Source organism: Oryzias latipes, chromosome 5 (assembly GCF_053564925.1).
Source record: "Oryzias latipes strain Hd-rR chromosome 5, Olatipes_Hd-rR_3.1".
NCBI lineage: Eukaryota > Metazoa > Chordata > Actinopteri > Beloniformes > Adrianichthyidae > Oryzias > Oryzias latipes.
The window spans coordinates 2,279,165-2,423,343 of record NC_136241.1 but is presented as its reverse complement, the minus strand read 5'-3'; the positions used below and the strand labels follow the sequence as shown (position 1 = coordinate 2,423,343).

The window sequence follows — 144,179 nt, the reverse complement described above, 5'->3', positions numbered from 1 at the left end:
TATCTGGCTCCTCTCTCTCTGTGTGGGGTGGGTGGTGCTGGACCTGGGGTGTCGGCGCCTCTGGGGGTGGGGCCCCTGGGCTGGGTGGGCCTGGCCCCTTTGCTGGGGGGATGGGCTGGGGGACGGCTTTTTGACCACCGGGGGACAGTCTACCAGCTGTCCCCAACTTACCCCCTTCCTCATATAACCTCATATTAGGGTGAGGGGGTGGGGGGTTTAGCCTGCGCTGCGCCTTGGGGGGGGGGGTTACTTGGCAGTGGCCCCCCTCCTATGGATGCCGTATGGAGTGCCCCCCCCCCTCTTTCGGTTTTATTTGCACCTTAGACATTTAGGGGGGGTGCTTGGACATCACTACCAGCAAGCAGCAGATGTCCTCCTAGCACCCTACCCGCCAATTTTAACCGCACTTTAGACATTTAGGGCCCCTTGGTGGGGGGGGGTGAGGGGACATCACTGTGAGTAATCAGGAGATGTCCCCTTAGTGCCCTACCCGGCAATTTTAACTGCACCTCCCTTAGTACACACACCCCTCCCCCCTCAATATATACATTCCAACATAAACACACATACACGCACACACATTTTGTGAGGAAGGTGGGACCTAGGACCATCTGTCCCCTACCCTTTCCCTGGTGGGGGGTACGGGCCCCTTTGCAGCGGCGGCCGTGTCCCCGGGGTGCTGGCTTCCTGGGCCCGGCGGTGCTCTCTCCGCGCGGTGGGGGGGTTCACATTACATCTGAGCCGGGGGTGTCTGGTCCCTGGGGGGTGGGTTCTGGTCCTTGCTCCTGAGTGCTGGGCCCCGCCAAATTTCCAACTGTGGCCGAGCCTGGTCGGGCCATATTTACAACACCCCTTGTGGGCCCTCTTTTTTCCCCGGGGTTCCCCCCTCCTGGGCGGGGGCAGCGGGCCCCTGCCTCGCTCCTCCCTGGACCAACCGTGGGCCGGGCGGGTGGCTGCCTGGAGTGCGGAGCGGGTCTCCCTTGGGGGGTCCTGGCTCGTACCTGGGGTTGGGGCGGGGGGATGCCCGGAACTCCTGGGTGGTGGTGGGGTGCTCGTTTGGGGCTGTGGGCGTCCTTCTCCGGTGGGGCCCTGCGTTGGGTTCTCCCGGCGCGGCGGGGGGGCTGCTCTCCTGGTTGGGCTGGGGCGGCGCTCTCTTTCCCTCCTTGCGTCCCTGGCCTCTGGCTCTGGGGGCCTTGCGGCGGCCCTGCTGGCCCTGGCCTGGGTGGCGGGCTTGGTCGCCCGGGTGGCGGTTGTTCCCTGCCGGTTCCCGTGTGGCGTTGGGGGGATTCCGGCTGCTGCTGCTGCTGCTGCTGCGGTGGGGGTCTTGGGGTGGGGATGGCTGGGCACTCTCCCTCCTTCTTTTCACGTTCCACCATCCATTTTAGATGAACATAAGCACTCACCTGTGCACTGGTGTTAGCTCACCTTTGCACTAACAGTTTGCATGACTGAATGACTGAAATATTTCACACTAGTTGGTTTTAAGGCATAAGTATGCGTGTGAACACTATCTGTTTTGTGTACATGTCGACAGGTGGACATTTTTGCAGCTAGCAGGTGTGTTTATAACATTTGAGTGTGTGTGTGGACAGGCTCCGCCCCCTTTTTTCTTTTCTTTTTTTTTCTACATTTGAACCTTACCATAATGATTAACAACCAGTAAACTTGTTGCTTTATGCTGCTTCATGGTCTTATCCCCCTTCCCCTCCTATTATCACCCCCTACCCCCCCTCTCTCTAACGTCCCTCTCTCTTCTTCCCCTCTTTCCTTTTCCGTCCGGTCCAACACCAAAGATTTTCAGACATGATTGAAATTAATAAAGTTTGGCCTCAATTACAAAAGGGGTTTATTCAGACATACCTTTGGTTTGTCTGAAGATTAATAACCCCTCTTGTTAAAGTAAAATATGTCCAACACAAGAGGCCCTCAGCTCTCATCTGTCTGCCCAGCTGTTGGACAGGACAAGTTAAAGAAAAAAAAAAAAAAAAGAAAAAAAAGACAGTGACTTTGCCATCATCAGTGTTCAGGCGGATGTCATTGGTTACCTTGATAAGAGCAGTTTCTGTGCTATGATGGGGTCTAAAACCTGACTGGAAAACATCAAATGAATTGTTTAATAAGAGAAAATCAGTGAGCTGTTGGTAGACAACTTTTTCAAGGACTTTTCCTAAAAATGGCAGATTAGAGATAGGTCTGTAATTGTTCAGTACAGTGGGATCAAGACCGCTTTTCTTCAGGAGAGGTTTAATGACTGCAGTTTTTAAGGCCTCTGGGAATATTCCAGATTGAAGAGACATGTTAACTATTTGAGTAATTGATGGCAACACACTGTTCAGGACAGACTTTAGAAATCTAGTGGGTAACACATCAAGGCAGCATGTAGACGAGCTCAGACGAGTGATGGTCTCTTGGACAGTTTGGTCAGTGACAGGTACAAAGTGAGTCAGCTTAGAGTGAGTAGGTGGCCGTTCGATAGTTATATGTGTTGTGGAGTTGATGGCTTTTTTAATGCCATGAACCTTGTCATTAAAAAGTACAGCAAACTCATTACATTTGGGTGTCCAAACCAGTTCTATTGGTAGCTGGGTTGGAGGGTTAGTTAATCTGTTTACTGTTGTGAACAGGACACGAAAGTTGCTGCTGCAACTTCCAATGATTTCAGAGAAGTACCTTTCCCTTGTTCTGCATAAGATCTGGTTGTAAGCGTACAACTCCCCCTTATACATTTCATAATGAACCTGGAGTTTTGACTTGCGCCACTTTCGCTCAGCTCTGCGTCACTGTTGTTTCTGTGCCCTGACTAGATCATCGTTCCTCCAGGGAGCTTTCTGTCTATGTTTTCTCAATTTAACCTTCATAGGGGCAATGGCATCCAGAACATTCAAGATGCTAGAAGTAACAGAATTCAGCATTTCATCAACATTGGCACCAGAGGCGTTTTCAGGGTTTATCATTTCTACAAACTGTGCCCTAGTGCTCTCATTTATTTGTCTCCTTTGGACAACTGCAGGGCCAGGCGGTGGTTTTGGAGCAACAGACAGGTCAAAGAATACACAGAAATGATCAGAGAGGGCGACATCAACCACACTGACATTGTAAATATTAACCCCCTTTGTGATGAGCAGGTCCAGAGTGTGCCCTCTGCTGTGGGTGGGGCAACTTACATGCTGAATTAGATCAAAGGTTTCAAGGACAGCATTGAGCTCTTTTGCATTTCTGTCATTGACATTATCAACATGAACATTAAAATCACCTGTAATGACTAGACCATCAAAGTCTGTGCACACAACTGAGAGCATTTCAGTGAAATCATCAATGAAACTTTGGCTGTGCTGAGGAGGTTTCTACATGACTATGCAGAGTAAGGGAGGAGTTTGTTTTAACTCAATCTTAAAGGACACATACTCAAATGATGAAAACACACCAAATGATAGTCTGCGGGTTGCAATATTATCTCTAAACAGTGCATAAACGCCTCCACCCTTTTTATTTTCTCGTATTTCCGATACATGTTTGTAGTTGGGGGGAGTTGATTCAACTAGAACTATGTTTCCTGTGTTTTTGTCAAGCCATGTTTCAGTTAAAAACATAAAATCAAGATTAAAAGAAGAGATAAGATTATTGATTAAAAATGATTTGTTGCATAAAGATCTGACATTGAGTGCAGCAAGTTTGAGATTAGTTTCCTTGGGACTGGTCAAAACCTTCTTGCAAGGGATATCAACTAGATTTCTTTGATTGGACACTCCAACTGCCCTTTTTTGCATTCTACGTGGTGCAACTACAGGTATAGCACCAGAAGGAAGCTGTTCATCACAGGGCCCCAGTTTGACATAACCTTTCCTAGGACACTGGGGGCCCGATTCATCCTAGCTCTGGGGGATAGCACGTCTAGAGGCGCGCAGGGGAGGTCGAGTTGAGGGTAGTTTGGGTGATGGACCAGGAGGAGCGGGAGCTGGACGGGATTTGGGTGAACGACGGAGGGGGCGTGTTGGAGGGGCTTTGGATGAAGGACGTGTTGGAGGGACTTTGGGTGAAGGATAAGGAGGGGGCTCTGGGGGGGCCAAATCTGGTGGTTGTTGTTGTGGTTCTGCGGTTGGGTCCTCAGCTGGCGGTGGTTGTTGTGATGCTGGTGCAGCTGAGTCCTTAGATGGAGGTGGTTGTGGTGCTGGTGCTGCCGGATCCAAGTCTTTGACCGGTGGTGGTGGTGGAGGTAGTTGTTGTTGCAGTTTTGCTGTGGTTCCTGGGACACTGGCTCGGTCCTTCCTTACTGCCTTTTCAGGGCCTTGGCCTCTTTGCCCCAGAGCGTGGAGGAGGTTCTTCACTAACTCTCTTGCTCCACCTCTGTTCAGGTGTGGGACTCTTCCCATGAATAGGTCCTTTCGTTTCCAGAATGTATTGAAGTTCTCAATGTAATGGAATCCTCTGGAGGCCGACTCTCTGGAGAGCCAATTGTTCAGCTGAAACAGACGGCTGAACTTGAGTGACACCCCATCGATGTTAGGAAGAGGTCCACTGATGAATGCTTCAACCTCTACTTTGTCAATCTCTTCAAATAACTTGATGAAGTCTTTTTTCAAACGTTCAGATTGTTCTTTTTTTGATATCGACAGCACCTACATGGATGATTATTCGTTTGACTCCTTGGTACAAGACTTTAGATAAGAGTCCTGTAATCACTGGAACAGTAGAACTTGGGCAACATAAAGTTTGCATTCTTCTGTGGCTGACTCCACTGATAGCGCCATCTCCAAGCAGCAGCGTATCTCTGACCTTGACGTTTGGCACAGATTTTCTTTCTGCCTGTGCTTTGTCGCCAACATTATGACTCCTATTCTGTGGTCCAATTTCACTTTGTTCTTTAACATCACATTGTGTTAGGGGTAAAAATTTGTTTGTGAGCTTTATTTCGGATGTTCTGTCATCTTTACGCTTTGGCTTAACACAGAGTTCCTCCGCACAAAGTTTCGGAAAGGACACAACATCACTCAGGTCTATGTCACTGTTATTCTTCTCATTTGTAGTAAGAGCAGGCTTCTTACCACCCGATGTTACTGGAAGGGTCTTGTGAAGTTCTTGTTGGTAGATCCGACAGCGTTCACAGTGGGAGTTTGTTTTTCTTCCTCCTCCGGACATGTCGCTGGCTTGTCAGACGTAAAATTATTGATTTGTATAGGTGGAAGTCACAAAAAAGGATGACCAGTCTGATATTCCAGGAGTTGTGGATGAGGTAAAATAATTAAAAATGATTAATTAAATGATTTAAAAGCAAATAAAGCAGGAAGCGGCAGGAGCAGGGGAAAAAGCGTCTGCACTCTTTTGCAGGGGGAGGAGTATGCAGGGGGAGGAGTACTACATTTGAACCTTGCCGTGATGATAAACAACCAGTAAACTTGTTGCTTTATGCTGCTTCATGGTCTTATCCCCCCTCCCCTCCTATTATCACCCTCCTACCCCCCCCTCTCTAACATCCCTCTCTCTTCTTCCCTTCTTTCCTTTTCCGTCTGGTCCAACACCAAAGATTTTCAAACATGGTTGAAATTAATAAAGTTTGGCCTCAATTACAAAAGGGGTTTATTCAGACATACCTCTGGTTTGTATGAAGATTAATAACCCCTATTGTTAAAGTAAAATATGTTCAACACAAGAGGCCCTCAGCTCTCATCTGCCTGCCCAGCTGTTGGACAGGACAAGTTAAAAAAGAGAAGAAAAAAAAAAGATTTCATGTAATCCATGGACACCAGTGAAGATCACAAATCATTGAAGAAAAAAGGTTCAGAGTACTGTCTAGTGGGTTTAGATGACCCAATTCCCAATGTTAACGTGCCTAGTTTAGCACAAGGGTTAAATCAATGAAAACTCCTATTGTGTATTACTTTTTGTCAATTGCTGTTGAAATTTCTTCATCTATTTTCATTACAGCCAAACCTGTAGGCCTATTAGAACCACACCAATACTGATTCTCACTTAACTATTTTTTTTTCAGGAAATATTCCCAATTTAAGTGAAAGATTAAAGAGATGATGTAGTTGTTTGACAGTCCAATCTATTGTCATTTTGATTGTTTTCATGTCAATCTCATCAATGTCCTTTGAAGTCTTGTTTTTCAGTTTGTATAAGGTAGTCAAAATGTCTTTTTCAGTCACATCAGGTAAATACACGGATTGGGAAATCCTATTCTCTTTTTTACTAACATCTTTTGATTGTATATTTCATGTAATATTTTCTGCTAGGTTGGATCCTATATTTACAATAAAGAAATTTAATTCATTTGCCTTTTCCTCTTGCTTTTTAATAACCACATTGTCTTTAAGAAGGAGATGAGGTAGTTCTATTGATCCTGACTTATTTCCTATGACCTTATTCAGAATATTCCTTGTAGCCTTTATGTTATGTTTATTTTCATACAGAATCCTATGATAATATTTTTTCTCAGATTGTCTCAATATATTTGTTAACTTGTTTTTGTAAACCTTACGTTTTTCAGCTGCTGCTGTTCTTAAGTTTAAAAAGTCATTATAGAGTTTGTTTTTCTTTTTACATGTATTCTGTAAGCTCTTTGTTATCCAAGGTTTTCTGTTATTTTTAGATTTAGGTCTACTTAAAACTTCTGGACAGTGTCTACTGTAAAGATCTAAATAAGGTTTTAGAAAAGCCTCATATACACCATTTACATAATCTGTTTACAATTCATTCCAGTCCTGATTTATGTGATCGTTTCTGAAAGCGTTCACTGTTTCATCATTCCTTATTCTTTTATATGTCTGGCAGATTTCTGCTGACTTTTTTTTAGCAATCTAAAGTCAAATATGGCAAATATAGGCAAGTGATCGCTTATTTAATGAATAACTAACCCACAATCTCTTTGACTTTCCAAAATATTGTTCACTAAAGTTTCACCATTGTTGTTATTCTGCTAGGCTTTTTAATCAAAGGATACAGCCCTTTATTATATAATGAATCGAAAAAAATTGTTTGTAAATGTGAATCAAGCTTTATGAGATCTATATTGAAGTCTCCACAGATAATTAATTGTTTATGTTGGTTTAGATTACTTAACATATCTTCTAAATTATCTTTAAAATTTTAAATTTTTGATCCTGGTTTCCTAGATACACATCCAAGTATAATTTTTTTTTTTTAACTTGTCCTGTCCAAACAGCTGGGCAGACAGATGAGAGCTGAGGGCCTCTTGTGTTGGACATATTTTACTTTAACAATAAGGGTTATTAATCTTCATACAAACCAGAGGTATGTCTGAATAAACCCCTTTTGTAATTGAGGCCAAACTTTATTAATTTCAACCATGTTTGAAAATCTTTGGTGTTGGACCGGACGGAAAAGGAAAGAAGGGAAGAAGAGAGAGGGATGTTAGAGAGAGGAGGGGGATTAGGAGGGTAATAATAGGAAGGGGGGGATAAGACCATGAAGCAGCATAAAGCAACAAGTTTACTGGTTGTTTATCATTACGGTAAGGTTCAAATGTAGTACAAAAAGGGCGGGGCCTGTCCACGCACACACTCAAATGTTATCAACACACCTGCTAGCTGCAAAAATGTCCAATGTCAACATGTCCACAAAACAGATAGTGTTCACACACGCATACTTATGCCTTCAAACCAACTAGTGTGAAACATTTCATTCATTTTATCACGCAAACTATTAGTGCAAAGGTGAGCTAACACCTGTGCTCAGGTGAGTGTTTATGTTCTTCTAAAATGGATGGAGGAATGTGTAAAGAAGAAAGGAGAGTGCCGAGCCATCCCCACCCCAAGACCCCCGCCGCAGCAGCAGCGGCAGCCGGAACCCCCCAACGCCACACGGCAGCAGGCAGGGAACAACCGCACCCCGGGCGACCACATCCGCCAGCCAGGCCAGGGCCAGCAGGACCGCCGCGAGGCCCCCAGAGCCAGAGAGCAGGGAGGCATGGGGGGAAAGAGAGCGCCGCCCACCCGAGGAGGGTGCCCACAGCCCCAGACGAGCACCCCATCATCACCCAGGAGTTCTGGGCATCCCCCCGCCCCAACCCCAGGTACTAGCCAGGACCCCCCAAGGGAGACCCTCTCCGCACTCCAGGCAGCCACCCACCTGGCCCACGGTTGGTCCAGGGAGGAGCAAAGCAGGGGCCAGCAGCCCAGGAAGGGAGCACCCCAGGGAAAAGGGGGGGCCCACAAGGGGTGTTGTAAATATGGCCCGACCAGGCTCGACCACAGTTGGAAATTTGGCAGGGCCCAGCGCTCAGGGGCAAGGACCAGAACCCACCCCCCAGGGACACGGACACCCCCGGCTCAGGTGTAATGTGACCCCCCCCCCCCCCCCCCGCGCGCGGAGAGAGCACCGCCGGGCCCAGGAAACCGGCACCCAGGGGACACGGCCGCCGTCAATCTCTTCAAATAACTTGATGAAGTCTTTTTTCAAACGTTCAGATTGTTCTTTTTTTGATATCGACAGCACCTACATGGATGATTATTCGTTTGACTCCTTGGTACAAGACTTTAGATAAGAGTCCTGTAATCACTGGAACAGTAGAACTTGGGCAACATAAAGTTTGCATTCTTCTGTGGCTGACTCCACTGATAGCGCCATCTCCAAGCAGCAGCGTATCTCTGACCTTGACGTTTGGCACAGATTTTCTTTCTGCCTGTGCTTTGTCGCCAACATTATGACTCCTATTCTGTGGTCCAATTTCACTTTGTTCTTTAACATCACATTGTGTTAGGGGTAAAAATTTGTTTGTGAGCTTTATTTCGGATGTTCTGTCATCTTTACGCTTTGGCTTAACACAGAGTTCCTCCGCACAAAGTTTCGGAAAGGACACAACATCACTCAGGTCTATGTCACTGTTATTCTTCTCATTTGTAGTAAGAGCAGGCTTCTTACCACCCGATGTTACTGGAAGGGTCTTGTGAAGTTCTTGTTGGTAGATCCGACAGCGTTCACAGTGGGAGTTTGTTTTTCTTCCTCCTCCGGACATGTCGCTGGCTTGTCAGACGTAAAATTATTGATTTGTATAGGTGGAAGTCACAAAAAAGGATGACCAGTCTGATATTCCAGGAGTTGTGGATGAGGTAAAATAATTAAAAATGATTAATTAAATGATTTAAAAGCAAATAAAGCAGGAAGCGGCAGGAGCAGGGGAAAAAGCGTCTGCACTCTTTTGCAGGGGGAGGAGTATGCAGGGGGAGGAGTACTACATTTGAACCTTGCCGTGATGATAAACAACCAGTAAACTTGTTGCTTTATGCTGCTTCATGGTCTTATCCCCCCTCCCCTCCTATTATCACCCTCCTACCCCCCCCTCTCTAACATCCCTCTCTCTTCTTCCCTTCTTTCCTTTTCCGTCTGGTCCAACACCAAAGATTTTCAAACATGGTTGAAATTAATAAAGTTTGGCCTCAATTACAAAAGGGGTTTATTCAGACATACCTCTGGTTTGTATGAAGATTAATAACCCCTATTGTTAAAGTAAAATATGTTCAACACAAGAGGCCCTCAGCTCTCATCTGCCTGCCCAGCTGTTGGACAGGACAAGTTAAAAAAGAGAAGAAAAAAAAAAGATTTCATGTAATCCATGGACACCAGTGAAGATCACAAATCATTGAAGAAAAAAGGTTCAGAGTACTGTCTAGTGGGTTTAGATGACCCAATTCCCAATGTTAACGTGCCTAGTTTAGCACAAGGGTTAAATCAATGAAAACTCCTATTGTGTATTACTTTTTGTCAATTGCTGTTGAAATTTCTTCATCTATTTTCATTACAGCCAAACCTGTAGGCCTATTAGAACCACACCAATACTGATTCTCACTTAACTATTTTTTTTTCAGGAAATATTCCCAATTTAAGTGAAAGATTAAAGAGATGATGTAGTTGTTTGACAGTCCAATCTATTGTCATTTTGATTGTTTTCATGTCAATCTCATCAATGTCCTTTGAAGTCTTGTTTTTCAGTTTGTATAAGGTAGTCAAAATGTCTTTTTCAGTCACATCAGGTAAATACACGGATTGGGAAATCCTATTCTCTTTTTTACTAACATCTTTTGATTGTATATTTCATGTAATATTTTCTGCTAGGTTGGATCCTATATTTACAATAAAGAAATTTAATTCATTTGCCTTTTCCTCTTGCTTTTTAATAACCACATTGTCTTTAAGAAGGAGATGAGGTAGTTCTATTGATCCTGACTTATTTCCTATGACCTTATTCAGAATATTCCTTGTAGCCTTTATGTTATGTTTATTTTCATACAGAATCCTATGATAATATTTTTTCTCAGATTGTCTCAATATATTTGTTAACTTGTTTTTGTAAACCTTACGTTTTTCAGCTGCTGCTGTTCTTAAGTTTAAAAAGTCATTATAGAGTTTGTTTTTCTTTTTACATGTATTCTGTAAGCTCTTTGTTATCCAAGGTTTTCTGTTATTTTTAGATTTAGGTCTACTTAAAACTTCTGGACAGTGTCTACTGTAAAGATCTAAATAAGGTTTTAGAAAAGCCTCATATACACCATTTACATAATCTGTTTACAATTCATTCCAGTCCTGATTTATGTGATCGTTTCTGAAAGCGTTCACTGTTTCATCATTCCTTATTCTTTTATATGTCTGGCAGATTTCTGCTGACTTTTTTTTAGCAATCTAAAGTCAAATATGGCAAATATAGGCAAGTGATCGCTTATTTAATGAATAACTAACCCACAATCTCTTTGACTTTCCAAAATATTGTTCACTAAAGTTTCACCATTGTTGTTATTCTGCTAGGCTTTTTAATCAAAGGATACAGCCCTTTATTATATAATGAATCGAAAAAAATTGTTTGTAAATGTGAATCAAGCTTTATGAGATCTATATTGAAGTCTCCACAGATAATTAATTGTTTATGTTGGTTTAGATTACTTAACATATCTTCTAAATTATCTTTAAAATTTTAAATTTTTGATCCTGGTTTCCTAGATACACATCCAAGTATAATTTTTTTTTTTTAACTTGTCCTGTCCAAACAGCTGGGCAGACAGATGAGAGCTGAGGGCCTCTTGTGTTGGACATATTTTACTTTAACAATAAGGGTTATTAATCTTCATACAAACCAGAGGTATGTCTGAATAAACCCCTTTTGTAATTGAGGCCAAACTTTATTAATTTCAACCATGTTTGAAAATCTTTGGTGTTGGACCGGACGGAAAAGGAAAGAAGGGAAGAAGAGAGAGGGATGTTAGAGAGAGGAGGGGGATTAGGAGGGTAATAATAGGAAGGGGGGGATAAGACCATGAAGCAGCATAAAGCAACAAGTTTACTGGTTGTTTATCATTACGGTAAGGTTCAAATGTAGTACAAAAAGGGCGGGGCCTGTCCACGCACACACTCAAATGTTATCAACACACCTGCTAGCTGCAAAAATGTCCAATGTCAACATGTCCACAAAACAGATAGTGTTCACACACGCATACTTATGCCTTCAAACCAACTAGTGTGAAACATTTCATTCATTTTATCACGCAAACTATTAGTGCAAAGGTGAGCTAACACCTGTGCTCAGGTGAGTGTTTATGTTCTTCTAAAATGGATGGAGGAATGTGTAAAGAAGAAAGGAGAGTGCCGAGCCATCCCCACCCCAAGACCCCCGCCGCAGCAGCAGCGGCAGCCGGAACCCCCCAACGCCACACGGCAGCAGGCAGGGAACAACCGCACCCCGGGCGACCACATCCGCCAGCCAGGCCAGGGCCAGCAGGACCGCCGCGAGGCCCCCAGAGCCAGAGAGCAGGGAGGCATGGGGGGAAAGAGAGCGCCGCCCACCCGAGGAGGGTGCCCACAGCCCCAGACGAGCACCCCATCATCACCCAGGAGTTCTGGGCATCCCCCCGCCCCAACCCCAGGTACTAGCCAGGACCCCCCAAGGGAGACCCTCTCCGCACTCCAGGCAGCCACCCACCTGGCCCACGGTTGGTCCAGGGAGGAGCAAAGCAGGGGCCAGCAGCCCAGGAAGGGAGCACCCCAGGGAAAAGGGGGGGCCCACAAGGGGTGTTGTAAATATGGCCCGACCAGGCTCGACCACAGTTGGAAATTTGGCAGGGCCCAGCGCTCAGGGGCAAGGACCAGAACCCACCCCCCAGGGACACGGACACCCCCGGCTCAGGTGTAATGTGACCCCCCCCCCCCCCCCCCCGCGCGCGGAGAGAGCACCGCCGGGCCCAGGAAACCGGCACCCAGGGGACACGGCCGCCGTTGCCAAGGGCCCCTTCCCCCCCACCAGGGAAGGGGTAGGGGACAGATGGTCCTAGGTCCCACCTTCCTGGCAAAATGTGTGTGCATGTATGTGTGTTTGTGAGGGTGTGTGTGTGTTTATGTTGGAATGTATATTTTGAGGAGTAAAGGGTGTGTGTACAAAGGGGGTGCAGTTAAAATTGGCGGGTAGGGCACTGAGGGGACATCTCCTGATTACTCGCAGTGATGTGATTTTTGTTTTTTTCAAACTCTATTTCCACGGCAATACTTTTCATGAAATCATCCATAGCAGAAGTCATGCATTTTACTGGTTTCCATTTTAAACTGTCAACATTTCAGTCAGACAACTCATGCAGTAATAATAAATTTTATTCACATCTTTAGTTTGCTTCCACATACTTGTTGCTTTCACATTCTTTGACATTCACTTTCCTTAGTTAGCATTCACTTTCCTCTGAGTAAGCATTTCGCATTCCTCCAAGTAAGCATTTCGCATTCCTCCAAGTAAGCATTTCACTTTCCTTTAACTTTGCATTTCACTTCCTTTAACTTTGCATTTCACTTTCCTTTAACTTTGCATTTCACTTTCCTTTAACTTTGCATTTCACTTTCCTTTGGTTTGGCATAAAACTCCGTGCAATTCCAAGAGAGAGAAATTTCCATAAACTTTTGGGTAATAACTACCCCTAACGGAGCTCACAGGTGGAAGCCGGGGAGGAGGGTGGGGCAAAGAACGCAGTGCTGCAGTAAAGAAGGATGAACAACTTACACACCTGGACTTAAATAGGATGCTGCACAAGTGAGTTGATTAACTGACCCGCCCTAGGGGAGTGGCCTAAGTAAAGCCTGCCTGAGTTGTCTTACCGAAATGTTCCCAAGGTCGCTCACTTCAGTCAGACAACTCATGCAGTAGTAATAATATTTATTTTCACATCTTTAGTTTGCTTCCACATACTTGTTGCTTTCACATTCTTTGACATTCACTTTCCTTAGTTAGCATTCACTTTCCTCTGAGTAAGCATTTCGCATTCCTCCAAGTAAGCATTTCGCATTCCTCCAAGTAAGCATTTCATATTCCTCCAAGTAAGCATTTCACTTTCCTTTAACTTTGCATTTCACTTCCTTTAACTTTGCAGTTCACTTTCCTTTAACTTTGCATTTCACTTTCCTTTAACTTTGCATTTCACTTTCCTTTGGTTTGGCATAAAACTCCGTGCAATTCCAAGAGAGAGAAATTTCCATAAACTTTTGGGTAATAACTACCCCCAACACCAATTTAATCAAGGTTGGAAAGAAATTAAATGTATATCAGTATGTAATCAGATGAAGTGTGTTTCAGAGGCATTCCATATTCAGACTTACAAGTATGACTGCTATGTGTGACTTGGCACCTTTGACCGTTGGGCCGCTCCCATTCGAGTACAGCGCCAAGAGGGGAACACACTATCTAGTGGATCTGCTATGTGTGACCCGGCACCTTTGACCGTTGGGCCGCTCCCGTTCGAGTACAGCGCCACGAAGGGAACATACTATTTATTGAGTCTGCTATGTGTGACCCGGTACCATAGACCATTGGGCCACTCCCGTTCGAGCAGAATGCCAAGAAGGGAACATACTATTTATTGAGTCTGCTATGTGTGACCCGGCACCATTGACCATTGGGCCGCTCCCGTTCCAGCACGGCGCCAAGAAGGGAACACACTATCTGGTGGATCTGTTATGTGACCCGGCACCATAGACCGTCGGGCCACTCCATTCCGAGTAGCGGCAAGTAGAAGGCACAATTTAACATACAAGTTTGAAGCTTCCACTGAAATAATATAATAAAGCATAAGTGATATCCATAATTAAAAGCTTCCATTTGAGAACTATGAATGAGCTAACGCTATAATTTTTTAATGCTTCCATCCGGCTCATAAGATACGAGCCCAAGTAACCTCGAATTTCGGACTACACACATATTGTAACACAGCTTAAGAACATCCTAATTTTGAGGCTTCCACCTGGCAAATAATTTTCATAAAATCTAATCTGAAATTTTGTATGCCATTCTGATACTAACATATCAGTTGATTCAAGTAAGATAAGTCATTGAAATTCGGAAGAGGTTTACCACCCCACCACTTCAGGGCAGAGTGGAATGCAGTAGTCGTTGCATATCCAGATCAGGTGAAGGGGCAACAATTTGCAGGGGGAGCAGCAGGACGAGCAGAGTCTTTGGAACTTGGAAACCATCCGACTTTGTCAAGGGTTTGACATCATCCTCCAGAAACTGGATTGCTGACCGGGGAGAGTGGGCCGCAGGCTCAGGAAGCGATGCATAGATAGACAAAGCAGTATTAGTCTTGGCAATGAATACATAAATAATTTAGACCTGATTAGTTTAGAAAGCTTATGATGAAAGGGAATGAATTCCTTTTAAGAACAACTCTGAGAAGGAGATATCAAGTAGTGAGTTTAAAGAGAAGGTTCTGTATTCATAGTTCCATAGAAAACCATTAGCATATATCCCAACAAGAAAGACAGTCAATACAGAATCTGCACGTAATATATCACCAAAATATATTTTATATATGCACCAATAGTAAGAGAGAAGTAACATTTAGTCATTCCTGGAGGGACGCACCTTAGGAAGGCCACAGAGGAGCAGGCGAATAAAAGCATAACCAAGGTCCAAGGAGATTACGTAGATGAGGAAGGTCGCCATCCCACGTAGCATGGACAGCGGCTCGGCTAGATTTGAGGTTACAACTTGACATCATTGGTTCACAATAGATGGACAACAAAAGCACGTATAACTTAAAGTTAATTGCCAAAGGGGTGCCTGGAAACCATAATGAAGAAAATTTTGAGATTTGAAGAGAGATCGTAGGGTCTGATAAAATGGCTGAACCTCATGCATTGAGAGGCGGATGACAATAAGTCTCAAAAGGAGATACTCTTAGTCGAGCGTCGTATGCTTGAAGCAGGGCAGACTGAGGATTGGTTTGCGACCCAAAGTTTTACTCTTGATGCTGAAGCTAAAGAGCATCAGTGATAATTTCTACAGCCAGGAATTTAGCTCACAATACAAGTTATTTAAAACTAATCCATGTTAAATGATGGCACATTACTATTATCGCACTCTTGAAATAAGCGTTGTAATAATCTCCACGGATGAATTCTCTCAGAACCACATGAGCCGTTGATGGACCAGTAGAGCTGAATGTTTGGATTAACGACCAAACATTTTCTGGCGGCCGGACATTCATAAACAAGTCCTCATACATTTTCCTCTCCCCCAAAGGAGGGTGGAGCCACAAAACAAGTGGAGGGAGACTGATGACCTGAAACAACGTCGCAATAATAAAACCACGCTAAGCGCAGAGAATTAGAGACCAGAAAAGCAAAACAGAAAATCCAGAACAAGGGAACACGGGGGCCCGGGAAGGAACAACCCAGAACGAGAAACAAGATGAACAGACGGCAGTGGGGGAGGATGCACACAGCAAAACACAGGTGGCCCAACAGTGACCGATTCATATCGTACCTCCAAAGATGGGAAAGATTACGTGCCGCACAACGCAAGAGACTACGCCAGGCGACGAGGAAAACAGAACAGAGAAACATTAAAAAAGAGAAAACTGCAAAACAAAGGGGGCCCAATAGAATTACACTAAATCCAGCACAGGGTTTCTGACAATTGAAGTTAAACATGACAGAGACGACAGCCGAAGGAACACCGACACATAACACGTCAAACCCCATTTAAGCCAGAAGACGCCGCCGGGAGGAATGGAGAGGCAGAACAGCAGGAGCATCAGCAGAATCAGCCTCCCCCAGCCATGTACAGCGTCCGGTGGAAAAGATTACAGGGATGGCAAAGCCAGCTGAGCGCAAAACAAAAACCAGAAGGATCACAAGGGAAAAGCCGCTGATGCAAAAAACAAATAACAATACATGAATAAATAAAATGGAGGAACCGAGGAAGACAGACGACACGACCACGTCACACCTGAAAATGCCTGAGTGGCCACCTTAGGACCGAATCAAAACGGAAAAATAGGGCTCAGGGAAGAGCCCATCACAAACCCCCCCACAAATCAACCCAAATCCCTAAAACCAGAGAAACAACAAAACATCAGTGAGTCAGTGAAAAACAGGGCCACGTACAACAGACACATACACAACGGGAAGGAATTTATTTCCCTGAAGGCCAGGGGGACGCTCCTCACATTTCCTACGCTTACACAGAAGAGAGGAGACCAAACACTGACCAATCCAAATGCAGGTGAAACCAGCAAATGCACACAGCTTCAACAGAAAAGAAGTAAAACAAAGCTACCACGACAAAGTCAGCACTGAAAGACGGCCCACAAAGCAGAAACCGGACCAGGTTCCGAAGAAACGCACTGTGCCTTTAACAAGAACTACAAGTCCCAGGGTCCTTAGGGGGGTGACGTCACCCATGACCGCCGAGCAGGAAGAGAATCCGGAAGAAAATACTGTACAGAAGCGTGAGAGATAGTAGCAACGCCGCTCACCAACCATCCCGCGATCACGACACTCGATAAGACCGATACATCTCCCGATCGATCGCCACTGACAACCGAAATGTTCCAGGACACTTCTCCTCAGACACGCGCTGGAATACGCGAGGACCGCGGCTCCGAAGATGCGCCGGGAGAGCTGTTAGCCGAAAAGAGGGGCAGACGCGGGGAGACGGACGGCCCCCGTGAGAAGGGGGACCCACACACGAAAGAACGTGGGGAGAACATCATGACGCGGAAGGAGAAGAAGAAAAGCGAGCACGGCGAACCGGCAAAGAACGCAGTGCTGCAGTAAAGAAGGATGAACAACTTACACACTTGGACTTAAATAGGATGCTGCACAAGTGAGTTGATTAACTGACCCGCCCTAGGGGAGTGGCCTAAGTAAAGCCTGCCTGAGTTGTCTTACCGAAATGCTCCCAAGGTCGCTCACAAAGGGCAACTCCCCCTCCAATCCTATTTGTTCTGCTATTGAAACACAAATAATAACCTTCAACTTTCAAATTATTTTCCTTTCATTTAATTATCCATGTCTATGACAGTGCAATTACTTTACATTTCCCTTTAAATGTGTCCAAAAAAGATTTAATTTTATTTGGCAGACTTCTACAATTGAAATGAATAACAGAAAATTTTCCTCATTTTTAACTTCACTGAGTTGTTCCTCGCTGTAATATCTGCAGGTATCCTTGAACTTATTAAACACACGTGTCTCTGGATCCACATCATTATAAAAATCATAAAGTCCATGTTCTGTATAATCAAAGTTAGAAGTGTTTTCACTCACCACTGAGTCAGTCATTTCTGCTGAAAATAATGTCCTGCTCTCTACAGAATAGTCCATAGTCTGATTCTGTCAACAGAACCTAAACAAAAATAGAACTTCTTCTGCTCCAAGTCATCCACCTTTTGCACCAGCAGTTCAATCCTTAGATATTTTTGTTTGATGATAGCCTTGAGCTCCTGAATCTCTTTTTCCATGAGACCTGTCAGTGTTTACTGATTTTTTGCCACTTCAATGATGTCGCTTGACATGAAGTTCAGAGATTCCTTCATATCTAATTTCAGCAGCTAACTTGGTATTACTGGACATCTTGCTTCGAGTCCCAGCAAAGGATGACATGCGCTGCACGATAGTTCTCTTCTTTCTGGACACAATACCTGCTAATTGTCAAAATTATTCAGTAGAATAAAGCGGATAAATGTAGGACAAATACCAACATTTTGATTTTTGATGGATGTCACCATATTTTAGTGATTTGTTTTGATGGATTGTAATAGACCTTTTTCGCAAAAACCGGAAACACGTCAGCAACGTGTAAACTTAGTTCCGGTTTGTGCTTCGCTGGCGGAGAATGACAGAGCCTAGAGTGTTTTCGAAGAGCCTGAGTTGTGTTCCGAAGGTCATCAGCGCCGATGTGATGAATAGTGTGAAGATGCATTCGTCCACTAAAGGAAACAAATTGGACAAGGGATATAAATTCGTCCACCAAGAGTTTATCCACCATTACCAAGGTAAGCTTCAGCTAGCTTTGCCATAGCCGCATCACCGGTAACTCTGTGTGTTTGTTTACGTCAACTGTAAATCCTGGTGTTATTTGTAATATAAGGTATAACACATCGCAGTGAATATGTTGTGTGTATGTTTAAGTGAAAAGGCATGAGATTAACATAACACCCAAAAATTTGGTGAAGCTGTAAATAAGAAATGTTAAGTTGCCCGTTTGCGTCTTCATTCTTCTTGCTGCAGACAGTTGCGGCACTTTCTTCACTTACTATTAGTATTATTTCTCTGAAAGTAGGGTGACCACACGTCCTCTTTGCCTGGACATGTCCTCTTTTTATACATATATAATAAAACTATACTATAACTATACTATAACTATAGTTATAGTATATAGTATACTATAATAAACTATAACTGTCAGTAGGTCACCCTACTGACAGTTATAGTTTCAGGTTACATTGCTGTAGCAACATAAGTATGTCTTAACTGTAACCTATTTAATTTATTGTGTCTAGATATCACTGGATGCAGAAAGTGCCAACCTGAAAGCTTTCTCCTGCAGTTGTGCGGCTGATAAAGGATTCTGTAATGACATAGTTGCCATCCTGTTCCAGACCGCACGTTATTCACAGCTGGGTCTGGAGGCTGTTTCACCCCCCCCCGGCCTGCACGAGTGGCTTGCAAAGATGGCACAGACCAAGAGCCCAGGTGGGTTTGTGATCAAATTGTCATTATGATTCAAGAACTGATGTGTATCCATAACAACTCTAAATTATTATAAAAACACCCCCAGTAGTGACTACAGACTAATTGCTTTTTTTGCCTTTTACTTATAAGGGAATCCCTCCTGAACCGGTTAGTGAGCTGGTGGTGCAAAAGCCCAAAACAGTTGGCAGGGACGGTCTGAGGTCCACACTGTACAAGGCATATACAGGTGAAAAATCTAACTTTTTGTTACTTTGTGAGAGCAAGTTAAGTTTTTTTTTGATGTTATGACTAACCAAATTATGGTTACAGCAGATATAATGAATTAAATTTAAATGTAGTTATGCACTTATGTCTAACTTTTGTGTGTTGTTTCTCTTGTGTAGGACCACAGCCAGATCCATATATGATGGCATCTGGAAGCAGATTATGCCAGGTGCAGCCCCAACCTCTCATGGCTGTGTTGGATGGGGTTTCTCAAAAGGAATGAAAGAGAACTTGGATATATATTATAGCAAATGCATGAATGCATACCTTAAATTACACTTATCTTGTCTTTAACAATCAGTTCAGCCTTCTGTCTTACTGTTGATGATCTGTAATGTTCTTTTTTATTGTAAATCTTTGATGTTATTTGTGTTGTTATTAATCAGTTGTTGTTGTTACCAAAAAATTAAATGAGGCACAATTTTGACAAAAATTGTTTTATTTGTTCATCTAATTTTTTTGTGAAGTCAAAGTCACATTTCAACAGGAAAATATTACGAATATAACAATTATATTTAATTAGATTTTAAGAATATGTGGAAACACTAAATTCTTCCATACTATTTGCACATTATACATTATTTACATACCAAACATTAATTCACTCTTCAAAACAAAAAGTCCTTGACAATTTGCCAAAACACAGCAGTTAAGCCAGATCTGATTCACACTGCCCATCAGTGTGAGCGGCAAGGGAGAGTCCCTGATGTGAAAGGACTTTATCCTACCGATCACTCTCTTTCCACTATAATTCTGAGGCGGGCAATGGCTGCGGTTTGTTCTGTTTCCTCCTTGCTGATGGAGCTGAAAGCTTAAAATGTGGAATCATGATCTTAGATCCATTGTCAGTAAGGAGGTCTTCAATGAGGAACTCTTTGTCTGCCATGACATCGTCTCCTGAGTCCAGCAAAGGAACTTGGCTTCTAAGTCATGGATGTAATCCAAAGCCTCATCCAGAGCACTTGTGAAGATAAAGAAATTAAAAATCAGTCTAAACATTTATTCTACCTTTTAACACAACACAGTAATCATTTTTTGAAAAGTATGTTAAGTATTTAATTACAAATACATTTCATTTATTTTTGTTAATGACAAAATACCCAAAAGTAATTAAATACATGTAATTAAAATAGGTGAGAGCGTGAACAGCTTTTCTTATAAACATTCATTTGTTCAGGTAGAAATGCATTTATCCAATAACGGTACACATAGTTAACTAACGTTAACCAAACACATTATGAACAACCTTACCTGCAGGTGGGTGTGTCACGTAGTCGTGATCCATCTTTACTGCCTTAGTTTAGCTTAGCCACCATGTCGCTATCTTCACAGCATAGCTGTTCTGTGCGGTTCTGTCATATACTGACTCCCTTATCAAAGGAGCAGTAAAGTTTTTCCAAGGGAAAATACTCGGGACGACACCACTCTTCAGGCGACGAACGACGCAGCCGCACCACAATCCGGAGCGAAGTGCCGGCAGCAGACGGTGCTACCTGTGTTTACATTAAAACTATGCCCTTCCTCTCTTCGGATCGCCCGTATCCATTTGGGTTTCAGGTTTGGATCTACAGGAAAATAATGATATGAGAGGCCAGGCTGTTTTTGGTTGGAAGACGAACAGCCTGGAACACAACAGAAACTGCAACTCTTCGACTCTGCCATTCTTCATATGTGCCGCTATGCTAACAGGAAGTTGTTTTACACGTCATTGACGTATTTCCGGTCGAAAAATGCGGAAGTGTGAAAAAGGTCTATAGGCCTTCAGGCTGAGAAAAGCAGTGGCAGCCATCTTGATGATCACTGCCTGGCACCCTGCTCGGGAGTGGGGGATGGGGGGATGTCTTGTCCTCTCGGTGTGGCTGGGGTCAAACTGTGACCTTGCTGCTCTGCCTTTAGGCCTTTAGGCTGAGAAACCCAGTGGCAGGCATCTTGAGGATCGCTGCCTGGGACCGTGCTCTGGGGTGGGGGGTTGTCTTGTCCTCCGGGTGTTGCTGGGGTCAGACTGTGAACTGGCTTCTCTGGGCTGTGCCTGGCCTGGGTGGGGAGCTTGCCTACGTCCATCGGCTCTAGTTTCGGGGGCGGGTTGAGGCCCACCTAATTGGCCTGTCTGCCGGCCCCTCCCACCAGCTCAGCAGGGGTAGATTGGGGTGGGGATGGAATACTCTACCGCCTGAAAAGGGGGCGTGGCATTGCTAGATGGTCAGTGGGGGTCGTCTGATGGGTCAGGGGCTCAAGCACCTTAAGACCAGAGCTCCAACTGGGGGCCCGTTTGCTTAGAGTTGGTGCTCTGCTCTGCTACTTGGGGTTATCTAGCCTCGCTCCCCCCCGGCTGTGTGGAGTCGTGAGGCTGTAGATGGGGGGGGGGGCTAGTGTATTCCGCGGTGTCTCTGCCACACCGCGCAGCTTGACCTGGTGTGTCGTGCTCGGGTGGAGGTTGGGAGACACGGTTCCAATGTTATCAGTCCATGCCGGGGCATAACCACTCTCACTCTTACACCTAACACCTCGCCAAGAAGCCTGGGAGTTGGTAGTAGGGGGGATAAATAAAGTACGTAATGACATAACTATTAATAGGGAAAAATAAAAAAATAAATACATTAACAAATTAAAGCTTAAAAGCAACCACCACTTTAATAAAATTCCTGCCACAGTCCACCACATTCCTTTATGCTGCATTCACAATGGACTCAGAAATGCGCATTCAAGCAACCACTTCTAATAGTCTTAATGAAAATCAGAATGAAAAGCCTACGTGAACGCATGGATACATACGTTTTGGGCTTCCACATTGAAAACTCTTGTGTTCACACATTGCAATGCAAGTTTCTTTTTAACAACTTTATTTTTATCAAACCACAAACAGTCTCAACACACAAGTCTTTAACCCTTGTGCTATCTTAGATGACCCCCCCCTTCCATTGACGTGTTCTCCCTACCATGACAAAGGTGGATAAAGGTGGAAAGATTTCATGTAATCCATGGACACCAGTGAAGATCACAAATCATTGAAGAAAAAAGGTTCAGAACACTGTCTAGGCCAGGGGTCGGCAACCCAAAATGTTGAAAGAGCCAAATTGGACGAAAAAAACAAAAAACAAACATGTCTGGAGCCGCAAAATATTAAAAGTCCTATTTAAGCCTTATAATGAAGGCAACACATGCAATATGTATCTATATTAGCTCTATTAGCCTACTATCAAAATAACTAAGTTGCTACAAATACATAATGAACATTATTAACGATTAAATGTTCATTTGCCCTGCAGTGCATTCTGCGGAGAACGATGCGTCACGTGACTGCTCTGTTGTGGAAGTTTGACTTCATCATAATATCAATCAATTATGTTTCATTGCTTTGATAAAATTAAGGAAATGTAATAAAGAAATCTGATTTTTTTTTTAACTTGTCCTGTCCAACAGCTGGGCAGACAGATGAGAGCTGAAGGCCTCTTGTGTTGGACAGATTTTACTTTAACAATAGGGGTTCTGAATTTTTTGACAAACCAGAGGTATGTCTGAATAAACCCCTTTTGGAATTGAGGCCAAACTTTATTCATTTCAATCATGTTTGAAAAACTTTGTGTTGGACCAGACGGAAAAGGAAAGAAGGGGAGAAGAGAGAGGGATGTTAGAGAGAGGGGGGGTAGGAGGGTGATCATAGGAGGGGGGGGGGGGGGGGGGGGTAAAACAATGAAGCGGCTTAGAGCAACAAGCTGCTGGGTGTTTATCATTACGGTCAGGTTCAGATGTAATACAAATCTCAAAGGAGCTGGGCCTGTCCACACACACACTCAAATGTTATAAACACACCTGTTAGCTGCAAAAATGTCCACAAGTCAATGTGAGCTAACACCTTGAAATCCGATTTTTGATGTCATTTTTATTTTGAGGATTTGAACACAAAACAATAAAATGGAACGTGCGTGATGACGTGCCCCATGACAGTCAGCTTGCGCTGAAATGACAGAACAGCTTCAAGCATTTGCGGCGACTGCAGACTTTCATTCAGCTCGTTTAGGTGTTTGTCACAGTCATATCCACCAAAAAGTGCAGCTTTTCAGCCACAGGATCTTCCAGTTGCGGGTAGTTCAGGTCTTTTCAGGAATATTTTCACGTGTTTGAAACAGACGACAAAGTGACGCAAAACGTCACCTCGGACAGCCATTGGACTTTGTTGTGTAGCAGGAGATCAGAATATTCGCTTTCAACTTCATCAAGCAATGCACGGATCTGACGGTGGTTTGATTTCCATCAGCCACCTGCCTAGCGGTCCGCTATAAGTAAAAAAAAAAAAAAGGCCCTGCTGGTAGAAACGTGTGTCGCAAGCTATGACGCAAATCTTTGTTGACAGAAATATTGAAATGTAATATTGTATCAGAAAGCTGTATGTTTACATGAAAGTTGTAAAAACCTGAATGTTTTTATGTAAAATTCATATCTGTATGCTCCCCTGGCATATCGGAAGTTTAATTTGTAAATTTGTGTTTTGTATTGTACTTTCGTTTTGTACAATAAAGTTAAAAAAAATTAATATTGTAGTGGCGGTCATGTGCATTTTAGGTCTGTTAGCAGCAGGGGATTGTGGGACGCGGTCTCTTGATCTAATTAGGGCTCAGCATGAGCGTTTCTGTTTGCCCACGTTTCTTTTCATATGGTAGTTTTGTTGTTCCACCTTAGTTTATTCTTCCTGTTATGTTTGTTCTTTTTGTTGCACCATAAGTGTGGGAGGGGGAGTGGTTGATGACTCCTGTGTAATGTTCAATGTGGTGCGTGTCTTAAGGAAAGGGGCCAGTAATGCCAGAGAGGAGACTATATTCTCTCAGCGAATCTTTCTGCCTGCCAGGTTCTGAGACTGTTCGGAGACGTGCCTTGTATGGGACAGGGATAGTTCTCCAGTGCAACCAATTGATTGACAGCTCAACTTCCTGACAGCTTGGCTCCCGTTTTGCCCTCTGCAAGTGGTGTCTATGCTTGCCGTTACAAAATTTTTTCTACGCATTCTTACAGCATTGGAAAACGTTTATAATGTTTGTGTCTTGTTTTTCCTCCTACAGAAACCATATTAAAACCAAAAATATATTTCTATCCCCCATCTTTTTCCATTTTCAAACATTTTTGAAAATGCTCCAGGGAGCCACTAGGACAGCGCTAAAGAGCCACATGCGGCTCCTGAGCCGCGGGTTCTAGATGGTCATCTAGACCATCTAGTGGGTCTAGATGACCCAACTCCCAATGTTAGAGTGCCTAGGATAGCACAAAGGGTTTCGCAAAACAATATTGTTTTTCATAAACACACAATGACCAAATGAACCAGACTTTGATTAATGGTGGTTGAAGTGATTTCCAAAATAACAAGATTCTTTTGGGAGCTATAAGTGAGTCACAGGCAATGACATCGTCTTGCATGCATGTGGATATTGTCTAGGGGTTTGGCAAATATAGCAATGTGTGGCGTTGGACTTAAATTAAGTCTTATGTTAAAACATGTGGGCAAGGTTGCATGGAGTTTGTGAGCATCTACTGCATTTATCCTCAAATTTTTCTGGAAATTGCTTCAACGATTTTTTCTATACCATTATGTAATCTATGGAAAACTTTAAACTGTATTAATGGAAGTCTGGCACAACTAGATGAAGATTTAATAGCCCCCATAGCTTTCTCTCAGAAAGTATCTGAAAGGCTCATCTGTAGTTCTGACACCTATTTTTTAATTTGACGTAAATGGGTTCTCTGTTTGGAGTTAATACACTATAAAAGTAGGAGATATGGCAGATTTGACAGGGTCTTAGCCCTTATTATAAGGACAACTCCATTTTGGGCCAGTATTTGTGGAAAGAAGCTGTGTGCATTATTGCCAAATGACGTGGTTGTGAGTAACGGGGGGAAAAAACGATTTTTAAAAGTTAAATTAGCAGATTAATTAATTGAAGCTAGCAAAAATATTATTAATATAAATGTCTTCAGAGAACAAAGTCCCTTATTTGCTAGGGCTGAAAATCGTGGGTCAGTCCTTGCTAGGGCAAATAAGTGGTCATTGCAGATCGGTGTTGCTTAAGGTGTGGATGAGTTTCTCTTCACTGCTCAGGGGCCTCATTTATAAAACTTTGCGTAGGATTTGCGTCAGAAGTGGCGTACAGATGAAACATAGGACGTGCGTACGCACAGAAATGTTCGGATTTATAAAACCGTGCGCACGCACATCCTACGCATCTTTCCCTTAATAAATCACAACCAATTCTAAATGCTGCGCAGCTTTTGCGGCTTCATGACACGCCTATAGCTGCCCATAAATAGTCCGTGAAACGCCCACAAATTAATATTCATTGATTGGGAAACAATGGCACACACAGAGAGGAAATCAAAAAAACATAACTTCACTCAATGTGAAGTAGAAGTTATCGTTAGCGAGGTGTAAAAGAGGAGAAAAGTGTTGTTTGGAGGGCACAGTGTGGGCATTACTAATGCCAAAAAGGCACGTGAGTGGCAAACGGTGGCAGACGCCGAAAATGCTGTAGCCTCACAACCTCGGACCGTGGCCGAAATAAAGAAGAAATGGTCGGACATCAAAGTCGAGGCGAAAAAACTTCTAGCGCTCTTCCGCCAGAGTGTGTCTGCCACAGGTGGGGGAAAGGCGACACCGGAGCCTACCCCTCTTGATGAGAGACTGGCAGCAATAATTGGGGAATCCCTGTTAAGTGGAGTGGTGACTGAGGCGAAGGGACACCGACCCACCAGATGCACCGGGTGACACACCCCCAAAGCCCGCAGAGGTCCAACAGGACGGCTGGAGGAAGTCGGAACCGGCTCATAAGCCAGTCGTCCTCGTTTGCCAGCAAGTCTTCTTGCTGTCTAAAGATGCGTTCACTCCGAATTCTTCCATTTGCCACATCTTCTAAGAGCACAAGATCAGCCATTGTGCGTCATTACGCATTGTGATGGGGCATTTTATTTCCCTCCATTTAATTACATCTGACAAGCTACAGATGTCGGTAATAATCGACGTGGAAATGGGAAATTGATCAGCGCAAATGTAATTTCTTGTTGCTTTCTGAATGGTTGAGATATACGCCATACATTGTTTTATCAAAGATAAAACAAACTAAAGGCATATGCATGAATACCATAATTCTGTAGCTTATGAAAAAATGTTTTACTATGAAAACAACTTTCCCCAGTGGACAATTAGTATGTCTGTCCGTCCGTCCGCACGCCCGCACCTATCTGCTCTGCCAGACGGACACATTGACGAGAATATCAGTTTTGTACATTATTTCGTTCTGTTAACTATATTATTTATGAGGATGAATTGCACAACATGCCAATATTGCAGAACATATTTCACTTTTCTTTTTGCAAATAAGTTTTCATTTGAATTTCTGTTGTAATTTACGTTTGATTTTTTTTGTTTGTTTCACTGCTGATCGATCAAACGGGTGTTCGTGTAGCTGTTAATTGTAAGACTTGCTTTGTGAAGTCGTCATGTTATTTCTGAGAGGCAGTATTGTCATTTTCACTTTCACGTGTTTCTTCCATCTGCCGACGGTGTCGCCGTTTCTCATTTCACCCGTTTTTGTGCGTACGCCTGGGTCAGAGCTTGTGTGAAGGACCGCACATTTTCCCGTCAAGTTTGCTTTTTATAAATCTCAACTATTGCGTAGAGAGCGGCGTACGGCTTCTTTTGTGCGTACGCAACGTTTATAAATGAGGCCCCAGGTGATCAGTTTATTTGGTCTGCGCCTCTTCCTGTTTTGATTTCATTTATTAATTGGTTTTTAACATTTGTTTGTATATATGTAGGGGCAACAGACGGACCATTGCTGTTGTTTGGCTTCCCTGGTTTTGTTGCACAGCAGTTGCAGCTCCACCTGTTGGTCCCATGGGATGCACTCCTCTCTACAGCAGGGCACAGTTCTTAACCCTTTATAGGGCAAGTGACTGTTTTTGGTAATTTCCACACCTGTTACTTATCACGCCCTTCCCCCGTCTCAGTGAGTTCAAGAGTCATGGGATCTTTACCCATGACTCAGCAAAGATCATCCTCCATTATAGGTTACTCAATTGTGCAACTTGACCAATCAGCAGAGAGCAGGGTCACATCAAATTTCCCTTTTTCTCCAAAATCAGAAAAAGTTGCTTTTGCAGCTCAGTTCACTGGACATTTTAAAAGGAATCGTCAAAACTAACCATGGTAAGTTGATGAAACTCATACATGTTATTGTTGAATAGTTGTGTTAAGTGTTGACATATAAGTTGTTTGCGGAGAATTTATTGAAATGAGTGAAAATACGGCATGAAAAATGCAGGCACCATATTTGATCATACGCCCTATTCACTAAAAACAAAATTTTACTTGGTATGTCTGTTTTTGGACATATGCCCTATGCATCTAACAAACCATATTAGTGCATTTTCTTTACAAATAAAGAAATACAACTTAGAATATTATGTTTTATTGTTGCCAAATGTTTTATATCACTATACAGTGATTCAGAGAGAATTTAAACACTGTTTTTAGTTTATGAATAGTGATAAAGAGTGATTTTTGTCAGTTTATGATGTTATGACAGTTGTTCTATTGCATGTGTTTAATTTTTAGCTTCCATCAATCTTTTATGGCAAGAGGAGGGAGACTGCTGTTGTGCCAGTCAACCCTGACATTAGTGATGATGATGAGGATCAATATGATGATGTCAGACCCTGACTTCATCCCACCCAACCACAACCAGGACATTCCCAGACCCTCACACACAGTTGTGTGAGGGTCTATTCAACACTTTTGTTATCTGCACTTTTATGTTCTAAAAGTTATGTTCAAATGTTAAAATACATAATATGTGTTTTCTTATATATATATATATATATATATATATATATATATATATATATATATATATATATATATATATATATATATATATATATATATATATATATATATATATATATATATATACATACATATACATATATATACATATAAATATATATATGTATACGTATTGGAATTTGTTTTACCACTCACGGGCAAGTGACCAAATATGGTAACTTCATTGGCATTGATTTTCTACATCAAAATAAAAAAAATTGAAAAATGTCACCAATGATATGAAGTCTTGTTATGTTCTCCAATAATACTCTAAGGTTGAATTTTAGAGTATTTCATTGAGTGCCCTATAAAGGGTTAAGGTTCCGGGTGTCGGATTATAACTGCAGCTCATAGCTGCCGACTCCAGGCCCGGTGCTCCTGCTCTTGCCAGTGGGCCTCAGCTACACTTGTCGAGCTGGGACACCCCTCCTCTTGGCCTCTGCTGTGGCAAGCAGAGAGCAGTGTTTACTTCTCTACTCCAGGTTCAGTGGACTTAGAACCTGCTGAGAGGTTTTAAGTCCCAAGGACCTGTAACAGCTGTCCTGGTTTTTCTCCTAAATTAGATTTTGGTTGTATGGTGTGTGAGTGAGTAAGGGTGGGGATAGATTGCTGGTTTCTTTTATGCTCCAAAACCATATTTCCCACCCCTGTTTTATACCCCCACCCTTTTATTTTTTATGTTTTATTTTTTTTAAACCTTGTGCTATCCTATGACCCCACCTTCCATTGACGTGTTCTCCCTACCATGACAAAGGTGGATAAAGGTGGAAAGATTTCATGTAATCCATGGACACCAGTGAAGATCACAAATCATTGAAGAAAAAGGGTTCAGTGCACTGTCTAGTGGGTCTAGATCAGAGGTCCCCAATCCCCGGGCCATGGCCCGGTACCGGTCCGTGGGTCATTTGGTACCGGGCCGCACTGAAAGAATAAATAACTTAATTCCGTATTATTTATTTTGGAATCTAAAAGAGGTTTCATGAGTGTGGGAAGGGGAGAGGATGATGACACCTGTGCGAAGTACAATGTCATGGATGTCAAAATAAAAGCTCAGGGTGTGTCTTGTCACGTCTCTGTTCCTCCATCATGGCAATGCTACGGTAATCATCTGCCTACATCTTAAAGATTGGTCCGTGAAAACTTTGTGTGACGTCATACCAGTCCGTGGCGCCAGAAAGGTGGGGGATCACTGGTCTAGATGACCCCCACTCCCAATATTAACTGCTGCCTAGGATAGCACAAGGGTTACAAGGGCAGAGTCCTGGGAAGAGCGCGTCTAGCAACAGTGGTGGAAGCTCAATTGGGGCGTGTGTGGATTTAGTTTTGTTTATATATATATATATATATATATATGTAGATCTTTACGACATTGTCGTCTCAAAAGTAGCTCACTTGCCAAAAAAAGTGTGTACACCCCTGGTTTAAACTATAACCGTACTAAAACTGTCCAGAGCTGACTTAGTTTGAGATGACTTTGTTTCGAATAACATTTTTTATTTTTACCTTACATAAAGACTCCGGATCGAGGTTTCACAAAGTGGCAGCTTTATTTTATGTCGAGACACAAACACATAAACACACAATGTGTTTCGGAACAGCTCCAGTGCAGGAGCTTTCATTGGTCGCAGCCCAGCACGTTTTCTTCATGCTCCGGCGGTTCTGCTCCTTCACCAGTGTCCTGCAGGAGAAGGGTCAATCAGAAACTTTGAAGGTTCTTAACATTCCTCAGGTCACTTTCAGCTGCCTCACAGACACGGCGACACCTACGACTCAAGTTTAAAGTGTTCCCCTGTAAACCAGTTTAAAAGTCCTTTTTTCTTTACCAGCTCCAGGAGTTACACCCTTGTCTACCTAGTTTCCAGCCACCTTAACCCATATCTGCTGGACTTACCCCGAACGGCTCGCTGAGGGTGCTGCCGCCGCTGTACAGAGGATTAGGGATGGACACCAGCGTGGGTTTGTTGGCAGCGTCCTCGTCCTCATTCTGTCAAAGGAAACCACAACAGCAGCTGTCAGTCAAGGATGCACCTCCAACATTTTGGGCGTGTCTTTGGTATGTAAACGTGCAAAACCGTTAATGCCACTGATGGGATGATCATACATTTAAATGAAAAATGTGCATTTCTTACTTTGAAGTAGTGGAAACGGAAGGCGTCTATTTTGTGCCTGAAGATGTAGTGGCCAATTGCAGCCAGCACACACAACAGAAACAATGACAACAGGATGGCCGACGCTGTGCTGCTAGAATGTGCTTGGCCTCTTGAAGTACCGGGGTTCTCCTTTAAAAAAGAAAACAGTCTGATTTCAGCAGCTGCCACTGAGTGATCCTACATCACCTTTTTTGCACCAATGTGCAAGTTTGTCCATTTGCCCAAAATTGCTCTTGCATTCTCTGGCATTTGGGGGTGGGGACTTGGCTAGCATTGATGTAGGGGCCCCTGGGTCTGCACCTTCTGGGCATGGGGCGGACGTTGGCTGTCAGCCGGGAACAGCGGCCAGGGGCCGTGTTGGGTGGTTGGCTGCTGTGTCGTGGGTTGGGGGGGGCTTGGGGGTCCTGGGGGCTGGCTGCCCTTGGCCGGTGTTTTGCCTGCGACCAGTTGCTTGGCACTTGGCCTGGTGCCCCGGGGGTCAATGATGCATTCACAGGGGAAAAGGGTTTAATTTATTTCATCTAATTTTATTGGATAATGATAAATCATGTAATAAAATGGTTACGGTAGAACAGGGGTGGGATTATATAAGTTTGCCTTCTTCCACTCCCTTTCAAGCAATAATTAATTTTCTGTCTAATTATCCTAGGTTTGACACATCATTGTATGAATGTAAAACTGATGATTGTGAAGTTTTTGTGTATTATTCTTATTTTATTGTTCGAAATAAACCATTTCAAATAAAAAACTCAAATCAAATCATTTAATTATATTTAATTATTGGTTTCTAGGGGTGAAGGGTTTGTTAACTTATATATTTAATTTTCCTTAATTTTATTTATTCTATTTTTTGGGTGGTGGTGGGGGGGGGGGGGGTATATATCAATATAGCAATATGGCAATATCAGGGCCATGAGTGGTGCTGGACCTCCTGCCCCTCGGGTGCAGCGCTGGGTCCCACCCTTGCTCACTGGCTCGGTCTCTGTCAGCGGCTGGCTGGCCCCCTCCTGGCTGCCCGAAGATGTGAACAGGTAGAGAAGGGGGGGCCGGGCATAAACTCACCCATTATGACTCCAGACCCGCAACAAACTGACAGCTGCTTTCTGATAAAAAAATAGTTTTGTCATCCATAAAATGTATACAGTGGTGGACAAAATTGTTGTTACCCCCTCAGTTTAAGAAAGAAAGTCCACAATGCTCACTGACATGACTTGAAATGTTCATGTGAAGGAATTTGTTTTATTATTATCATTGTGTAAATGTATTTGTGTAAATGTATGTTTAAATGTTAACTCAGATTGACCTTTTTACCTCTTCTGAAAACAGTTCTGTGTGTTTGTTCATCTGCTTCTCATCCCCAGCAAGGAAGAGAGGCGGTTTTACAACACACTGTCCTTAGCTGATAAGGAATACTGTTTGAACTTAGAATCCAACCAAAAGGGTCATTTGACGACACCCCCTAATGAACTTTTCTCTTTGTCTTGAAAATGTTACCTCCTTCTTGTGTTCTTAATAAAAGCAGCACGAGGAGAGGCAGACCTTGGAGAAGAGAAGCGTGGTAGACGTTTTCTGTCACTCTTGCTCCTCTCCCTCGTGCATGAGAAACTTGATTCTTGTTGTGGTTTGTTGTTTATAATTGTGTTTTTCTTTAATGTCTAGATGCATTTATCTGACATTCTTTGGTCCTTCGAGCCGGGTGACAACATATCTGCGTCCTTGGGGGAGGACCATGCCGATTGAAGTCTGTGCACAGCCCGTGAGACTAGGTCTCAGGACGAAAGTCCGACGTAGTGAATTCTACGCCGGCCAATCGACTGGTCTGATCCCTGGGTCCAGATTGACGTTATTCGTTAACCAGTCAGACCACAACGACAAGGCAAGTAAAGCGCTTTTTCAGGGGTTCGAGTCCCCGAAGTGGCCCAGAATTCTGAGGGACAGGTTCAAGTCCTGTTGCCTAAAACACGTGTGGGTTTGGAGTCCCGGAAAAGTCCAGAATTCTGTATAAAGGTGTAGGTTCGAGTCCTCCAGCCTAAAACGCGTAAGAGGGTTCAAGTCCCTAAAAGGCCTAGAAAAAAAACAACAAAAATAAAATAAAAAGTTTTTTTTGGTGTGAATGTGAGTGCATGTGTACATGGAGTGAACTTTTTCGAACCTGTGGGCAGCTGGAAACCTTGCAGTGTTAACACAAGGCTGCTTGTTGAAGTAGAACAAGATTTCATCTCATTAGGCTTTAGGTGAAAAGAACCCAGAGTCTAAAACGGGTTTTGCTCCTGGGAGGACCCTGAACGTGTGACCGGATCAGACAATAGGTCTGACCTAGAAGCTTGTTGCACGGGGAGTGAAATTCGGTCCTGAGAGTCATTCTGTGTTGGTTCTGATCACACTCTGACTAACGTAATAAATAAAATAAAAAAAAATAAAAAAATGGGGGATTTCAAATAGAAAAGTTGAATTAACATGAGATTAAAAATATATGGAAAGAGTTCATCCAGATTCAACTACATTCTTGATAAAATGGGATAAAACCTACAATTTTAAGGGCAATGTACTGAATTAGTTAAAAGGTTACAAATTAAAAACAAAGTACAAAATAAAAAATAAACAAAAAAATAGTGAAGAATTAATTTGTGCAAAACTGTGCTTAAATGAAGCAATGAAAAATAAAGAATGGCATTCAGAAAAGTAAAACTAGAGACGCATGTCTGATTGCTAAAAAAGAGGAGGATAAATCAGTTGTGAGACTCAGACCCCTGCAACAGCAGGCTGCAGCGGGCTGCAGACCGAGCAGGAGCAGGATGAAAAGGGGGGGGAGAGCAGAAACCAGCTGATTTCTCACCTCCTCCCTACCAGGGGACAAATGCTCCTCTGGTGACGAGTTTTTACCCACCACTGACTGATTTAAATACACCAGAAAAAGGAAAAATAATGTTAGGATGAAAAGGGAAAAAACTTCAATGGAAAAAAACTTTGGGGGTTGGTTTGGAAGAAGCTGGAGAGTCATCTCAAGTTGCAGAGACATTTCCAATGATTGAAGTGCCCAACCCTAGAGCTGGAGAAGATGGCCAGAGGCCTACACTTCTTTTGTTTAGCACCTGGACATTAGAGGATGTTAGGAAGGCAGTGAGGGGAGTTATCTCTCACGGGCAAATGATGAAAGTTCAGAGAGCTTATCATCTGAATGGGATTAAATGTCAGCAGGCATGTATGACTGCTATGAAAGCAGACTGGGCAAAAGTAAAGGAATCCTATGAATGATGACGATCCACCCAGACCTCTTCCACATAACAGTCAAGAGTTAATTCAAAGTCTTACACTTTTGGGACAAAGAATTAGAGAAGCCTTTCCAATGAGACCTGATTAGGGAAAGATTGGTCAAAATAAGCAAATAAATGGAGAGTTAGTGTTTGATTTTATAGTCAGATTTAAAGAAGTTTTAAAGCTAACAGTGGACTCAGAGATGATGATAATGATGAAAGTCCCTATAGACAGTAGCTGAAACAAGCTTTACTGTAAGCTATGAAACCAGAGATTGCAGACTGGATAAGGAAGCATTACATAGATCTGCCTACAGGAGCACTGCAACAGTTTATGAATTTTGCTGTTCATGCAGAAAAAAGTGATGGTGAATAGAAAGAAATTTAGGAATCAAAGTGTACATACATTTTGGCAGGATGAAAGTAGTAATGTGTTTTTTGGAAGGAATGTGAAGAGAGGAAGAAATCGTGGTCGTGGAAAAGAAAATTTTAAAGGAAGTTTTAGATGAAGGTTTAGAGGAAGTAGCAACAGAGGGTCAGAGCAGGTTGATGATGGATGTTGGATTTGTGGACAGAGAGATCATTGGGAGAGAGAGATTGTCCTGAAAGGAAGAAATCAGATTGATTAGATGGTAAAAGAAATGACAAGATAAAAGATTAATCAGAACTAGAAATTCAACCAATTAGTTATGAATTTTTAGATCTCACTGAAAGAGAAATAATTTTTGTTGATGGGTCAGCGAAAAAAGGATGAAACAGGCAGAAACAAAGTGGGCTATGCTGTTGTAACTCAAGATAAGGTTCTGAAGGTAGGACCCCTGTGTGGAAATTCCTAAGCACAATCAGCAGAGTTGACAGCCTTAACTGAAGCATGCAAACTGTTTAAAGATAAGATCTATACTGATAGCCAAAATGCGTTTGCTACTGTGCATTTATTTTGTCAACAGTGGAAGAACAGAGAGTTTTAAAACGTCAACAGGAAAACCAGTAACACATGTAGACTTACTGAAAGAATTATTAACTGCTGTAATGTTACCATCTAAAGTGGCAATATGTAAATGCGAGGGACACACACGAAGAACAGATCATAATTCTTAAGGAAATGCCTTTGCAGATGCAACAGCAAAGCAAGCTGCAACAAAAGATGTAGGAATGTGCACTAATGAGGATTTGACTGCAGATGCAACCGCTGATTTTTTTTTAAAAAGAAATGCCACCCAGTGCACCAAAACAATAAAAAGATTTATGGTTGAAAAAGGGAGCAAAGTTAAAACAAGGTCTTTATGTCAGCACAGAAGGACAACTTATTTTACCAAAATCCATGTACAAATGGGCAGCAATTTTGAGTCATGGGCTTTGCCATGTCTCAACAGGGGGGATGATGAACTTATTAGAGAAATATTATACAACTTATGGATTTATTCTCTATTCAACATTTTTTTGTAAACAATGTTTTACATGTATGCGTCATAATCCCCAAGGCAATGTTAGACCTAAGAGAGGAAAATTTCCTGAACCACCTTTTCCTTTCCATACAATCCATATGGATTTTATTGAATTGAATAAAAGCAAAGGATTGAAATATTGTTTAGTGATTATTGATGCATTTTCCAAATGGGTTGAAATTTTTCCATGTGCAACACAAGATGCTCTTACAGTAGCTAAAGGTATTTGTAAAAGAATAATCCCAACTTTTGGCATACCACAAGTGATAAGAAGTGATAATGGTACACATTTTGTAAATCAAGTGATAGACAAAATAGCTCAACACCTTTGCATTGATCTAAAGAGACATTGTAGTTATCACCCACAGAGTGCAGGATTAGTTAAGAGAACTAATAGCACTATCAAATCAAAGTTAAAGAAATGCATGGAAGAGACAAACAGACAGTGGCCTGACTGCATAGACTTAGTTCAACTAAGCATGCGTATCACACGCACAGCAGGTCAACCTTTAACGCCTTTTGAAATGTTGTATGACGTTCTTATAGGTTACCAGACATTGATCCTACACAGCAACATTCTCCAGATGATGATGCCAATTTAGTGGATTATTTGAGAAAAATGTTTACCACTAAAGATGTGCAAAGGACAAATCAAGTGCCAGATTCCTTTTTATCTCCACAGGACACTTCACCAGTGCAGGTTGGTGACTGGGTGTTTGTGAAGGCCATAAAAAGGAAGTGTTGGTCCAGCCCACGGGGGGAAGGCCCATTCCAAGTCCTGCTGACTACACCAACAGCTGTAAAGATTGCTGAAAGGACATTTTGGATCCACCTGTCACACTGCAAGAAAAAGCATCTGGGTGAGGCTAATTCCAACTGCTAGGTGGGGAAGTCTGACTACAAAGGGAGGCAGCTGTATAGAAGCTGCTTGTCTCAACGTCAGCGAAGCCGAGAGATCCACCTAGTTTTAGGGAAGAAAGCACACCAGATCTCTTTTGCACTACACGGATCCTACACTGTTAGAGGACTTGAGGAGGTGATGTGCTAGTAACCTCTCCCTCCCGAAGATAGGTACATATCCACCATGGCGTGTCCAACTGGGCTAAGAGACAGTTTATTTTGTTTACTGTTCCTGCTATTCCTGACAGGAGCCACCACAAGGTTTTGTTCTTTTGGAATCATTATCCACCTGCAAGAAGAACCACCAACGAGGAAAGAAACATTTCTCGACGATGGCTGAGTATTGATGAACATGATGTTTTGAATAGTCCAAAAATGAACATAACTCACCTGTATATGACAAATTCTTGGTAAAGGTATGTTATGTTACTGGCTAAGGAAAAGAATAGATCGGATTGCTATGTTTGTTCTGTAATTGAAGCTTCATCCCTACATCCTAATTTACAGGCAAAGCAATTTTCTGAGTGGAAGAGCAACTGTGTCATTGAATGTAGTACCAGAGGGTATATTAGTACTGGAGCCGTCACCACTTCAAATGGTACTCTTGTAAGACCGAGTTGCAAGAGTTTGTATCAGTTTAAAAAACTGAAATTGACAAAATCATTAGCTCCATATGCTAGTGTGGAACCAGGAACTGTGTTTCCACATTGCGTAACTAACAATGGCACAGAGTTTTTAGGAACTTTGCAGACGAAGATGTGTCATGGACTTCTTGTTCCCTTCACAGTCCAGATAATCAATGACAGAGTTTCCCATGGTTATGCAGTTCCCTGCCCTAGAGGACGTTGTGTTGAATCTAATCCAGATTTAATGCCAGGTAACAATGGTACTTATGTGGTTGATCAAATGTTTTGGTTATGTGGGCAGGCCCTCTACCTCAGTCTGCCTAGAGACTGGAGTGGGATTTGTGCTCCCGTAAAGGTCACTGGTCACAGGTCACACTTTCATAGTTTCTGCAGTCCATGAGCCTCACCTGCGCCACAGACGTAACCTTATTGATGTCAAGCCACATGATTCCATTTGGGGATCAGATGTTCCTGGAGACCATAAACACTGGAATACTGGGGAAAAGGTAACTATGGCATTGTTTCCCTAGGTGGAAAATGCTAAAAACGCTCTCAGAATTGAGACCATTGATCATCGATTAGGTTTATTTTTGAACGCTACAATTAAAGCATTTAAAGGCTATAATGAAGAAATGTCAAGCATGAGACTTATGGTTCTACAGAACAGATTGGTTTTGGACCTATTGGTCGCTTAGCAGGGATGTGTTTGTAAAATGTTAAATGATACCTGTTCTACATTTATTCCTGACAACACCAATGAAGGTCACAGCATCACAGAAGCATTACATCAACTTGAAAAGGTTCAGCAGGCAATACAGGATGACAGGAAACCCCAATGTTGGGATTTCTTCTCCTGGCTTGCTTTTGGTTCCTGGTGGCAACGTTTGTTAAAAATAGTGACACCTACTCTTATGGTACTGATCATATGTTGTGTGTTCACTATGTGCATTTTTCAATCTATGATTTCCAGAGCTGTGAATGGAGGAGTACAAAGTGTTCTTATGAGTAAAGAATACAACTTGTTTTTAAAGGGAGCACAAGATGACTGTGAGAATTTTGAAACTGAAATGACTTGAAATTTGAAAAAAAAAAAAAAAAGAACTTCTCATCTGAGTGTAAATTGAAAGTGTTATGAAAATGAAGATGTCACAGAAAACTGAAAAGAGATGTGATATTGGATGTGAGATTTTGACATTTATCAATGATAAAAAGGAGGGAGTATGTGAAGGAATTTGTTTTATTATTATCATTGTGTAAATGTATTTGTGTAAATGTATGTTTAAATGTTAACTCAGATTGACCTTTTTACCTCTTCTGAAAACAGTTCTGTGTGTTTGTTCATCTGCTTCTCATCCCCAGCCAGGAAGAGGGGGTTTTACAACACTGTCCTCAGCTGATAAGGAATACTGTTTGAACTTAGAATCCAACCAAAAGGGTCATTTGACGACACCCCCTAATGAACTTTTCTCTTTGTCTTGAAAATGTTACCTCCTTCTTGTGTTCTTAATAAAAGCAGCACGAGGAGAGGCAGACCTTTGAGAAGAGAAGCGTGGTAGATGTTTTCTGTCACTCTTGCTCCTCTCCCTCGTGCATGAGAAACTTGATTCTTGTTGTGGTTTGTTGTTTATAATTGTGTTTTTCTTTAATGTCTAGATGCATTTATCTGACAGTTCAAAAGTAACAAATTTAAATTTATTGAAAATTAAATAATAAAAATCAGCCATTACTTTTGAGTTGTTGATTAACAGAATTATTTAAAAAAAACAAACTAATGAAATAGGGCTGGACAAAAATGATGGTACCCATAACTTAATATTTTGTTGAACAACCTTTTGAGACAATCACTGCAATGAAACGGTTTCTGTATTTGTCAATGAGCCTTCTGCACCTGTCCACAGGTATTTTGGCCCCCTCCTCATGAGCAAACTGCTCCAGTTGTCTCAGGGTTGACGGGTGTCTTCTCCAAATGGCATGTTTCAGCTCCTTCCACTGATGTTCAATGGGATTCAGATCTGGGCTCATAGAAGGCCACTTCAGAATAGTCCAACGCTTTTCTCTGAGCCATTCTTGGGGTTTTTTGGCTGTGTGTTTTGGATGGTTGTCCTGTTGGAAGACCCATGACCTGAGACTGAGACCAAGCTTTCTGACACTAGGCAGCACATTTCTACCCAGAATGCCTTGATCATCTGGAGATTTCATTTGACCATCACAAATTCAAGACACCCTGTGGCAGATGCAGCAAAGCAGCCCCAAAACAGAACGGAGCCTCCTCCATGTTTCACAGTAGGGACAGTGTTCTTTTGGTTGGATGCTTCATTCTTGAGGCTACCAACATAGAGCTGATGTGCCTTACCAAAAAGCTCCAGCTTTGTCTCATCTGTCCAAAGGACATTTTCCCAGAAGCTTTGTGGCTTGTCAACATGCATTTTTGCTAATTCCAGTCTGGCTTTTTGATGATTTCCTTTCAACAGTGGTGTCCTCCTTGGTCGTCTCCCATGAAGTCCACTCTGGCTCAAACAACCATGAATGGTGCGATCTGACACTGATGTACCTTGATCTAGGAGTTCACCTTTAATGTCTTTGAGGTTGTTCTGGGCTCTTTGGATACAGTTCCAACTATCCGTCTCCTCAATTTGTCATCAATGTTCCTCTTCCATCGTCCAGGGAGGTTGGCTACTGTCCTGTGGGTCTTAAACCTCTGAATAACATGTGTCACTGTCGTCACAGGAACTTCAAGCTGCTTAGAGATGGTTTTATAGCCTTTACCTTTACCATGTTTGTCTATCATTTTGGTTTCTCATGTCCTGGGACAATTCTCTCCTTGACTTTCTGTTGTCCATGTTCAGTGTGGTTCACACCTTTTCACCAAACAGCAACGTGACTATTTGACTCCCTTAAAATAGGCAGACTGACTCATAATGGGTTTGAAAACAGCTGTGATGTCAATTAAAGGACATACCTGAGTTCATCATGACCCCCTGGGCAATTAGTTCTCAGTCTTTTATAGAGAGACCATCATTTTTGTCCAGCCCTATTTCACTAGTTTGTTTTTTTAAAGAATTCTGTTAATCAACAACTCAAAAGTAATGGGTAATTTTGATTATTTAATTTTCTAAAATTTTTAATTTATTGTTACTTTTGAATGTTTCAAGTCATTTCAGTGAGCATTGTGGACTTTCTTTCTTTAACTGAGGGGTACCAACAATTTTTTCCACCACTGTATACTTAATTGGGTTTACTGGTTGTAAAAGAAAAACAAAATAGAAAGGAGTCTGCATCAAATCTGTTTCCATCACCTCACTCATCTTAACTCTGGCGTTTGACAGACAGAAAAGTCTGTTCAAGGTTGTGGCAAATAGACAAAAGACCAAAGGAAACATCACGGTCATAAATAATTAAAATAAATGATTCAATAAATATCCTGACAGCATTTTGAATCAATACAAGTATCGCCAAATGAACTATCATGATACATCAGTGAAACGATTTTTTCTAACATCCCTAGTGTTGAGGCTCCCTGTGCTTTCATTTCTGTGGGAAATGGTTGGCTCTTTGAGAGGTAAAGCTTGCCGACCTCTGTCATAGGGCATAATGCCTTTGGTGATTTGTAAAGAATAGTATTTTTATTTCTCAAACGACAAATCGACCAAGCACAATGCATTGTGGTCTATATTTGCCAACCTAGTGAGAATCGAAGCACACCAGTTTTTCACAGAGATTTCTTGTGTCAGTTGCTGTGAAGTAAAATCCTGCTTGAAACCTGCACCATGGAGTCCATGAATGATGGACTCCATGGTGCAGTCATCGGCACCGCCCTGTTAAACTTGACTCACTGGTAAGATGGGAGATGTTAGTGGAGCTTCAATGACATGGATGATCCCATTCACTGCAGGGATGTCCCACTTCAGCAGTAGTCGCTGGTTCACCATCTTGTAGCTCTAAAAATAAGGCAGCAGAAAATAAACATAGCTTATTGTCATATACAAAAAAATTGTTTTTTTATTAGAGGCTTTTCTAGAGATGGAGTAGCAGTTCACCTCATTCATGAGAAATTCAATACTTCCTTTTGTCCAAAAACAACCTAGATTTACCGCTCAAGAGTTAGAGTTTAGTTTAGGGTTAGTGTGGTGAGCAGTCCAGCTCATCCTCCTTCACCCGAGTGTGCCTTTGACACGTTCTGTTCCACCAATCCCTCAAAAGACTGTCTTACATTGGAATAACCTGTATTCCTTTAGATCAGTTTATATCCTTCTCAGGCCACACTCAGTTCATTCATCCTTAATCTTCCAAATCTCATCTGACTGCTGTTACATTAGGTGTTTCCCAAGGCTCAGTGTGCCTGGGGCCCCTTCTTATCATTATTTGTTTACCTATCCTAGGCAATATTTCCCATAAATATGATGTACACTTCCTCTGCTAAGTCGATGGCACTTAGCTCTACCTCAACAGCAAACTTACCTCCAACCTTCCTTCCTGCCTCTTTACTCATCGACTGTTTAACCCTTGTGCTATCTTAGATGAGCCCACCCTTACATTGACGTGTTCTCCCTACCATGACAAACGTGGAGAAAGGTAGAAAGATTTCATGTAATCCATGGACACCAGTGAAGATCACAAATCATTGAAGAAAAATGGTTCAGAGCACTGTCTAGTGGGTCTAGATGACCCAACTCCCAACGTTAAAGTGCCTAGGATAGCACAAGGGTGGTTCTCCAAACTTCCCCAAACCTAATAGTGATAGAACTGAGGTTCCACTCTTTGGCTCAAAATTCATACTAAATCCAACAAATCTGGAAATTATTATTATGAAAATGATCTGTTTCCGTTTTTATCAATGAAGAAAAGCAACCATAAAATCTGTTAAATGTGCCTCACGAAACTAGCTCAAGTTTTTGTTTTTAAGTGACATTTTTTACTGCTACATTTTACTTGAATTATAATGATGAAGAATAACTTTTATGACAGTATGGATACATGCCCCTCAAGAACCTATGGAATCTCATGTAAGGATTTCCTAAGGATCTATTTTAGGACAGATACTTTTTTAACTGTTTAATTGTTACCTCTTGGGGGCGTTATCAAGAAAGAATATCGGAAATCTGAACACAGATGGAGAAAGACTCCATGACTCAGATTCAGCCTATAAAAAGCAGAGATTTGGAGGACATCCTACAACAACTGAACTCCTCCTCTTGCTGTCTGGACTTTTTGCCCACTGGGTTTTTCAGAACAGTCTTGCTGGAGAATCTCACCCCTCCTGAAAGGGGAAACTCTAGACAAAACACAAATAAGCAGCTGCAGGCCACCATGAAAACTGCCATTTTGAAGTAAGATAATTGAAAAAGCTGGAACCGAGCGACACCTTTGGAACCGAGCGACGCCTTTGGAACCGAGTGACGCCTTTGGAACCGAGCGACGCCTTTGGAACCGAGTGACGCCTTTGGAACCGAGCGACGCCTTTGGAACCGAGTGACGCCTTTGGAACCGAGCGACGCCTTTAAAACCGAGCGACGCCTTTGGAACCGAGCGACGCCTTTGGAACCGAGCGACGCCTCTGGGAGACCAGCACAGCCATGAGGTTGCGACAGTTTAGAAGTGCGGACTGGAGGACACGCTCGCTGTTGGCGTGAGAGGCGGACCTATCTGTCAGCTGTCAGGACACAAACATACTGAGGAAACACTGTACTTCCATCTTCAGCCTTCCTCTTTTGTGCCTTGGAGGTGCTGTGATTAGTCCCCATTCTTGGCTGTATCCGCCCCCCACCTCCGACCCCTTGTTTTACTTCCCCATCACTGTCCCTTCCAAGGTGCTATTTGGCCCAGATACGGGCTGACCAGCTGAGTGTGTGCCGCCATTATCAGAGCCTCCCGCTGTCACCCTCATCAGATGGGAATCACAGACTTAACCTCAGTCTTCAGGTATTACCCTGATCCGTTCTCTGCTCTCCGTAGCGTACTATAACAGCCACATTAAGAACTACAGTTTGTGACTGTTGTTTTTGTTTTATCGGTAGCTGATACCAAATATATGCAATCTTTTCCCACTTTTAGGGTGATCTAGAGCGACTTGAGTCTCCTACCTTTGCAGTAGTTTTATCTGATTATGAAAGGTGGCTCTGTTCAGTGTCTTACCAGAAATAGTCAAGCACCAGGACCATGAAAATGCACGTTTACAGATGTGTCTCCATATCTGTTTAAAACTTTTTTTTTTGTCTAACGCATCAGGTTCTGTGCCGTTAACACTTAATCATATAGCGTAGGGTAACTGATAAATCCGCCATTTTCTCAGATCAGCAAACTCCTGGAATACCAAGCCAGTAAAGGAAAGACACCTTGGTGGATATCTTTCAGTTGATCTATATTTCTAATCAGTTAGGAGCAATAGTCAGTTAATGTTTAGTATCTGGTAGTTCAGCAACTTATTTTGCATCTTGTGCTCTCTGAAAGTGAGCTTCTCAGCAACAGTACTAGCAGAAACATGAAATTACACACTGACATAGAAGTGACATCTGACCTCATTTTTGCCCTGAGTAACAATCAGGTCTAAACCAAGCCTTGATTTGACGACTTCTTGGTGCCTCAGATCCTTAAAGAGTCGCTTGCTGTGATCAGCTGAGATGTGATATTCCAGATCACTTCCAGACAGAGTCTAAAGGGACAAACACAGATCAGAAACAGACTGCATCCTTGCATTTCATCAGAAAATATGTGAATTACCTTTCAGGTTTTATTCATCCCTTTTATCAGCAGTTATCACCTTGATGTTTATGTTCAAAGTTCAACCTGACCATCAGTTGAACGCAAAGGCACACTTTTCTTACAGTTTTTTTCTACAGTTTTTCCCCCTATGCACTGTTGCTGTGAATGAAGTGTAGCACACACAGTAGACCAGTGTTTTTCAACCTTTTTTGAGCCACGGCACACTTTAACCTTGACAAAAATCCTGCAGCACACCACCCAAAAATAAAAATAAAAAGAAGAAACTCATAGTCTTTATTGATCTACAGTCCCTATACAATCTCACATGCATTTTTGTGATAATTGTGGCAGAAAAAGCTGGAAGCTGCAGCTGTTTTTTCTAAAAGATGTAATTAAAGTTAAGCTAGAAGATTTACAAAACTGATGAGTGTTTGTTGTGGTTTCAAGACATCAAAGGAAGGCTCATTGTGCGCTGAGACGCTGTCGCTTTAACCCACAGAGGTGGTGGTGGAGGGCACACTCATTAAGTAACAAGATGCTGGAGGATTATCATCATTGATGTCTGTTGTAAATGTTAGTCAAAAGAGGCGGGGCCTGTCCACACACATACGGAAGTGTTACAAATATACCTGATGGCTCAAAAAATCTTCACATACAATCATGTCAACATGTACTCAACACAACTACAGTTCACACGCACATGTGCATATAAACCAACGCATGTAAAGCATTTCAATCTGTCCCACATACTATTTGTGCAAATGTGAGCTGACATCTGTACTCAGGTAGGTGTTTATGTTGTGCTGCCTATGTTTTTGCCCAACGGCAAAGAGCAAGGAGGTATAGGAGCATGGAGGGGGCAGGTCACAGCCCATTGAGGTGGATAGCCCTCCGCCCCGCCAGGGGGCCCAGCAGGCAACCTCACACTGGATAGCCCCCCCAAGCCCCAGGTGACCCACCAACCATCACCTGGGAGTTCCGGGCATCTCCCCTGCCCAACCCTAGGCACGAGCCAGAATGGAGACCCGCCCCATGCTCCAGACAACCGCACTCCCACCCCACGGGAAGTCGGGAGAGAGCAAGGTGGGGCCACCCATGAGGAAGTGGGGGTTCCTGAGGAGAATAGTAAACCTTGCCCGACCAGGCTCACCTTCAGTTGGTATCTTGGAGGGGGCCAACGCTCGAGGGCAATGACCAAAACCTGCACCACAGGGACACCCCCCCGGCTCAGATGTAATATGATCCCTGTTTCGTGGTCCCACCGGAGAACTTAGGGATCCATATCCCTGTGTGGAGCAAGGCATGCCCGGCCTCAAAAGCCAGCACCCAAGGGACACGGCCCCCATTGCCGAGGCTGGTCAGGCTCTGACAGGACCAAAGCAGCCAAACTAAGGCAATCAGTGGAGACCCCAACCAGCCAAACCCTCCAAGGTCCCATACCAACAGGACCTCCCACTCCCACAGACAGCCCCCATCCCCATCCCAGAGAAGGAGTGATCCCAGCCCCAGGTGCAGATGGGCCCCATGCCAGCACCCCAGTAACAGCAAGAAGCCCATCCCTCAAGCCAAGCCAGACTCCCACCCAATTGCACCACCCATACCCCCCCCACACCCAGGCAAGGAAGACCACGTGGCACCCCCACCCGTCCCCCCCAGGTGCCGAACCAGACCCCCCAACCAACGGAACCTCTATTGCCCCCACAAGACGCCAGAAGGGCCCCACTCCACCCCAAAAGCCCAGCATATAGACAAGGAGCAGCAGCGCCCGGACACCCCGTCCGCTAAGAAAAGTTAACTATGGGAGACCAGAGAGACTATATTGTTTCCAGGTTACTTGAACTTTTTGCTGACATTTTTTCCAAGCTGATATGCTCAAACAGCAGATTCCAACCTTTACTTTTTAGATAAATACTACCCCTGTTCATCTCGATACCTTAAAATGATCTTAATGTCATAGTCTCAATGTCTTATAGCGTTAACAACAGAGTTCCCTTTTGCCACGTTGTTGTAGTTGCAGATTACCTGGTTGTATGCAAAGCCGGCATCATGAGGAACAAACAGCGTGACCTCCGACATCCTTTGAGATAATACCTCGAAGAGTTCCCTCCCTTTGGACATTGAGTTGCTGTAGTCCAACAGAAACTACAAAAACAAAGAGATAGGCACATTAGACTAATCTGACTGCAAAGAAAGCTCAATCTTTGAACTAATCCTCTTAAAACACACATTAAGCAGAAAGTTGTGGACAAAAAAATTAAAGGTGTCTAATATGGTATCGGTGTCAATACATATAATAGACTTACTGGATGCCTTCCTAAAATAGGAACTAGGCGCTCTGTCGAGTAGAAGTGTTGCTGCCTCTATGAGACGCTCAAGCTAGCGGCAGCTCACAAAACATCTACCACATCGTTTTACAAGCATTTTTACTGCTTGTATTAATTGCACTTTGAATTTGATTAACTCTCAAAGGAGAAGTTAAAATAAGCGTTTTTGTCATTTATATTCTCTCATTTGTAATTTTTATTTAGGAAAGTAAAGGGACAGAAAAAAATCAATTAAGATTATTTGTCGAATTTGTTAAGGGCCATGTTGCTCAACCCTAATATAATCTATATAAAAACGACCTTTTAACTCCAAGAAGTTGTTTGCTGCCAAAATATAACAGACCTTGGACTAAAATAATAGGAATTTCAACAGTTTTTGCTCACACACAAAGAAAGTTAATTTAAACTAAAAGTAATATTTACTAAACAGCTAGCAAGAAAAAATGACAATGGGCCTTATGAACTCAGCAGTTGTCCTCACTCACCTTGTAGAATAGAGAAAAGTTGCGGTATGTTGACAGAACGCTAGTCAGGACACTGTGACAGAAGACTCCATTTCCAACGTAATCATCTGGACACGCACAAGAAACATCTGCACCCAGAGAAATGATGTCAGCTGGACTGGTTTGAGGTTTGTATAAACACACATTTTTCAATATCTGATATTTGCCTGATATGTTAATACACTCCTGATTCAACCTTTCAGATTTGCTTTCAACATGTTTCAGTTTAAAACCATCAATGATAAAACATTAGAAAATGAAGAACTCTTTACTGCTATATAGGAAATAAAAATAAAAACATATAATTCAGGAGCATTCATATATGTTTAATTTATTTGAAAATGTGTATTTTTTCTGTATTTCAGGTTAAGAAGCAAAACTGTTAGACAGTAATATTTCAATTAGTGATTTTTTCCGACTTCCCAGACTCAGAGGGAAGTCTGGGCAGCTTTGCTTAGATTTCCACCCCCGCGCCCCGATCTTGGATAAGCGGAGGAAGATGGATGGATGGATATTTTCTGACTTGGTGAATTTCTTTTGCGGTCAGGAAAAGTTGTAACAGCAAAATCAAAGTTTTGCATAAGAAAATCCATAAATAGTTTAATTGTCACAGGAACAGGCAGACAGCTGGATCGAAATGCAGCAGGTTTATTATCTTGGCAAAAGGTCCTCAAAGCTAAATCAGGGTCAGGATGGCAGGAGTCAATAACAGGCTTAAGTTCATCAGAGGACAGACAGGGTAATCTGGATCCAGGCGAGAGTCAGGGTAGGCGGCAGGCAGACAGAGTCAGAAACAGGGTCAGGTAACAGAAGATCAGGTCCAAATACAACGGTCGATAAGGAAGGCAGAGTGGCACAAACACATATTTTAGTATTTATATTAATACAAATAATAATATTTTTCTTTTTTCCATCGAGGCAAAGTCCTAATTTTTCATCAAACTGGGTCACAGAGAGCTGGAAGTAGCACTGAGAGCATCTGTCATTCAGAGGCAGCTTTTGCAGTAGATGGTGAACCTCCCCGTACCGGGAGAGTCTCTGAATGAACCCAGACATGGTGACGTGTTTACTGATGCGTTTGTAGAGTTCCTCAAAATAAATAAATCTGATCTCTCAATGTCATCTGTATCTTCCATGCATTGTAAATGAGACAGTTAATGCTTTCATGTAGAGTTGAGGCTGAAAAACTTCAGGCAGTAGCTCCTCCCATGCACATCTGGAGATTCACTTAAGTCTATAAACACACTTTTGGACAAGTGTCGAGCAGCAAAATCTGCGCTTGAATCACCTCTGGTGTGAATGCACCATAACAATTTGGTGGTAGAAGTTTACATTCCACCTTGACACAAATTCATCTTGGAAAAGTACTGCATATGTAATAGAGTAATTAAAAAGACATTTATGGTAAAGATATTTATTTAAACAATATTAAAAGCTAATCCAATGCAGACTTTATATACCTGAATCGCCTTTGCATCAAAAGATTAAATCAAGTTTCTTCAAAGCATTAGCCATGCCCATGTGCTTTGTATGGGCCTGTTTGTGGGTTCACAATAGTTTTGTTAAAAGGCTTCGACAAAAATGTTTTAAAGTTTGACCTCAATCCATATGAAAGTAAAAATAAAGCAAACAGTTTCAGAAAATGTGTCTGCAAAGAATTGAAATACCTTGGAGCCGGTAGCAGTAGGCATCGTACTTATTGCTCACATCCACTGGGTCTTTGTACAAAACCACGCCCACGTGGTTGTCTCCACACTTGGGTGAAGGGTACTGGGTGACATATCCCACCCTTTGCCCTTTGATCCATCCCGCAACACACAGATGCATCCCAAGCTGGAAGAGCAGAAGAAAGAAGGCTGAAATCTCCACGTATACCATGGCAGTACCAACATCTGGCTCCAGAGGAATTTCGAAGGGGCACAGTTATCGCTCATCTTCTTTTAATATCTTTAAAGGCATTTATTTAAATTCTCACAACACAAACTCAAATGTTGCACAAAACCCTACATGTAAATAAAAACAAGGATGAGAATTCACAAAGTCAGATGGTGTGCAACCAAACTGGATAATTTTGAGGCGCCCACGGTTGGGTTTATCAGTTCAAATATGGGGGTCATCTGGAACCAACAAGGGAACCTGATTGCTGCTGCTATCGTGCAGTGGTGGAGAGGCGGAGCTGATATGATTGTCACCATGGTGCTTGGCTGCTCCTGGCCTGCTGATGCTGAAGTACTCTTGTCCATGCAGTGCTCTCTCTCTTTCTTTTTTAGACAAGTTCTAATGTAGGTTTTTATTTATTTTAGGCTACATCAATACTGAGTGCTGCCTGAAGAAAGTTCTGATCATAGACATTCTGGTCTACGGTAGCAACCATTGACTGTACCATAAGAGTGTGACGTCTCCCATGGAAAATGCCTTGCTTCTGGCTCCAACTGTAGAAAGTCTAATCAGTCACCATTTTTACGATATGGACACCGCCAAGTTGGAGCCAGACGGCATCAATAAGCAGGGATTGGTCCAAACCTGTCTAAGTTTTAATTTTTCTACGGCAACCAATCTTGTCAATCAGGAGTGAGATTGTTGGAAGGCCACACCCCTGCCACTTGTAAAGTGGGCTAATCTGTCTACCAATCTGTCAATCAAACATGTCAAAGGTTGTACATGGGAGCCAGTGGGCTCCAAATATTTTTTTGAACCATCTGATTGGACAGTTTATAATTTTATTAACTTGCAATAAAGAAAAAAGCTGATAAGGAAATTAGAATTGGAATGAACATGTGAAAATTGGTATCAGAGCAAGAATGGTTATTCTGACCAATAGAATGAGTAGCTGTTTATTTTTCTATAGAAGTCTGTGGGACTTTGGCTTCTTGGAACCAGCGGGTACCCTCTGGCGCTGGCCTGGCAGTCCCATGGAGTGGCCTCATCCCAGCCACCGTCAGACTTGAAGCAACTGGAGCTGCTTTAGTGTAAGGGGGAATGTCAGTATTTTTAGTACTAAGAAACGTATTAACGTGTCATTATTGCTTGGAGGTTGACCTGTACAGATGCTGCTGGCTTTTGGGTTGTCCAGGTTCCCTGGAGAGTTGTAGAAAAGAACAACTCCATCTTAAGGGGAGGACAGGTCTGTCCTGCAGTTCCCTTGAGGTTTATGCAAAGCTACGCTTTGATTGTGTGATTTCCTCATTTCTAACAGTCAGGCTGAAAGCATGGATTGCCACAGGCATGCGAGGAGTTTGCACTTATCACGTGAACAGTACTAATGGGCGCCTCGCGCAGTGCACAGGTATTGGAGGGGTTGAAGAAAAAAGACAAATCTGTACGATGTGCCTGTGTCTCACCTACTTCAGCCATACTTGCAGAACATACTTACGTGTTGTTTAGGTGTTCGCTATGAAAAAATGTGCATGAACATTTTTTCTCTACTGGCTCACCGAGCAGTCTACGATCTTACTACCATTTTACAAAAAACAAAAAAGACAACCCCAAAAACTGTTGACGTCTTTATAGAGTTTCCAGGAACTGAGTGTTGGAGGTGTGTGCTAGGGTTAAAGTTATTGATTGCTGTGCTAATTGGATTTTCGTGTGGGTGTGTTGTGTTGATTGCTTGATTCCTGGGAATGCACCTGCGCCAACAAGGCCTTAAATAATCGTAGCTATGCAGCACATTAAAGATTTCTACTGTTTGATTACTAATATTGTGCTGATGGGAATGTTTGACCAGGAAATACACATTAAAAACAGATATTGGACAAAATCATGTTTTGAAAGGGAGGTTAGCTGCATTCAGACTCTTAAAGCCATCTTTCCAGGTCCTCTGAGCCATGGCTATAGATACAAAATCCTTCTAGGACATTTCCCTCATCCTTTGACATTATTCATAAGGGTAACAGTAGACATGTTTAAAGGAAAAAAGCCCAAAGGGAGGGCCATTTACCTGCTGTGCATCCGCCAGCTGTTTATAGGTAGCTAAAGTGGCGCCCTCAGCCTGGCAAGCAGTGTTGGCCTGACTGAAGTTCATCTTGTACTTCCCCTCAGGAGAACTTAGGTGGAACACCCCAGCTGTGTTGGCTAAGGAACAACATTCATTGTATATTTTAAACAGATTACTTGTTCTGCATTGCACAGTGGAAATAACTTATGAGTAAACCATGCGGCTCTTTAACCAGCTGCTCCTGATTGAACTAGATTAAGTTGTATCAATATGGTTCCCACTCAGCAGAGGCAGCACTACTGGAGCTTGATAACACTGCTAGTCCTAACTGCTTCGCTTTGTAATGAGAGCATGATAAAACCAAAACACATGTTGCCATGGTTAGGTATTTTTTTATTTATAAGGACATAAGGTGATGGTATGAAGGTTTGTACACATTTACAGGTGTTACCTTGGTAACAGACATTGTCTTGACCAGTAGTTAGAGACAGATCTGTTGCCATGGTAACACAATCTGAAACTCATCCTTAGATAATCAACAAATGTTACTTTAGTTCTAAAAGCTTTCACACGCATGCCCATCATGGCAAAAAATTCATTACCATCTGGCATGGTAAAATCATGCCAGATGTGTTACCATGGTAATGCAGGTCCTTGCAGGAAGCCACAGGGGCGCAGCCTCCATTATCCTCCTGGCAACGGTCCACAGGGGGAACCACTTTTTCCAAACATTGGACTCCATTTCCCACATACCCTTGCAGGCACTCACACTCACGCTTGTTCTGAACGACAAAAATTACACTTTGAAGGGGAAATTTAGTTTTCAGTACTTTTCATTTTTGAATATAAAGTTAATATGTCTTGACAAGAAATAAATACAAGCATTCACTTTACAAAAATCTATGAAATATTGTTTCTTTTTAGACTAGCACAGCTTCACCTCAGGCCATTTAAAAAAGAAATATGGTTGTTTGTATGGTTGCAAAAGCAACCATACAAACAACATAGTTAAGGATTTGAACTTACTGGACCAGTAAATTTGCAGGTGGCAAATTCACTGCAGCCCCCATTTTGCTCTTCAGTACACCTGTGCAGAATACACATTTGTTCTCAGCAAAGCAAATCTAAAAAAGACTGAAGAGTCAAGGTTTCATGAACTGGAGACACCACCTGTTAATGGGCTGGCAGGAGAAGCCGTCTCCTTGGTAACCCTCATGGCAGGTACAGTTGACAGCCAGGCCTGTCTGGTTACAGTCTGCATCCTGGTGACAGCCTCCATTGTACTCTGAGCAAAGGTCTGGAGCTGCAAAGTTTCACAAAACATGGACCAATGTGCAGAATGTCCCCACAACAAGTTACAGCAGAAAGTGGCTAAAATATTCACCCACGAACAAAATTCCCTTTCAAGAGGAGGACTCATCTTTTTTTACGTCAACAACAAATACAAAGTTAAAAAAAGCATTTTTCTATCAAAATGCAATGTACGGTTTCAATAAATAATCAACATATCAAAAAATCCATTAATTTTCTTTTTGGAATCATTTTTTAAGACTACAAATCTCATTGACTTCTTGAAAGAACACTACAAAAATCTGCAAAATAAAGCCATAAGATTCTCATAGTTATGCATTCCAAAAGCAATCTTTTCTACACTGTAGTTTGTTCATTCATTAGTTTTTTTAATTTGTCACTTAAAAAAAAACCTGTAAATACTTTTCAAATGCGAGAAGTTGTATATTAGCATCTTGCGATCAAATTAGCGTCCAACTCTATACCAAACTGGTTTAGTGGTCGTAGGATTCAGTCTTCTGACGATAACTTTCAGGCTTTCTAGAACAGAGTTGTTTCTAAGACAACAAAGGTCTTATTTGGTCTGATTTAAACTTGAGCGACACCATTCTACAATGGTTCAGAAGGGCGGGTCGTGGTTTCGGTTCCCGTCCTGCCCACTGGTATGTCGAAGTGTCCTTGGATAAGACACTGAACCCTACCTGAACCCTACGTTGCTCCTAGTGGTAATAGGTTGGCCCCAGTGTGTTCAGCAGTGGAGCCACCATCAGTGTGTGAATGAGTGAATAGGACTGTGACTGTAATGCGCCTTGGGTCTTTTGAGACGGTAGAAAAGCGCTGTATACTGTTAGTACTCGGCATTTACCATTGTTTTGCTGTAGATTTGTTGTTTTGTTTGTTTAACTCCAGGTTGTAGCTCCATCACAACCTATTGTCACCACAAAATGCTGTAGTGGTCTCAGAGAAACCCAGTTTTTCCATTTTAACAACACTCACATGGTTCTGGAATGCAGAAGGTGCCATTTCCCTGAAACCCAGGCTTACACTGGCAGCCGGTGACTGGCACACAGTCTGCCTGAGCGTGGCACTGTTGGCACTCTTTTGGGATTGAACCTGATGAATAAGGAAACACAGAGGGAACGTTTTTAATGATTAAACATAAATCAAAATGAACATTTTTAAAATTACATATCAGAAAGAGAATGAAAATCTAATGCTATGAGGGACAGCAGACAGACATACCTGGATCTTTTTACTTTACTCTCAAAGAAAATCTAACAATTTATAAAGCCCATCAATGTCAGGATAATCTAGCGCTTCAATGTCTGGATTAATAATATGATAAAAAACATAACACAACAATCTACCTTCTACCTTATCTTGGGTCCATTATAGCAGCACATTGAGTCTCACAGCCAACTGCCAAGGTAAAAACTCACCTAACTTTTTCTGACAGTTCTTGCCTTCCCAGCCCGGAGAGCAGACACATGTTCCAGTCCCCTCCATGCCATCGTCACACCTTCCCTGATTCTCACAGCTGCAAGCTAAGGGACAGGAACAACTTCACTGAATTCCTTCTCTCACCATTGCTCCAGGCACTGGTGTTCGAACATGGGCTGACATACAACCCTGGTGGTCTTGTTTGTGTGTGAGTGTGTGTATGTGTGTGGGGGGCACAGACTAGGCACATGCACACATAGAGCCCTAGGGGTGCTTGAGAACCTGCCCTTTTTGCCATGGTAAAACGTGCCATAGTGCCTTCCCTTTTTTCCGTTTCTTTCAGTTGCTTGACCGGACAACACAGAACAGATTGTGCAGGGAAAGGAAGTTGGTTACTAAGTTAAAAATAAAACACCAAAGGGAAATTTTTTAAAAAAGAACAGTATTTATGGAAGTTCATAGCTTTCTCACTACTGGTGTGACACTAAATTTATCTGTTTAACACAGTGGTTCTCAAACTTTTTCTCTTGTTCCCCATTTTGTGAGGAGGAAAAGTGTTAATTCTCCCCACACAACGAAAACACTGTGACAAAATAAGCCAAACATGTTCAACTTTAATACCATATCAAAATCTTAAACATTCCTAATGCTAGAGACTAGAAAACAAATACCCCTTGTGCTATCTTAGATGACCCCACCCTTGCGTTGACGTGTTCTTTCCTGGCTCTGGGACGGTACGGGACAACCCTCTTGGGACCCCCGGTCGCTCTGGGTGTCATCCGCTTTGGCTGCAGGGTCTGGGGTGGGGCGGGGGGCTTGTCGGCCCTGTTCTGTGGGGGGGGGGGGGGGGGGCGTTCTGGGGGGAGGGGGGGTTACTAGGCAGTGGCCCCCCTCCTATGGTTGCCGTATAGAGTGGGCCCCCCCTTTTTCGGTTTTATTTGCACCTTAGACATGTAGGGCCCTTGGTAGGGGGGGGTGCTTGGACATCACTGCCAGCAAGCAGCAGATGTCCTCCTAGCACCCTACCCGCCAATTTTAACCGCACCTTAGACATTTAGGGCCCCTTGGTGGGGGGGGGGGGGGGGGGGCATGACTGTTAGTAATCAGGAGATGTCCCGTTAGTGCCCTACCCGCCAATTTTAACTGCACCCCCGTTAGTTCACACACCCCTCCCCCCTCAATATATACATCCCAACATAAACACACACACATGCACACACACGTCCTCTCCTCTCAAACACACGCTCACACATTTTGCAAGGAAGGTGGGACCTAGGACCATCTGTCCCCTACCCCTTCCCTGGTGGGGGGTACGGGGCCCTTGGCAACGGCGGCCGTGTCCCTTGGGTGCCGGTTTCTTGGGCCCGGCGGTGCTTTCTCCGTGCGGGGAGGGGGCTCACATTACACCTGAGCGGGGGGTCTTCATGTCCCTGGGGGATGGGTTCTGGTCCTTGCCCCTGAGCGCTGGGCCCCGCCAAATTTCCAACTATGGCCGAGCCTGGTCGGGCCATGTTTACAACACCCCTTGTGGGCACCCTTTTTCCCCGGGGTGCCCCCCTCCTGGGCGGGGGCGGCGGGCCCCTGCCTTGCTCCTCCCTGGACCAACCGTGGGCTGGGTGGGTGGCTGCCTGGAGTGCGGAGCGGGTCTCCCTTGGGGGGTCCTGGCTCGTACCTGGGGTTGGGGCGGGGGGATGCGCCGGAACTCCTGGGTGGTGATGGGGTGCTCGTCTGGGGCTGTGGGCGCCCTTCTCCGGTGGGGCCCTGCGTTGGGCTCTCCCGGCGCGGCTGCTCTCCTGGTTGGGCTGGGGCGGCGCTCTCTTTCCCCCCGTGCCTCCCTGCTCTCTGGCTCTGGGGGCCTCGCGGCGGTCCTGCTGGCCCTGGCCTGGGTGGCGGATTTGGTCGCCCGGGGAGCGGTTGTTCCCTGCCTGCTCCTGTGTGGCGTTGGTGGGGTTCCGGCTGCCGCTGCTGCTGCGGCAGGGGTCTTGGTGTGGGGATGGCTGGGCACTCTCCCTTCTTCTTTTCACGTTCCACCATCCATTTTAGAAGAACATAAACACTCACCTGAGCACAGGTGTTAGCTCACCTTTGCACTAATAGTTTGCGTGATAAAATGAATGAAATATTTCACACTAGTTGGTTTTAAGGCATAGGTATGCGTGTGTGAACACTATCTGTTTTGTGTACATGTTGACATGTGGACATTTTTGCAGCAAGCAGGTTTGTTGATAACATTTGAGTGTGTGTGTGGACAGGCCCCGCCCTTTTTGTACTACATTGGAACCTTACCGTAATGATAAACAACCAGTAAACTTGTTGCTTTATGCTGCTTCATTGTCTTATCCCCCCTCCCCTCCTATTATCACCCCCCCCCCCCTCTCTCTAACATCCCTCTCTCCTCTTCCCTTCTTTCCTTTTCTGTCCGGTCCAACACCAAAGATTTTCAAACATGGTTGAAATTAATAAAGTTTGGCCTCAATTACAAAAGGGGTTTAGGGTTTAACCCCTATTGTTAAAGTAAAATATGTCCAACACAAGAGACCCTCAACTCTCATCTGCCTGCCCAGCTGTTGGACAGGACAAGTAAAAAAAAAAAAAAAGATTTCATGTAATCCATGGACACCAGTGAAGATCCCAAATCATTGAAGAAAAAAGGTTCAGTGCACTGTCTAGTGGGTCTAGATGACCAAACTCCCGATGTTGAAGTGCCTAGGATAGCACAAGGGTTAAAGGATCATTCACTTTGTATGAACATTGACATTGAACCTATGTGCAAAAAGAAACACAAAGTTGTGTTAATGGCTGCAATGTGCCTGCCTTGTGCTACACATCTTTTCGAAACTAGGCTGCAGGTTTGTTAGTGCAAGTCTCAAGTCATGCTCAATATTGAGCATGACTGAACGCTTGAAGGCTATTTGGTCTGGCCGGTTTGAATGCTGCTTGAAACATTAACTGCTGTCCAATTTAAGCTAGAATTTCATCAGTGTGAAATTAAAAACTATAATAATTATCTTGAACTAACATTGTTTATGAGCCAAAACTTACCAAACTATCCAACGAATCATAATTGATACTACCTATAACACATAAAAAAGGAAAATACACATTTTTTTGGTGGATTTCATAAAAGGGTTAGAAAAAACCCTCCTAATTCCAGAGGTTTAATTCTTCTGTAAATTCTTTAAAGAATACTGGGTTGAGACACAAAGTTTCCATTTCCTTAGATGTACCTGTACAGTTGGCGCCATAGTAACCAGCAACACATGAATCGCAGGCCTTCCCTTTGAATCCTCTGTAGCACATACAGGACCCAGAGCCAGTTTGACCATCATTGCATAAGCCATGGTTGCTGCATGGAGCTTCAAGACCACCTGGACAAACTGTACAAAATGAAGATGTGGTAGAATCATGTTACACAGAATACTTCACATTTAAAAAAAACATGCCGTGAGACACCTTTATGTCATACCCTGACAGTCTCTGCCATAGTGGTTCTTGCAACACTGTGGTACCCAGGGACTATACTGACAAATTCTCCTACAGCCAGACTGTCCAAAACGACCATCCAGGTCTCCATACCAGCCAGAGTAGGACTTTCTGTACGAGTACTTGAATCTTCGACAACGCTCAGTGTGACCCTGCATGAATGCAGAAGCCTTGTTTACTTCTGCAGAGTTTGTGCACAAGCCCCCAACATACATTAAATAGGTTTAGGTTAAAAAGGCATGTCTTACCGTGTAAACATGTGTGGGTGGACAGGAGGGAGGAAAAAAACAGTTTCCACATCTCCCCTGAAACAATTCAAAATAGGGAACTTGGACTGTGGCTTACACTTACTTTCATTTCATATTCAAAAAATACATGGCATAGACATTTTTAGTCAATAAATCAGAGTGGATAAAACATCTGCCCTGGTTTCTTTTATGAAAGTCTTATGGACTCCTTTTGAATTTGTAAATAGAGACTCTCATGCCTGAGATTGTGGTGATCTTCTCCACGTACAGTAAACATCTCTGAAGCACCAAGTCATAGGCTTCTAATTGATGTTTCTTCATGCTGGTTGTTGTCATCATCTAATCATATATACTTTTACAGTGAGTATTATATAGACTTTAATAGTTACTGTTTTGAGGCTACTTTTGTCAGTATACAAACCGAACTAATACCTGAATCTAGGACTTTATCAGCCCATCTACACTCACCAAACACTTTAATAGGCACACCTGTCTAACTGCTCAGTAATGCAAATGTCTAATCAGCCAATCATGTGGCAGAACTCAATCCGTTTAGGCATGCAGACATGGTCAAGACAATCTGCTGCTGTTCAAACTGAGCATCAGAGTGATTGAAGTGACTTTGAACATGGCATGCTTGTTGGTTCTAGAGGGGCTGGTCTGAGGATTTCAGAAACTGATGTTTTACTGGGATTTTAACCCTCAACTTTCTCTAGGGTTTACATTGCCATTTTGTGCAGATCCCACTAAGTTTGTGCTCCATTACTACCACATGAATTTTGGAGATTGAGGGTGAGAGGATAATCTGCAGAAATACTGACATAAGTGGTTCTGTTTATTGCCGTGTCGCAGAAAGCTCCCAGTCCAGGTGGCTCCAGCAACTGGTCGATGCCATACGCCACGCCCTCTTTGAAGGTCAGATGACGCTCCACTAGCTTGGCTGAGTTGTCATTGATCAACACCGACCCCTGACAACAAAAACAACAGTTTAAAACAAGTGAAACTGTTCAACATAGCTATAAGAGCCAGAGCTAAACACAGAGCTAAAGTGTGTGGGTCTAAAGCATGGTGTATTCGTCCAATTTGGAAATATGTGGACACAAGAAAACGTACACATTTCTACAAGCGTGCACGCGGCCCGCCCTCTTTTGTTGTCAGAAGTTCTCTTAGTGAGAAAAAATGCTCAAACATCCGTAAGCAGCTTTGGTAAGTCACTGAGGTAACGGGTAATGAAGACGTCAGCAGAGATAGGGCAAAGTATGTTAGCACGCAAAAAGGATGAATGGATGAAACACAAATACTTATCTCAGTCTTCGCTCAGACTTTTCTAGTAAAAACCAACAGCAGAACCAGGATGAGGGTGACACTATTATAAAAAATCATAAAATATTATCATAGAAAGAGAAGTGTTACACATTTCAAAATGTTGACCACCTTTTTTGAATCATAATTCACTGACAAATAGACCCAGTTTTCTTTATTCAATGTGTTTCTAGGCTTGTGACACAGTAGCTGCTGTTACATGTGATCAGATTAGAATTGGACTGTTAACATGGGCTCTGAAGAACTTTATCCTTTTATGTCAAACGTTTACATACAGAATACTTTTGATTGGAATAAATCATTTTGACATGCGCAGAAGTACCTAAAATACCAGAAACAGCCGTAGAAGAAGGAGTAGATGCAGCACAGAGCAAGATGATCTTCTAAACATGCTTTTCTTTTTATTAGATTATTTTTAAGTGACTGTATTCTAATTTTCTAAATGAGTTAGGATTAGGTTAATACAAGCTAACAAAAACATTTATTACGGTTCTATTTGCTCTGCAAAGCCTCCTCTGGAGAACCACACTGTCTACGCAGAACGTAAGAGCCAGAACAGTAGTTACCCACAATCGGAATAAATTGTTTACACGCACCACGATTGGATGAACAACCGGCATGACCCACCTATGTCGATCGGAAGGGAATTTAGAGTATGATCGAGTCAAAGTAGTAAGTTCCATATGGCGTGTTTACATGACACATTTTTAATCTGATCAGGCTTTTATTCCGATTACTTGTGTCCACTGAAATGCGGCTATAGATCCTGTTAACATTTTAACCGTGCAGTTATGATGTTGAAACCTTATGTTGGGCTGCATAAGGGGTTTACATGTTGTCCCTGTGCATGAGTGGGTTTTCGCCGATTGCCTCCCAAAGTCCAAGAGAATGCTTCTTAGGTTAATTGGTGACTCTAAATGGTCCTTTAATTGTGGATGTGGGTGTGTGTGGTTGTCTGTCTTTGTTTGTCCTTTGATGGATTGGAGAACCATCCAGGTTGAACGCCAATGGAGGTTGGGATAGGCTCCAGCTACCCTGTGACCCCGAAAGGGATTTGGTGAGTTCAGAAGATGGAATTGAAACAAAACTTCTCTATATTTTCACTGTGTGACATGTAAAGGACATAGCAATCATGGTGTATTTTCATTCACCGCTGGTCTCTACTGCACGTTGCGCACCCTAACTCCTTCAGAGTTACGGCTCTGAGCTTCTCCCGGGCAGGTCATTGATTGTGCTATTATATGTTGAATTACAGCATATTTGTGACAGAAAATGCAAGAAGTCATTCTCGTTTTAAATCAACAAATCATTAAGTGAACACATTAGAAAACAAATGTTTGTTATATTTGTCTGTGTCAGTGATGTCTGTGATGTTGTATAGTTATTCTACTGTAAAATATGAAAATATACACAAATCCACAGATTTTCTCTTTATAGACACTGATGCATGTGTGTTTGGTGTGTGTGTGTGTTCTCCATATCCACATTTTCATTTGCTTTTTGTGCAGCAAGGCTTTAAAAATAGAAAACCGGGACATTTTTGAGTGTGGGCTGTTTTCTCACCACCAACTTCTTGTCACAGCTGAATTTGATGGTGGATCCGTGCATGGTTCGGTAAGAGGATAACTTAGTTGGTTGGCTGATGGCTGTCAACTGCACACAAACACACACAGAAGGTTTTCATTGATGCACCGCATGGTTAAAGTTGAACGTCCTACCCCCTAGCTGTTCCACCAATCCTATCATTCAATGTTAGATGAAAGAATTGTGATAGCACTCTAGAGTCATTTCTAATTAGGAACCACTTTTCTTGTTTTTTTTCTCTGAAATGGTGTTTGAGGCCTTTTAGAATCATATGTAGTGACTTATGATCCAGAGGTTCTCATATGAATTCTAACTTTTTTTTTTTAAATAGCCATGTCAAAACAAGTCCAAACGTATGCTTAATTGTGGCACTTATTTTGCAATCATAGATGATGAATATTTTATGTGTATTTTTACATTAAAAATATAAAAATGTAAACCTTTTTTTCGCCCTATGATGCACTTGTTAACTTGTTGACAATCCCTAAGAGCCACCACTGGGGATCCGTGCTGAATGTCTGTTGAATTTCCATCATAAAACTAGCTTCACCGCGGTGTAGCGAGCGAGCAGTGAATCGAGTTGGACCCTGAGCTGCAGTGCTCGCTGTGCTGGCCTGCACTCTAGCTGTTGGGTGCCCAGCATACAGAGACTAGCCACGGGCGCTGTGATGGCAGCCACGGGCGCCGTGATAGCTGTTCGATCGCTTCAGCTCCACGTTTATCTTATTTTCATCTAGGCAATAATAAAAAGACTCCCCACTTTTACTCTTGAGTTAATGATCTAACTTGACAGACAGATGGAAGTTACATTAAAACGGCCGTAACCCAGGGGGAGCTTCCACTGCAGGAGTGAGGTGCACTGGAAGAGACGCTGAAGGATCTGGTGAACCCAGACACCGTGGCGTGCTTGCTTGCGCCTCTGTAGAGCTTCCCAAAAGCAATTTGGCGGAAATTCGGCAGACACAAATTTGACACGCAAATTGCGTCCAGTGTGAATGCATTATTAAACTTCAAAGATAATAAAATATCAGGTGAAAATAATTGCTGACCTAAATATGTATTTGTGCTTTTAAAACTGTAAGACACTACTGCATTAATCCCATGAAATGTCTTATGTTACCTTGGAGAGTACAACATGAGCCTTAACAGTTGCAGCAAGCTGCTCCAGATGATCAGGGCTGGAAAGCCATTGCTGCCGCTCTGCTGGCAAGGAGGCCAGGGCCTTGTCAGTGGGCCAGAACATGGTGAATGGCTGGTGGGTGCTCATCTGGAGCACAGGAAGGAGACCTGCATCCTGCACAAATCAAGAACATAGCACAATGGCTGCTTTAGCATAAAAAAAAGGCCAAGTGGTTTTGAAGTTTCAAATTAAAGTTATTCGTATAAGGATGCACTAGGAGTGTTTACTGACCTTTACTGACCTGTTCTCTGAGGAAAACATGATTAACAGAGACATTTGTAGGTGTATTAATGTATCAAGTTAGTATCCAGGCTTTCAAACATCCATCTCTTCGTAGAGGACATGGTTACTTCTGCTTAAGCTACCGGGTTATATTTGATGTCCTTTACCCTCCGGTCCTGTTTGGGTCAAATCTGAATGATTTATAACTTAAAACACTCATAAATATTATGTTTTACAACTGATGGCTTCAAGGCTTTATCATATCCTCCTTACTATGCTCCATACCATACTATACTAGGCACTCGAACATGCAAAGTTCATAATCAATTTAAAAATCAACACCTGTGACATTTTCAGTCAAAAGACATCACTGGCTCACTCACTGGACTGTATATGAGAATTGGACCCGTCCTCCCTGACATTCCAAACAAGGACCCGATGGTCCCAAAAAATGAAGTCTCTAAAGCCACTGTGGTATTATGGTTTCCCAGAAATGGTGCAGAGTGAAACCAAAAGAAACCTAAAAAAACAGATAAGCGCAGGACTCCGGTTACACGCAGCCACCGCGCTGGGCAGCCTGAGGCTGTGCTCAGCCGATCCAACATGGGAGCAGCAGGCTGACGTTCAACTCTCACACTTTTATAAACCCTCTGCTGGTGAGCAGCTGGTGAGCACAGTGGAATCCTTTTACTAAGTGGCACTGCACCTGCCACACAATGTACACACACAACGGCCTTGGCAATTGGCGTTCGAGTGACCGTTTTCAATGAAAATTCTGGATAAACACCAGTGAACCTGCGTGTTGGGCTCTGTGTAATGAAAACAATTGGCGATAGCTCCTCCCACACGTGTTTGGGGCGTCAAGGCAACAAGCACAGTTTTGGACAGGCATCGAGCAGCAAATTTGCTGCGCATCAAGATAAAAAAAAAAGATGCGTCCGACGCATATTTGGCACATTTGACATCATGGCCACATTCAGCTTAGTAATCACTGGACTTGTGTTAAAGAATGTATTTGTCACAAAACAGGCAGACAGCTGGTCCCAACTGCAGCAGGTTTTCTTAGCACAGCTAAAAATCCCCAAAGCTAGATCATTGTCAGGCAGGCAGGGCCAATGATGAGCATTGGAGCATTAGAGAGGAAACTAGAGTATTCAAGATCCAGGCGAGATTTGGGGCAAGCGGCAGGCAGATGGAGTCAGTACGGAGTCAAATATAGGTGTTTTTGGTGTTTTTGAAAGGTTCTTTTAGCATATTTTTCATGATGGAGGTTAAAAATAAAGAACAGTTTTAAAATATTATATCTTCAAGTAGATTTTCTCTGGAGCACTATTTTATTCTTGTTTTTTTCCCCCCTCTCTTGTTAATGCAAAGAGTACAGCAAGCCTTCAAACCCGGTCAGAGACAGATGGAAACACAACAGAAGCAGCCGTCTTTCAGACACGGCAGCAGGACAAAAGCTCACTCAACGGGGGGAAGCTGAATGATCCCAAACAAGGAGACGTGGTTACCAATGTTTTTGTAGAACTCCTCTTCTATCTGGAAAATAAATAAACCTGATCTCTCAACATCATCTGTGTTTTCCATGCATTATAAATGAGATCCACACAGACACCGGTCCATGTAGCTATCAGGCTAATATCATTAGCTGGTAGCTCCTCCTGCATGCTGCTGTGGCAGCAAGCACAGAATTCACCGCACAGCAAAAGAGAGACAGCCGATGGGAATCGGCTGCACAAATCGTGTTCGGTGTGAACGCAGCTTAAAGCCGGAAAATGTTCATGTGTTTTTTATGCAGGGATGGGAAACTCCAGACCTGAGGGCAGCATTCCTGCATGTTGTCCACTCTGCTCTGGCATTTACTAATTGGCTGGACAAACCTGAACCAGGTACTCAGCAATGAGTAGGGCTTGGATATCTGGAAATCATGCAGACAAACCAGCCCTTGAGGCCTGGAATCGCCCATCGCTGTTCCAATGTGTCACAGTCAGTAACAGCTGGTGTTTTTTTACCTGAACGAGTTTGTAGAAACGACTGTAACCATAAAACAACGCTGCTGTTGTGAAGTTCATCTAGAACAGAGAAACAAAAAGGTGACATTAGGTGTATATGAGAACAGTACACAAGCTTTCCTGCTTTTTTACAGGCCATAACTTCTAGCTAGTCAACTGCACATGCTTCTTGATTGACGATACTCCACCCAAACCAAATAACCTTTGTCATTACTGTCAACAAAAAAATACAAAAACAAATGCTTATCACTTTAATACCCATTTCACATACATGTAGACTGATCTCCCAATTAAGAGTAACACAACAGTGTCAATTTAATTCTGTAGAATTTGCAGTTTACATAACATATTAATAAGAGAGACAAAGTTCAAGGTTTTACTGTCTACTTTTGCATATATAGATGGGGTGTCAAATTATCACATTAATAACGATTAATTATTTACAGACAAATTAGCCTGTCATTTTTTTAATCTCATTTTGTATACAGTATGTTTAAATATATACACATACAGTACAGACCAAAAGTTTGGACACACCTTCTCATTCAAAGAGTTTTCTTTATTTTCACGACTATGAAAATTGTAGATTCACACTGAAGGCATCAAAACTATGAAATAACACATGTGGAATTCTATACATAACAAAAAAGTATAAAACAACTGAAAATGTCATATTGTAGGTTCGTCATAGTAGCCACCTTTTGCTTTGATTACTGCTTTGTACACTCTTGGCATTCTCCTGATGAGCTTCTAGAGGTAGTCACCTGAAATGTTTTCCACTTCACAGGTGTGCCCTGTCAGGTTTAATAAGTGTGATTCCTGGCCTTATAAATGGGGTTGGGACCATCAGTTGTGTTGTGCAGAAGTCAGGTGGATACACAGCTGATAGTCCTACTGAATAGACTGTTAGAGTTTGCATTATGGCAAGAAAAAAGCAGATAAGTTCAGAAAAGTGGTCATCATTACTTAAAGAAATGAAGGTCAGTCAGTCCAAAAAATTGGGAAAACTTTGAAAGTGTCCCCAAATGCAGTCACAAAAACCATCAAGTGCTACCAAGAAACTGGCTCACATGTGGACCGCCCCAGGAAAGGAAGACCAAGAGTCACCTCTGCTGCAGAGGAGAAGTTCATCCGAGTCAGCAGCCTCAGAAATGGCAGGTTAACAGCAGCTCAGATTAGAGAGCAGGTCAATGGCACACAGAGTTCTAGCAGCAGACACATCTCTACAACAACTGTTCAAAGGAGACTGTGTCTATCAGGCCTTTATGGTAGAATATCTGCTAGGAAACCACTGCTAAAGAAAGGCAACAAGCAGAAGAGACTTGTTTGGGCTAAAGAACACAAGGAATGGACATTAGACCAGTGGACATCTGGGCTTTGGTCTGATGAGTCCAAATTGGAGATGTTTGGTTCCAACCACCGTGTCTTTGTGCGACACAGAAAAGGTGAACGGATGGACTCTACATGCCTGGTTCCCACGGTTAAGCATGGGGGAGGAGGTGTGATGGTGTGGGGGTGCTTTGCTGGTGACACTGTTGGGGATTTATTCCAAATTGAAGGCAGACTGAACCAGCATGGCCACCACAGCATCTTGCAGCAGCATGCTATTCCAGTCGGTTTGCGTTTAGTTGGACCATCATTTATTTTTCAACAGGACAATGACCCCAAACACACCTCCAGACTGTGTAAGGGCTATTTGACCAAGAAGGAGAGTGATGGGGGGGGCTGCACCAGACGACCTGGCCTCCACAGTCACCGGACCTGAACCCATGAAGATGGTTTGGGGTGAGCTGGACCACAGAGTGAAGGCAAAAGGACCAACAAGTGCTAAGCATTCTGGGAACTCCTTCAAGACTGTTGGAAGACCATTTCAGGTGACTACCTCTAGACCAGGGGTCGGGAACCTTTTTGGCCGAAAGGAGCCATAAACGCCACATATTTTTAAATGTAATTTCGAAAGAGCCATACAATAATGTAGTGTCCCTTCCCCACACTGAGACTTAACCTCTTTTAAGATTCTTTATTCTGGTTACTGCAGACCGCAACAAACGCCGTACAACTAATTCAGCAACTCCTGAATTTCTCCCACTGAGACAAGAGCGCTTCTCCCAACTTTATATTCCCCTGCTCCCGCTCCAGTCCTCCCATTTCCCTTATTCGGCCCAGAGCTGAACCCCATGGTCCAAACTAACAACAGGCTGAGCGACAGAACTGAGAGCCAATCAGATCTCTGCTTGATGCGTTAAATGAACAGAATTTATAACGCGGCCCAACAGCCAAGTTAAACTCAGTCCGCGACAATATGTTTAAAACTAAATATACAAGTGAATGTGTGCATTTGATGTCATTTCAACATTTTTAAAGTACAATAAGTCTGTGGATTCTTTTTAATAACATTGTTATGCTGTTGCTAATAAATGTTGAGTATTTCTCGTGGTAGTTTTGCTGATTGTCTGGTCTGGTTGATACGTGGTGAGTTTCTGCTTCATGCAGGCGTTGAGACTTTAAACGTGATCGTAGGTCTGAATGTTCTGTAGATGTGAGAAAGACGATCACATGCAGACGTGGAGCCAGACACACACTCACAAGCTGCAGTGAGTGACGGGCAGCGGGTTTTACGTATTTACAATCCCTGTGCGATTCACCTGCTGCCTGTCCCCCCCCCCACCCTCTGCTTTCTTCCTCACACATCCCGTCCCCGCAACTGCGCGCTCTTTCTCAGAAACGGGAGCGCACAGTTTTAGGCACGGCAATTCACAATTCATAATTCGAGATTTGTCTGCGAGCCACATGTGACCATCAAAAGAGCCATATATGGCTCGCGACCCCTGCTCTAGAAGCTCATCAGGAGAATGTCAAGAGTGTGCAAAGCAGTTATCAGAACCTACAATGTGACTTATTTTCAGTTGTTTCCCACTTTGTTATGTATATAATTCCACATGTGTTAATTCATAGTTTTGATGCCTTCAGTGTCCAAACTTTTGGTCTGCACTGTATATATATATATCTATATATATATACAGTGGGGCAAAAAATAATTTAGTCATTTAGTCAACCACCACCTGCGTAGTTTCTCCCGCTTAAAAATGGTAAGTGGCGATTTTTAAAGAATTTATTTGTAATTAATGATGGAAAATAAGTATTTGGTGAGTAACGACAGTTCATTTTTCTAAAGTAAATTGTTCCAGGCCAACTTTTCTGAAGTGTGTAGTAAAGTAATAATGGCTTTACAAACAGTTTGACAGTAAACGGATATTTCTCTGGTCAAGATTTGAAAAAAGCAGAATGAAAGGAGTGGCCCCAAACACTCTGATGCATGCATAAATGAATTAATAAAAAAAAAGAATCATTTGTTTTTTAGTGGAGAGACTTCATGTTTTTTGGCTGCTGCTTTGTCTCTGCACAGCAGTTGCATGGACGTCCTTCCCTTCAGAAAGTTTCTACTCCATTTTTACTTTGCATCATTCTGTCCCCACACCTCTTTAGCCTGGCTCTGTGGTTTGTCCTCCAGGTTGTAGGGTGTCAGCAGAGTGTCTATGTGGTGGATGACTCCATTGCTTGTGCTGTAATCACTCTTTAGAATCCTTGACCTGTTGTTGATCCAGACAGAACCCTGCAACAGGAAAAGACATAAAAAATGTCATTTTTTTGAGGATTTCTTAGCAGGTCACACTCTAACCCTTCTGCTTTCAGCCAACATTGCACCACCACTAATGAATATAAAATCACTTTGGAAATGCACTGATTACACTTTTACATTATTTGGTAGCACATATTTTTATTTTTAGAACTATGAATGCACAAAGAGCATTTTTTATAATTTTATCTAAAAAATGAGAAAATCATTCTAAATAATTGTATATTTAAACAAAAGGTAAAGGCACTTTTAACCCTTAAGTGGCTTTAGCTTGAGTGTAGACAGTCTTTGAATTACTGTAACTCTTCAACTGTTTATGCTACCAACAAAATTCCATGAAGCTGGGAAAAGCAGCTTTGTGCAACAGAATCTGTTGGATTTACATTCATTTCATAAATGGTGAAAGATTTATGGTAGATCGAAGAGAGTGTTTGTGTCGCTGTCGACATCTTGGAGTGAAAGGGTTAAAGAGCTGTCTTGTCCAAGTTTAACAACCACTATAGGACAGAAAAAAACCATGAGAATGAAAATGGAGGCAAATACACGTCAAAGCTATGGATACAATTCTTGTATCCATTTCTTTCCTTTCCTTTTCTTCTATTTTAAAAAAAAAACGTATTTATGCAATTTACGGGTTTTTTTTTTCTCCATTTATTGCTCTGGGAAGGTGATGATTTTCCTCTCTTTTTTTTGTCTACTTTTGATGTTTTTGAACAATTTCAACATCTACAAAGTAATCCTTCATCTCCTCCATTTAGGTTTTGTTGTATTTTTGTCAGGTCAGCTGTTTGATATCAGTCACTTGCTGTGTGAGTGTGTGTGTGTGTGTGTTTGTGTTGACCTCCAGAAGGCTGAAGAGCAGAGTCTGCCCTGACACTGCCACAGCACGCTCGGTAGTCCTCAGATCACTCAAAGAGAGGCTCTCACAGGAAATGACATGGTTGAAAACCAGGTCCTTGTGGCGTCTCAAGTCTTCCCATCTATTAAGTTGTGCCTGAAATGTAGAATCACTTTGCTAACAAAGTTTTCTAAAAATGGGTTTGTGTTCAAAGTGAACAATACTTTATTTCTGTTTATGTACAAGTAATTATTAAATTGGGCTTACAGTGATGTTTTTGTTGTTTTTCTCCAGAGGAATGAAAACGGTCAGGGGCCCCTTGCTCAAAACACTGTTTGAACCGATCATCTAGGATAAACACAGACAACAAAGCCCATTAGCAATGCAAAAAAACAGTGAGCAGAAAAGCATGACAGTGTCATACTGTACACATTAGCCGCAGCTCTGCCACCATAAAACAATGAAGCTGAGAGTGCAGACATGTAACAATTTATTAGTGTAACTCGCCAAGTTACAAAAGGGTTTGACATCAAAAGAATGTCTCTTCCCTGGTGGGGGGTACGGGCCCCTTTGCAACGGCGGCTGTGTCCCCGGGGTGCCGGCTTCCTGGGCCCGGCGGTGCTCTCTCCGCGCGGTGGGGGGGTTCAAATTACATCTGAGCCGGGGGTGTTCGTGTCCCTGGGGGGTGGGTTCTGGTCCTTGCTCCTGAGTGCTGGGCCCCGCCAAATTTCCAACTGTGGCCGAGCCTGGTCGGGCCATATTTACAACACCCCTTGTGGGCCCTCTTTTTTCCCCGGGGTTCCCCCCTCCTGGGCGGGGGCGGCGGGCCCCTGCCTCGCTCCTCCCTGGACCAACCGTGGGCCGGGCGGATGGCTGCCTGGAGTGCGGAGTGGGTCTCCCTTGGGGGGTCCTGGCTCGTACCTGGGGTTGGGGCGGGGGGATGCCCGGAACTCCTGGGTGGTGGTGGGGTGCTCGTCTGGGGCTGTGGGCGTCCTTCTCCGGTGGGGCCCTGCGTTGGGTTCTCCCGGCGGGGCGGGGGGGCTGCTCTCCCGGTTGGGCTGGGGCGGCGCCCTCTTTCCCTCCGTGCCTCCCTGCTCTCTGGCTCTGGGGGCCTTGCGGCGGCCCTGCTGGCCCTGGCCTGGGTGGCGGGCTTGGTCGCCCGGGCGGCGGTTGTTCCCTGCCGATTCCCGTGTGGTGTTGGGGGGATTCCGGCTGCCGCTGCTGGTGCGGTGGGGGTCTTGGGGTGGGGATGGCTGGGCACTCTCCCTCCTTCTTTCCACGTTCCACCATCCATTTTAGAAGAACATAAACACTCACCTGAGCACAGGTGTTAGCTCACCTTTGCACTAACAGTTTGCATGACTGAATGACTGAAATATTTCACACTAGTTGGTTTTAAAGCATAAGTATGCGTGTGTGAACACTATCTGTTTTGTGTACGTGTCGACAGGTGGACATTTTTGCAACTAACAGGTGTGTTTATAACATTTGAGTGTGTGTGTGGACAGGCTCCGCCCTTTTTTTTTTTTTTTTTTTTACATTTAAACCTTACCATAATGATTAACAACCAGTAAACCTGTCTGCTCTATGCTGCTTCATGGTCTCACCCCCCTTCCCCTCCTATTATCACCCCCTACCCCCCCTCTCTCTAACGTCCCTCTCTCTTCTTCCCCTCTTTCCTTTTCCGTCCGGTCCAACACTAAAGATTTTCAAACATGATTGAAATTAATAAAGTTTGGCCTCAATTACAAAAGGGGTTTATCCAGACATACCTTTGGTTTGTCTGAAGATTAATAACCCCTCTTGTTAAAGTAAAATATGTCCAACCCAAGAGGCCCTCAGCTCTCATCTGACTGCCCAGCTGTTGGACAGGACAAGTTGAGAAAAAAAAAAAAAAAAAAAAAAAGAATGTCTTAACACATTTCCAGGTGAAAACAATATCTTTGATGTACAGGCCCCTCCCATTTTTCCTGACTCAAATCCCACCCCAAAACCTCACACGCAAATCCAGAAAAGAAGATGAACTCAGACTCAGTCTCAGTAGACACACTCAGTCTTAAGGTGTATTCAGACTGGACACATTTGGTTTGCATAAAGTCAACCAGAATTTGTTTTTCCAGGTAATCTGGAACAAATGTTCAGTCTGAATACATCCAAGCAGACCCTGGCTCTCACACTCATCTTTGGAGGTGGTCCTGGTTTGTTTTCAATCGGACTGAGCTCCTTTTGGCTCAGAGTTTCCTCAGTCTGGATAGGCTCGGAGCAGAACAACTGGACCGAAATAGCCAGCGTAGAAAAAAGCGCATTAAGGGATGTAAACAGAGTAAAAGAGCAACAATAAGGCACAGCAGCTCATTGATATGTGGTTGGATGGATGCAGGCTCATTAAAACAACTTTTAACTCCACATCCTCACAACACTATACCTGGTCTCAGGAATTCTTTTTCTTATGTGTTTTGCGTAACAACCAATTAATGTAGCAATGTCACACACAAAAAACAGGCTGTGATAGTAGAATCACAGATGATAGAGAGTGAGTCAAAACCTTGAATCAACGTTGTTTAACTACAGGTAAAAATTCTAAGGTTAGGGAATCCAGAATATGAGAAGCTGCAGAACACTTTGAGAAAACTGCAGGGCAGTAAAGCTCAGTTAATGTGTGGCAAATAAATGGGTTCATGTGTGTAAATCAGATTGAAAGAGTCATTTCCTCCTCAGCACCTGCCAGAATGTGACTGTGGTGAAGTTTGTGGCTGGTGAGGCACTGACTCTGTCAGTCTGATTTACACACAAGGATGAAAGTAGATTTTTGTTGATGCAGGTACTATAACAAGTTTCACAGCATTTTTTTAAATGTATTAATCTATGAATTGATTTATCCAACCAAACTGATCTGATTCCAGTTGTTAATTGAATCAAATGGAACTATACTAATATAAAACTGTTTTAAAATGAGATGCATTGATGATGATTGATCTTGGAAAATAGCATTTGGATTGAGACATGGTAGGTTTATTTTACTCTAACGTAAAAACGACCAAATGCATTGCAACAGACAACACATGTGATGTCAGCAAAAACTGATCAGTCCATCATTCCAGTCCAATGAGTGGAAAGACTTTGAATAAAGTCATGTGACCATCCAGTGTCTAGAATGTTCTAAGAATGTTCCCTTTGGATTCTTTAGATGTGGAAAAATGTAGGAAGAAACTTAAGAAACTTTAGGAAACTAAAATGTAAATGGATTTGACATTCATTCTTGTTTGTTTGTACTCATATTTCATTTACACTTGATTTTCTTTAAGAAATACAAGAAATCTGGAAAACTTCACCTGCACTGTTCAGTAGCAGGTATTTATCTCACACTGGTTGAAGTTTTAGCTGAAGATGTTCTGGATCCATTTAAGGTCAGTGAACTGGATCGTTCAGAATGAACAAATATTGACTATGAATCAGATCAACAAACACAAATTATGATATGAATTGAGTCATTGTTAAAATGACTCTTTACACCACTAATATAGATAAATGCATTTGAGAATAAATCTTGACTATAAATTAAAATGTAGACAGGGCTTTGTGGACAAAATATTTTAAATAACTATGGTACTAAAGAACTTGATAAATGAACCTCTTTTCTCATTTTCTTCTTCTTCTCTACTAATTACACCTTGTACATCCTCATCCTCACTTGCAATCTTCCTCTTGAACAATCTTCCCTGCATTGTTCTTTTTTTCAGTTATTTTTTCAAATATAAAATAAAATCTTTGCTGCATGTTTCACTTCCACCTATCAATCACAATAGTGTTCAGCAAACTGTAAGAATCATTTAATGTTTTTCTTGTCACGTTGCAAACTGACCAACCTCCATAATAATATGCCTACTTGTCTGTGAATTGAGTGATCCTGGACAACAAATCAAACGTGTTTGACACGTATATGCTATTATAAATATATAAGTTTTCAAATAAATAATAAAAACAAAAACGGCTATGTTACAATTCAGCTTTTAACCTGGTATATGAAAGTTTAACTTTTTCTTTTTTAAACAAATTTGTAGCGATACAACACAAAACACTGCAACCACAGCAAAATGTGTCAAACAAAATAAACCACAAAAAAGACCTTAATTCACAGTAAAGTTTGACATTTAGAAAACCATGTGTCTCAGCTTTGAGAAGCTGTTCTGCTTTCTTCTGTCAGTATTGATCTGTTCTGTTCTGGAAAAGATTCTCTCAGGTTCCTGGACAGGTTGGTTGTGGAGTTGGTTCTATATGGAATTCTTTTCCTGCAGACTCTAACTGTTCTTCTGTATTATAAAAAGGAAATGGCTCTAAAGTTGCTGCTCATCCTGCTTGTCCAAAAGTGTGTTAATAACCTGACGCTCCCACCGCGCATGGGAGGAGCTACTGTCAGACGTTTTTTCGTCCTCCTTATGAAAGACATGGAAGATGGTGAGAGATCCAGTGCATTTGTTTTGAAGAGCTCCACAAAGCTGTTAGGAAACTACTCTGTGAAACCTGAGCCTTCTTTGATGAACGCAGAGCTGATATTCTGATGATGATAAATGTTTTCAGATCAGTAAATCTTAGTAATTTCCCACGGCACACCTGACCATCTCTCACGGAACACTAGTGTGCCGCCGCGGCGCACTGGTTGAAAAACACTGATCTAGAGAACAATGAAAAGGGACAACTCAGAAGGGAGACCAGTCTTTGAAGGCCCATTATTTACAAGCATATAAAATTCAGGTGGAAGAATTCTGCACACAAAATGTGTTCTCTGTATCACTACCACAGCCCCTGCTGTGCTTGCTCCACTGTAGCAGGACAGCATAGGATAGTGGTGTGAGGATGACTCTGGTGGTGAGAAAGATGAAGAGGATTAGGGCGGAGCAGAGAACGGGGGAAATGTTTGCTGAGTCATGTGAGGTGAAGAAGGCAGATAAAGAGACTTGGTGGTAGAATGGAGAAGTTCAGCAGTGTGTTAAGAGGAAAAAGTTTGCTAAGAAAAAATGGGACACTGAGAGGACAGAAGACAGAAGTACAGGGAGATGCAGCTCAAGGTGGAGGTGGCAAAGACCAAACAGAGGCTGGATGAGGTATTATGTGATATGTTGGACACAAAGGAGGGACAAAATATATGAAATTGTATTTTTCCCAAAAAAACATTAGCCTGTGGAAATGGCCGTCATCAAAAAAGGTTGTTTAGAGTCCTGCTTGTGTTGTGCCTGAGCAGCTGGTCTCTCTCCCTCCTTCTGCTGTCTGCACTCTGTGTCTGCTAACTGCTTCACTCATTTCACCTGTGGCTTCCTCTACTAAAGCAGCTTTCTTACCCTACCAGGCGCTAGAGTGTAAAGTCCCTGAAGCCTTTTGCTCCAGCCTGCCAAGCCTATGTGCCTTTTGAATGTTCTGACATGTTTTCTGCCCTCACCCATGTGTTTCGTCCCATTGCCATGACTGTTTTTGTGTTTCTGGATTTGGATTTTGCCTGTTGGGCTGGAGTTGGATGCTGATCCTAATTCTTTTTGGGCCTCCTGAGCTAAAAGACCTCATGTGTAATCTTCTTCCTGGGACATCAGCCTGGAGATTCCTTCGATCATCCCAGAGTGAGCGACCCCTTTGACCTTAAAGTTTCTTTGTGTTATTGTGAGAGGTTTCTTACTGACCTTTATTGTTTAGTGTTAAGTTTCATTTGGCAATACTATCAATGTATTGCTTCAAAATGCTGTCAAGACGACACTTATTTCATTTAATTTACAAGCGTCCCGCAGCATTTGACTCTTGTTTTCCACTTAAACTCCAGACCGCTGGTAGGCAGCACAGCACACTGAGCCTTTTTGAGCAGCTCTAAACCACACTAAAACAAGAATTCTCGTCAGAATCAGCTTGAGTGTAATGCTAAATGTTCAGTCAGCCCTGCAGTTTTTGTTGCTATGAGTCATGCTCTACTTAGATTTTGCTTGAGATGGGTATTTTATCAAAACTCTCTGCCACGTTGCTGCCAGTACCATATAGAAACGGTGATTGTGGTGCTTTATAGTTGGCTTCAGAGGAGAATGAGTGAAACTTGAGATGTATCACTATACATATTGTATTGTCGCCAGACTCCTGCCAGTACACACTCAAATGGGAGAGGATCCCTCCTTCATGTGGACATCCCTGAGGTTTCTTCTTTTTTTTCTTGAATCAGGTTTTTCCTCAGCAAAAAGAGGGGTCTGAGGGCAGGGATGCCCAGTTTAGTTTAGTCCAGTGGTTCTCAGACTGGGGCGGCGAGTCACCCGGTGGGACATGATTGGGAAATTGGCAGGGCTAACTAATGTTTGGACGTCAGAATTCTTTTGCGGCGGAACATAGATAACCGTGCTTCGGGACCGCATATCCGTGGGTCTTACATCCCATAACATTTGAAGACGTAATTATTGTTTACGGCAATAATTACGGACATTAATGCTGCCTCGCACATGCGACCAGTACGGATTGGATACCTACACCTGACTTTCTTTGCAACTGATCAGATTTTTTCCCTGCAAGGATTCTTTTTTAAATATTTCCCAGACAACTGTGCTCAATACAACTGGCAAAGAGATCCATTTCACTGTAGGTCAATCCAATTCAGCACCTGCTGATTTGAGCTGCTGAGGAGGATCAGTTCACGTCAGACTCCATCCACCCTGAGGTTTCCAGGACAGAAACTCACTGAATTCTGGCTGGGTGTGGAGAGGGAGCATCCACTCATGGGGCAGAAGGCTGTGGGCATTCTGCTTCCATTTGCTATGTCCCATCTTTGTGAGATAAGCTTTTCTGCTGTTGCCACTTTGAAAACAAAGAACAGAGTTTGGCTCAGTATTGACCATGACTTGAGAGTTGCAGTAACAAACCTGCAACCTCGTTTTTAAAAGATGTGCAGCACAAAGCAGGCACATTGCAGCCATCAACACAACTTTTTGTTTCCTTTTCGCACATAGGTTCAACGTTATTGTTCTTACAAAGTGAATGATCCTTTATTTTATTTTTTCTAGTCTCTAGTAATAGGAAAGTTTGGGATTTTGAAATGGTATTAAAGTTAAACATTTTTGGCTTTTCTTGTCACAGTCTTTTCGCGGTGGGGGCATGAACATATTTTTTTCTCCTCCAAAGGGGGGAACAAGAGAAAAAGTTTTATAATCACTGGTTTAGTCTGTTTAGTTTAGCTATTGTGTCTTATGATTGTTTTATGTTTTATGATTTTATGTTTTGTACTATTGGTGAAGCCCGTTGAGACAACTATGTTGTAATATTGGTCTATATAAATACAATTTAATTGAATTTGTTGATATTTGCACTTCAGGGCCACTGTGTAACACACACCAGACACACCTGCCACAAAACCAGCAGTGGCTTTCTCCAACAAGAGTTTTTTAACAAGCTGTCAGCTAACTAAAGACCTCTGAAGGACTGAGCTGACTAGGATAGCTAGAGCTGATCAGCAGAGTTGGTCTTAGTGAGGTTCAGACCGTAAGAACAGAAAGATGACAAATATAATAAAATCGTTGAGACACAGCACACTTGTCATCTACTGTAAGGCAACAAGGAAGGGATTTTTAGTCATGACACACCAGGGCGTAATAATAATTTTGAGTAAATCCGGTGCTATAGGCCACAGTTTGAGCTTATAGTGTTGGGTAGTACCCATATAGAAAGAACATGGCTGCAGAATTGAACCACCACCAAGGCTGATGGAGCATCATTAAATAGTCTGAGCAAACCTCAAACTACTGACACACATGAAGCTCTCAGCCACTTTAGTATAGATACCTGCAGCTCTACCGTCTCACACTGAGAGCTTCTAAGCACATTCTGGCAACTACTAACCTTTAACATTTGCAGAAAGATGTCATTCTCAGACTGCCGGTACACCTCCTGTAAGACAAAAAACTTGAGTTGCTGGAGGTGTGTGATGCAAAGATATGGGCAGACTAACAGGGGTCACATGACCTACATTTATTATAGTTCCCCTGCAATCAAAGCCATCCCCTATGTGGCCTATCAAGCAGGTGCAGTTCCTCTTTCCCTGTCCAAGGTACTCACAGCGAGCATAATAGCTGCAGCCGCCATTTTTCTGTGTAGACACAAACACCCCCACACATGCACACACACAAACAACAGTTGTTGGATCTTCAGATTGAGATCAGAGGTCGGATGAAGCGACCGCAGGACAGTCAGAAATCCATAATTGATTCTAGAATAATGAATGTTTCACATATATTTTTAGATCCAAATGTGTTTAAAAAATGGGACCAAAGAAATTTAGCCACAAAAAAGGAATCAAAGGAGTGATTTGAATATTTTAAACATTAAGTACATTTTAATACAATCTACTACAATGGCATTGTTTTAAAATTTCTAAAGAAAGAAGAAACATACAATACTGCAGGGGTTGACAGGATAACAGAACTTTCCCGACCCTCGGAAGCCCAACTGACATGTGCAGGCCGTCTAAAAAGAAAAGAAAGTCAACACTCAGTCAAACAGGCTGGTAGTCAATTAAATTCTGTATTAACTCCAGAATGTAAAACAAATTACACACAGTTCGAAAGTCCTTGGATGTTTACTTAAAACAACAGAAAAAGGGACACAATTTGCTTCTCATTCAAATTTGTGTTCAATCTGTACATTTCGTTTATTTTTTATTTTATTTAACCAGGAAGATCAGCAGAGAACAAATTCTCATGCACAATGATGACATGGCAATACTGTCAATGCTTTCTCTCAATTCACATTGGCAGAAAAAGTCTCCCACTCCTTTACTTGTAGGATTGGCAGCTGAGCTGCAGTGCAGGTTGCATGGAAATAAAAACGTGCCCAACCCTGTCACATATTAACACTTAGGCTATTTTTTATTGTAAGCATTTTACAAAAACACTTTTAAAATGATATAATGAATTGTGAACAAAGATCACTACACTAAGGGTGCAAAAAGCATGTTTCAGCTTGGATAGCCAAAAAATGGAATGGAGATGTTTTTCCCCCAAAAAATTGAAGCAGTTGAAAAAAACAGCAACTTCTAATTAAGGAGTGTCTACTTGGACTTGAAACATTGTTTTGAAGCACAGTGTTTCTCACAATGTTGGGACCAGCTCTGGTGCAGTCTGCTGCCTTGTGGCAGCCTCCGTTGTTGACCAGGCAGCCATCAATCTCTGTGAACACCAACAAACATTTTAAGGGCAGGATCCAAACTGCTCAAACATGTTGTGGATGGTGGGGATCATATCATCTGATTTACACAAACAAGTCTACAGGATAAATGTATAACTTCCATTACGGATCCACCCAGACATCCAAAAATATTTAACCTTTGAGATATGTGTGTGTGTGTATATACATATGTATGTATGTATGTATGTATGTATGTATGTATGTATGTATGTATGTATGTATGTATGTATGTATGTATGTATGTATGTATGTATGTATGTATGTATGTATGTATGTATGTATGTATGTATGTATGTATGTATGTATGTATGTATGTATGTATGTATGTACGTACGTTCATGCGTGCGTGCGTGCATGCTTGTGCACGTGGGTGTGTATGTCTTGCACTATTATGCAACACATTACTTATGTATTATGACGTGTTGCATAATGGTTCATCGCCATGAACATTTTTTCCCCCATTATTCAAAGTAAGATGCAGTTTTCAGTTGCCAAATGAACTTGCAATTTTTCTATGCAATTTGAAAATGCATTTTGCAATTTCTAATTCAATTCTACAATTCAGGCATGGAATAAGAAAATACACTTTGCAATTTAGAATCCAATATAAAAAATAACAATTAAGTGTTACAAATTAAAAAATAAAATGTAAAATAAAAGCAAAAACAGTTGTGTTTCAAATTGTCATGGGTTTTTGGTGCCATGGTAAATGGCGTATACTTATATAGCGCTTTTCTACCTTCTTCGAGGCCCAAAGCGCTTTACAGTCACACACACATTCACACACTGATGGCGGCTCCGCTGCCGAACACTGGCGCCAACCTCCCACCAGAGGCAAGGTGGGGTTCAGTGTCTTGCCCAAGGACACTTTGACTCATTGGTGTGCAAGGCGGGAATCGAACCTGCAATCTTACGATCATGGGTCGACTGCCCTACCGCTGCACCTTGGCCGCCCATAATTCAAATGAAAATGTATTTTGCAATTTACAATTCAATACAAAAAATTAAATCAAAAGACATTGTTTGCCTTAAAACTCATTTAACCTCAAATCTATTGCATTGCAATTTAACATGCTGTTTTTGTGTCAAGGTTAAAATTAAATTTAAAAACGGGCCCCCCAGGTGTTGCTTTTTCATATGTATAGCATCGCGCTTCATCTGTGTCAAAATTCAAATTGAAATGCAAACTGTCAGACACTCATCAGGGCGGGGCCTACCACCATCCTAAATTTGCTAAATCCCACCTCCACTTCCTGCTGGAGATCTTGATGACAGAGTGTAGCACCAAATTCTACATTGCAAAATGTATTTTCAAATTGCATGATCAAATTGGAAATTGAATTGTCAATGGAGAATTGCATATTACTTTGAATTATGAGAAAAACTTCAATTAATTATTTATTATTCATATATTTTTTGCGCAAGAGTTACGGTAGTCAAAAGATAAAGCGTTAAGTGTTAAGGGTTTTCATTGACAGTTGTAGACATCAGAAAGCTTCTGTTACCGAGGCAAACGACTCCGTCTCCTGTGTAGCCCTCCTTACAGGAGCAGGTCCTCTCTCCTGCTGATACCGTTGTACAGATGGCAAACTCTGAACATCCACCATTGGACCTGCTGCACAGGTCCATCTCTAACAGAGAGGAGAGGCCAGGATCTGTTGAAGCATGTGATAACAGGCTGCATATGATTGCATTTGATTGTGTGTTCGTACCTTTGCAGTGCGTCCCATTTCCCTCATACCCTGCAACACACAGGCAGGCCGCCGCTAACCCATTCGGCCCGGTGACACAGCTACACAGAGAACAGGTTTTGAGCATCAAGTCAGCTGATTTACATCACAGTGAAGCAGCTTTGGTCTGGATGGATTCACACTTCACATCGCTGTTGGAAGGTTTACTTTTATTTTTAGTTGAGTTAATTTACCCACCATGTTTCAAAGTGTAGATGTTCCCCAGTGTGCGGGTGCTGTCTTTTATATGAGTTAATTTTTTTGCATATTGAGTAAAAATACTTCAGAACGTTCATAAGACACAAATCTAAGTAATGGAAGTTAGTAGGGTTAAGACTGCTTGGGAGCGCATGAGCATCAAAAGAGCATTAAACAAGTAATAGGAGCTTTTGGAGCAGACTGGCACAAACATAATGAATCTTTACTCTTGCGTATGGTGATCACGTCATGCAGGAGCAGGCGGATGCAGATGAAATGGGTGTCCAGTACTAAAGGACCTCCATGAATTGTGCTGTGTCAGCATAGGGGCCAGACAGCTAATCAATGTAAATCCCCAAAGTTATCTCAACCCATTAGCTTTTGGACAAACAAAATCTTTTCAGAAAGAGATAGGGGTGTGTATCTGCAAGAGTTTGGCTAAACGATACAGATCCCACGATACGGTACATCTTGGGATATTGTACCGAAACACTTTTTTTTAGGAGTATGACTTAGAAAAGACTATCTGAATGTTAATACGCCTTTTTATTTTAATAAAAGGGTAAAATTCATTTTATTTAATGATCACAATGTTACGCATGGTTGCTTTTACCCAAGTTAATTCACAGCACTTTTATTTTGGTAACTTAAAATGTATTTGGTCTTAAAGGGAACAGTCTGTCTGATTTCCACAAGAAAAATGTTTTCAGTACAAGAAAAAAAAAAGAATGTGCCTTAGCAGAGTTTACCAGACAGAGAGAGAAAGCATTCTCCACGTTAGAGCTGAACGTGAGTACACCCCAGCTTTACCTGGTAACAAGCTGCCAGACTCCCATGGAAGCATGGAATTCGCATAAAGGCCATTTTGAGACAGATACATTGGCAAACAAACTGTTCCTTAAGAAAAAATTCTTTCAATGTGAAATGAAGGAAGGATGTCAATTAAGTGAGCATCTGAAGCAAAGGAAGAAACTGACTGATCAGCTATCACCTATAGGAGCAGTTATAAGAGAAGAAGATCAAGTTGTAACACTTTTAGGCAGTCTGCCATCTAGTTATGCCACCATTGTCACTGCATTAGAGACAAAGGTCGACAATTTGATGCTTCAGTTTGTTCAACAAGCCTTAATAAATGAAGAGCAAAAGCGAGTAAATGCAAATGAAGGTTACAGCGGTGCTAGCTCAGGTGGTGGTGGTGCACCAGCCATGTCATCTCAGTGCTGGGGAAGTGTACAGGACAACTCCAGGACAGTTGGAGCAGAAAGACCAACCACATGGCGGTGTTATAAATGTGGAAAGGAAGGTCACATTAAACGTGACTGTCCAAGTTTGAAGTACAAGGCCAAAAAGAAAACTCATAATGCTAAAAGCATGACATATGACGATGCAGAAGGTGAAAGTGCTTTTGAATGGTTAATAGATTCTGGAGCATCAAAGCACATAACGTGTGATAACAACATTCTTCAAGATTACCAGCAGTTCACAGAAGCACAGTCTGTGAAGCTCTGTAACGGCAGGATGGTTGACACCCTAGGAATGGGAAACGTCCACTTGAAAATGACTTTCATAATAAGTGATGTAAAAAATGTCACAATGTGTGATGTGCTGTAGGTTCCAAAGCTGTTGGGGAATTTATTTCCAGTGGGAGCAGCCACCAAGAAAGGCAACAGAGTGCAGTTGCGGAAGTCTCGCTGTTACATACGTGGAAAAACTGGAACTCTTAAGGAATGGGAACACGAAGAGCTGATGGACTTTATCACCTGGATGGTAAAAAGGACTTACCTGTAGAAGCCAACCTATGGCACCACCGGCTGGGCCACACTACCAAGCGAAAAGAACTAAAAGATCTGGTGAATGGAGTAGACTTCTCCACAGAAACAGAGGTTTCTTTCTGTGAGGGATGTGTGGAAGGCATACAAGTCGATTGGAGGGATTTGTTCCAAACACAGACTGCCGCTGATTCATAGTGATGTCTGTGGTCCCATGCAGACTGAATCCAAAGAATTTGAAAGAACATCCACAAATGAATGTGGACAAGCTGTTACAAGACTCAGAACAGACAATGGGGGTGAGTACACATCAAGAGAGTTTCAAGAATATTTGAAAGCTCAAGGCATCCAACATGAAGTGACTGTACCTCACTCACCACAGTAAAAATGTGTTGCAGAGAGAAAAAACAGGACTTTAGTTGAAGCAGCTAGAATTATGCTGTCACGTGCTAAATTGCCAAAAATGTATTGGGCAGAAGCTGTAGCTACAGCAGCTTACATTCAGAACAGGCTGCCTACATCTGTGCTGAAGCAAGAGACACCCTATGAGAGATGGTGTAAAACAAAAAAACGTGACATGAGTCACATGAGGGTGCTTGGATGCATTGCTTATGCACATATCCCAGATGAAAAAAGACAAAAACTGGAAAAAAAAGCTATGAAGCTTCGTTTTGTAGGCTATGCAAACAACGCTAAGGGTTATCGCCTATAAGATGAAGAGAAAAGAGGGATTTTAATCCGCCGGGACATCATTTTCAATGAAACAGACTTGGAATGGAAACAGGGTGCAGAAGGGCCCCACCCAGAGAATGAAGTAACTGTGGACACAATGAGAATGAAACACACAAAGTCACTGCTGATGATGCTGTCAGAAAAAGCGACAGAACCAAAAAGGCTACAAAGAGACATGGATACGACGAGTTTTCTAATACAGTCGTTGTTGATCATCACGCAAAAATGTGTTGTATGACAGAGCCACTCACAATGAAAGAAGCTCTGATGAGTCCAAATAATAATAATAATAATAATAATAATAATAATAATAATAATAATAATAATAATAATGGATTGGATTTATCTGCGCTTTTCAAATCACTCAAAGCGCTTACATTGTGTGCATTATTCATTCATTCCTCATTCATACTTGGTGATGGTAGCTACGGTTGTAGCCACAGCTGCATTGGGGCAGACTGACAGACAAATGCAAAAGAATGGCAGGATGCAGCTGACCTGGAATATGAGTGGCTGCTCGAAAATGAGATGTAGGATCTAGTGGACTTAGCTAAAGACAGAAAAGCTGTAGGTTCAAGATGGTTGTTCAAAGTCAAGCATCATAGTGATGGAAGAGTGGAGAGATACAAATGCAGACTTGTCGCCAAAGGCTACTCACAGTTGTATGGTGATGACAGTGATAAGACATTTTCACCAGTGGTACGTTTCAGCTCTATTCATACATTGCTGTCTTTTGCAAATCAAAACAATCTGCATGTTCATCAGATGGACGTTGTAACTGTATTTCTAAATGGATGCCTGGAATAAGAAATCTATATTGAGCAACCAGAAGAATACATCAAAGCAGGACAGGAACACCTGGTGTGCAAACTAAAAAAAATCAATCTATGGACTGAAGCAATCTCCTCGCTGCTGGAGCAAAGCCTTCACAGAGTTCATGATGGAACTTGGGTTTAAACAGAGCACATCAGATCCCTGTGTGTTTGTGAGATCAAGACAGGAGCTGGCGATACTTGCAGTTCATGTGGATGATCTCATTCTGATAACAGAGTCAACTGAGAGCAGGAACGAGTTGAAGGCAGCTCTCAAGAAGCGCTACAAGATGAAGGACATGGGTGAGCTGTCCTACATCCTGGGCATCTCTGTGGTCCAAGACAAAGAGAAGAAATGTGTCTGTCTACATCAGAAGAGTTATATTGAAGCCATACTTAAGAAATACGGGATGGAAAATGCTAATCCTGTAACAACCAACGTGATGCTCAAAAAAGTGATGGTGTAAGTAAACCAGTACACCAACAAAACTACCAGTCAATGGTGGGAAGTTTGCTGTATGCTTTATTAGCCACATGACCAGACAAAGCTCAAGCTGTGAATGCTGTCTCATAGTTCAATGCAGATCCCAATACTGCTCATCTGACTGCTGTGAAGAGGATACTTCCATACTTGAAAGGGACAGTGAATCTTGCCCTTAAATATGAATGGTCAGACTCTGGATCTTTAATTGGATTTTCAGATGCAGATTGGGCGGGTGACTAAGATGGCCGACGCTCAACAACACGTTTCTACTGAGTGGAGAAGCGGTTAGCTGGCTCAGCAAGAAATAGGCAACAGTTGCACTTTCAACAGCAGAAGCTGAATATGTTGCACTTAGTCAAGCTGCTCAAGAAGGAGTTTGGCTGAGATGTTTACTGGCTGATCTTGGAGTTGAGGATACGCCCACAGTGATCCTGGAAGACCACCAAAGTGCCATCGCAATTGCAAAAAATCCAGTGGATCCCTCCAGAACCAAGCACAGAGACATCCAATCTCACTACATCCGTAAAAGCTTGCAAAATGTACAAATAAAACTACAATATTGTCCAACAAAAGATATGAAGGCAGAAATCTCAACTAAGCCGTTGACTAAACAAAGGTTTGAAAGTCTATGAGGAGAGATTGGACTTTGTTTTTTGTGAGAATGGTTGAATATTTTTTACAGGTGAACTCTGAATGTGTCCTGATCATAAAATATTTTGTTTTGTAAGAAAATTAATATGTCGAGGAGAAATTTAAAGGAAAGGAGATTATTAAGTTTCTTAAGGTTACAGGATACAGTAAGTGAGTTTGAAAAAAAGACACCTGGAATTCAAGTTTGCTCAAAGAGGTAACTATTAATTATCTAGTCGTTTTTGTGAAGAGAGAGAACAGAAGAGTTTTGTCTTTAAGGTTCTAAATAATGTGAAATTAAGTGGGAGTGTTGTAATTCCTTCATTTCACCATTAGGTGTCAGTGTCAGTTGTGACGATGTTTTTGTCTAACAAAGAGTTAATAAAGAACAGGGTGACTCCTCTCTGAAATTCATCATGCACTGCTGCGCTGCATCTTCATTTTTTCACACGTGGAAGTAAACATGGTTTTCACCACTCATCACCACGATTTTAGCCTTTTTTCAGAGCATTGTACACATCACGCTGGCAATCAGGTTGCTGAACAAGAATCTATTGCTGTGAGGTTCCGCAGAACTTTGGCTACTTTGCCGACAGCATTTTGGCTGATGCTCTATGCATGAGCTGCGCAGTTGCTGTGCTTCACTCGTTCTAATCTGAGCTGCTACGAAGTACCGCAATCAGCGTCATTCTATGATACCGACAGCATCATGGAACAGAGTTTCGGTTCGGTGCTCATCCCAAGTAAGACCTAAGTAGTTCATGTCTCATAACAACAAAACAAGCTGCTTGTCGCTGACACCATGTAGTTCTCTTTGTGCAGTGTAGAGCTGCTCAAAGAGGCTCCGTGTGCTCTGCTGCCAACTAGCGGCCGGAGGTTTAAGTGGAAAACAAGAGTCAGGTGCTGAAGGACGCTCATAAATAATTGAATAAATATCGTTATGACAGCATTTTGAATCCATACAAATATCGCGAAATGAACTATTGCGATATATTGCCGATTGGCCTGGGCGAAAAATCGATTGAATGAATTAATTTGAATATTTTGTTACGGGCGATTTAAAAAATAGCTAAATCGAGTTTTTGTGTAATGGCGGTATTTTGGTTCCCCAGAGCTTCCGTAGCATTAGTTTCACACGGCGGTATGGCAAGCGACAGCATGGCTGCCAGTGAGAACGGGAAGTTTGTTCCCAAGAAAGGAATGAAATCATCTGTTGTTTGGAACTGAGGCGCGGGGTGCGGTCAACTGCGACTCCTGCTGCTTCATCAGCTCGGTGATCAAAAATCCCACACCGTCACACCTCTGGTTTATATCTTGGGGAACACAAAAAAGGCGACTTCTCCAGTACCAATACCAGAACCGTTGAGATCAGATCTATTTTTTCTTTTTTTTTAATAACTTGTCCTGTCCAACAGCTAAGCAGACAGATGAGAGCTGAAGGCCTCTTGTGTTGGACATATTTTACTTTAACAACAGGGTTTATTAATCTTCTCACAAACCAGAGGTATGTCTGAATAAACCCGTTTTGTAATTGAGGCCAAACTTTATTCATGTTAATCGTATTTGAAAATCTTTTGTGTTGGACCGGACGGAAAAGGAAAGGAGGGAAGAAGAGAGAGGGATGTTAGAGGGGGAGGGGGGGTAGAAGGGTGACTATAAGGGGGGGGGGGGTAAAACCATGAAGCAGCATAAGGCAACAAGTTGCTGGATGTTTATCTGCGGGCACTCTTCTTGGGTGGGGCCCAACGACGGGCCCCACCCAAGAAGAGTGCCTGCAGCCCCAGACGAGCACCTCATCACCACCCAGGTGTTCTGGGCATCCCCAGGTACGGGCCAGGACCCCCCAAGGGAGACCCGCTCTGCGCTCCAGGCAGCCACCCACCCGGCCCACGGTTGGTCCAGGAAAAAGTAAGGCAGGGGCCAGCCGCCCCCGCCCAGGAGGAGGGCACCCAGGAGAAAAGGGAGCCCACAAGGGGTTTGTAAACTTGGCCCGACTAGACTCGCACACCGTTGGAAATTTGACGAGGCCCAGCGCTCAGGGGCAAGGACCAGAACCCACACCACAGGGACTCGGACACCCCCGGCTAAGGCGTGATATGATCCCCGGCTCTTGGCCTTGCCAGAGAGCTCAGGGATCCCCCTCCCTGCATGAGGAGAGCACTTCCGGGCCCAGAAAACCAGCACCCAGGGGACGGGGCCACCGTTGCCAAGAGCACAGTACCCCCTACCAGGGATGGGGTAGGGGACAGATGCTAAATGCGTGTGTGTTTCTGAGGGTGTTTGTGTGCATGTATGTGCATTTAGAATGTATATTTGGAGGAGTAAAGGGTGTGTGTACTAAGGGGGTGCAGTTAAAATTGGCGGGTAAGGCACTGAGGGGACATCTCCTGATTACTCACAGTGACGTCCCATCACCTTCCCCACTAAGGGGCCCTAAATGTCTAAGGTGCAGTTAAAATTGGCGGGTAGGGCGCTAAGAGGACATCTGCTGCTCGTTGGCAGTGATCTCCAAGCACCCCCCCCCCCTACCAAGGGCCCTACATGTCTAAGGTGCAAATAAAACCGAGAGAAAGAGGGGGGCCCATTCCATACAGCAACCATGAAAGGTGGACCACTGCCAAGTAGCTCCTCCCCCCAAGGTGCACGCAGGCTAAATCCCCCACCCCCTCACCCTAATATGAGATTATATGAGGAAGGGGGTAAGTCGGGGACAGCTGATAGACTGTCCCCCAGTGGTCAAACAGCCGTCCCCCAGCCCCCCCAGCATAGGGTCCAGGTCCCCCCAGCCCAGGGATCCCATCCCCCGAGGCACCGACACCCCAGGCCCCACACCACCCACCCCACACAGAGAGAGAGGAGCCAGAATGCGCCCCCCCGAGCAAGCCCAGGCCCCCGCCCCCAGGCGCCACCCCTGGGAGAGCTCTGGTCAGGCCTCAACGGGACCGAGGCAGCCAACCAGCCGGGGCAACCGCCGATTGCCTCAGCGGAGACCCCGACCAGTCAAGCCTCCAATTGAGGTCAGATCTTACGGAGACTGCGGTCTTGAAGGATGTTGCCCCGGGGCTCGTTCAATACCGGGGCTCAGTACCCATCCCTAAGAAAGGGGCACGGTGGAGAACAATCACCGAAGCGGTCGCTTTGCATATAGCCAAAGACATGGTACCCATATATACCGTGGAGAAGACGGGGTTTCTTATTTTAATTAAAACCTTAGACCCCAGATATGAGCTGTATTGTTAATCCTTTAGAAAATGGTGCTACTCTCACGGTGAATGTTTATCTCCTTTTTCGTCTAGACTACAAAGTGTGACTCAAAACTCAGCTGGGACTTTGATTCCAAGAGTCTGTTCATTTATTTGTTATTCATCTCAGAAATGGGGGTTACATTTGTCTTGCTTTTGATTAAATAAAAGCAAAATTTGCTTTAAGTGGTCTGCCGTTTGTACCTTAAGTGGGGGGGTCAGGAAGATATCGGAAATCGAATTAAAAAAAAATCAGAGATTTACTGTTAGGCCATATCGCCCAGCCCTAATCGCCGAAACGATTATTACTAACACCCCTAGGAACCATCAGCGCCTGTTATAGACATTCACTGTCAGTCACTCCTGAAAGCTTTAAGGCAGAGGTGGGCACTGAGGGCCGCAGTCCTGCATGTTTTCCAGCATACCCTGCTCTGGCATGTTCTGATTGGCTGGACACACCTGAACCAGGTAATCAGCCATGAGTAGGGAAAGAGTATCTGGAAATCATGCAGACACACCGGCCCTCGAGGCCTGGAATTGCCCACCCCTGCTTTAAGGCTTTCGTCTGAAAGTCTTGTTAGCAGTCTTGTTAGCAGCTCAAGAATCTGACTGAGCCCCCCCCCCCAGTTAAATCGGTTTCTGTGGTTGTTTCTGTTAGTGGCATCATGGCAGTTGGGTTTAAACAGGTTTGTTGTAAACTTGTAAACAGAAAATGTGAAGATAAACCAGCCAGACACTGATGGGTGGACTTACTTGGCATTGTCGTCACACACACCCCCACAGGCGTCGTCCTTTATCTCTGCGATGCACAAACATCATTTTAAAGCTCAGAAAAAACATTAGTAGTTTCTCAGGTCCCTTTCTGTATGATTTCTCACCCACAGAACAGGAGGTTCCTTTCCAACCTTTATGGCACATACACTTGCCGCTTCCCGCCAGTCCATCATCACACTTCCCGTTAGCACACACACATTCTGCCACACAGAGGAGAACACACAGTTCTTACATCCATCTCTGTTAACTTCATGTGGTGTGTTACGGGTTAGTAGTTTCGTTGCTGTCATCTTGGGATCATTAGATGTAATTTTATCACAACAACTTGATAGATTTCTTTAACAAAAATGTATTTCTATGATTGTTCCCCCGGTGATAAAACAGGACATCAAAGATAAACTCTCACTTGAGGAGCAGTTGACTCCATAGCGTCCAGGCTCACAATCCTCACATGCAGTGCCATGGAAACCCTCAAAGCACTGGCACTCCCCGTTGCCATGGATACCATCCAGACACTTTCCATGATTGGAGCACACACTTCCAATGTCTCCTGGGCACTTAAAGCACTCGTGACCATAGTAACCTGGGCAACAAGAGTGATCCTGCAGGACACACAGAGATTTATTGACACCTACAGGTTGTTACTGAATTATGTCAAGCAGTTTTGGATGTAGATCAGTTAAAAATAATAAGAAAATTAAAGGAGACAAACAAACGTGCATCCCTCTGTAAATATATATATATATATATATATATATATATATATATATATATATATATATATATATATATATATATATATATAGACATACATATTTACTGTACAGACCAAAGGTTTGGACACACCTTCTCATTCAAAGAGTTTTCTTTATTTTCATGACTATTAAAATTGTAGATTCACACTGAAGGCATCAAAACTATGAATTGACACATGTGGAATTATAACAAAAAAGTTTTAAACAAATGAAAATATGTCATATTGTAGGTTCTTCATAGTAGCCACCTTTTGCTTTGATTACAGCTTTTCTCACTCTTGGCATTCTCTTGAGCTTCCAGAGGTAATCCCCTGAAATATTTTTTCCACTTCACAGGTGTGCCCTGTCAGGTTTAATAAGTGTGATTTCTGGCCTTATAAATGGGGTTGGGACCATCAGTTGAGTTGTGCAGAATTCAGGTGGAGACACAGCTGGTAGTCCTACTAAAGAGACTTTCAGTGGAAGGGTTGTGGCTTTCTAACATGCTTACTTCTGAGAGAGAAGTTGTCATAGAAATGTAGACTGACCAATCATGGGTTACTGAGGACGTCTGGTTCCAACTTGGCGACGGACATATTGCGGAAAAATGGTGACTGAATTGACTTCATTTGGAGTCAATTAGACCGGTAATGGTAGGCAGTATTGGGAAGGGTCTTGCCTAAGGACCTACACTAGATGAAGCTCAACGTGCCCCCTAGGAATCAAACCCTGATTTCCCATGTGCCAGTCCTACACTTAACCAACTGAGCCACCCAGTTGCTGAGAGCAGTTTTCTACTCATCACCTGAAATACCTATGCTTTTCTTTATTAACTGAAAATGTTTTGCTTCCAAGCCCAAATCCTCAAGGGTGGGACAAAAAAGTCAAAGAATGGTTAAAGCCTCTCACTGAAAACTATTCCCTACAGTCAAGCAGGTCTATGCAATAAACAACCACAAACCAGGAGAAAGCTGGTGAGGACAGAAATGTTTTTTTCCAGCAGAGGTCAGACTTCAGAGAGGACTGGATTATTTGAAAGACAAACTACAAGTTTTGCTAAAAGAGAAATGTTACACAACTTGAGTTAGGATGCAAACATCATTGCAGAGATACAAGAGAGTAGTTGAAAGGACAAGCACAGAATTGTCACTTCTGTGAACATGGCAGTGAAGTTATCCTGTTTGGATATTAGCCCTACACTGGGTTAAGTAAAACTGAAACTAGAAAAAAGTATCTTTTTAAAAAAGCATGAAATAAATGGCTCTTTTCCTTGTATGAGTAATATCTTGAAGCTAGACAAAGCCAAGCTTTGAAGATTGCTTTGAAGTTGAAGCTTTCTTAGTAAAATAAAAGTGAACGTTTATTCACATCTTGTTTCATGGGTTACAGTTCTAAAAATCTCTCTATTTGTGAGTGGGTTGATAGAGTTTGTATGAGTAAAATTAGTCTAAAAAAAAAGAAAACTTTTTTTTCTTTCTGCATAGAAACTTTAAGTCCAGCCTGAAGCCGCAAAGTGACAGTTGCAGGTCCAGGACTTAGACTGAAGTGGGAATGTCAGCTGACCGTGGTGAATCGCAGACAGTTCATGACACATCCAGGAACAAACTTCCTCCTGGATCCGATCCTCTTCCTAAACCTGCAGTTGGACTTCATTTTTGGTGGAAACTGTGGTCTGATCTGCAGCAGAACACAGTAACAGAAAACAAGCTAAAAGCAGCAACAGAAAACAAACATCATCTCTGCTGTGCTGGCTTTTTGTCACACAGCTACATTTTTAATGGCAAATAAAGCCACTCATTCTGGAACTGCATCCTCACTGGTGTGTTGCTGAAGAGGCATCGAGGAGATCCATCACAGTCTGAACACCTTCCCTGCACACAGAGACAAAAAAACTCATCAGTTTGGTTTTTCTTCATCTCCCTGTTTGCCTGAATGGGTTCTTTTCCTTACGCTGACTTGTAGGGCGACATGTTTGCTGCATCTGTTGCGACTGATTTTGAGGACCTGCTGCAGAATGATGACAACACCGTACTGCGTCTCAAAGTAGCCACTGTCTAGAGGTATGCCGTTCACAAATGTCTGGGGGACATAATGAGAAACAAGCCGCTGAACAGTCAAAAGGGATAAATGAGAACAATCTTGAAGCTCTGCAGGTCTCCTTTTGCTCCTCCTTTTTTTTCAGATTTTCCTATATTTGACCCTCTGTCCTTCTTTCCTCTTTCTTCTCTGTGGGGATCTATGTAAGGATCCCCACAGATTGACAGTTACAGTCAAATATCAATCCCGAACAAGAGCTGATGTGACAACTACCGTCAGCGCTTCAACCTCGTCAGTTTGGCTGGTACCTGATTTCTGTTGTTGAGATGGAACTGGACCTGGTAGTCAGCTCCCAGCAGAGTGCTGCTCTGCAAGCCATCGTGAAGGTGGTCAAGGTGGAGGAGTTCTTTGGGAATGACGTGGTACCGAAACACATCTGAGCTCTGTAAACAGAGGAGGCCCAAAAACAAGAGGGACTCAGAGAATGTTCCCAAGAAAAGAGCCAGGCAGCAAAATATTTTTTGCCACAAATATGTTATGTTTAGCTTTTCACAAGGTTAAATCCCATAACGGGGGCGGTAGATCTGTTGGGACATTAGAAAACTGTATTTTGTTCTTTATGCTTCCTCTAACTTTGTGCTGATAGGCATGTCTGGATCTCTGGATCTTTAAGTTCTGCAGATCAGCCATGAGGCACTGGATGCGGAACAAACCAGAACAGATGAGTTGGTTCTGCCCAGATGCTTTCTGATGGCCTCGTCTGTTGGCAGCAAGACAGTAAAATCCAAATTTCCCAGATCTGCGGACAAGTTGTATATCTGGAAAAAAATCAGAACACATTGTCATAAAAAACTTAAAGAAAACAGATTTCAGTCAACCCTCACAAACTACTTGATGAGCTGACAAAGTATTGCCCAGTTAAACATGTTCTTTAAACATACAGAAAGATTCTGACCTTATTCAGCTGTTGACTTTAAACAAACGTTATGAACCGTTTGAAATGGTTCCTTTCAACACTTACAGATTAGTGTCATTTTGTATCTCCCCCCCCCCCCCCCCCCCAAGCTCTTCACTTGTCCTTACTGGCTCCCTTCATATCCTTACCAGAGCAGACTGTCTGAAAAGGGTGAAGTTGGAGGAGGTGTTCAAAAAGGCCATCAGGGTTGGAGGCTCAGGTGGGAGGTCTGAAGATGGGGGTGCAAGAACCTGAACACAACCAACAATGACACAAACATGATGGATGCAAACCCAGACAGGCAAAAAAAAAAAAAAAACCAGAATGATCCAAGTGGGTCAATGTCATAAATCCAGCTGAATTTAGCATGAAGCTTTCAGATGATCCACTAACGCCATCTGTGGGTAAAACATGAGTCGACCTGCACTTTTCCTTTTTGCATACATTTGCATGAGTTTATGTGTCTAACTGAGTGACATCTGTATCTGGACCCGCTTCCCTCACCTAACACTCTTGACATCCAAGTTGACCAATGGTGACCGTAGGTATGTGCGGACATTTTAAGAACGGGTAGTGTCCTGCATATCACATTCAGTGTTTAGGCTGCCCTTTCTGTGTCTGTGTAAGAAACTATAGTCCTCTGTTTTTGAACCTCGGTTGCACCAGTACTGAAAGACTTTGAATTAGTGCTTTTGGTCTATGTTGTAAATCTGAATATCTGAAAATGCTGTTTCTGGGCTTCTGTAAGTCTGCAACCAGAGCCTGCACCATTTGTCATATATATATATATATATATATATATATATATATATATATATATATATATATATATATATATATATATATTCTTTAGTTTATTCTTTAGTTTATAATAGCTCATTTGGATGAATAACTGTTTACTCCCATATTTGCCATCTGATTACCAATTAAAACCCTCTGCACTTTACCATAACCCCACCAGTTTGAGACATCCAAGTAGTTGCCCTTTCTCAGGATGCTCAGGAAAATGACACTTCCTGTCCTTCTTTACAAGGAACTGAAAAAGAATTAAACTGATCTGCATCTGGAAAAGGGGGAATCTGCTTTTAAAGCTCTTTCATCAAACCAGGATCATTTCAACAACACTTGAATTTATCAAATATTGTTTGAACAGACTGAACTAGATTACAAAAGCTAATATATTTTTCTCCTTCTTATTTTTTTCTTGGTTTTGTCGTTTCTTGAGACAGTCTCGGTATAAAATTGAGCAGATTGTTAAGCAAACCTTTTCCCAGGTGTAGTTTGACCCCCTGAGGACCACTGAGCGGCTGCTGTGTCCGTACCTGGTTGACAATGTGGATGTATCCGTTGATGGCAGGCAGGTTATATGTGAGGATGGAGGCGTTCCCCACATGAAGGGTCTGTAGCAACAGAATCATGACCACACCATCATGAGAATCCAGCTCACAGAGGAGGCTGGCAAAAGGAAAAACTGATGCTGCTGGAAACAGATTTTCAGATATGTTTGTCTCATGATTTTGCTTATATCCACATTATTTTTGTAGCCCTTATAATTCGAAAGACTCTTGTGGATTAAAAATGCTATAATTCGAACCAAATAATTTTACAATAGATTCATATATCTTTTTTTCTTTCCATTGGACCTCAATTTTTAGTTCCAAAAAAAGCTGTTTTGGAACGGTTGTGGGGGCCTTCTCTGTCCCTGCAGGATGACAGAGAGAAGGCTGACAGAAGGATGATCATGGTACCTCCAAAAGACAAAAACTGAAAATCTGAGATTCCCAAAGGACTGAGTTATGTAAGATGGAACTGTGTTACTGTTCTATCATAAGTTCTATCATATGTAAGAGGATCCTCTGTCCTCCACTCGTTACCTATTTTCATGGCATCTGTTTGAACTAGTTAAATGTATAAAAGACTCACAAACAGTCACACTCCAAACTCCACGATGGCTAAGACCAAAGAGCTGAATAAGGACAACAGAAACAAACGTGTTGACCTGCACCAGGCTGGGAAGACTGAATCTGCATTAGGTAAGCAGCCTGGTGTGAGGAAATCAACAGTAGGAGCTATTATTAGGAAATGTAAGACAAACCAGATCACTTTTAATCTCCCACCAACTGGGGATCCCCACAAGATCCCACCCTGTAGGGTCAAAATGATCACAAGAACGGTGAGCAAAAAACCCAGAACCACACGGGGGACCTAGTGAATGACCTGCAGAAAGCTGGGACCAAAGTAACAAAGGCTACCATCAGTAACACACTACACCACCAGGGACTCAAACCCTGCAGGGCCAGACGTGTCCCCCTGCTAAAGTTAGTACATGTGCAGAACCGTCTAAAGTCTGCTAGGAGCATTTGGATGATCCAGAAGAGGATTGGGAGAATGTCCTATGGTCAGATGAAAGCAAAATAGAACTTTTAGTAGGAACTCTACTCGTCGTGTTTGGAGGAGAAAGAATGAGTTGCATCCAAAGAACACCAGACCTACTGTAAAGTACACCGGTGGAAACATCATGATTTGAGGCTGATGTTCAGCAAAGGGACCAGGACAACTGATCCGTGTATAGGAAGAATAAATGAGGCCATGTATCGTCATATTTTGAGTGAAAACCTCCTTCCATCAGCAGTGAAGAGGAAACATGGCTGGGTCTTTCATCATGACAACCATCCCAAACACACGTTGCCCGGGTAGCGAAGGACTGGCTTCATAAGAAGCATTTCAAAGTCCTGGAATGGCCTAGCCAGTCTCCAGATCTCAACCCCATAGAAAATCTTTCAAAGGAGTTGTAAAACAATGTTGCCCAGCAACAGCCCCAAAACATCACTGCTCTAGAGGAGATCTGCATGGAGGAATGGGCCAAAAAAACAGAAACATTTTGAGAAAACCTTGTGAAGACTGCTGTCATTACCAGAAAAGGATGTATAAAGTGAGTTGAACTTTTGTTATTGACCAAATAGCTATTATCCACCATAATTTACAAATAAATTCTTAAACAATCAGGCGATGTTATTTTCTGGATTTTTTTTCTCATGGCTCTCATAGTTGAGGTACTGTATATCTATGATGAAAAAACAGGCCTCTCTCATGTTTTTAAGTGGAAGAACTTGCACAAGTGGTGGCTGACCAATAACTTTTGACCCACTGTACGCATATCACGCTTGTATCACGAAAGACCGAAATTTCATGTGGAAAATGCGCAAATTGTATGTAGTGGCTGTGTGACACAGCCTTTAAATAGAATTTTCCATCGCTCTGCTCCCAGTTATGGAATTCAACCCCTACAGACCCTTCCACACTTTAGATCTAAACTGCAAACACATGAACTCTTTGTATTCGTGATCCTTTTGAGTTCGTCTCAAAGTTCGTCTTGATGGGCTTCAAAGTAAAAAATGAACTCAAAAGGATCACGAAAATCACAAAAATCACAACAACAGTCGTCTCGACTGTTGTTGTGATTTTGGGCTATACGAATAAAATTGAATTGAATTGAATTGTTCAGGCTTTCCTTTCCACAGTACAGGCCCATTCTGCTTCTATGATCCATGTATGTATCTTTGACTGTTCTTAAATATTTATTTTTACATTGTTGTTTTTGTACAACGACCATGAGTCAAATGAAAGAAGTCCCAAATCAAATGTTTTCATCATGTTTTGAGTCAGCTGTCTGAAGCTGAAAATAAAACGTTGCACAGAGGCAGACTGGAGACATTTGCTGGGCCTGCTCTTCAGGTTTAACAGTTCTTACCCCATTGATTTTCCTAATTTCCCATTGGACGGCAGGGTTCAAAGTGGGCAGGCTGCTCCCCACCAAACTGTCCAGATCCTCCACAGAGTAAACCCCCAGCAGGTAGTGGGCTCTGCAGAAAGATTGAGCAGACACAAACTTCTGTTTTGGTTGTTCTATTAATAGTCAGTAGAATCCCAAAATGTTACTATCACATTCTAAAACACCATTCTAAGAACCACTTTGCAAAAAAAAAATGTCTTTCTTTTGCGACTAGAAAAACTGAGCATTATACATTTCTTTAGTAAACGTTTCCTTCACAAATTCACATACAGACCCTTTCCAAATAGTCAGAATCTCATGAAAAACCCAATTCCATTAAAAAAAACGACTTTCATATAAATTAGATTCAGGGCCCAATTCTGGTTTTGGGTTGACGAACGGACATGTTTTGCCTGCCGGCTGCTCTCACAAAGATTTTCAAGCGATATAAAAGTGGTTTCAACGATTGTCAAGCGACTTAAAAGCTGATTATCTCTAAGAAAGACAGCTGACCATCGCCCCGAAGAAAAAACAAAAAGCTTTAAGCTGCACTTGATGAAATCCATGCTAAGCTAGCTCCTCTCATGGAGCTAGTTGAAGAGTTTCGAAGACTCCAAGCTCAAAACGAGCAACGAGATAAACGATTCGACATTCTGGAGAAAAGAGTGGATGACATGGAACAACAAGCAAGGATGAATAATGTCATTCTCACTGGATTCCAGATCAAACCTCGGGCAAAGCTAAATGCAGCTGGAGCTAGCATTGTTAATGCTAATAGTAATGCTAGCATTCCTAGCGGTTCTTCTGAAACGGGGAGCGATGGAGAGTCTCTGGAACATCAAGTGGAATCATTTCTCACGTCTGAAGGGATTTCTCTGGATCTAAATTCCATTGAGACCTGCCACCCGCTCCCCAGGAGAAAGGAGACGGATAAACCAGCGATCCTCATCAGGTTTGTGAATCAAAACCAAAAGCTAGCTCTGATGATTCAAAGGAGGAATCTGAAGGGATCTGGTGTTTATCTGAACGACCATCTGACCAGAAGGAATTCTGAAATCACCAAACATGCCAGGCTTCTCAGGAAGTGAAGCAGATTGAGAACACTTGGGTTAAAGGCTGGAGAATCTTCCTAAAACCACTCGGTCCACCGGACCGGTCCAAGGTTCTGGTTGTGAAGAACACGAAGGACTTGGAGAAGTGTTTGATCACGGACGCCTGAAGCAACAAATGCAGTGATAAATAGTCATAAAGAGTCAAATATGATTTCAAGAAAAAAGGCACCTGGGATCAGCGCTATCTCTAAAAGTCTGAAGTGACCCTGATTTTCAGCAGAGAGTTCTGACCTGCAGACAACTTGACCTCAACTTTCAGCTGCACTGATAACAGCCGCAGAAGGATTTAGACTTTAATCTAATGTCTGCAGACATAACAGCGAAGAGAACTATAAACTCTGTTTAAACGCAGAAGAACAGCTGTTAATCAGCAGAAGATGGAAAACCAACCTTGGACAATTGACAGAAAATTGACCCTTTTTCATTTTACAGATTTATTATTATAACATGGTTAAAATGATTGATTTTCTAAATATATTTCTTCACTTGCTTCAAAAATTCATGATTTGTTTATTTTCTGATAGTTTTATTTTTAATCACAAACATGATTTTTCTAATGAAAATATCTGAATATATTTTAAATAACTGATCTGTATGTGGTATGTTGTTATACAAAATAGTTTTATCTACTTTACATAATTATCAAGTAATTCATCATTGTCATGTGATTTATTGATACTTAAGCATACGTAATGAACTAAAACTGTGTTGGTAAGGCATTGATACCAGATGAAAAGTTATGAACCGGATAATGATAAATCATGTAATAACAATGGTTACGGTAGAACAGGGGTGGGATTATATAAATTCACTTCCATCCACTCTTCTTCAAGGGAGAAACAGGATCTCTAATAACTTAAACAATACAAAATACCACTGCAGCAGGCAGGTAAACTCGAAACTCGAAATACAAGACACCAGAACTAGAGGACAGCACAGGAGGAAGGCGAAAGACAGGACTTAAATATGTACAGAACAGACGAGGAAACAATAAGGGCAGATGGCGACCAAAAATGAAACTCGGAACCTAAAAACATCATTAAGCCATTCTTTACTTTTCTTGTTACAAAGGTTCTTTAGTGTCTGTTTTTCTTTGCCCTGATTTTCCTGCATTATATACTGCATTCATACTGCAGTTTCAAAGCCACAAGGTAGTTTGTTATTTTAAAGTTTTTTTCATTAAACCCGAGCTTATCTTTAGTGGCTATAACACAAGATGGTGTCAGGTTAAAGATTGTCTGTATACATTTTAGAGCAGATACTACCTAGTGACAGGACCCATCTGTCCCAAGACAATAGTGAAGGAAGTTTTATTTTGGAAAACTAGCGGATTCTCTTAACCACATCCGTCTGTCTTGACGAATCATGTGACTTTAAGCAGCCTCTCGGATTCCTATCTGTCCTCAAGAGCAACCATTGATTGTCAACATGTCCATTAACCAAGATCTGGAATGGCCAACCCTGGTCCTCAGCCACAACCCTGCCTATTTTCCAGTCCTCCCTGACCAGCTTGCTGCCAATTAGCAAGCTCAAGTGATTCGACATCCTGATTGACTGAACGCACCTGGTTTAGGTAGTCAGTATTAAGCAGTCCACAGAGAGCTGGAAAACAACAGGGCTGAGGCTCTTGAGGATCAAGATTGGCCAGCCCTGACCAAGATGGCCAGCAGAGTCTGACCAATAGCCCAATCTGGATTCTACCTATGTGTTAGTGAACATCAGCGGGCATGTAAGTCTATTTGCTTTGTATGAGTGTGGGAGGTCACTGACCGCAGGAAATGAGGTAGGTGGTGCCGACTGGTCCAGAATTGGCTATCATCTAAGCTCATATTCTTCAGTGCTTTTGGAGATGGAACCAGCACTGTGAGATTTTGGCTTAGATCCTCTGCTGACTGACGAAACTTCTGCATCCAAAAAACACAGTACGTCACCTCTTGCCATATTTAAAATGCATGCTAAACACAGGCTCAGCGAACGTGTAGAAGGAGGAATACAAGTCAGTGTGAAGAGAGGACATACACACCCTTATTAGACGTGCAAAACTGTACAGCTCTGAGTTCATGTCCAGCTCCTGAAATAGGCACAAAACAATTTTTAACAGCTTTACCCTAGAAGAGCTTAGTCGAGAAACAGAGCTGAAGCTGTGGCGCAGCAAAGACACAGTGGAGCTCTCCAGGTGATGATATGAAAGATGGTACTTAAACTCTACCTAAAACAAAAGCAAAAGTCTTCTTTTCACCATGACTGTGGAGCGCAAAGCATCTGAAGACTCACGTCAAACAATGATCCATAACAAACACTTCCATCACCAACGTAGCCATCAGGACACGTACAGGTGTGAACTGCGCCTTCTTTCTGCTCACACTTTGCCTGCAGAGATGACAATAACGGTCTCTTTACATGACAAATGTTAACATTTTCAGTGTTCAGTGACATGTTGCGAGGTTTGTGGCAGCTGACCCTTCCAGAGCCAGATTTCCAAACATGAACCCAATTTACCTGCTTGCTACTGATTCTGTTTCCTATTTCATTTCAGAATCTTTCTATAAACATAGCACATTTATATTGAGCAAAGTAAGAATGTAAAATGTGTACTGGTTCAGTATGACTCTAAAAAATTGCCAAGGTGAATGCCACAGCCAGATTATGTCATGGATACGTCGACAGTGCACTCTCTCGCACACACACACACACACACACACACACAGAATTCACACTGGTCTAACCTTTACTTGTAGATAAAATCCATACATCTCTCCTACTGGGCAAAAATCTCTCTGCCTTTAGCGTAAAAATCCTCCTCATTTTAGTAGAAGTCTCTTAGTCTCAATGAAGATGTGTCGGTCCATCATTGGTCAACCATTATTCATTACTTTATGTTCAAGTCCAACTTTGAGATATTTTTTAATGATATTACATCTGCCATTTTTGCAGTCAGTTAGAGCAAAACATAAAATAACAGACTACAATTAAACTTTTTCAGCAACCACTGAAGAACAAACAAGCTCACAAGCGCCTTCTAGATTGAGGTAGAGCTACTGTCTGCCTCACCGTCTGTAATTTCAGTGCAGCTTCATGAAAGATCCATACACTAAATAAACAATAGACAAACGTCAAATACTTTATGTATTAAATAGAAAGTGAGGACATGTAATAATAAATCGTTATGTTATTAGGAAATAATGAGTAGCTAAAGGCACATAGTCAAACCAGTTTGGATAGGATTGTGCAATCTGTCATGTTGCACAGCTTGGTGCTACTTCACCTCACAGCCTATTCTGTAATTGAACAACAAATACGCAAAATAACAACAATTTTCAGTATAAAACTGATAACAGTCATGAAAATCATACATATAAATTGGATTTATAGTACAGGTTAGTGGTGACATTTTTATGGTATTATTAGTATATATTTCATGATGGCAGGCGAGGATAATGACAGGCCTAACCGTTTCCCCTGGCTGCACGCCCCTGCCTGTGATTCTGAAATGAAGGATCTTCTCCATCTCCACATGTGCTTGCCGCAAAACCAGCCGAAAAAAAATGCCCTTACTTAAGCTTGCAGCTCTTATTTTGGCCTCTATGCATGGAAAAGTGAGACTTATTGAAAGTAAGGATGCAGTGTTATTTCTGCTTGTGGCTAACAGCACATGTTGATTTCCAAAAAACAGAGAACAAGTCAGTGTATTCATTGGTTAAAAGTTCATTTATTGTTGTGTGTTTACACTATTCTATAAAAAAGGTTAAGTTTGTCTTTCAAAAACTAGAGGACAGCACATCAAGCTACCATTTCTGAATGTGCAGCATCAGCTATATGTAACTCCTTACGTTTCACGCTTTTCTAAAAGATGGTGAGTTACAGAAGATATGGGATATTAGGCAAATACCACATCGGGGTCTGCAGTCATCATTTTATTTCTGATCGAATCGTCAAATCATAATGAGTGCAAGATTTACGAAGAGGCTGTCACTGCTCTTTCTGAATGAAACAACTAGTCACTTCCTGCCGGAAAAAACGACCAAACTCAGCCTATGATGACTGGGAAGAGCCGACTAGTTCTGTTCTGACCACAGTTACTGCTCTACTACTGAGCCAGCTGCTGGATTTAGTCTGAGTGAAAATCAAGATCTGCGCTCTGAACCAGCAGGGCTCCAGAGTCAAATGGAGGTGATGACTATCAGCAACAAGTTTGCTTTGGAGTGGTTTGCTGCCTCTGATGATGACATCCCATTTTAAACAAGGTAAGCTATAAATGTGTCAGTGATTTATTTTACACGATTAGGGATTTGCATAAGCACAGTTTGTTAACTGCTAAGAGCATGTGAGGGAAAAAAAATAAAAAATAAAAAATTGTTAAAAGCTTATTACAGGAGGTGTAACAATTAATAAAGGAATTTTAGGATTCTGTGCTTTAGTTTGGATTTTCAGTTGTGTTTTGTTTGTATACATTTTAGAGCAGATACTACCTAACGACAGGACCTACCTGTCCCAAGACAAAACTGAAGGAAGTTTTTTTTGCAAAAAACTACCAGATTCTGTTCACCACATCCATTTGTCTTGACGCATCACTTCAGTCATTCCTGGTTCATGTTGATCATCCACAACTGTATGCATTTCTGTCAATTACCCTCAATGTACATAAGTGCCTGGTTTTCAGTTTGTCATTGTTTAGTCATCTGCTCTGTTGTGTCACCCTTTTTGTTTCTTCATGGTTTTGTCCTGCCCATCTGATGTACGTCTGGAGCCAGATTTCATTCGTAGTGTCTTTGGGTATCTTCAGTAGACTAGTGAACTTACGTAAACAGCACAGCTCTGCAATCCACTCTTCAAACTGAAAATGACTGAACGGTCTTACATTGAACAGGAAATGTGAGCATATTGCCCACTGTCTGCAAATTTTAGATTAGCATGTAAAGACAACTATTTTTTCTGAATTTAATCAAATTGTAAGCTTTTTATTCTCTTCAGTTTCACTTTTATTATATTGAGTGTTTTCATCTCCAGTTGCTTTTAGACTCTTGATAACTTTTCTTAAATGACAAGTTACTACTTGGTAATGATGACTTACAGATGCAAGACATCATTAAATCAACAAACCTGGATGTTGGTTTTATCTAATCATCCTTATTCTTATTTTCTTATTTTTGTGGGTGTGGGGGGGGGGGTATGTCCTAATGCAGCTTTGGTGCAGATTTTTTTTTTTCATTGGAATAACTGCATCAATAGTACCTCTGGATCAGTACGTTTGTATGGTGGTTCTTTCAAAACCTAAAAAGAGAGTGTTTTCCAATAGCAGCAGGATACCGAGCCCCAATCTCTTTTCTAGAGGTTTCTTAGGATCCTCCAAGGCTCTTGGGAGTTTTCATATTTTTGGCGGTGGGGCTCCCCTGAGAGAATGTGATGCACAGCTTCATTGGCAGTCATTTGATCCACAAACAGACATGGCAGGGATTTGGATTTCTTAACTGGCCAAAAGAAGAAACTGGTGTGCACACTCATATGGTTTTCTTAGACTATCAGTTGAATATAATTTAACATGTGTACATGTGTATGTGCTAGTGTGAGTGTGTGTACCAGTTCATGGCAGCCTCCGTTGTTTTGGGTGCAGGGGTTGATGAGCTCACACTCCTTTCCATTCCCCACATAACCAGTCTTGCAGACACACTCGTTCTGTAGACAGAAATATAGACAGAGTCATTTCTGTGACATGTACCATCAATAGGCTTCAATGTGAATTCGCAGAAGTTGCTAAATAATGTACGCGTTTGTTAAGTGACATGGATGAAATGAAGAGTAAAGAGATGGATATAAAGTCATAAATGTGGCATTCATGTCAAAGGAAAAAGACCCAAAACTAAATAAAACACAGAAGTACTAAATTTGTCAGCTCCTCAAAAGGAGGCTGGTTGTTCACCAAAGAAATAAAAAACCTTCTGGGATCAAAAATCTTTTTTCGTGTTTATTGTTCTTTCTGTCTATGACAACAGTGGGTTTGATCACCTGTTTTGATTCTATTAAAGCTCGACCTTTGCATTGTCAGAGGCCTGTGCTTTTGAATGGCGGGTGGGTCCCTTTGCCATTTCCTACCCACAGAGTTAGAAATACAGATAAAATGATGATGACATGATCATGTGTTTCTGCTTCTTGCCATTACTTTTACTGGCTTTTTTCACTGGCTTTATAATTTTTACCTGACTCTATGATGTCTGTATTGCTGGTGCCTGTTATACAAACAAGACAGGGAAGCTTGACTGCATCGACAATGAATGCAGTGGTTCTCAAACTTATCCTCTTGTTCCCCTCTATGGAGGAGGAAAAATCCCTCCCCCAAAAACAAAAACTGTGACAAAATAAGCCAAATAAGTTCAACTTTAATACCATATCAAAATCTCAAACATTTCTGCTGCTTGAGACAAAAAATATCACTTTTTAAGAACCATAACTAAAACAAAAAGTTGTGTTGATTGCTGCAATGTGTCTGCTTTGTGCTACACATCTTTTAAAAACAAGGTTGCAGGTTTGTTACTGTAAATCTCAAGTCATGCTCAAAATTGAACCAAGCTCTGTTCTTTGTTTTCAAAGTGGCAACAGCAGAAAAGCCTATCTCACAAAGATGGGAGGTAACGAATGGAAGCAGAATGCCCACAGCCATGAGTGGATGCTCCCTCTCCTTAAACAGGTCATCTATATGAAAGCCAGACCCACCCAGCCAGAATTCAGTGAGTGTCTGTGCTGGAAAGCTCATCCTCAGGGTGGAGTCTGGCATGATTTCAATGAACTGATCCTCCTCAGCAGCTCAAACAGTCGGTCCCGAAGCGTGAAGCCTTGTCCCACCGGGTGGCTCACGCTCACGGCCCCAGGTTTTATTCCTGTTCTGTCAATCTTAAAATCCTCCTATTCAAAACTTACTGCACACCACTGTATACTGCCCACCTGTGGACCACCTATAGGGCATCCAGCATGAGGAGGCTGCATGTCGCCTATAAGATGAGATTAGATTTGATTAAAACAGCCGCGGCGGTGCAGCGCAAGCAGTTTGTTTGTTGGTGCAAGAGTTAATACTCTTTAAACTTGTTTGATACATTTTATCTATGGTTTTATTGTCTTAACACTTCAACCAACGAAATTATCCTAACTCTCACCAATGTAAGGGATGTAAGGTACAGCACTTTTAGATACCATTCCCCTATTTGGAATTTTTGGAATGGTCGCCTTTTTTAAACTTGTACGTTTTTTAGTCAGTAGTAGTTTTAGTCTTTTTTTAAGTTTATAATACTTGTTTATTTGTTTTTTAATACTTTTATGCCATTGTTTTTATACTTTGATGTCATTGTTTTATACCTGTATGAATGTTTTTTTTTTTTTTTTTATTCTTAAGTCTTTTATTTGTTTTGTGTTTATTGTGGCAAATGGATCTTAAGTCTGTAATAATAATAAAGCTTATGGACAGCATTTGTCATCAAACAGAAATCTATCATCCTCACAACAGAAAACCTTCATAGACATGCTGGCACAAAATCATATCCAATGTTCCTTTTTGTCTTGGTCTTTATTGTGAATGTTTATTTTCTAAAGTTTTTCACTAGTAAATGTATTATTTTTTTAGGCAAAGAACGTACACCTCTGCTCGCTCGGATAGTCAGAGATTTCCGTCATGGTAAATCCAGCCTACAGAAAACCAGTTCAAGCTCTAACACCATTGTGGATAACCCCCCCCCACACACACACACACACACACACAACCACCACACACACTTTTAGCTCTTCTGTCTGGAAAGAAGTACTAAAGTGTGTTCTCCCTCATAACCAGAGTGTTTAACTGTCTATTGCCTCAGACAATTCGGTTTCTTAACAGAGAACTGAGCTGAACTGGACACACATACTAAACCTCTGACGAGTCTATCTGACCTGTGATGGACATGGACACACACACACAAAGATCTAGACTCTGTTTGCACACGTGTCATTTTTTTCATTTCATTGTATAACTATGTTTCTTTGCAGTTGCTCACAGGCTAGTGTCTCTGCTGTCAGATAGTCACAGAATAGTTGTTTATTTGCCTTTTTCTGTCTCTGTGCACTTTTTTGTTGTATGTAGTAAAGATGTGGATCTTGTGCTTAGATGAGGCAGAGTTTGTTTGAAGCATGGTTCTGTGCAGCACCTCTGGCCTAATCTTCACTGTGAACTGCATCTGCTATCAATGTTGGAAGTGACAACAAAGCTTAGTTGACTCTGATTAATGTTTCTGTCAGAATCTCCAGACTTTTGTCCTGAACTGCTGCTGTGAGTGTAAATATTAACTGCTGTAAAACACAATAGCTGGTTCAATGACCAAAAAAAGACAAAACCTACCTCTGTAGACACACTTGATCATTATTAACATGAATCCCCTTTCATAGTCGTTATGTTCCAGTCACAGACAATATTCTGTCCAACACACTTGCTGCTGACTCCTGCCCCTCCTCAGTCTTTGTCTCCTTTTATCTGTTCATTTCATGCAGTTGAAAAGATTTGACAAAAGCTTTTAGGATTTTAGGAATATGTGGTGTTCAACTCTTAAAGAAGACAGGTTGTCTTAGGATGCACCTGTGTGTTTGTTGTTCTCATCATTTTGGATTTTCCACGACATCACAAACTTTAGGCACAAAGGGGGGGGGCTTCTTTATTTGAAAACATTGCCCAAGCATTGTTATAGTGGTCAGTCAATGTGGGTGTCTTATTCAGGTTGAATTTTGGCCAAACAGAATGCAAAAGTAAGATCCATCCAGTAGGTATGTGCCTGTGTTTAACACATCAATGAGTAATGTTGTTGAAGTAACTCTGTTAGCAGCTGACCTGTCCAGGTCCGATGTGGGTGCAGATGGCATCCTGACTGCAGCCTCCTCCATCCACCCTGCAGTTGTTGATCTCCACACACACCCTGCCATCCCCCGTCCAGCCCTCCATACACACACAGGACACATTACCTGGACCCACATACACGCAGTCAGCCTGCAGACAAACAGATTCAATGAATTTCAGACTCAAAGTAATTAACAAAAGCACAGATGCTTAAGAGGGTCATGCTTACGTTGGCGTCGCAGCCTCCTCTGTTGCTTTTCAGGCAGAGGTTGATGGGAGTACAAAAGTGACCGTTGCCGTCATATCCATCTTTACACACACACCTGAAGTACCACAGAAGTTGAGCAAACTCAGCTCACACTGCACTTAAGTTGAACTTTTTTAGCAGATTTTTTAGCCTGTGATGATTTTCTGGGCTTCATCGTATCCTGATGACCCATGGTGGTTTGTGTTTGAGAAGATAAGCAGGAGTCTGTGGGCAATATTTAGCCCCTCCCCCTGATGAGGTGATCAATGCTTCATGTCACCAAATCATCAAACCAGTGCAAACAAGTCCAACAGCACACCAGCATCATGGCATGCCAGGACAGGCACCTCCTCACTGAAGGAGGTGAATCCTCCTGATGTCACCTCCCCTCACTCACCAGCACTCAATGATCTGTCTGCTTTCATGTTATGCTGAATTTGGTTTTGCTGTCATTTTCTGTGTGACTTGGATTATTTAGATGAAATGTTCCCTCTGGGAACATTCATTCAGGAGGCCTCATCTGAATAGTTATTAATTAGGTCCAATTATCTGCAGGCTTCAGCATCTCTTTGAGTTCTGTAGATGCAAAAAAAATAATGCTGAACAATAATTTCAAAATGTTTTGGCTTGGACTAATAATTCATTTTTCAGAGATTTGCAGTTTCTTATTCTTTTTGACCTAATTAATATTATTTTTTTTGTCTAAACGTTAGTTTTCTTTCCTCCATTATTTTTGTTGTAAGCCTTTATTTAGACTCACAGAAACATGAAACCAAGAACAAAACATGAATTGTAAACTGTAAACTCAAGAATTGTAATTTGTAAACTTGTCTACAACTATTGCTTCTGCCCTCAGTAACAGAGACAAAGTCAGGAACACCAGTAAAACAGACATTTGAAACATGTGAACAGTGAGAACACTGTTCAACGTCATGGCACTGATGCAGAAAGCCTACAGGCAACATCCACACAAAGAGGACTCCTCTGGGATTGAAACCAGGAACCTGTCTGTGTGAGGCAGCAGCACTGACCGCTTCATTACCCAGCAGGCCCCTTTCTAGTTTGGTCCTTGACAAAGAGCTCTTCACAGCAAACGAAAGGCTCTCTGTCACCTGGTTTCTAGGCCTGCCTGTGTGCAGAATGCGTGGATGTGGCAGTGCTGCAGCAGGCCGTCGGCGTTGCACGGCATTGCCTTTTTGTCACAGTTTTCCCCTGAGTATCCCTCCAAACAGGACCCTCTTCGACATCCCCCGCCGCTGCCGGGGCGGTTGTCACACACGCCATGGACACAGAGGCAGTCTGTAGACAGAGGAGCACAGATGTGGCTCTCTTTTCTCCTGTTTGACTGAAACAGTGATGGTGAGCTTGGTCCTTTACCTTCGTCACAGTTTTCTCCATGTTTAGATTGATCTGAACAGATGTGGCAGGCCACTCCCTTAAAGCGCGAATGACAGCTGCAGGAGCCGTTGCCATGGATACCATCGAAGCACTGCACAGACCAGCAATGAAATCCAGAGAGATGCCAGCTGATGCAGCAGTTTTAGAGGAACTCAGTGTTTCTTACTGTTCCTTTGTCATAGCAAGGATGCTGAAATCCTCCAATGCAAGGTCGACAGTCTGGACCAAAGAACCCTTGACAGCACTCTGCGGTCTGTTCAGCACATATCAATCACATGAATGTCCCACACACATGTGGAAACTGTTTCACAACAAAAAAAGCATGACACAAACCACAAGAAATGAAAAAGAAGGTCAAATAAGATGAGTTTCTTTCTATAAATGCAACAAAATAAAAACACGGTAACTTTTTTCTGCCTGACCATCTTTTGTGTCTATTTTGTTTCTTAAGATCCATCTATCTCAACTAAAGAATTTAAAAGGCCTATATCATGTTTTTCTTCAGCTTTTCAGAGTGAACTATATCCTATTACCTTTGGCACACTAAAGACTTAATGTCACCAATTATTTATTTTCGCAGCTCATGTTCTACTTGGAAGTAAGATGACTTGATCTCTGAGGCTCCGTCTTTCGCTCTGTGTGGTTGCCGCCCAACCACACAGAGCGAAAGGCGGAGCCTCAGAGATCGAGTCATCGCCCATGTCGCCCATGTCACCCTAGAGCTGAAGTCTGCAGCGTGTCTATGTTTCTCCAAAAAAACAAACAACATCCAAACTTTTACAAAGATGGATGTGCATAGAAAATGGAAGCTTTTAGTCGATCACCTCTAGCTCCGTTAAGGAAGTGTGTGTGTCTGTTTGCCTGGGGGCGGAGACTCTTCCTGGAAGGGGCTGTTCCTCAATTGGTGACATAACAATGTGAGGACACCCTGGTTTTCGTCGATTGGGAAGGGCTGGTGCTCAGGGAAAGGTTTTTAAAAGAATGCTCAGAGATGGGTGAATGGAGAAAATACCGATTTGGGGTTCTTTTTTTGTGAGGAAGGAACATTTTAATACAAATAAACGCTGAAAAGGTTAGTTTTGCATAATATAGGCCCTTTAAAAGCAGTGTGGTGTCCACACAGAAAGCTCAGCATAACCAACCTCAGATGTGGATGATTGGCTACTGAATTCGGTTCCATCTTACTCAGCTCATGAGGGCCTACCTGTGTGGTGGTGTTGCAGTATTTGGCACAGCCCTTGATGAGCCTACCAGACAAGATGGAGACGTACTCACAATCCTTCTGGAAGCTGCTCTGAGGAAAGAAAAGCACTGTAAAGACTCACGTGTGGAAGGTTCTGGATTTATTCAATATGGAGAACCCAGAATAACCATTCTTGATCTGATACCTTTTTTTAACCTCTTCTTGATCATTCTTATTTTTTTATGATATTGTTTTTGTTGTCGCAAGTTAATCATGTTATAACCTGACCATTTAGATGTCTCAGTAAAAGCATGTGGTGCCCGCTGACCCCCATCTTGAACCTTTGATTGACAGATTCTCCCGAGTGGAAGGGGTGGGGACTTTGAACAAGCTTACACATGACTGGCAACAGTAGTTGCCATAGAAACATTGACTTAGATCGACTCGGACCAATCACTGTGGTCTAGCTCCAATGGGCAGCGCTCTTATCACAAAAAAATTGCAATTGAATTGGCTTAATTTTGCTGGAGCCGGAGGTAAGGCATTTTCTATAGGTGACTCAGTCCAAGTCTATTTACAGCCAATGGACGGAATAGGAGGATTTACCATTTCAATGCTTCCTTTTGGACACTGGGTGTTGTCGAGGTAGCCACAGTGAACACAAGGGCCCTGAAAGCACAAACAGTTCGGTTCAAAATAGAAGACAGAAGAATCATGTAAATGAAAGCGTAAAGTCACGTTAAACAATTCATGTCAGGGGTTTGAGGGGTTTAAGAAATGAGGGTTTCTTTTTTATTGTTAGTGTTTTCTTGTCTTCAAGATGCCTCCTGCCATCTTGCTTCCAGAGACAAAAGCTGGATTTTGTTGCTGCACTGGAGTTTTTCCTTCAAATAAAGGTCCCACAGCAATGACTTCCTTGAAAAAATCAGCATTCATTTATGCCTTCTGTAAGGGATATATGTTGGGGGATTGTGTCCTTTGACTCCTTTGACATTCTCTTCCAGGACCTGATGTGCTTCAAAAATGATATTTCATGTGTTTAGGGGGGAAATGGTAAGTCTGCTTTCCTAGGAAGACAAAATGGGGTCTACAGAGGTCATAATGTCAAGGGCTGGTTTTCTGGGGGTTACATTTAATTTGTTTCCCATCTGTAATTAAAAACTAACAATTTAATTCTGTTGTTAAAAACAATATTTAAAAATGTTTCAACATGGTGTGGAACAACATTATGATTGCCTTGTAACCCTTGTGCTATCCTGTGACCCCCCCTTCCACTGACGTGTTCTCCCTACCATGACAAAGGTGGATAAAGGTGGAAAGATTTCATGTAATCCATGGACACCAGTGAAGATCACAAATCATTGAAGAAAAAAGGTTCAGAGCACTGTCTAGTGGGTCTAGATGACCCAACTCCCAACGGTAAAGTGCCTAGGATAGCACAAGGGTTAAAAGGACGTGTTTGGGAAAACCTGTAAACAACTGACAGTCACAGCTTTGTGGACAGGGCTTGAAGTGAAGTCACTGGAAGATACATGCGCTAAAGATGTTCATACTAGTGTATCTAAAGAAAAATTTCAATTTGGAGGAAAAAATGAAAATTCAAGCATGTCTAAAGCTTACACACATTTCAAATGAGAAAATGTGGGATGGGCATCTGATGAAACACAACAGCTTCAATCTGTGTTTTCTTCAATAACTTTCTGTTTAGTGATGCTCTCACCACAGTGATCTTGCTCTGTGTGACATCACAGCGGTGGGGTAGAATGGGAAGGATGGAAGAAGGATACAGCAACCCGTCAATCATGTGTATGACCCCGTTGGACGCCATAATGTTGGAGCGCACCAGGCGGAAACCATTCTCCCCCAACAAAATCTCACCCTGCAGAGCGGAAAACAGCATCTATAAATTCAAACTGACAGAAAAGAAATGAGTACCATCAACATTAAAAGCTGCATAAAACCAACATTATAAATGCACAGCGGACTCAGATCAAGAGGTTAAAATGAAATACATTTCTGAGGCAGTGTAGCAAAAAAACAACAACCTGGAAGTGCAATATCTAACTAACCAGTGACGTGCGGTGAGGTTGATGGCTGGTGAGGCACCGACTCCTCCGGAGTCAGATTTACAATTACAAAAACTGAATATTTCACCATTTATCCTACAGAAGGTAACAGCTTATAAAATATACACAACAACATAGTAGTCCTACAGGGAATATTTATTTTATAGACATGGATAGAACACTTTGTTCTTGTTCTTCTTATTCATATGTTCTGTAAACAAATGAAAGTATACAGATGTGTTCAGCTCACATGTAATTTTGACCCTCAGTAACTGTCTCAGGTATTTTTCCAACTTCAAATTCTGGTGCTCTAATCAGTCTTGTCAGATGTTGTCTATGAAGATAATAATTCTTTTAGGCCTAAAATTTAGTTTTCAAATACTTACATTTTTTTTCCCACTTGCTCCCATGATATTTTTTAAAAAATATGTGAAAACCATGTTTGGTCCATGCGCCGATCCGTCTCTACAAAAAGATCTATGACCTGTTGTAAAAGTCATCCTTATTTTCCTTAAGTTTAATGAGTCTCTCCCTCTTAATGGAGATTATGGCCAATGAAGAAAGACGTCTGTTCTGTTTCTACTGCAACGCAGCTGTCAGCTCACGTCTGCCCCCTGCTGGCAAGGCTTGTCTCACCGGCAGTCTTTTATGCGCGCTTACTGCAGCGTTCTGACGGTACGTCACTGAGTCCTGCAGTCAGACACGAGGCGAAGCGCTCCAGAGACTCACCCGGAGTTTCCGCTCCGTATGTGATCATGCAACACTCAAATTTGGCGATGTTAACCTCAGAAACTGTGGAAAACGTGTCGAGTCAACTGAAAATGTATCTTTAACACGGATCAGTGGAAATAATATTTACTTTTTCTATTTTATCACAAAGACAGGTGAGGCCGAGCCTCACTTGCCTCATCTGACCGCACGCCACTGCAACACACTGGTGTTATTGGAGCAGATTAAGTGATCCATAATTGTAGTGTTTGTGTGTGTGCATCAGTGTTGTGCGAGGATCCTGGATAGTGTGTCACAGCTCCTGAATGTGCAGATGACTTTGGTGGAATTTGTGCACAGTGCCTGGAGAGCAACACGGTCAACCTCTGCTTCTAAGACTGTGAACAAAGGTCAAATGTTTCCATCCACCAACAGATCTCCTCCACTGTCTCTTCTTGTTTGAAAACAAAATTCATTCTCCTTTCTTCTCTGAGTGACATGTAAATGTCTTTATTATACCATAGTCATGTCCAGAAACAGTTCTGAACAGCGACACTGGACACTGGGATAGTCATGGACAATTTAGCCATACAGCATAAAGCGGTGCTTCACTTATTTGACTCTGAAGAAAATAACTCCAGGCAGAGATATTTCTCTTTAGTCTATTATAGGATCTACTCCAGGATGTGAACACGTCCATGAGAAGCCTGTTGCTTCTGTAGATGGTATGTGACACAAGATAATTGACTATGAAAATGTATTAATTTGACCTTTATTTTATTTAGGGTTGTTTACCTTTTGACCAATCCCGTTAGGGGTCGCCACAGTGATATTTAAAAAAAGAAAAGTGATTTTTTCGGGGGGGGGGGACATTACTTTTCTAAATAAGTTTATGCCAGCAGAGAAGGCTGCAGGGCCTGAAGGTCCACCACTGCATTAGGAAAATACTCTAAAGCTGTTTTTATATGTCAGCTCTTTAGAAAATCATGCCGTATCTTTCTTTAAAGGCTGATGTTAAATGGTTTAAACTTTAGTTTGGCCTGATTCTAAACAAACATTCTACATGACATGTCATGATGGCTTTTGTTTTTTGATTGTATTGATTTATTTTTTGCTTTAAACTTAAAGGGAGTGGTGAATAGGGAGAGCTGGTGTTTGTGGGTGTGAGTGGGTCTGTGCATTCTGCAAGCTTGTGTCACGGTCCAGATTCCAGCCCAGGTTTTCCTCCCTTCTCCAACTCAGTCCTCACCCCTGCAGCTCCTCACAATCAGCCCAGCATGAAAGAAGCCAAGACCCAAGACTCCTCTGCCAGAGGATCTTCTGCCTTATGCTCTGTTTCAGATCTGCTTCAACTCTGCTCCAGTTCACAGACCAAGCCCTGCCATAGCTCTGCTCCGTTCTCTGGTCAAGCTCTGCATCAGCGCTGCTCCGGCTCTGGAGCTGGGCTCACATCGGCTCGGCTCCAGCCCTCAAACCAAGTTCTGCTCCCAGCTCTCTGGCACCAGTGTTGGTTCTAGTTCTCGGACTCAGCCCTGCTCATTTCAAAATGTTGCACTTCTGTTCAATGAAACTGTTTATTTGCTTTTTTTTTCTTTTAATAGTTTCTCATCTACTTATGTGACAGAAGAGTCTTTTAATCACGAGATGTTGCATTTCAAGGGACTTCTCCTCAGCTTTAAATGTTTGCAAAAATTAATGTATACAGAACATGCAAACAAGCTTGAGTCGCCTATAAATTCATCTTTTTCCTTTGGTCTCATCTGCAGTGACTGCAGGAGTATTTCCATGAAACACGTCAGGAATTCGGAGAAGATACCCACACTGTCAGAAACTCTGATGCTGATCATTTGATTGGCCATTGTCTGAATCCGAGGAACAGAGGTCAACTCATCCACGGTAAGCTGTAGACAAAAAAGGGAGTTTTCCTTCAGCAATGTTGTCATTTTTGACAGATCTGGTAAAAGATTGTTAAAGGAAAAATCAATCTGTTTATAGTCAGACTTGATTAAGATTTCAAAAAAGCTAGAAAAAAACGTTAGTCTTTGATTTTTTTAAAGTGCTGCAATGAAAGGGTGAGATGAAAGTGATCCCTTTTTGGTGAGGATGGACTATGCTGCTTGTGTCTAAATGGTCGTATGAAGGACCAAGAAAAAGCTGAGATCCAGAGAAAACTTCAAAGATCAACAGGAGGGACAGAAAACAGAATCTATCATTTAGTATAAACCAATGCCATAGCACTAAGAAAAATCAAATGTATGTGTTTTATAGTTTGAAAGAAATTGCACAAAAAAAAGAAACTAAACTTAAGAGAAGTAAAGAGCACAGCTCTTTAGGAAAATGTGAAGAATGGGATCAGAGGAGTGGATGTGATCCCTCTGAATGCAGTTGGCAGTAAATGAATCGTCCATTAATAGAGTAAAAACTCTTGTCATTTTTTTGGTTTACAATATGACAAGGAAATTATTGTAGAATTCTAAAGAAGCAGCTAGGAGGAAGAAGAGAAGTCAGGAGGGTTGGTTTTTGAAGTCTTACCAAGGCACGCGAGTACACATGGTTTCTGAGCAGCTCTTGAAGTTTATGTTTGGCCTGCAAAAGAGAAAACATGTCCAAGTGTTTTAAAACTACTGGAGAAAGAGTCAGATGTTTAACAGAGACACACATTTTAGTAAACAGTGTAGGTAGGGTTTAAATGGCAAGGAGTCTGCTGAAAAAAAGAGATTTTTGTGTCCAAATAATGATGTTACTTTGCCTGAGATTAGCTTTAACCCTTGTGCTATCTTAGGTGACCCCACCCTCCTTCCATTGACGTGTTCTCCCTACCATGACAAAGGTGGATAAAGGTGGAAAGATTTCATGTAATCCATGGACACCAGTGAAGATCACAAATCATTGAAGAAAAAAGGTTCAGAGCACTGTCTAGTGGGTCTAGATGACCCAACTCCCAACGTTAAAGTGCCTAGGATAGCACAAGGGTTACACATGTGGAACTATGTTAGTCAGCAGATGGACAGGCTGCTTTCAGACCACAAATACCTCAGAGTCCATCTGTCACTCACATGTAATGTTGTGTCTGTTCTAACGATGGATGTTCTGTGACGAAGTGTGCGAAGTACCACAATGTAATCAGTTCAAAGGAAAGCAACTCAGAAAGGTGCAAAAATCCCTGAAAATAAGGGACAAAAAGACCAGATAGACACAAACTAAATGCAGGTCCAAAACCACACACCTCTAACATGAAAAATCCCTATATTATTTTTGCTAGAATCAATACAACCCAAGCACACACAAAGTGTGCTGAGGACCATCTTGAAATTGTTTTGAAGGAAAAAAACCTCAAAAAGATACAAAAAAAAAACTGAAAACACAATCAAAAGACCTACAGTAATGGACACAAGTGAGTGCAGGACCAAACACACAAAAAAACACACCTTCTGTGGCCTCAAAATAAATACCCTTTAATGTTTTTTTACCTCTTTAGATCCAAGTTTGACCTGCTGAAAACGCATGAAAACGCACCAAAATGTCTTCTTTGAGTCTCCTGAAAAATTATATTATTTAAAGTCATACACCCCCCCCCCACCCCCCCCACCCCCAAAAAAAAAGCAATGGCATCACAGTGGTGTGAAATCTGCCCTTTGAAAAAATACATCTGTGGGAGGCTTCTGACGGTTTTTCAGATTTGACATGTCAAACTCTGTCAGGCATATCTGTACAAACAACGATTAAATGTCATCATGGCGATGACCTTTCTACTACGGATTGCCCACCGTTTAGTGGTGAAATGTTAAAACCATATTTCTGAGGGCAAATCAAAACTAACTAATTTTTTTACAGAAGTCACCAAAAATTATTGACACTCTCTGCCAGAGAGCAAATTTAGAATTAGTGCTAAAACTTGGGTCTAATACCTACATTTAAAAACTTCAAACAGACAAAGGGTGTCAAACTAAATCATTGTGCACAGCCTGCATGGCTTTCATTTATGCCAAGAAATAAAATGAAATCTAAGCAGTTCTGATATCCGAGTATTTCAGAGAAACACTTGTGTTTGTGAAGTTGCATTTCACTCACTTGTCCCATTTCTCCACAGTTTGTCAGACTTTCTGTACACCAGACTGAGATTTCGCTCTGTGAACCTTTTTTGGTTCATGGAACATTCCACCTCATAGCCATCACTATTTCACTCCAAAGCTTTATAATCATTTTTATAAAATATTCTGATAAAAAATTATGTCAAATATAACGTCTTCTTTGTTTTGCTGCAAGCAAACACAGCAGTGATGAAAATGTTCCAAGTGTTTGTATGTATACAGTCTTCAACCTAAAGGCTAAATAGATGAAGCTCCTCTGCCTGCATCCTTACGTGGTTCAGCATGTACAGGATGCTGCCGTCTCGGGCCCGGTCCACAGCCTCATTAGTGGGGACGAACACTGTGAGGGGCCCGGGTCCACTCAGAGGCGGAGGCAACCCACAGTTCTACAGGAGCATAAGGAAGAAGTGATTCAGCAAAATCTGCACCATTTTCCCATTCATCAAGTAAGCGAACACTGAAGTAACTAAACATTCAAGCACTTGTGTGCCAATAAGAATCTTCTCTTTAGACTCCTCCCACAGGGACATGTGACCATGAGTTGGTCTCATGGACGGAGTTGGGCTCAAATCATTTGATGAGAACATGATAATAATGATTCATCATATGTAGGGGTGTAACGATTACTTAACTGATCAATGATTTGATTTCTTGTCCTACGAACCAACCAGATTACTGTCTGAGGCAGAATCGAATTGAATCCACCCAAAGCATTTTAAAAATTGTTGCAAATTTAGATAAATTGATAATCGAATCAGTCTTGGAAAAAATCATTTGGATTGAGATTGGATAGATTTATTTTACTATAACGACCAAGTACCATCACAGCAGACAACGCACACGTGATGCAGCAAAAACCGATCAGTCCATCATTCCAGTCCAATGTGTGGAAACACTGACTTTAACAAAGACATGTGACCATGCAGTGTGCTAGAATTTCAATAAAGTTCATTGTGTCTATAAGATTAACTGACTTCTTGGGTTATTTTTTATCAGACACGGTTTGTGTTTTTTCACATACCTGACATGTTTCGGCGGAGTCGCCACATCGCCAGCACCTGAAGACGACTCTGATGAAGGCGGAGTGATTCCACCGAAACATGTCAGGTATGTGAAAAAACACAAACCGTGTCTGATAAAAAATAAGCTAAGAAGTCAGTGTGGTAGAACGTTTTAATGTAATAATAATTCTTTGGATGTGGAAAAACAACAGTGGGCTGAACTTTAGGAAAACTAAAATGGGAATGGAGTTGACATTCATTCTTGTTTACTTGTCTGTTTGTACATAAATTATCCTGAAGAAATACCAGTACAAGAAATGGGGAAAACTTCAATGTAAATATGATCTACAACCACCTCTAATTGTTGGCCTTTTGTTCAAACATAATGTTGACTTTTCCTCTGATGCCTCCTGTCATACAATGGAATGAAAATAACAAACCAGAGGGGTCTGCTGTGGGTGAAGACTCTGCTGTTGATGCTGTCAGAGTCAGCGGGAGAAAATACTCACATCCACCAAAGACAGGAAGCGATTGTAGTTTTCGTCTTCTCTCAGAATCTCGCCCACTTTCTTTCCTATAAACTTAAAAAGAAAAAAAAATCTAATTTCCCCCTAAACTGTTGTGACAACAAGTTTAAAAAGAATATGTTTGTTCTCACTTTTTCATCCCGAAGCGTCCTTTCTAACAGCATGTGCATGATTGGCTGGTCAATGATGTGGATGACACCATTTGCCGCTGGAAGATCTGAGACGATCACACTATACTGTTTACTCGGGTTGTCCAAGAGGATGAACCTCTGCAGAAACAGAAGAAATGAAACCATTCAGATTCTTCTAGTGATAGTGAAAAATCTTCGGCATGTTCAGCTGCAGCTTTCTTTTGGAGCAAATGGAAAAGTAAATGCTGGATTTCACCTGGGAATTTCTGAAAAGGTCCCTAAAGGGTTGAAGGCAGTGCTGCTGAGAAACATTCTGAATGTTTTTCAATGATCTGAGTTCAAAATGGATTTTAAGTTTTGGATGGCAGCAGCAATGAACAAATTCTTACGTAAAATGAGATTTGGTAGGAGTAAGTATTTCCCCATTATAAAATAAACAAAGTTAGAAAATTATTGAAATTAATTTTTTAAGTTTTTTAAAAAATATTTTAGTCTCACTTTGGGTTTGTCATGTTCTTCTAAAACTATCCATCAAACAAATGTTTGTGTGTGAAGGTTTTTGGAGCCAACAACCATGTTTTGTTACCCATTTCTGTGATTCTACCCTCTCCTACTTGTATTCATTCTCCAACTTCTTTGAGCCCCCTTTCTTTTGTAACCTTATCCTCCATCTCTTACATCCACATCCCGCTTTCTCTCTTTTCTTCATCAGGTTTAAGAAAAAAATGCATACAAACATAAATCATTTTAATAAAGTTTAGCCTCAAATACAAAAGGGGTTTATACAAATATGCACCTCTTGTGTCAGAAGATTCATGACCATCTATATATCCAACACAAGAGACTTTCAGATCTAATCTGTGTGCTTAGCTGCTGGACAGGACTAGTTAAAAAGGAAAACTAACAAATGTTCACATTAGGTCAGTAGTGTAGAGAAGATACCTTACCCTGTTTGGCTTCAGTCTCATTTTTCCTCCCCCGTAAAGAGTGAAGTCCAACCCCTCCATCTCCCTGTAGAGGTGCTGTCCCAGGATCAGGTGGTTTTTACACACAGACTCCTCATTTAGACCCTGCAGAGTAAATGCAGAACAGATAATCAACTGGTTTGATCACAACACTGAGGCTGCTCTGCCTGTTTGATATACCAGCATATTCACAACTCATCAGGCCTCTGCATACTTGACAGTTTATGGAAAGCTGAAAAGATTAGTCTCAAAAGCCTGCAGATGAGAGGGATCTAATGAAAGAGGTCATGGTCAATTCAAAGGGAGTTTGATTTATAAACCACATTTTTAAAATGACCTGTAATTGGCAACAGTGTTGTACGAACAAAAGCAATCTATTCAATAAAACAAAACGGAAAAATAATCAAAGAATAAAATGAAACCAAACTTTACTGGATAAAAGTCAAGCTTGACTGAGTTCAAAAGCCAGTTACTGCAAATGTTCTGTCACCCCATGATATAAGTCTTGATATGATAAAGGCCCAGTCCTACGACCGTAGATTTCTTCTACTGTAGAAATCCTTCCCAGTGGTCTTTTAACCATGATTATGCAGTTTATAGCTAAAAGAAAAAAACCTGTGTCATTTTTTAATACAAACTTTCTGCGCATCTGCAGTAGCTCATTAGAAATCCGCTCATCTCCCAGCATACCTTTGTTGGCACTCTCTCCCGCTAGCTACGAGTGCCTCACAAGCCCAAGCTAACATTGGGGTAGCAAAAAAAGCAATACTCTAGATGTATCCAGCCGAACAGTTTAGAGCCAGATTCCAGTTCATATGAGGAAATAAAAACGCATAAGGATCTATTCTGCAAGTGGAGAATTTAGAATTGGAGCGGAGAAAGTGGACTTTGGGCCGTCCACAGCAGTAGCTGCGTCATAAATCTGAGCTTTTTCAAACATCCAGTTCTCATCTGCTCCTGATCCAACCCTATTTAAATACTCAGAAATGCAGTTTTTAATTTGGAATTATTTTAAATATGTCCTTTATTGTGAGAAGAATGCTACAAGAACATGTGAAAAAAAACACCATTTTCATTGCAGTGAGTCTTTAAGGAACCTATAAGTGGAAGGTCTTAAACGTCTCCCTGAATTCTACGGCTGCAGCAGCTCAGACAAATATGTTGGAACTGAACCATTCAGAGCTTTTTAATAATAATTAATAATAATAATAATAATAGTATATTTATTTGTTAGGCGCCTTTCTAGGAACCCTAGGTCGCCGTGCATAAAAGTGAAAATAAAAATAAAAGCAATAAAAGCAATAAAATAAGCATTTAAAATAGACCAGGAATAACAAGTTATGGAGGGATATATTCAAGTTGGAAAAGGGCGAGTTTTTAGTTTCTTGGTGAATTGTGAGAGAGAGCCGATGTTTCTGAGGTGAGGGGGTAGTGAGTTCCAGAGCCGGGGGGCAGAGCAGCTGAAAGCTCTGCTCCCCATAGTGACAAGACTAGACATCCAGATGAGGGGAGGAGGAGGATCTGAGGGTACGGGTGGGAGTGGTGACATGAACAAGATCTGATAGATATGAGGGGGCGAGGTTGTGGATGGATTTAAAAGTCATGGGAAGTATTTTTTATGTAATCCTGTGTGATCGGCAGCCAATGGAGCTGCTGCAGAACAGGTGTGATGTGTTGGATGGAAGGTGTTTGACAGATAATTCTGGCGGCTGAGTTTTCAACATATTGTAGTTTAGTAGATTTTTTTGTGGTAAACCAAAAAGAAGGGAGTTGCAGTAATCTGCAATTATTGCAGGCAGGAAGTGACAAGACTGTGCACCAGGATGGCTGTGGAATGAGAACTGTGGGAAGGGCGAAGACGACGGATGCTGCGAAGGTGGAAATAGGCAGACCGGGTGATGCTATTGATGTGTGAAGTGAAGGAGAGGGTGCTGTCGAAGATGACACCCAGACTTTTAACCTGAGGGGAGGGGGAAAAGGAAGAGTTTTCAAAGGGAATGGAGAAGTTCTGGATACTGTTTTTAATGGATTTAGTGCAGATCAGGAGAAGTTCGGTTTGATCATTGTTTAGTTTTAGGAAATTAGCAGTGAACCAGGATTTTATTGCAAGAAGGCAGTCGGTGAGGGAAGTGGGAGGAAGAGAGGAATTTGCCTTGGTAAAAAAGCAACGAATGAAATCTTTGAAAGGACCCTTAATCTTAACCTAACAGCAGAGAGCAGCAAATCCGGGGATGATGTGGTCTTCCACCAATCAAGATTAGAGCAGCTGAGCGAGCTGCAGACGGTGGAGAGATGATCCCGATAGTAAAAAAACAATAATACTCCAGCTGAGTAATAACAAGTAGATGGATGACTCCTTTAAAATCTTCTCTTGGGAGGAAAGGCTCTCACCCTCAACTGATAAAAAATACTTTGGACCACAGAGCTAATCTGCTGTTCCAGTTCAAAAGAGTTATCAATGATTGCTTCCAGGGTTTTGGCATGGGGGGAGGGGATCGAGAAATGTGTGGAGGGATAACACTTAAGGCATCATTTAACACAAGGATTTCAAACTGATTTTGGTACAGGGGCCACATTCAACCCGTCTGATCTTAAGTGGGCCGGGACCAGTAGCATAAAAGCAAAATAACCTCTGGTCAGCCTGTTATCTGTAGCTTTTCTGGGGGGTTTATCTCAGTTGGAAAAAAATGCCTCAACCCACATGGTAGCCTAATCACTTATTATTACACATTCATTCACAGAGGCCAATGGATCTCAAATTAAATGCATTTCACTTTTAAAAAAATGAGTTTATTAAATTGTATGCAGACTGAATATTTTACATCTGAAACGGTAGCGATCTTGACAATAAACTCAAGAGGGGCTACGGAAAAAATGAAACACCCCAACTAAAATGTAAATTTGCAAACCAATAAAAAATTAAACTAAATTAAACTTGCAAACATTTGTGAAGAATTTGAAGTTAACCTCGTTACCTCTCCTGTAATTTCGCCTGGCCATCAACATAGGGATTCAAATCCCGTTCAGCAACACATTTACTGTCATTCAGGTGCAAAGCACATTGAAATGTCCAAGAGTCTTTTCCTGGTTTGCTGCCTGAATTTTGTGGCAACACCTGCCTTCTTCCTGACCTTTGATGGGGCGCCATCAGTGACCAGGCTGACATCACATGACCAGTTCACTCCAAAATTGTCCAGCGCAGTAACTACAGAGCTGACTGTGTCATCATCTGTTGTTGTGTCCATCAGCTCAAGAAACTTCACTCTAACGGTCTTGTCAATAACGCTTTGCAATATCTGTGATGTTGGTGTTCTCATCAATAGCGACCAAAAATGCAATAAATGACTGGATTTTGTCCTGAATTTGGCTGCATAAGTCTCCTTAGAAATGTTGTATGTGCGATTGTAATCGTTGACAGACTTTGCTGGCAAAGTTCAAAGTCTGCTCGACTGCTTTTTGGAGGACAGGAATTTCCACAAGTTCACCATCTGAAAATAAAATTTCTAATACTATTTTCTTTATCATTTTAATTAACTGACAAAATAAGTGGTGTTGAAGAAGAAAAAGAAAAAACTGTTTGGCGGATTGCTTTTTTTTTTTTTTTTTTTTTTGAGTAAAAAAAGCAGCTTGATTTTGAAAATGAAAAAGCATTTCTGCTTTTGACTTTTATTTTGAATTATGCAACACAAATGCCTCCATATGTCACTACTGATCATTCTTAAGCCTTGTGCTATCTTAGATGACCCCCCCCCCCCTTCCATTGAGGTGTTCTCCCTACCATGACAAAGGTGGATAAAGGTGGAACGATTTCATGTAATCCATGGACACCAGTGAAGATCACAAATCATTGAAGAAAAAAGGTTCAGAGCACTGTCTAGTGGGTCTAGATGACCCAACTCACAATGGTAAAGTGCCTAGGATAGCACAAGGGTTACACAATGAGCGGACCTCATTGTGTAACCCTAGCTTTTTTGTGTGAAAGTAAACAGTGAGCAAAGACCTTTTTAGGATTCATTTGATGTATGTTAATTTTTTTCTAATTTTGGCAAGACTTAGCAAAGCAAGATGAGCAAAGCCGAAAAGAAGGAACTCAAGAAATCGCTAGCTAGTGTTGGCTCTGTTAGCCAACCTGCAAAGCCATCTTCCTCGAGTAAACCTGCTGATGCTAAAGACAAATTAATCGACTATGCATGACTACATGGAAGCAGTTCTGAACCATTCCTGATGGAAGAAGAAGACTTTCCTGCTCTTCCTAGCACACCCACTGCTTCCACCGGCTGGTTAGCTGAGAAACGTCACAGACACGGAAACAGCGGCTGTCACTCACATAACTGATAAACTCCAGGTCAGACACTTTGGAAAAGTTGGTTAGTGGCAACTCCAGAGAGATTTCCGAAATGAAAAAGCTGTTCAGGAAATCTCAGCTGTTAAAAAGACTCTTTTGATACTGTTTGCACTGAGGTTAGTGACATGAAAAATAGAGTGGTCCACGCTGAGGCACAACTGGAGAAATACAAGACAATCGTGGAGACACAGGAAAAAAGGATCTCCCAGCTCGAAAGCTACTGCCGCCGCTGGAATCTGAAACTTCGCGGTTTGGCTGAAAAAGACAATCAAGACTTGCAGCAGAAGTGATCCAGATCTGTTAGTCTGTTCTACCGGAGGCGAAAGACAAACTCCCAGATATTGTGGATACATTTGATTTGTTTGAGCTTATAAGCTGATTTCATTTAAGCTGCTACTTTTATTTTTTTATTTTATTTTATTTTATTTTTTTATTAATCTTGAGCTTTTTAAAAAAAAATAAAACTATAATTTTATTTTAAGTATCCCTTGTGCTATCCTAGGCACTTTAACATTGGGAGTTGGGTCATCTAGACCCACTAGACAGTGCTCTGAACCTTTTTTCTTCAATGATTTGTGATGTTCACTGGTGTCCATGGATCACTGACAGTAATGGGTGGATCTGTGCTTCTGTAGTTATACTCAACAAGGAGCTGTTGACCAGGACATAATCTAGCCTGGAGTTTGATTGATGAACTGTGGAAAAAAAAGTGTAAGCTCTCTTTGAGGGGGGGAATGATCGCTAAATATCGCAAAGACCTAAATCCTCCATGCACTGTTTAACAGTGTTTGTCGATTTTTCACACCTGAGAAACACAAAAGACCTCTGGAGAACAGCCAACCAGGACATACATGAGTCTAAACCACTGACTCTTCTCAAATCTGCCATGAGTTCCAGCCAGATGACGAAACAGACAGCTGACTTACCGTCAGAGGAGTTTTCAGGATGGGGACAAAGACCGTGAAGGGTCCACTGTGGCTCAACAACCGCACACAGCCTGCCTCTGAAACACACAAACACACATACATAAGCACACACAAGCACAGGTCAAATTTCAAAACAGTGGAATGCTAGGTTTTAATTTTTTCTGTCTGCTTAAAATTGTTTTCAGGTTTATAGCAATGACATGTTTTACATCATATCATTTATTTTTTCCTTCTGGCCTTGGTATGTTAATATATATATTTCTGTTTTTACCAAACAAAGCTACAGCCCCTGTCAGGTTTGCTCTCTGGCTCCCACTTGAGTCCAGCTCGATGAGGCGCTCCATCAGGTTGCCATAGCAATGGCGTCCATCCCCAATCTGAGTGGACTCACAAACACATCTGTGAGGAAAGAGTAGGAAAAACAGAGATGAGGTGTTTTACAGCACTAAAAACACAGACACAAGTGCACTGTTACACTTTAAAACTGATTTAAAACCCAACATTTGGAAACGTAGAGCCTTTATGAACAAAATAAAGACATGTTAGAATCAATACTATATTGCAAAGATGTATGCCAACGTATGGACATTAAATACAGTTTAATGATAAGAATTACATGAGAACATTGAGAAGGATTTTGAAGTGAATTTTCTTCTCTGATTTCTTCACGTTTCTTCCTCATGAACCTGCTGCACCTTTGGTGTCAAGAAGACTCAGTCTGGGACAAAATTCTTCACAGAACAGCTCCTAAAGGAGAACCTCCGCTCATCTCTACCTGACAGGAACTCTCCCTAATTGTGTTAAACTGGTCGTGTCAGAGAAAGTAAACTTGATTTGTTTTTTGCTTTTATTGGAGCTTGTGCCAACCATCGTGACCCCTGCAGCAGCATCGTTATTGAAATCAGATTATTTTGTGCAAGGAAGTTCAGGTTAAGTTGTGTAGGATCTGCTGAGACATTTGTTCACGGTACTTTCAAACCTTTTTATATTGCAGTCTAATTGAAAAAAAAAAACATCCCCACATTTCCAGAATTCCAGCTGCATTTCTGAACCAACCGAGCAGAATTTCATCAGGACCTCCTTTTGTTTGATAGTAAACATGATCCAGAAATATGGCTGCATCAGATCTATCTGACCTGGGTTTTCCATCCAGCTGAGTGTGACACACGGCTGTGGGGCCACAGCTGTCAGGAGAGCATGCAGACAGGAGGCTGCAGCCAAACTCAGGGCTGCCACCTACAGGCGACATGCCAGACATGCACTCACAGCTGGACTGAGAGACAGAGACACACAGGCATGTTACACAGAAACCAAGGGTTTGACTGGGTCCTGGCTGTCGGGGGCACCCTCACCTTGTTGGGTCCTTTGAAGACACAGACAGTGGAGTTGAAGGGACACCCACCGTTGTTCTCTAAGCAGGGGTTTCTGGGTATGCAGATCCGGCCGTCTCCCTCGTAGCCAGGCTTACAGACACACTTTATCTTGGTTCCTCGTAAAGAGCAAGCTGCATTGATGTCACATTCACTCTGAGAGCAAAAGGCTGAAGGACAAACACCAACATTCACATGAAACGTAAAACTGCTGGACAGTCCAGGGCCTTCATTTCAAAACTGTGTATAGATTTAGTGCAGAACATGGCAAACACTTAAAAAACAAAAGAAAAAAGCATGCATGCAACACAAAGACGTCTCTTTTTTTAAATTCCAACTTGCAGCCAGCTGTGTGTGACTGCACATGTGCCCCCACCCTCATGTCTTCACAGATGGTCCATGTTAATGAGAAAACATTGTGCAAACATCCATAAGCAGCTTTGGTCAGTCAATGAAGAAACAGATGATGGAGACGTCAGCAGAGATGGAAAAAAAATCTGTTAGCAAACAGAGAGGATGAGGAATGGATAAAACACAAAAAATACATTTCTAAAGAGTCTCAGCTCAAAATCTTTAATTCTGGTCACTGCAAAGTGTGCAAAAAGAGCACAACATCAGAGCACAGATGTGTTTCTTTGTGAGTCAGAGCTCTGTCTTCCCCTCTGGTCACCAACGAGTTCCCACTACACTACAACTCCCAGCATCCTCAAACTACACTTACTGGATGCTGCACACCTGACTCTCATTCACTCAATCAACTACAGAATACTCAATCACTGAACTGAACTGAGCTGAGCTCAGTGTGAAGTATTGTTTGTGCGACTCTAATATGGAGTTAATACAGTCTCAATAATCAGAAATGCACACAACCTGTTTCACAAATACACACGCTCTGATTCACAACTGTGATTTTATGCAAACGCGTAGTATTAATTTGGAAATGCACACGTGTTTCACAAATGCACAATAAGTGTTTCTCACAAATGTGCATGCTGTGTTTCACAAAAACACAATAAAATCTTCAGAAATGCACAATAGATGCTTCACAAACATCATTTTTAGGTACACTTGTAATATGAACTCACAACTATGGAAGCGATTATGTAGCATAAATAAAAAGCAAAGTCAAAACCAGAAATGCTTTTTCATTTTCAAAATGAAGCTGCATTTTTTGACTCAAAAATATAATGAAAAAGCAATCCACCAAAATGCTTTTTCATTTCCTTCCTCAACACAACTTATTCTGTCACTTAATTAAAATTAAAATGAAAATGGTATTTGACATTTCATTTTCAAACAGTTCTCTGGTAAATGTGTAGCATAATTCATTTAGAAATGTCTAATTTGACCATTAAAATGGATTAATAGAAATGCTTTTTAATTTTCAAAATGAAGCTGCATTTTTTGACTCAAAATTAAAAAGAAAAAGCAATATTTCAAAATGCTTTTTCATTTCCTTCCTCAATACAGCTTATTCTGTCACTTAATTAAAATGATAAAGAAAATGGTATTTGACATTTCATTTTCAAAAAGGTCCCTGGTAAATGTGTAGCATAATTCATTTAGAAATGTCTAATTTGACAATTAAAATGGATTAACAGAAATGCTTTTTAATTTTCAAAATGTAGCTGCATTTTTTGACTCAAAATTAAAAAGAAAAAGCAATATTTCAAAATGCTTTTTCATTTTATACTTAAAACCGCTTATTCTGTGTCATAATTCAAACGAAAATGCAAAGAGGGGATTGCATTTGCATTTTAACATCCACCCCGCGCACCTTGTCACAATATTCATTTCTTAAAAGCATTAGCAGAGGGGAGGCGGGGCGATGACGTCACTGCTTTCTCCGTGTGTCCGGCTGCTGACTGACGCACACACACACCAGGAGCAGACTGTGTTAGCGGCAGTGACGAGGGTTTTGTGATGGTTGTGAACTTCTGATGAGTTTCCACAGCTTCTCAGGACTAAGTAGCTGCATGTCCTCCTTCTGCGGTCCTCCTCCTGACGCACCGCAGACAAGCTTTGTTCTTCGGACCGCCAGCTGCCTTCGCACAGCGGAGCGCGAAGCTCCCGACGATCGCTGAAGGCGGAAATGCTGCTACGATCTGAGAAACCATCATATGAGTTTGTGTTTCCAGTGGTGTCCAGAAAAAAATAAAGACTGATGTAATTCACAGATATTTACACATTTATCTGCAGCTTCGCGGTGAATTTGCTGTTTGATGACAGCTGGAGCTCCATCAACAGACAGCAGATTTCTCGATGCTAAACGTTGCTGGTTGGACCAAAAACACTCACTTAGCGCGAAGCTGCAGGAGACTTTCATAATGTGCTTTTATTACAGTTATGCTAATATTTTACGGCCTGCTCTGCTCGATTATATGTTTTTAAATCCGTGCGGTCAGACGACGCTAAAGTTGGCTTACGATTCACAGCTTCTGATTCGCGAGGGAGCTAAAGGAACATTCTGCTGCATTTTTCATATTAAGATTACGTAAAACCGGGTCCTGTTCAAAAACCGCTGGACCTGGCCTGCTCAAACCTGGATTCCTGGATCTTAATAAATCAAACAGCAAATTCACCGCGAAGCTGCAGATCAAGGTGTAAATATCTGTGAATTACATCAGTCTTTATTTTGTTCTGGACACCACTGGAAACACAAATTCATATGATGGTTTCTCAGATCGTAGCAGCATTTCCGCCTTCAGCGATCGTCGGGAGCTTCGCGCTCCGCTGTGCGAAGGCAGCTTGCGGTCCGAAGAACAAAGCTTGTCCGCGGTGCGTCAGGAGGAGGACCGCAGAAGGCGGACATGCAGCTACTTAGTCCTGAGAAGCTGTGGAAACTCATCAGAAGTTCACAACCATCACAAAACCCTCGTCTCTGCCGCTAACACAGTCTGCTCCTGGTGCGTGTGTGTGTGTCTGTCAGCAGCCGGACACACGGAGAAAGCAGTGACGTCATCGCCCCGCCTCCCCTCTGCTAATGCTTTTTCGAATTGAATATTGTGACAACTTGCGCGGGGTGGATGTTAAAATGCAAATGCAATCCCCTCTTTGCATTTTCGTTTGAATTATGACACAGAATAAGCGGTTTTAAGTATAAAATGAAAAAGCATTTTGAAATATTGCTTTTTCTTTTTAATTTTGAGTCAAAAAATGCAGCTACATTTTGAAAATTAAAAAGCATTTCTGTTAATCCATTTTAATTGTCAAATTAGACATTTCTAAATGAATTATGCCACACATTTACCAGAGAACTGTTTGAAAATGAAATGTCAAATACCATTTTCATTTTAATTTTAATTAAGTGACAGAATAAGCTGTGTTGAGGAAGGAAATGAAAAAGCATTTTGGTGGATTGCTTTTTCATTATATTTTTGAGTCAAAAATGCAGCTTCATTTTGAAAATGAAAAAACATTTCTGGTTTTGACTTTGCTTTTTATTAATGCTACATAATCGCTTCCATACACAACTAGTCCTAATTTTAGAATGTGCATTCATAAACCCGCTCTCATTTGTGAATCTCCCTACATTTGTGAGTTTTCTTCTGCAGTGAATATTGAGATTCCCTTCACGCTGCAGGTCAACTAATGTCACTAATGAATCTGTCAATCAAACTCATCGGCAAAGCAGGCGTGCTCGGTTTCAGCCAATCGAATGGCAGACGTGGATTTAGTGTGCATTTGTGAAACACAACATATGCATTTCCAAAGTAATATTGCACATTTGCGTAAAATTACAGTTGTGAATCACAGCGTGTGTATTTGTGAAAGAGATTGTGTGCATTTCTGATTATTGAGACTGAATTAACTCCATACTAACGCCTTCATTACTGAGTGTTATAGTGAGACCTGGTCTCCTGTCTCTGTTTGCCAGGATTCTCGTCATGATTTTGACCACCCTGTCTCTCTTCAGATGAACTTATGCCTGCGATCGACTCCTGCCTGCTTGACCTTGATTTAGCTTTCTGGACTTTTAGCTGAGTTGATAAACTTCCTGCACAAGATTTGTGCAACTTTGATATTTTGCACCAAGCCTCTTTCAACTGTAGGTGGTGCACATGCGCCGGTAAACAGTAGGAAAAAAGAAAGGAAAGAAAGAAAAGAAAAAGAAGAAGCCCCTCCCTGCTTATCCAGTGAGTTAAACGTCAAATGCCCAATTTCAAATACTCATAGTTTTGCCATAAACTTGGAAATAGTGTTTTTCTTTCAGTACTAAAGTAAAAACTAAACATAATCTCATTTTAAACAGGATCTTTCAATTTGCCAACAACATCAAAGTTATATTGAATTGAATAAATTTCTGCTGCAGAGGAAACTTACACAGAACTGGTTTGGGATTTTCTTCAACCTATTAAGTTTTATTGACCGGAGGAGAAAAAAGAGCGTCTACCTAAGCATTTTTTCTGTGAAGACTTTCTGTAACCAGGCAGGCAGTCACATTCAGCTTCGTCTCCGTCTCCTTTGCAGTACGAGAACGGGCTGCAGGTACTGCACTTTTTACTCACTGTGAACAACACAGACAGAGCAGGTCATTGAATGCAGCATGCAGTGGTAAATCCCCCCATTTAAAGAGATCAACCAGTTTTGATATAATTTATTTGAAAAAAAAATTAAACAACAGAAAATAAGTCCAACTTCTGTTTTCTTGTTCATAAGCCGACATTCGCGCAGAACAAAAGCTCTCAAAATCCAAGATCTCAGGGTTTTTTTGGGGGGGGGGCCAAATCATCATCTATTCTTAAAATTACAAACATGTAGAGCAGGTGGAAAAAAAATCTAAATATAACCAAAGAATTATTTTTATGAACTTTATTAACTTTTGTTTTCGTTTTTGCAGATGTTTTCTTTTTCAGTCAGACAACTCATGCAGTAAAAAATATTTATTTTCACATTCTTTTCATTTGGCATAAGACTCCATGCAATTCCATGAGACAAGATTTCCATAAAACTTTTTGGTAATAACTACCCCCAACGGAGCTCACAGGTGGAAGCCGGGAGGGGGTGGGGCGACAAACGCAGCGCTTGCGGTAAAGGAAGAGAATGAACAACTGCACACCTGGACTTAAATAGGACGCTGAACAGGTGAGCTGATTAACTGAACCGCCCTAAGGGAGTAACCGAGTAAAACACTGTTAGAGTAATCTGCCTGAAAGGCGACCAAAGTCGCTCATTTTTGCTTTACCGCAATATTTTTTCTGGTTAGTTTAAAAGTGCAACATGTTACAGTTATTTACAGTTATACTTATTCCAAAAAAAATGTTTGGACTCACCTTCGTCACAGCGCCTCCCAGTGTATGGAGGCTGACACAAACACTGTCCGTCCCCATCTGGGCCTTTGTTACAGACTCCACGCTGACAGTCACATTCTGCACACGCAAACAGAAGAACGGGATCTCTGTGCACATTTCTCCACCGGTATAGTTTGAATTAAAGCTTTTCGTTGGAAATCAGGTGAAAATCTGCTGTTGAAGGGGCAATTAAAAGAGCTGGAAGTTTCCCTCTGCGTGTAAAAAAAAGGTACAGTCTGCAGAGAAAGAGTAAAAGCTCCAGGGATGTGGATGTGACGGTTTCTGGTATGAAATAAGGTTTAATGCTTTAGCTGTATCAGTTTTTCGTTGTTCTGAATCTTCTTCCTGACCAAAGAGGAAACATCCGTTACTTGTGTGTTCAGTGTGTGCTCCAAACCTCCTTAGTTTTTATTTCAATCCCTTTAGAGAGAGGGGTCAGTTCCAAAAAGTTTAGATGAAGAATGCTCACACTCCTCAGGAGATACAGGAAGTGGGATGATAAAGGCGCCTACCTTTGTCGCAGTTTTTTCCAAAGGCTTTGGGATTCTTACACTCCTGACAGGCAAAGCCAGAGAAGCCGTCCTGCAGAAACGAGGAGGGAGGGGGGCTTATAAAGGCTTTCCCAGTGATTAATAAAAACATCTGCACCACATTTAAAAACCGCTATTACAAAAATGGAGATTTTTCATGGAGGAAAAAAAAGGAATTCTTTATGGAGGTGCTGTGAACCTTCAGCCCCATCTCAGTGATGAAGATCAGCTGTTTTCCTCTTCACTTTGAGCTGCTGTCGCTTACGCTCATTCAGGTATTAACTACCTCACTGCTTTGGTCAAATTGACCATTCTGCCCACATTTTCCAACCAATCATTGTTTCCTTTCCTTCAAGTCTGCCTCTCAACCTTCCAAGCCAACACACAAGTCCTGCTTCACGCTATTCTCCACTTCTATCTGTCGCTTGAGACACCTCATCAGTTCCATGACCACCATCAACATCATCTGGGTGTTTCCTGCATCTGATCTGAGTTTGTTAGATCAGAGTTAAACTTCTTATTGTTGGAATATAATTAACAATAAAATCTGTTGGGATTCTTCTCTGTCATTCCTCTAAGATTTCTTTAAAGAGATTAGTTTTATCTGAGGGAAATGCAGCTTTATAAAAACAGTCAGACTGACATTGCAGATGCAGGTGCCATTGCCCATGTCTCCATCCATACAAACTCCATTGAAGCTGCAGATCTTCCCAGACCACTTTGGACAAGCTGCAGACAGAAAACAGTCACACGTCATTTTATGCTGCATGCTCTCTGCCTGCTTGTTCACACCAAACAAGATTTGCACATCAGAGGCGTCACGTTTCAATGTTAAGTCAATTGTACAGACACAGTCTGAGGTCCTGTGGGGGCTGGAGCAAGCACGTCCGTTACGCCGGGCCCCGGGAGGCCAGACAGAGAGCCGCTGTGGTGTGGGGAGGCAGCCTGCTTGGGCCACCTAAACTTCGTGATATTTTTCTCATTTTCATCGAGACAATACTAAAAAAGATCCTCTGATTTTATTCTTATTTTTAATTTTTCCCCTCTCTTCCTCAAATCTTCAAATTGGTTCATTTGTTAAATTAAAAAGTTTTGTTATCTATGTATTAGAGCTTTATTTCATTTATTTCTATCAAGACAAAATGTATTATATTTTTATAAAAGAGGAGCAAAAACGAAACTTTATCTGCCCCTATCGTTTAAGTCAGTAAAACAATAAATAAAGAGCTTAAGTAATACAAAGTTATCTTAACAAAAGAACTAGCACATCAACATTTAATTAAGATGTTGAACAAAAGAAAAGATTGTAATGGAATTATGAAAAAAAATCAGACAATTCTGTGGGTTCTCATGAATACACTACACATTTTTTACCATACAAACCATTATTTTTTTCTGCTCATATTCTGAAATGAAAGCTCATGTGATGCACAATGCTTTCCAGAGTCTGCAATATTTGAACACACCAGGCGTCGTTCATTACACACAACGACTCAAAATTGAAGATACTTGTTGCTAACGCTGTGACCACATGTATAAAAGCAAGTTCGAAGAGCACAGTTTGCTGAAGGTTACAAGCAAACACAATAGATTATGGCAGGGGAGGAGGAATTCGAGTTAGAGGAGGGAGAGCAGCTGGCCAACAAAGGAGAAGAGGAGGTCCAGGAGGGAGATTAAGACAACCTCGCATCATTACGAGCGAGATGCGAGCAACAGTGATTGACCATGTCATTGTCCATGGCATGACAATGACTGAAGCAGGACTTTGAGTCTGTCCATTCCTGAGTAGGTCCAAGGGGGCCCCCATTATCAGGGCATTCAACCTGCAGAAATGAAGGCAAAGAGGTCGTGACATCATTGGCCAAAGAGCCATCACTGAGGTTCCTGGCCAACTGGGGGGGGGGGGGTAATATTACTCTTCGTGCGGCCATGGGTTTGGAGATGCTTGTCCACCGGCATGCTGTCCTTAGGTCTTACATAACCCAACGTCTCCTCACCTTCCTAGAGGAGCTAAATGACATCCTCCTGGACTGCCAACAACACCATCCGGGCCCCGCACATCACATCACATTTATGTGTCATTTGGGATAATGTAAGCTTCCACGGAACAAACTAAATCAGAGAGTGGTTCACCACCATCAGTAACCACTTTTTAAACAACTGTCTGCCACCCTACTCCCCTTTCCTGAACCCTATAGAGGTGTTCTTATCGTGGGGATGAAATGTTTATGACAGCAACCCATACACTAAGGCTACGTTCACACTGCAGTGCTTAATGCTCAATTACGATATTTTGAAAAAATTCGATATTTTTGCAAGGCTGTTCACATTTCCAATTAAATGTGGACTTTTGCGATCTCCTATGTGACCGTGAAATGACCCAGAAGTGACCCGCATGCGCAAAAGAGTACTCAACAGTGAACGATGTCATTGGTTGTTTGCGGAAGTAGGTAACGTTAACATGGATGTCAACAACGCTGGGCTTATCCCCCAAAATGCGGTCCAGCTCTTCATAAAATTGACAGGTGATGCATTGATGGCCACTTCGTTTGTTCCAGTCCTTCAACCTTCTTGTATTTGGCTCGAAGGCTTTTTGTTTTTCGCTGGCATTGGAGCCAGGATCGTCTGTACCCACACTCGGCCATTTCGCGGGAAATCTTTTCAAAAACCACCCGATTGCAATAAGAGCCCTGGAGTTTGGCCTGACTAGAGCTGTCACCCCAAATATGAATCCAATCGGTAACCTCGCTTCCCTTCCACTGACTGGTCTCAGCAGCATTGTCCACCACGGTTGATGTTTATGCTCTCGTTTCCCCTACTTTAACGCAGAATTATTATTTTTGAAACATATCAATGACGTTCGGGTCGGATACATGTGGCCTGGCCGTTCAGACGGAGGTCGCATATCAAAAGATCGGATACGTATCGAATTCAGGACCACATCCCTAAGTGGCCTGGGTCGCATTTCAAAAGATCTGTGTCGTTCAGACTGTCATGAAAAGATCAGATACAGGTCGCATGGGGGCAAAAAAATCAGAATTGGGTCGTTTCAGCCTGCGGTGTGAACGTAGCCTAAATGAACGACCCTGGGGGTATTTCAGGCAGGCAACTCGTGCAGGACGTTTACCTGGTTACTCCTCCCTTAGAGCAGTTCAGTCTAATCAACTCACCTGTTCAGCGTCCTACTTAAGTTCCAGGTGTACGGTCCTATCCCTCTTAATCCATTTCCGTGAGCTCTGCATTCGTCACCGGTTCTTCATGCTCGCTGTTTTCCTTCTCACTTTTCTCAGCGGCATGATGCCTTCCCCCCGTTCTTCTGCAGACTCGATGGTCCCCCTTCCTCTGATGTGGGGGTGTCTGTCTTCCCCGCGTCAGCCCTCCTTTTTCAGCTGCTCGGGCTGTGTCGCGGCTTCCGTGTCTTGGCACTTGACTAAGAGCATCTCCATTTAGAGACTTATACTTGTCAGCCTCTAAATGCATGAGGTTCGGCCCGGCTAAAGTATTATTAAAAACCTGTGATCCCTATGGATCTCAAATTGTTCTTCCTTTGCCAGTATCAAGACACCCCTTTGCCAATTAATATTTCAGTAGTCTGTGCTTTTGTTGTCCACCTATTTGAGCACTGCCGATTTCAAGTACAAATCATCAAATCCAGCCGAGCTGCAGTCCATTGCTACGTGAGATGTTGAACTTCCTCATCTATGAATCTTCTTGGTCCTTGAATCTTCTTGGTCCTTGGATACCCTTCTATTCGCCTGCTCCTCGATGGCCTTTTAAAGGTGCGTCCCTCCGGAAATGACAAAAGGTTACCTCTCTTTTACCATTGGTGCATATAAAAAATTTTGGTGTTAAGATTATGTGCAGGTTCCATATCTCACTATGTCGATTCTGTGTTGGAATCTGCGCTTCTGATGGCTTTGTAAGGTGCGGAGAGTCTCCCACTTTGTTTTGGATTCTGATGTCATCGTGGACTGGTAACATCAATGGACTTATGAAGATTTGATGTACACAAGTAGAACAAAAAGCACAATGGAAATTCTTCAGTGGTGGGTCATTATATGCAGATGGAGGAAAGCATTTGTCATCCATTCATTCATTCCTCTTCTAAACCCGTTTTGTTCCTGGGTCACGGGGCTGCCAGATCCTATCCTGGCGACTTGTGGGAGAAGGCAGGGGACATCCTGGACAGGTCGCCAGTCTGTCGCAGAGCCCAATGTTTTTATTTTAAATTAGGTATTCAAAACTGTCGTAAACTGGTTACAAATGTTGTAAAGGAATACAAAGCGAGAGACAAAACATGTATATTCAAATTGTTGTGAATCAGACAAAAAAATTAAAAAACCTGTAGGTGTAACGTGAATTTTACTACGGCAAGCCACAAGCTCTCTGGTCCGCTCCATTCTGATGCATCCACTGAAATAAACCTAACAAAACATTTTGTGAAATGTGCAGCTGTATTGTTTGTCCTTTGTGTTATAAAATAATAAAAAATCTTAAACAGGAAAAAAAAATCTACAAAGAAAGCCTGAAGAGGACAAAAGTTCTATTTTTTCATTAGGAAATTACAAAAAACCTAGAATAAAAGAATTAAAATTCTAAATGCAGAACTATAGGAAGGCAAATGACCCCCAATAGTTTTTTTATTACATAGATTTTTTGGAAAAGGTCAAACATTGCAGTGACAGTGCAACAACATGACAATATACCGAAACCAAAAGAAATGCCTTGTATGTATATATACCTTATCGGCCATGGTGCAGCTGTAGGGCGGTCGACCCATGATTGTAGGATTGCAGGTTTGATTCCTGCCTTGCACGCCCATTTGTCGAAGTGTCCTTGGGCAAGACACTAAACCCCACCTTGCCTCTGGTGGGAGGTTGGCGCCAGTGTTTGGCAGCGGAGCCGCCATCAGTGTGTGAATGTGTGTGTGACTGGGTGAATGTGTGTGTGTGACTGTAAAGCACTTCGGACCTTCAAAGAAGGTAGAAAAGTATATGCCATTTACCATATTGTTTTGTGATATTGACAACCACGTTTATATTGGTAATCAGTCCAGTCAGTTTCAATAGTGATGCTAAGCTTATTAGCATAATTTTGAGACAAAGTCCTGCAGCACAGCTCTGCTGCCAGTCTGTCTTTGCAGGATGAGATGACAGACACAAAGTAACAGACTTCTTGCATCATTTCCTGTTGCTGTTAAACCTTTCTGGAGTAAAAGAGCTTCAGTCCAAGTGAAAAGCACTTACGGAGGCACAGTGGGCCCCAGTGGCCCGGGCAGCATTGGGGGTGTATAACCGTCTTGGCACAGATATGTTGACATCCCATCAGCTCCATCTTGGCGTTTCCAATCTGCACCACGTAACTGCAGTGAAGGACAACATATGCCTTCAGTTTGACCTAATGCATATACAGTAAGATTCATAGGAAGCAGTTATTTCAGATCAAACTCCTAAAATGCAAAATGGATTGAACAGAACCATGAATTAAATTTAATTAAAAATTAAATTAAATTAAATTAAATTAAATTTTTATTTTCCAAATTTCTTTTAATTTTTATTAAGCAAAAATGTTGTTAGCATTTTTATAAACTATCTTTCAGTTTGGTTTTAATGTCAGTATTGTCTGAATTCAAGAGAAAGATACACCTTTGTGCAGTAAAATCACTAAGGCTACGTTCACAGTCACACTGCAGGCTGAAACGACCCAATTCAGATTTTTTTGCCCCTATGCGACCTGTATCTGATCTTTTCATGACAGTCTGAACGACACAGATCCGATCTTTTCAAATGCAAAAGGCCACTTGGGTATGCGGTCCTGAATCCAATACGTATCCGATCTTTTGGAATGCACCGCCCTCTGAACGGCCAGGCCACATGAATCCGACCCGTACGTCATTGATACACAAACTTCATAATTCTGCGTTGAAGTAGGCGGGAACGAGAACATAAACATCAACCAGGGTGGATGATGCTGCTGAGACCACTCAGTGGAAGGGAAGCGAGGTCACCGATTGGATTCATATTTGGGGTGACAGCTCTAATCAGGCCAAACTCCAGGGCTCCTATCGCAACCAGCGGTTTTTGAAAAAATATATCCAGCGAAATGGCCGAGCGGAGTGTTGAACCTTTCCCGCGATTACTTTTTTTCCTTTTCGACCGTGGTCAGAAGCGTGGTGGAGACCTTCTCCAGGGCCGAAGGCGGATCCTCGTTTGGGGTTCACTTCCCCGTTCGGATCCTCAGATTCTCCAGAGCGAGTTAATAAAGAGTCCATAGCATTTATTCTGGGGGAAACCTTCTTTTATTACCATTCTCCTTCCTCCATAACACACAACATGAATGCGCGCCCCACTGCCCCCTCTCACTCCTTTCTGCGCTGCACGCGCTCTCTCCACTCTCTTACACACACACACACACACACACACACACACACACACACGCGCGCGGCCCCAGCACATACACATCCCCATTCCCCACAGTAGGTACAGACGATCCTGGCTCCAATGCCTACTTAAAATGAGAAGATTGTAATTGTGCTGGCTCCTTTGGGAAAATAAATGTAAAAATGCAAAAAGAGCTCCACTGTTGACAAGACTTTTGTTGACATCCATTGTTAACGGTAGCTAATTCAGCAAACAACAGTGACGTCGTTCACCGTTGAGTACTCTTCTGGGCATGCGGGTCACTTCTGGGTCATTTCACGGTCACACAGGAGATCACAAAAGTTTACATTTAATTGAAAATGTGAACGGCGCAGCAAAAAATCGAATTTTTTCCAAAAATCGTAATTGAGCATTAAGCCCTGCAGTGTGAACACAGCCTTTACATTGAAAACATTTCACTTGACTCTCAAATCGAGGTTGGAACAGCGTCGGTGGTTTTGCAGTTCCTGACAGTTTGATGTGCAGCAGAGAAGATGCTTCTCTCTTGTAAGTGTGTGCGCCAACCTGCAGTTGGTGGTGCCAGCGTGTGAAAAGCCATGAGGGCAACTAGCCGTGAGTGCAGCAGCACAGGATGTGCAGTCAGTCTTCTTTTCCAGCCGTTGTTGGATATCACAGCGGCCTGGGGGGGAAACCTGCTGGAGAAAACAACATGAAGAAGACGTTTTGACCCAGAATAATGCATGTTTTTGTGGAAGTCAGAGAAAAAAAGATTCATGATTTAAAAAAAAAACATTTGATACTTTTATATTAAACCAGAATATTTTAGCTGGTTCCAGGTCAACGCTAAAGGTTGCATGCTTGTAGTGCTCAGCAGTTCCGGTGTGCCACACAATGATAGCATTTTCATCTGCACTAGCCCCAACCAGAAACCCTGGGCAGGACCAGAAGTGTGTGCAAAAATCAAGGCTTGTACCCATTGACTGTATAAGACAGGGGTCGGGAACCTTTTAGGCCAAGAGAGTCATAAATGTGTTCATTTTATGTCATTTCAACACTGTACAATAAGGACAAGTACAATATGTCTGTGGATTCTTTTTTAATAACATTGTTATTGTAGAGGACTGAGTTTAACTGGGTGCCTGTTGGGTCGCGTTCTAAGTTCCGGGGTTCATTGAATGCATCAAGCAGAGATGCTGGTTAGCCCTCAGTTCTGTCGCTCAGCCTGTCGTTGGGGAGTTTGGACCAATGGGGTTCATCTATGGGCCGAATAGGAAATAGGAGGGCTGGTGCAGGAGCGGGGAAATAAATGGTTGGAGGAGCATTCTTGGCGGGAGAGATTCAGGAGTTGCTGAATAAGTTGTACAGCGTTGGTTATGGCCAACAGTAACCAGAATAAAGAACCTTAAAAGAGATAAAGTCTCTGTGCCTCAGTGTGTGAAAGGGACGCTACATTATGCTGTTGCTAATAAATGAGTTAGCATTAATGTGACTTCTGGTGCTGCATGGTGGTTTTGCTGATGGTCTTGTCTGGTTGATACGTGGTGAGTTTAAGCTTCATGTAGGCGTTGAGACTTCCATCTGTTAAACATGATCATAGGTTGATCTTAATGTACTTTGGATGTGAGAAAAACTGCTCAAATTCAGATGTGGAGCTAAACATTGCCAGTACAGCAATACTCACACGCTACAGTGTATGTTATTTGGTATGTGCGTGTTTTAAGTTTTGACAATCAGTGCGCCACTTCACCTCGCTGCCTGAGCCCACTACCCCTCCCCTATTCCTTCACACACATTTGTGGTCCTCCTTTTCAAAGATAGCAGCGCGCAGCTGCAGAGACAACGATTCACAGGTTTCAGGCTGTTACACACACTGTGATATAACAGATAATTGTAAACCAATATTGGAGCAGATTTTTTTCTCCAAGCACCGCTACTACTGCGCGCCCCCCTGGCATCGCATCGCGCTCGAGAAGGACTGGTCTAATTAAACTTTTTTTTTATTATTATTATTTAAGATTTGTCTGCGAGTCAGATGTGGCCATCAAAAGAGCCAGATATGGCTCGTGAGCCATGGGTTCCTGACCCCTGGTACAAGAGAACTGGACTGAGTGACACGTCCCTCTCGGCATTCCAAACAGGAAGTACCCGCTTGCTCCAAGAAGCCAAAATCCCATAGGCTTCTATATAGAAATGAAGTCAGTCATTCTATTGGTCAGATTAACCATTCTTGATCTGATACCTTTTTTAACACTGGTGAAAGTAGTTGCTATGGAAACTTTGACTAAGACAGACTCAGATCAGTCACAGTTTACTTGCATCATCTGGCTCCAACGTGGCAACGTCCATGTCGCAGAAAAATGGCGACTGAAATGGCTTCAATTTTCTGGAGCATGAGGTAAGGCATTTCTAAGGGTGAAGTCCAGTGATGTGCTGTGAGGTTGATGGCTGGTGAGGCACTGACTTCTCTGGAGTCAGATTTACAATGAAAGACCTAAATATTTCACCATTTATCCAACGGCAGCTAACAGCTTATAAAATGCACACAAGAACATATTTGTCCTACAGAGAATATTTCTTTTATAGACATGGATAGAACACTCTTCTTGTGTATTAATTATTCATATATACTGTAAACAAATTAAAGTATACAGATCTGTTCAGCACACATTTGACCCTCAGTGACTATTTCTGGTATTTTTCCAACTTCAAATTCTGGTGCTTTAATCAGTTATCAAATGTTTTCTGTGAAAATGATCATAAATAAAATAAAAAATTTTACTTACATTTTTTACTTACATTACTCCCATGTTATTTTTAAAAAACAAACATTGAAAAACATGTTTGGTCCTACTTTATGAGTTCATGCTCCGATCCTTCTCCACAAAAAGCTCTATGATCTGTTGGAAAAGTCTTCCTCATTTTTATGAGTTTCTCCCTCTCAGTGGAGACAGACGTCCTCTGTCTGTTTCTACGGCACCAGTGTAGCTACAAAGCAGCTGTCAGCTCACTTCTGCCCCCTGCTGGTGTTGCATGCCTCACCTAAAGCCTTTCCTATGGGCCTATAGCAGTGCTTCCACCGTAAAAAGCGTAAACCTACCTTTACTACCTTCTTAGAAGGTCAAAAGTGCTTTCCAGTCACAGTCCCATTCATCCATTCACACACTTATTCACACACTAATGGTGCCAACCTATAAGCATCAGGAACAATGTGGGGTCCAGTGACTTGCCCAAAGAGACTCTTACTCGTGGCCAGGCAGGGCAGGAACAGAAGCTGCAGTCTTCCGATCAGTGGTCGACCGCTCTACCTGTGCACCCCAGCCGCCCCACACAATGCTAACAATGTTCCAATCCCGAGTAGCTGGACAGCAATTCTGTGAACCCAAAGGTGGACGCTTTTCTCAAGTGTAAAGGGATTTCTCTGATTGTAAATAACATCAAGATCTGCCACCCAGGGTGTTTGATAAACCAGGGATCATCATAAGATCTGTGAATCGAAAGCACAAACTACCTTTATAGAAGCAAGGACAGAAACTGAATTCAATTCAATTTTTTTTACATAGATCCCAATATCACAACATACAGTAGTTGCCTCAACTGGCTTCACACCAATAATTGTACAAAAACACAGAATCAGTCATAACATATGAACAATGGCTAATTGCTAAACTACACTAGACAGACCCTGGGCATCCCTGCCCTCAGACCCTCCTTCTTGGTAAGGAATAACTTCAACAACAAAAAAACAGATTTTACGGGAATTACGGAAAACAGAAGAAACTTCAAGGGTGTCCATATGAAGTAGGGATCCTCTCCCAGGATGGACAGGCGATGTACTAGAACTCTTAGAGAAGAATTAGCTTATCTCGCTCTACAACTACATGTTTGAATAGTGTAGCAAATGGGCTTCAAGCAGATGGAACTGGGGGATGGCTGGGGGTGCGAGACGAACCAGAGGCGAGGTCCACAGCCAAAATACAGGAGCACAGAACTGAAGGGGACTGACGTGTACATGAATTATCATCTGTACCAAAGGAAAAGCAGAAATTGCCAGAAAAGTCTGACTCTTGAAGAAGCAGAAAATAATCCAACATCCGAGTAAGAAACTGTCAAATATTAATTAAACTAAACAGAAAACCAAATCTATCCAGGGTTATGGTAATTGACAACATGGAAGACTTGGATAAATTCTTGGTCACAGATGTCTAAACAAAAGATATATAGTAATATAAAAGTAAAAGAGAAAAATATGCATTAAAGATAATCGCTAAGGCAACTGAGATCCTCATTATCTCTAAAAGTCAACTATGACCAGGATTTCTAACAGCGTTCTGACCTGCAGACAACCTGTCCTCAACCTATTCAGTTACTCTAATACCAGCTTAAGAACGACAAACACTCTGATAAACATGGACTCCACATATTACAGCAAAGAGAACTTCAAAAACCATAATAACTCAGAAGGAAGACCGTTAGTCTGACAGCAGAAGCAGGAATACCAACCGGTGAGCCATTGTTGACAATCTACAGTAAACATTATAACTATGTCTATAACTTAGTTCAGCTGTGACAGGGACACTGATTTTGACAAAAAATATCATTTACAAATGATGGTTAATGTAATAATGTGTAATAATCTTTGCTCATCTGATGTAATAAACTTTTTTTTTATTATAATCAATAAGCACTCCATTTTATACTTTACCTGTGTTATGTAATAGTGATTTCTGGAATAATGTAATGCTTCTTACGTAATCAAAAAACACATCAAATAAAATCAAACCTCATTTGTAAGCACCTTTCATTCTGCCTTAATTCTTCATCTTTGTTATTTGATATCAGTAAGGCTTTTGGTTGTGATAAAGTATGTACACAGTGGTAAAATATAGAGAACTCCAATTAGAAGCTATGAACCAAATTATAATAACCATGCAAACAAAGCAAAGCATAACAGACATGTCATTATTCAAGTTTTTATATTTCATTTCATTTAGTACAAAATCTGGAAATGAGGCAAAGATTAAATGCAGTTAGGTTTCAGCAGGGGGCGGTACTGACAAACAGCAGCTGCAGGGTTCTGCATACAGGTTCCCTTTGTCCTGGTCTAAGCTCATTTTAAATTACTTTTTGGTCAAATTACAGGGCTAACTTGGCAAAATATAGACCCAAAAAAACCTGAAGAGTTGCTGATCACTGACAGAAACATGTTGTGACAAGAGGTGGCAGAACTGAACTGAACCGGATGGAACAGACACCAGTTAAAGAAAAAAATGAAAACATGTAAGTGAAGGAAGTGGCTTTCTCATGGCAGATGGGCAACAGAACTCTACGGGAAGGCCTAGTAACACGGAAACTTTTGGGTTTTTGTTTGCTCACCTCCAGATGTCCATCAGTATACTTCATTTTTGGCGCCTGTTTAGCTTTGATCTGGACAACACCGGCCTGTTTTTGTATTACAAAGATCTTTATTCTCTTCTATTTCTGTCTTATTTCAAGCCAGAAAAAATATTTTCAGCTAAACTTCATTGCAGCAATGCTTCCATTAGAACTGCAAGGCTTCTCTCCTTTTCTGAATCAACACTTTCTCCAGACTACTAACAGGTGACTCTCATCCTGAATGAATGATGAACATATTTCAAAACAACCCTTTATTGACACTTTTCCGTGGGGGGAAATGCCTTGTTGGTGCCAGAGGTCAGACTGGTTCCAGCTGATAGAAAGACAACAGGAACTCAAAGAACCACTGGTTCCAACAGAGGTCTGCAGAAGAGCATCTCTGATCACTCAACACATCCAAACTTGTTGTGTGTTCAACCTTAAGGCAGATGGGCTACAGCAGCAGAAGACCACACTGGGCGCCACTGTCAGCTAAGAACAGGAAACTGAGGCTACTATCCACACAGACTCACCAAAACTGGACAATAGAAGATTAGAAAAACGTTGTCTGGTCTAATGAGTCTCCATTTCTGCTGCCACATTCGGATGGTGGGGTCAGAATTTGGCATCAACAGCATGAAATCATGGATCCATCAGCCTTGTATCAACAGTTCAGGCTTCTGGTGGTGGTGTTATGGTGTGGAAGATATTTTCTTGGCACACTTTGGGCCCCTTAGTACCAGTTTAACATGGTTCCAACACCACAGCCTACCTGAGTATTGTTGCTGACCATGTCCATGCCAGAAAACTGGAATTATCTCAGACTGGTTTCTAGAACATGACAATTAGTTCACTGGACTCCAACCGTCTCCACAGTCACCAGATCTCAACCCATTAGAGCACATTTGGGATAAGGTGGACAAGAAATTGACATCATGGATGTGCAGCCGACAAATCGGCAGCAACTGGGTGATGCTATCATGACTTTCTTTTTTCTTTTTTTCTTTTTTTCATTCACCTTTATTTAACCAGGATTAAAAAAAACTCATTGAGGTTAAAAATCTCTTTTACAAGAGCGTCCTGGCCAAGAGGCAGCAGCACAACAATAACACACAATTCTCATTTACACTCACAATCATAAATAGGCAGTCTTAAATAAAGCATTTACAGTTTGAAAGCTTTTTTTCTCAGATTCATTTAAAAGTTTTCTGAAAGAGCTCAGGGAGATCAATTCTTTCAATTTAAACTCTTCCTGGAGTTCATTCCAAAACTGCACTGCAGCAAATCTGAAATCCTTTTTTTAGAGTTTGGTCAAAATGGACCAAACTCTCCGAGGAACTTGTTGGATATGTGCCACCAAGGATTAAGGTAGATCTGAAGGCTAAGGGGGGTCCAACCTAGTACCAGCAAGGTGGCCCTAATAAAGTAAGTGTAAATTTTCATTTGAATCATGGAACCCCAAAACCATTAAATCTACATTCTAATTGATTTTGTTGTATTTTAAGTTTTAGTTTGAAAATGTTGACTTTAATTTAATGGAATTCTTAATTGCAAAATTTTTAAATGGCAAGCCTGAATCGCCAAACATAAAATGTATTTTCAAACCGCATGATCAAATTGTTCAATAAATTGTGATTTGAGAACTGAATATCAGTTTGAATCATAGGTTAAATATACTTCCATAATTTAATAAGACTCCTTTACAAGGTTTGAAATGATGTTTGTAATTGGCTATATGCACTGGAAACCATACACATACATTCCAGCACTGTTACATATATCATACAGTTCTTGTGAAAAACAATCAACTTCCAGTCATCTACCAGCCTATCATTCTATAACTCTACTCCAGAGAGGGAAAACCCCAACTGTGTAGAAATAAGATTCTTCAGATGCAAACTCTGAGAAAAAACCTTAAACACAGTCAAATGTGTTGTAAATTATGAAGACACCCCTTCAGCAACACATGCAAACTGTCCTACAGTTTCACTCCACACACAAAAGATCATCTTCATTGTTTGTCTGCAGAATTAAAGTCCAGGCTGAATCCCTTATCAGAGGGAAGCCCCTTTCAATAGATGATGAATTTTGTGGTCATTTAGCATTTGTCATAATCTCAGCATTTCTCGTACCTGTTCTTGCCATGATGCTTGCAGACAGAGTCCCAGCAGCAGGAGAAGTTTCGACATGACTAAAGGTTTCACATCCAGGGAGACGAACCTCACTGTTCTCCTTAGGCAGTAGCTTAAGAGCTGCTGAAGATTCAACCAAAGCTTTATCCCTTTGTGCCACAGCTGAAACTCAGCTACAGTCTTCACAACTCCAGAAAAAACCCAAAGCTAACAGCATCCTCAATTAAGGAAAAAAAAAACTAGACCACAATAGACCTGGAATCCAGTGGCTGAAGGCGTGAAAAAGCTGAAAGCAGCCTTCTGCAAAAAACCAGGGAAAAAATCATGACACTTCTCACAACAAACAAAAGGGTGGATCCAAAAACTTGCAGGCTTATCAGAAATATTCTTGGCTTGCAGTGAGCCTACAGTGTGTGAAAATGACCGACAAATGTTAGACGAGAAGATCAGATCAGTCCAGATTCCAGCAAAGCAGAGGCAGTCACTGAGACTAGAAAAGCTGAAAAGGAAGACAGAAAGTGGTTGGGTGGGAAACTTCCAGCGGAGGTCACATCCTCCTGCTGCTTCCCTGTGAAAAAACAGGAGAGGGTCTGGTACAGCCGCTTCAGCAGTTGCCTTTCAGCTCTCTGTGGTCCACTTGGACAATATTAATAACTAACAAAATGCTAACAAAAAACGTATTAAACTATCATTCACTTTGGCTCATTTTGGTGTCTCTGTGTAAAAAACAATCATTGGTTTCCTTCTGAAGGATGTTATGTGTCATCAGTTTCAGCCAAAGATCCATAGTTTACTACAACACTACAATAATGGAAACTAAGTGATGAGGGTAAATTGATTATCGACCAAACAATTATCAACCCGGCCAACTTTTGGCACAGGTATTTATTATTTTGACTTATATCAGGATCTGCCTTTTTTAATTGATGGGCCAATACTAAACTGGTTAATTTGGCTCAGGAGCAGCTGCACAGCAGACATCTATGGTCCACATCCATCTGTAACATTAGACTGCTTCACTGCTGTGGTTCAAGCGGAAATAACATCAGTTATTACGTCCACCAAAACCAACTAGTCTTTCAGACCCAATCCCCACTAAGCTTTTTAAAGTAACCTACCTAATTAATGAATCCATATTAACTTGTCCTGTCCAACAGCTGAGCATGCAGATGAGAGCTGAAAGCCTCTTTTGTTGGACATATGTTACTGTTACAACAGGGGTTATAAATCTTTTGACACACTAGGTGTATATTTGAATAAACCCCTTTTGTAATTTATACTAAACTTTATTCTTCTCACTTATATT

The 144,179-nt window shown here is 42.0% G+C and overlaps 1 protein-coding gene and 1 long non-coding RNA gene across 3 annotated transcripts; one reads left to right on the top strand and one right to left on the bottom strand.

Moving 5' to 3' along the window:
• Positions 1-15,804: 15,804 nt before the first annotated feature.
• On the top strand, positions 15,805-19,634 carry LOC144992282 (uncharacterized). Its single transcript, XR_013656152.1, has 3 exons — positions 15,805-18,963; positions 19,093-19,189; positions 19,347-19,634. It is a non-coding gene; the product is annotated as an uncharacterized LOC144992282 (long non-coding RNA).
• A 9,987-nt stretch (positions 19,635-29,621) lies between these two features.
• Positions 29,622-143,464, bottom strand: stab1 (stabilin 1). 2 transcript variants are annotated; one of them, XM_023954693.2, is made up of 70 exons: positions 142,874-143,464; positions 135,933-136,063; positions 134,235-134,350; positions 129,632-129,717; positions 128,971-129,040; positions 128,441-128,536; positions 127,561-127,674; positions 123,150-123,337; positions 122,934-123,070; positions 122,069-122,196; positions 121,798-121,874; positions 116,509-116,631; positions 115,562-115,699; positions 115,413-115,484; positions 114,175-114,288; positions 112,344-112,397; positions 111,632-111,712; positions 108,758-108,916; positions 107,644-107,706; positions 107,059-107,148; positions 106,021-106,107; positions 105,834-105,945; positions 105,569-105,755; positions 104,439-104,532; positions 104,204-104,359; positions 100,942-101,037; positions 97,639-97,734; positions 97,388-97,435; positions 97,135-97,268; positions 94,232-94,343; positions 91,803-91,880; positions 90,630-90,731; positions 90,239-90,343; positions 89,834-89,968; positions 89,439-89,567; positions 89,306-89,359; positions 89,052-89,165; positions 87,161-87,356; positions 86,859-86,954; positions 86,734-86,779; positions 78,096-78,175; positions 77,889-78,014; positions 76,291-76,364; positions 75,592-75,663; positions 75,167-75,286; positions 75,040-75,087; positions 67,453-67,533; positions 67,189-67,341; positions 66,189-66,323; positions 62,711-62,770; positions 60,417-60,590; positions 59,276-59,365; positions 57,211-57,357; positions 56,390-56,446; positions 56,125-56,293; positions 55,886-56,035; positions 52,658-52,762; positions 52,215-52,331; positions 51,099-51,231; positions 50,955-51,015; positions 50,566-50,710; positions 49,932-50,065; positions 47,662-47,827; positions 45,977-46,083; positions 45,190-45,309; positions 42,983-43,117; positions 40,302-40,406; positions 30,223-30,372; positions 29,985-30,077; positions 29,622-29,771 (listed from the first exon to the last, which is right to left on the bottom strand). In XM_023954693.2, exons 1-70 carry the CDS (start codon positions 142,928-142,930, stop codon positions 29,709-29,711), a joined length of 7,641 nt encoding a protein of 2,546 aa, XP_023810461.1. In that variant the 5' UTR covers positions 142,931-143,464; the 3' UTR covers positions 29,622-29,708. The 2 variants fall into 2 exon arrangements, with proteins under 2 accessions (XP_023810461.1, XP_023810462.1); XM_023954694.2 differs by having other exon boundaries at positions 135,933-136,060.
• Between the last annotated feature and the right edge of the window lie 715 nt (positions 143,465-144,179).

Coding starts and splice junctions, on each gene's coding strand:
- stab1 (XM_023954693.2), bottom strand. CDS start 142,930: ATGTCGAAACTTCTCCTGCTGCTGGGACTCTGTCTGCAAGCATCATGG. Junction 90,344..90,629: donor TTTTCAGACAGTCTGCTCTG/GTAAGGATATGA, acceptor ATTTTTTTCCAG/ATATACAACTTGTCCGCAGA. Junction 86,780..86,858: donor AGGAACCTCCTGTTCTGTGG/GTGAGAAATCAT, acceptor TGTGCATCGCAG/AGATAAAGGACGACGCCTGT.